The sequence below is a fragment of the Pipra filicauda genome, unplaced genomic scaffold, assembly GCF_003945595.2.
Source record: "Pipra filicauda isolate LSUMZ 115617 unplaced genomic scaffold, ASM394559v2 scaffold1_size10287979_pilon, whole genome shotgun sequence".
NCBI classification, from domain to species: domain Eukaryota; kingdom Metazoa; phylum Chordata; class Aves; order Passeriformes; family Pipridae; genus Pipra; species Pipra filicauda.
Genome location: NW_024104310.1, coordinates 4,382,828 through 4,527,006, shown reverse-complemented (window position 1 = coordinate 4,527,006; position 144,179 = coordinate 4,382,828). Strand labels below are relative to the sequence as shown.

At 39.4% G+C, this 144,179-nt stretch overlaps 2 protein-coding genes across 4 annotated transcripts in view; both read right to left on the bottom strand.

Annotated features, from left to right (window-relative positions):
- The window catches only part of MKX (mohawk homeobox), a 49,509-nt gene extending 6,258 nt beyond the window's left edge, over nucleotides 1-43,251 (bottom strand). The window contains exons 1-5 of one of the 2 annotated variants that reach the window (XM_039380746.1): nucleotides 42,949-43,251; nucleotides 42,239-42,485; nucleotides 40,087-40,246; nucleotides 32,036-32,189; nucleotides 30,477-30,812 (exon numbers count right to left, since the gene is read on the bottom strand). In XM_039380746.1, coding sequence (XP_039236680.1) covers nucleotides 30,477-30,812; nucleotides 32,036-32,189; nucleotides 40,087-40,246; nucleotides 42,239-42,420 — 832 coding nt within the window. In that variant the 5' untranslated portion in view covers nucleotides 42,421-42,485; nucleotides 42,949-43,251. The remainder of the gene's footprint in view (nucleotides 1-30,476; nucleotides 30,813-32,035; nucleotides 32,190-40,086; nucleotides 40,247-42,238; nucleotides 42,486-42,948) is intronic. The other variant, XM_039380745.1, reaches the window with a different exon arrangement.
- Nucleotides 43,252-62,631: 19,380 nt separating this feature from the next.
- ODAD2 (outer dynein arm docking complex subunit 2) lies at nucleotides 62,632-141,851 on the bottom strand. 2 transcript variants are annotated; one of them, XM_027717418.2, is made up of 20 exons: nucleotides 141,770-141,851; nucleotides 140,967-141,278; nucleotides 139,670-139,827; nucleotides 138,114-138,309; nucleotides 137,437-137,543; nucleotides 136,849-136,985; nucleotides 135,708-135,821; nucleotides 132,714-132,919; nucleotides 131,163-131,294; nucleotides 130,813-130,954; nucleotides 114,818-114,964; nucleotides 114,330-114,539; nucleotides 113,943-114,167; nucleotides 111,824-111,934; nucleotides 111,197-111,351; nucleotides 107,602-107,844; nucleotides 99,947-100,061; nucleotides 87,633-87,821; nucleotides 86,826-87,047; nucleotides 62,632-62,887 (listed from the first exon to the last, which is right to left on the bottom strand). In XM_027717418.2, exons 2-20 carry the CDS (start codon nucleotides 141,188-141,190, stop codon nucleotides 62,774-62,776), a joined length of 3,147 nt encoding a protein of 1,048 aa, XP_027573219.2. In that variant the 5' UTR covers nucleotides 141,191-141,278; nucleotides 141,770-141,851; the 3' UTR covers nucleotides 62,632-62,773. The 2 variants fall into 2 exon arrangements, with proteins under 2 accessions (XP_027573219.2, XP_027573220.2); XM_027717419.2 differs by lacking the exon at nucleotides 141,770-141,851 and adding an exon at nucleotides 141,424-141,584.
- Between the last annotated feature and the right edge of the window lie 2,328 nt (nucleotides 141,852-144,179).

The following is a 144,179-nucleotide window of genomic DNA, read 5'->3' as shown; positions in this document are numbered from 1 at the left end:
CAAGGCAGGCTGTCACACAAACTTAAAACCCTACACACTTGTCAAGCTTAGATCAATGTGTCAAATGGCTCCAGGGAAGGCCAATGCTGAAGAATTATTGTATTCCACACTGTTCTCAAGACTTATTCGAAAGGGTAAACAATGGCATTTATGCTACTACATACATACATACATAAATACAACTCAAGAGCATAAAACTGGCCAGCACAAATAACTTTCCTGAACAAACTAAGTTGTGTTCAATAGCATATTTATTAACTGAAACCCAAAAGAAGCCGCTGCCGAAGGTGTTTTGTTTTGTCTCAGAAAGGATTATGCTTCTTGTCAAAGGACGTTTATAGGCTTTCAGCATATACTGAGATCCTACAGTAAATCTACTTAATATTAAACATCAGAAATATCTTTTTGTAACAAGTTCAGAAATCACTTAAAACAGCAATCACTTGCTCTACAACCAGAAAGTTTTAAACACTGTGAAAATGGAAACTCAATCGTTTATAATTAGGGATTGTCATTTATACCTCACTTTCCGGTGCTTCATTCTGCTCCCAGTTACAGGCATCCACAGAATCTGCTTTTGCCCAGCCAGGAATGTCTCATTCTGCTCTCAACATCCGCCCAAAGAAACCAGCTAGGTGGGATATTTGTTCCCTCTTGTTTATAATAGGAAGTCACTATAAATCACTTACCAATGGAATCCTGTATACCTTTCCATTAGTATGAGTTTTCAGTATACAGTTTACTGTAGGATGCAGTGCCAAGATTGTAGATACCAGACAATACCAGCTTTGTGATACAGCATGGTATTTTTCAGGACTCACGTAATTATTAATAATATAAATGGCTTTTTTTTTTTTATAATGAAATTTCATCATAAATATAAACTGGCTGATACTGACAACTCTCTCGCAAGGTAGCCCGCATCCCATTTTAGTAGAGATGGAAATGAGCCTCAGAAGTCTAAAGACAACATGCCTAGGCAATATTTTGACCTTTTCAAAATTATTTAAGAACACAATTTTCCAGAATTTCTCTTATATTTAAAATATAATTTTCTTTTGTTCTCCTGCTATCAGAAAGGCCTACCCAAAGGAAGCAAACTCCAGGGTTCTTGCAGGCAAACCATCCTTAAACTGCACAGTGGCATCACTTACCTCCAAATTACTATGTACAAAGGTACTCTGGCTACATGGTGTTTGTGGCACATTCCAATACTTCAGAACGATTCAGATCCTTACAGTTCGCCACATCCAAACTAATAACTTTCATATACTTGGACGACTTCAGAGGTGTGCTAAATAATGTTAATTACAGTTACATTTTATTCTTTGGATATAGGAATTCTGGCCTAAGAATATCACGTGCGCGGTGACGAACTGACTTTACCTAAAGGCCCTGCCGGGAACAGCAAAGGCAAGACTGACCACTTATGTAGGACCAAGAAGCATCCACATTGCTCCCCCTCTTGCTGTTATATCCAGCTCAAGCTGAACTGCAACAACTGGCTTAAACACTGCTTTGTGTTATCAGATAACACTGACAAAGCAAAGATGGCTTGAAACCAACAGGGGAAAGAATGTGTGAATGAGGGAATGAGACAGAGAGAAAAGGGTACAGAACATTATGTAGCAGGGGAAAAATGGACATGGAAGGCAAGACACAGCACGTCAGTCTCGCATGACCGTCATATTTCTTGAAGCTACCTAAACATGTACAGATTCCTGATGAATTACGCACCTTCTATTCTAGCTCCAAACAGAGGAAAAAAATAAAAAAGAACTGCTGGCCTCAAACGGTGAACACTATAAAATATTTGTGGGTTCAATAAAAGGTCCTGTATAACTTATCTTCATTTTAAAATTGGCAACGTTATTCAGTTGTTACTCTTGCTGCTTCTCCTGAACTTTCTATTGTTGGTTTTGGAGACTCTGGCTTAACATGTGTTGACCAGCATTTTCAAAACAAGGAAGCAGAGGAAAAAGAGGGAGGAACAGGAAATAAACTGGGGCAGCTGAAAGAAAAATGAAGTTTACACGTGTGAGTAAATTAGTGGTGAGATGAGGTGTTTCTGTAGGTCACATACTCACACACGCACACCTTGATTCCAGAAGTTTCAGATCTCTGTGTCTCCAAGAAAAAAAATCAGGTTAATTGGAGTTCCTGTATTCTTCTGCATTGCCACAGCTCCTTTGCCCACAAAAGATCCCAAAGTAAACCACGAACAACACCACTAACTTGCACTCATATCTGGGGAAGGAAGGTGGCTTAGCAAGGTTGCTCAGCAATGCAAGAGAGGGGAAATTGTAGCCCAAAGCACCAGGCCAGGCTCTTCTCTCTTATAAGAAATGTCATTTAATCTTGGTGCAAACACTGTACCATCTTTAGAAAACCAAGAAAACCTCAGCTTCTCTCACCTGAATTGGAGGAAGCAGGAGTTGGCCACCCCATGATTACACTTGCAGGCTCCTATTCTGAGCCTGATATAATCAGACAAATGAATTTCTAAACATGCTCAGCCAGCGACCCACACTACCACAGATCTTCTACACACAGACAGGACTCATCCCATCCAGCACTGAAACTCTTAAACCCTTTTCCCTTTGCACCATCTTACCAGGTTTCCTCAGGGACAATAGATCTATTAAGGATGAATTATGGAGAAGTGTAGACAGGAAAGTTCATGCTGGAAGAGACTGCAAACAGAGTCTCCTACAGAAATATTCCCCAATCTCGCCCCGGTGGCAGACCTCCTGCAGACCACGGGCCACCTCTACATGGGATCCATTCAGTGTTGTCCCTTGTAAGGTCACTCCTGCCCAAACTAGGTGCCAGACCGGGAAGGTCTGTGTGAAACTGCCCGGTTGGGGCTGGCAGTGCTCATGCAGCAGAGCCTTTTGGCAGAGGGATGAAAGTCCCTCTTGGAGTTTCGGGTGACCTGTGGCTGCAGACACAGCGAGGCAGTGTGACCTGGGAGAGCACGATACCAATCACAGCTGGTCTGATCTCAGGGGCCTACTGGATTTCTACTGACAAAGATTTATTACTATATCCTTTAGTTGGGTGGGAGGAGGAATGCTGTCAGAAACTTGCAGGAATGAGCTCTGGGCCCAGGCTCTAGAGAAAGCTTCTTTTCAGCAAAACTTTATTTTACCACTGCTCTCTCTTTCTTCCAGGAGGAGGTTATAGAGTAGCTTGTAATGAAGTCACCCCCACAACCCCGTTACCTCACTCCTTTGGCTTCACAGTGACAGCAAGTATAACAACTGACTTGTCATCAGCTGTTATGTCCTTTCAGATGAACAAACTGCATAATGACAATTTATGTTCACAGTGACAGCTAGAGTGAATATTTTTCCCTGTTCACCCAGTGTTTATTTTTTAGGAACAGCTATAGCTCTGGTCTGACATCTTCTACTAAGGCCCATAGATTGGGTCTTGCCAATGTTAGAAATAGCCCTTTGCCATCGTGCCCTAGGACCAAGCCTTTTCTGTGAAAATCTTTCATTGAAATTTGCTTCTTGCACCAAAGTTTCAGATATAAGCTTTAACTGTGAAGGACTGCTACCACTCAAAATTTTTTCCTGAATATCTGGGAACCCAAAGATTTTTTACACTGTGCAGCCTAGAGCCTGCTGCAGTGGGAGTAGGCATCTAGTTACATTTTAATACATGTGATTTTTATAAAATGAGTATACATGCCCACAGAGACTGCGATAGGTGTATTTTATAAATCATAAAAGAGAACTGAGTTTGCAAGTCTATATTGATATTTGCATTAATAAGTGAACTGAAAGCTCCACATAATAGTAAGCATGGTGCAAATGGTCGTACAGTCTTAGACTATGCACATGAATGTAAGAATTTATGAGCTAGCAAACTAGATAAAAACCTAGCGTAAATCACTTTATTGTTCAGGCTGTCACGGTTGGCTCTAAATTTCCCATGACCAGTGACAGCGTGTTCTCCTTGGTGTGGTGCAGGGCACTGTGTGAGACTTGTTTTCTTAGCCAGATCTTAGCAGAGCTTAAAATGGGAGCTAGGGCTGTGGAGTGTTGAGGCGAGCTGTTAACAAACTGACGGTTATGCGGTATTATTTTCTTTTCAAGTTTGCTGCAAAGCTGACTGAAATCAAATCTTTTCTCATTGAGTTGGCATGTAATTAGTAGTGTAATGTTGTCAGATTCCTTGGTGATAGTCTCCCACATGCATTTCACAATGCATAAACAAACATATGACCTAGGCTTCTTTTTTTGTGTGTGTCATTTAGGAAGGGATTTACAGCATGTGCTGTGCTGACTGACCGGATAAAGTCGTCCACTCTCCTGTTGCAAATCATTAGGGGTTAACTGTGAAAACCACGTTTGGCAGAAGGTAAGCAGGAGGGTGAAATAAAGAAAAGAGGAGAAAGGGGAAGGGAAAGAAAAAAAAGAAATAAAGGAAGGAGTATGGGAGATGTGACAAAAATGAGAAAATGGCAAACGAAGATTCATCGGCAAAAAGAAGAGTAAGGAATATGAAGGGAGAAGACATACCACCGTGTCAATTTTCTTTAGTTTTAATACAAAAAATATCCCTTTTCCCACCCAGGAAACTTGCTGTTGTGCAGGCAGGCATGTTCAGGCTTTCACTCTGGATCTAAAGAGTTTAATTGGGAGCTCTTAAAGCCTAAAATAAGGCTTTAAAAATAAAAAGCTGAAGTAAAATGCAGCCAGGATAAGCACTATTACACTCCAGCACAATTGTTTTTCATTTAAAAAGTGGGGTGAAAGGGAGGGTTTCAAAGCCATATTTCAACCCTAGGCTGACACTACAGCAGTAAAATCTGATTTTGTTATGCTAGTTGGCTGTGGGTTTGGGAGCAGACCCTACATATGCGGTGTAACATTATGATATGAATGCCTGCACACAGGATATTTTCAGAAGCCATTTGCAGAATTTGGAGAAATGTGCCCCCCATTCCTGCGGCCCCGCTTGCAGGAGCCAGCTCCTCTCCTGTCCCTGGGAGCCAAGGAGGCTCAGACATGGCATATGCTGCACAAAGGCAATTTAAATTACAAGGTGCTGTATTTTCAGGCAAGTGGAGGAACTTCTAAGTCAATGCCAGAACCGATTTCCACGGTGTGTTGAGCCAGCAGCATGGAGTAAAGAATGGGTAAGTCTGTCAGAAAGAGGAAATTCACAGCTTCTTTCACTCGTCTGTAAGATAAAGAACTGACTGACAAATAGGATCTCTTTAAACACAGCTACTTCCATCCACTGCATGGGGTAGTCAGATGTGCACAATACTTACCACAGAATCATAGAATATCCTGAGTTGGAAGGTACCCACAAGGATCATCAAAGTCCAACTCCTGGCCCTGCACAGGACAGCCAAAGAATCACACCATGTGTCTAGAGTGTTGTCCAAATGCTTTCTGAACTCTGTTAGGCTTGGTCCTGTGACCACTTCCCTATGCCCAAACACCATCTGGGTGAAGAACCTTTTCCTAATATCTAACCTAAACCTCCCCTGACACATGTGCAAATACTAAACCCCAGTGATGTCCCTAACTGATGTCCCAAACTTAATGCACTCTGTGAGATCATAAGCATAAAAATTCAAGAAGCTTGTAAGAAAAGTGTATCAGCAGGGCTTCAACAATCAAACAGCCATAAAAATGGCTGTAAGCTACAAAAGAGCCTCACAGTAACCCAGACAACTTTTGTACAACAAATCCTGCAAATCCGGGGATTACATACAAAATTTTAAAAATTATTTATATCTCTAAGAAGATACAGATATTTTCAAATATATACATACCTGAATCTGCTTGTACATTATGTGTGCATAAAAACAGGAAAGATTAAGTAGTTTGCCTTCACACTAAATATACCATGAGATAAAGCAGCAGAATCACGTGGTATTTTCTGTGGTCATTGTTTCCCAATGGCACAGGACAGAACTGTGCCAGGGCCAAACCCACGGCAGTAGATGAGACCTTTCCCCACAAACCTCAGTGCCATGGCACAGCAGCTCTGAGGCTGTTGCAGGAAGACGACATAAGAAAAGACTGTCAGATGGATATGGCACCACCAAGTAAATCATGTTAGTGACTGACAGTCTCTCTGCTTGTGCTACGGGTTTGTGTGGGGCTCAATTAGTTGTTCTAACTGAGCTTTTCACAGGTGCCACAGCTCATTCCCTGATCTCTAGATTCCGACTGGAGAGCCTGGGTTCTCAACTTCAGCAGTGCTGAGAACTCACAGGTGTAAGTAAGGTCAACAAGAGTGTTGCTTTGCATGTACATAAAGCCATGAAATCATGAGCATCCACAAGGTCTTATGTATCTAACATTACTTCACATTGTAATTGTTTGGTGCCTAGATTCCCCATTTGTGAAATCCTACAGATGTCTTATGAAAACACCTTTATTAAAGTTTGCAAAGGACCACGTGGAATGTATCAAATGGCACTGAACAGCATATCATGAAATTAATCATCCTGTCCTCAGAGGTGCTCAGCTGCGTTCACATTATTGCATTGGTGGTACAGAAGCAGCAACGAGCACTCAATGAGCATATGAGCTGGGTTTTGAGTCATCTTTCAAACCAGGCCAACTCATATATGTCAGAAAAGTATTTCTTTCCTCATCTAGCTCAAAATGCGAAGGGAATCCCTTTATTCAGCATCCTGAGAAATTACTGCAACCTACACAGAAAGCTGTAGTCACCCATCTCCCTGACCATATAGAGAATAACCAGCAGAAATAAACAGTGTTGATTGAGCTGCAGAGGAAAGAGCTGCCTGTGGATTATTCTCATCTCCAATTGCACAAAAGCGATTTTAGTGTTTGATTGCATTATTTTTGAATCAACTGTTTAGTTCTGTTTCCTTTGTGAAGCTATTGCAGTCTTCATGCTCCTACTCACTATAACTTGCACTATTATTATTTCCATTACAGGATTTCTTCCCAAACCTAAATATTCCCAGACAACTTCTAAACAGGCCCTCAGAGATTCTAGTAAGTATGGGAGGTATCTCAAGAAGGGCTGTGTTTTCAGTTTTCCTATTCACTGAGCAAATGAGAGGCAGTGTAGCTAAGCAGGCAAAAAGGGAAAGGCTCTTGGAACAGAAGAACAGCATGCTCAGTGTTATTCAGGAAGACCTGCCTATTTGCCAAGGGCTTTTGAAGAAGCAGGAACATCTCCTTCTACTCCAAACATCATCTTGTGTTTATAACAGTTTGAGTCCTAGTGCAGTGCAATTCTAGTAACTCTGCAGGAGAATCATACTTAGAAGAGCTTAAGGCCTATCCTGGCTACTGTTTCACGTGAGAGATTGCTGCAGTGTAATAGTTCAGCCAGACTGAGCTTGAATCCTCAAGGAGCAGCAAAACCTTAACACTGCAGATGCTCACAAATTGAAAGTTGCAAGTAAATTTCACACCAGAGTCTTTGCCTAAGACAGATGCGGCTCCTGCACTCTGCAGGAGCACGTGTGTGAGGTCCTGAAACAGTAGTAGGCCGGTACTTAACATTGCAAAGGCCTTGAATGTGAACCGCTTTGTGGAAGAAGATGGAATTGCTCCTCTGGCAAAACATATGAAACTGTCTGTGATAACGGGAATGAGAGCAAGGATGACTGAACAAATATTTGCACTGAGTGCCTTGTCAGGACAGGGGAATTGCTACTGATATGATCTTTACTTTAAACGTTACTGTTTCTGACAGTCTTACAGACTTCGCAGATGTTTATTGGCCACTATATCACTCTTCAAGAATGTTGGCTCTTTTCCAAAACCTGAAGAGTCTGAATGTGAAGGGGTTTGTTATTCAACACACATTGCTGCTTTTGGAGACAGCGATTTTCAAGAAACCAGCAGGGAAGCGTCGTCAACTGATAACAGCACAGGGGCTGGATTCAGACTTCTCAGCACTCAGAGCCTCAGCCATTAAGGCAGGCTCGAGTAAATGTGCACCACGTAGCAGAGGATGTGTGTATCCACGTGGCAGAGAACGCTGCCTGAGCCGTGACAGCAAGGCTGCGCCACATTAATGGACCTATATCATAGCAAAGATTGGTGCAGAGAGACAGGGCTTACTAGCTCATCCTCACCTTGATACACCGCCTGTAATTCTTGGTATAGCACAATTGCATGAATTTTAGAGCCTCTGTGAAACTCACTCCATGATGCTGCAGAGATTAGTTCTGTTCCATTCGGCTCCTCTAACCGCAGGACACACTGCATAACAATGAGGCTCATTCATACCCCTTTGCCATTCATCTCAGGAAGAGCAGCTCGCAAAGACGCAATTGCTGAGCTGTAGAGGACCCTAAGCCACAATATTTCAAGACAAACAGATTTGCTTTCAAATAGAGAGTTTTTGAACCATGGGCAATATGCCCAGGCTGTTTCTCTGAGTGAAGATGCCGATTCTCTGAGATCATTGCAAACAGCTCTCACGTGAGAAAGCTACCATGGTCCCTGCAAGCTGTACATAAATAGAGACTACACTAAAATAGTAATAATAATAATTGTGACAGTAATAACACATATCTTTTAAATAATGAGCCATAAAAACCAATCCATTCCCTTTGTGCTGATAAAATTATGAATTATTGAAACACAGCGTATTATTACCACAGGAAAAATGTACTATCCAGAAGTATTAAACTTATTTCTCCCAAACAGGCACTGACACCTTGACCAGTGTAGCCCAAAATTGCAATACTGGACAAGATCTAAAAGCAGTTAAAGCCAATAGCCTTCTCTACAACCTAACTGAATTGCTGGCTATCAGCTTCCAAGAACAATGTTATCTAAAGTAGCCCCTTGTAACATTTTCCCACGAAATATGGTTAATACTGTTTAAAAAGTCAGGTCGGTGCAGAGATAATGTGCTTCAAAAATATGCAAGACAGGTGCAGAAGGCAATAATGTCATATTTACTATATATTTGTTTTACGTTAGCTCATACATGTTTTCCTGGAAGCCAGGAGATTTCTGTCAGGGAATTCTCTCTTGCAACAGTTTGCTATATAAGACTTAAAACACATATGCATATTTATGGTAAAGCCATATGGTATTTATGGTTAAATCAACTGACATACTTCAAAAAAAATGAATTTTTATTAGTTTGGAAGCTCTGTACATCAAAAACAACTCAGAAGCTTTACCAGCATGTATAAATAACTAGTCTTCTCTCCTGTTACCATAGATAAATAAAAAATCCCTTCACCCAGCAGGGCTTGCAATCAGGGGAACCTGAACTACATATCTGTGAATAAAAGTATGGAAAATACCTGCATTCACAGAATGCAATTTCTTACTCAGCTGCAGTTGGAAATCATTGTGGACTTTCTGTTCAAGAAGCAATCAAATTAATGTTATCTCAGAGTAATTCACACTTCTGGAATTTGTTTCTGCATCTTCCCTGACCTGCTCAGATACTTTCCTAAGGGTAAGCAGCATCTGCAACAAACATGCATTTGTACAGATAGCCTTGCATCCTCACTTCCCTTTTAAGAATTAAGATCCTGAATTTCCACTTTTACAGAGAAAATCAATGAGACAGGAAGACATGGTTCCAGACATAGAGAACATTCATGTTTTTTAGGAAATAACTATGGTGGAAAAAGAGAGTTCCTTTGGTGTCTCCAACACAGTTTAACTCTAGACTTTGAGCTTTTGGATGGAGGATAAGAGAAGGACTTTCAGCAGCCACACAAGCCAGGCAGCTACCACATAAAGGCTTTAAGTTCTGTGAGCTGTTGCATGTTCTCTAATTAACTTGCTGCTATTATTAGTAGCACTTCTGTTTCCACTTTTATAACAACAAAAGCTTTTTCTTTCATTTTGCAAGAACTTTTACTTTTCATTTTTGCCCGTGAGCCAAAGCTTTGCCGTAGAGCCAAAGGCTATACATCACAGTTTGTGAAGTTTATGAAGATCTGCAAAGGGCCTGCAAAGCAGACACAGCAAATCCCACAGGCAGACAGGGCCTGCATTCCTGCCCACTCTCCTTTTCCAACAATGGGCAAACAGCCACCACCAGCAAACACTGTAGATGATGGTCAGGATGCACAAAGAACTGACACAACCAACTTAGTTGGCTGTCACCAACTGTTTTACTTCAGAGGAACAAACTAGTAAGGTGTTGGCAAAACTAGCCCCCCCGATCACCAGTGGGAGTGGTCCCCCCACCCTGCAGGCAGGGCTGGGCTAGTGCTGGCAGACACTATCAGCCATACTGCAATTGCAAGTTCAGTATTTCTTCATAAAATACTGTCTGGATAGCACTTCCTAGACAACTACCACCTCAGGTAGGAGTATCTTGAGAGCTGCTCAATGCACCCTGAAGGCTGCTGACCACTCTTAGCCCCTCATCTTCAGTGAGGCTTCTGCCTTCCTCTCACACAAGCTGTTATAATTCAAGGAAAGTTCTGCTTGATGGTCCTAAGCTTGCAATCAGTACTTGTCTTGCACCCTTTGAACACCCAGAGGACCACTCTGGCGGTCTCATTAGCATTTGTGGTGAAGCAGATATCCCAGAATACAAAGCAGGACACTGACACTATGAGTATCTGTACCCCTAGATTCCAAGAAGAAGCTGCCCAAAAGAAACAACAAAGAGTCTAAAAACCCTGGCATCAAGGCCTTTTTCAGATGACTTTGTTTAATATTAAGAAGCCATATTGCTCAGATAGGCCTGGGAGCAGCACCTCCTGCTTTATTTCTGAAGTCTGCATTTCAGTAGAGAGAATAAAGTATAGGAATATATAGGAAAGGATAGCCACATCCACTGATTGCAATTCTCAATCAAAATAACTTCTCAGTCATGTTATCTTCTTTTCTATCATCTCCTTTTCTACTTCCTCCCCATTTCCACCCGGATCCTCATTTTTCTTTTGCTGTTATGACAGGGGAAGAGAAAACTGAAGCAGTAAGAGACTTTGTCGATGTTGTTTCAAAAAAACATCCAAGACTACCTGTTGGGATGGCACTTGGCTTGCAAAGTCAAAGTCACACTGTAGTAACCCATCAAATACAAGGTGATGTGTATGTTTGGCTGCTGGCATTAAACTGTTGCTGCTGTAAGAATTGGTCAGAAATTTGAAAACGGTAATTGCTGCCCCCAAAAAAGGCAGATTGGGAAGTTATGACTTGTGAATATAAGGCACAAGGACTTTGGGAAAGTTCCTCCTGGCCACAACGCTTTGCACGTGTCCTACCCGTGAGTTTGGTGTGTAAGCTGGTTTCTATACGGCACTTAAAATGAAAAAAAGAATCCCTTTGAAAGAATCGCCTTGAAACACAGATATTGGCAATGGATGAGACTCAGTTTCTGTAATTACTGAAAGACAAATTTTTGGTCAGGACTCCTATCTGAATTCTCTCCAAAGCCTCTCCAAGCTCCAAATGCTGTGATCTTTAAAATCAAGGGAGCAAAATGTTCTCTGTTCAAATAACTGGTACTGTAAAAGCAGAAAATCCGCCTGTTAAAACTGAAGTTTAAATTGTAGTCCTGTTTTGCAATAAAATCAGACTTGTTCCTTTTTGTATCTCAGAGAAAAACAGGGTCTCTAGAAAATGTTTAGAAGGAGACTAAGCTACGTTCACTTGCACAGAACATTAAAAAAAAAAGCATTTAAGTTTCAAGGAAACAACAGAAAATTTTCTCTGATTATATAATGAAGTTTCAGCTGAGTTCACAGCTCTAACTGTTGTTCATGTCACAGACACACAAGCAAAAAATATTTCTGTACAAAACATCTCTACTTTCTAAGCAGCAGAAAGGATGCCCTCCTTCAGACAAATACACACTTTTCATTTATTTGGACAAAAAAATATTAAAATTAAACAGGACAAATTTTCAATCAACACTTGTTAATTTGAAACACTAAAAATTCTCCTATATTGAAAGCAGATTGCTCTGAAGAAACATTCATTTTCAAGGTCATAACAGCGCTGGCAAAACTCAAAAAATTGTAGTCCAACTTGCTTGTGTTCAGCTGTGTTTACTTAGCCTCAATTTGACAAAAGTCTGCCTCTGATTATACATAGCAGTCATCTGCCCACAGATAAATAGATATTACACAAATGTTTGGAGGGAATGACATTTGGCTACCATTATTTTTGGAATAATTTACTCTGCATCCTGAACTTAAAACACCAAAATGATTCATAATGGTTTTTGGGCCCAAGTATTTCCATTTAATAAATAAATTTACCTCTATGACCTTTGTGGACTTTATATTGTACATGTTCGTAGATGAAAAATAAAAAGACAATTTATTGTTAAATATTCTGTATGCTTGGGAAAGATGGATTGATACAGAATTCAGACCAAAGTCAGTGGTAAATCTGAGTGGCAAATGCACTCATTGCAGCAGCTCAGAGCCCAGCAAAGGGCTCAGGGTGGTGCTATAGAAGGGGTTCCAACTCAGCTCTACAAGACATCCCACCCCACCAAAACCTGCAAGCACAGGTTCATTGCTCAGCTCTCTGCTGAGCACACACCTGCAGTGTAAGCCCACAGGAGAAGAAACCGTAATGCAGTGCCTAAGATATAAACATGTTTTCTATTTCAAATGTACCTACCTGAAATGTAAATTTAATAGTTTTCTGCCCATTATTTGTAGGAGGGAAAATTAATACATATTCAATGCCAAACTGAAATTTTGCTTTACCCAAGGGAAGTAGTTGTTTAATGAAATTTTAGAACAGTTTATATTTCAAAGCAGACATATAGTATTTCTCTGATGCATACAGAAGTCTTGTCCAGTTAAAAATATTATTTACCTTAGAGCATTTTGTGTCCAGGAATAAAGCAAAAATTCATGAATAAATTATAATCCCTACTTCCATTCCTTCCCTGATGCCTCCTCCTAATTCTCTCCCCTTTAAGCGCCAGTCAGTTCCCCAACATCAGCAACTGCAAACCATGCTTCCACACCACCCACTGGAAGTATTGAGGGCAGTTCAAAGTCCACAAGGGATGTTGTTGCTGCTGCACATTTAAAGTGGAAAATGTTTCCAGAGTGTTGTGATGGATGGAAGAATAAAACCTAGACCTGACAGAGTTGGATAGATTAGTTTCTGTAAAGTTAGCATGCTTCCAAAAATGTCTCTTCAATTAGAATACCAAAATTAAAAAAGCCTCTGATGCAATAGGAACCATATGTGTTTGACGTACCCAGCTTTCCTCTTTAACATCTAAATACTCAGTTTAAAGAAAATTAAGAGACTTGTTTACAAAGAACTAGTTTATGTGTTTACAAGACTAAGCTGATTGTTTTTAGATGGAACGATTATATACAAGTCATTTCCCCTCATTCTCCCTTGTTTCAGGAAGGAATATTGCTGTGAAGAAGGAATGTGTTTTCAATGTGGACAGCTGGAGGTACAAAAAACAGATTTCTGTCACGTGGAACAAATGCAGTGAATTCCTTCTTTACAGGCTGTTTCCTTACAGAGATTAAGTATTAGAGCTCATTACACTATGATGCAAAGCCCCACTCATTCAGAAGTGTGCTAACGGCTGTGACCCAAAGAAGAGTTAATTCAGATGGAATCCAGGAAAATGAGGCAGCATAGAAACTTCATCAGCAGTCCAATCACATGACAAAATGCGAGGCATCTCCAAAGCCACTGCCTGCCAAAAAAAGAAAGGCTGCTGCAAGAAAAATACTTTCACAGCTTGATATCTGGGTCTTGTGACTGCTATCCAAACAAGGAGTAAAAGTGGTACTATATAATGTGGCAGGGTAAACAGAACCACCCACTCACCATCACCAATCATGTTTTTAATTCAGATAAATTCTGTTTCTTTAAAAAATTATGGGGGAAAAAGAAACAAAACCTTTTGTTGAACTTGAAAATTATATGTATAATCAGATCTGGCATGACATATTTTAGGTTCATATATACCATGAACTGTACAGGAATGCACGTTTTGACATGCAGGATCAAACTATCGGTCCATCCCAGGTGATGTCCTTTCTACACAACTGACAGATGCTCATCTCAGAGAAGCACAAAGACACTGCCCTCAGCCAACTATGCAAGGCTAAGAAGATTTTCTATCCGTAACTTACAGATGGTGACCTGAAAAATTTTTAAACAGAATATCTGATCTGAAAAATTTACATAAAGGAGCAGACACAGAAATTCAAACTTTCAGGAATGCTGGGTCAGGGAAGCCTCTACACTTGGTCTAATTGTCTCACAGTAGCCTGAAAACTACTTAGAGTTTTCAAAACAGGTCTTGGTCAATTCGGCAAAGTCTGGGATGGGTATGATTAAGCCAAAATATGAAAAGCATTCTATACTTTTGCATCCAGCTTAGTCAGGGATTGTGGATGCACAAAGAAATTGAGAAACTAATAACCACACACCCCACATGAATAGACACCCCTACCACCAGCACTAGAGTATTTCCTAGCCCCAGGCTAAGTTGTGCTTTTGCCCTAAGTTGTGGAGCAACAGTTTGGATTAATTTGCTTTGTATTCTAAGTATGGTTCATATTCTTTTCCGGAAGTGTATTTGCTGTTAGTCTGTGCAGTATGGAAAACAAATGCCAAGACATATTAATTAGATTCAAAGGTGCCTTCCAAGAAGGGTGGCAATATCTTGAATGCTTATCCATCCTAGTTTCTCAAACACTTTGAAAAGGAAAATGTCAAACTTCTCATTTTTGACTGTGAAAAATGCTAATATCTCCTACGCTTCTCTCATTTATTCTAGAGTCCTTCTCTGTTACACTCCAGATTCTTACCAGCATCTCCATATCTGCTTCCCCAGTATTTTATCTTCTTACCTTCATCCCTTTGATCTCTTCTTTCCTCTTCCTTTTCATGCCTGTCCTTAATTCTGCACTGCCCTTGTCCTCTCCCAGCACTATCTTCTCTTTACAATCTTCCAAAAGTTTCTGTTCTTTATTGTCCCACCTGTATTTATTTCCCGGCTGTGAGTTTTCCTTTTCCCCCTTCATTCCCCATCCTTTCTTCTATCTTTTCCCTCCTACAGCTAAAATGATACTCCAGTCATGACCCACCTGAAAAAAGACGTACATCTTTTAAGTCCACTGTCAGTACTAAAGGGATGGAAAATGTCTCAAAAAGAGCTAAATGACTATTCCAGTTACTATCCTGGACAAAGAAGTGTAACTCCCATCAACAGCTGGAGGAGTTCTGCACCTGAGTCAAGTTATTCCCCATTTGCCACCAATGATTGTTTGGCGTGGGAGTCCTGCTATAGCAATCTGTCCTCACACCAGGGTATGTGGAGACAGACAGAATTTCATGCAGTGGCTACAGGGTGTTGGTGATGAGAAAAACAACTCTGATAAGCCCTTTCCTCACTCTTCACTGAGAACAGCACTAACATAAGCGAAAGCTTTGTTGTAAAAAGTAAGGAAGAGGTCTGTATAAATATGGAGACAGCTATGCACCGCTTCACCCCTGTGTTCTGCGGGATCTCTAAGATACTGAAACACGCCACAAAGTTCCTTGTATGGCATGCATCATGTAATCAGTATCACTAGTAATTAAAGTCTTTCTGTTGGCTTCAAATGAAGTGGTGTAACATCCTGTGAAAGGACAGAATTGCACCACACAAACGGTTAGGTCAAGAGGATAAAAAGACTAAGAAGCATTCATTTCCTGAACTTCTTAAGATCTGCCCATCAAAACAGTAAATGTTTGCTTTCCAAGACAAAACAAGCTAATAGAAACATGCACTAGAAATCATCTTCATGGCCAAGAGTACAGAGAAAATACTGAGGAACACTTTTGTTTTCCATGGTGAATGTATTCCTCCTGGTAACACTCCCTTGTTGAAAGCCCAGTTCCCCCTCCAGCTGGTGCTGCCTGGGCAAGCTAGAGCTGCCTATGCACAGCCCAATCCACACCTGATCTTACAAAATTTTCTCTGTTTTCTTTGTCTCACTCTTTTTATATTGCTTCTGATGTTTTTTGGTTTGGGTTTTTGTTGCTGCTTGCTTCCCACCCTTACTACTCTCCAACTGCTTGCTGGGCAGGCACAGCAATTCCATGTAAGGAATGCAGGGAAGAGACGCATTCCTTGATTTTTCTGTGCACAGTAACTTGCATGACATTTGATCATAGACAGAGATTAAGTCATTCATGAATAGGGCCCAAAGGGAGGAACAACTCCAGAAAAACAACCCTCCTCACTGGTAGTGAAGCATCCAGGACTCTACAGTCATTACTGCCACACTTACAGTTCGTAGCCGATCTGGCAAAGCAAGGAATCCAATTGCAGGCTCTGTGGTTTAACTAAAATGTATCTACAGCAGCTTGGATCAATGTTTAAAAATGTTCCATGTTATTTTAGTCCAAGGACAAGCTTTTAAAATTAAAAGAAAACTTTGGCTTTAATTACAAATTAAAAGTGAAAGTTGTTTAAAAAGAATGCATATTCTGAGAAGAACAGTAATAGAAATGATTTAAAATTTAAAACTCATTCTTCTCTCTCCCAGCATGTGATAAGTCTCCTTGTAAATATTTAAATCGCAAGTCTGAAAGCTATTAAATTACGGACAATATTTAGGGTGCTTCTGCCTTGCTGTTGTGGATCTTTGGCATAGCTTGACTTTTTCCTACATTTATACTTTCAAGCTAAAATAAGTGTCAGATTTTGATGGATGTTGCAATGGCCAAAAAATAACCACAACTATAACTTTTACCTCCTTTCCTCCTAAATTTTGTTACTACATACGTGAGATGCACCAAATGTCACCACCCTATATATAAATGCAAAGGGTTTATTCCAGAGCAGCTATGAGCAATGGGATCCCAAAGTGGTTAGGTGCTACAGCGGAGAAGCTGCTGCTCTTGGGATGATTTTCAGCAACAATTGCCCATCTGAAAATCATTAGTGCATAGCAGTGGATTTTCCACATGTTCATATGCTGGACAAGCAGGTTGCCCTTGAAGTATGGTTCCCCAGGGGAAGAAGGAAAACCCACAGAAAAGTATTCTATTGTCAGCTCACGGTTTCGCTAGAGCCAGACAAAAATATGGTCAAGCATTCACTTGGCTGCACTGCTGGCAAAACGATAGGGTACCGAAATGGAGACAGCTAATGAGGAAGGCAAAGAATGAAGTTCAGGAAGAAGAAGATCTTAAAGGAGTACAGATTTTATTTTCTTTTTTAATTTAAAAAATCAGAAATAGGCGTAAGTCTCAGATCACTGACCTTTATTTTTATAAGGCCAAAAAGGTTTAGAAATAGTAGTCTTTTCCCAATAAAATATCTCATCTTCTAATTCAGCTGTTTGAAACACCAAAGTGTTTCAAAAAATACGAGAAAGTATTGAAGGAGCCGAAATAAAAAAGGGTATAATTCTAACTAGGCAGTATTTTCTATTTAATGCCCCATTAATCGATAATTTGGCTTGAAGGGAGAAAAAAAGTTGGCAAAAGGGAATGGAATTCTTTAGCTCCTTGTTTTACTTAAGAAAAATTCCCAACGGGCTTCACTTAAACAAAGAACTTTAGTTTTCCACTGGAAAGACAAAAAGAAAATCTTGGTCTAGCATGTCCTGCCACATGCTTTAACTACACAGTAAAAGAGTATGTACTTGGATCCCAGGCACATTTCAAAAGTGTAGTATTTATTAGCTGCTCTGTTGCCAAGTTCCACTATTATCATTTTATTATAACTAAGGTATATTTTTACTAACTAAATTATATTTAGGTTTTTAGTTTAAGCATTTGAAGGTCCCAGAGTGTCATGTACAGATGACGCACAATATATCAAAGGCATTTGTTGATTTTCTCCCTCCTCTCCTCTACAGTTACCCTGTATTTGTGATCTCAGGGCATCTGACTTACCTAAACCCATAATCCAGCTGTAAAGATATGCAGGAGCCAAGGGAGCAAAATCCTTGGATGAAGCAGAGCTCGCCAAGGACAAACCCTGTCACTGGATAACCCACCGCATGCATGTCCCTCACACCCTGAGGGGTCCAGCACAAACCCACCTCTCCCCTCTACCCCCTTCAGACACCTTGCTCCAACACTCCTCTCCTGCCCTTCTCCCAGCTCACCCAGGCCTGTTTTTTTGCTGAGATGTCCTGTTCCCAGCTGGGGCTGTGGGATGGTTTTTCATATGCAGCAAGTGTTTTGTGGTGGCTCCCCACGAGTGAGGGTGGGCAGGAGCCAGTGGCTCATGGGGAGTTTACCCCAGCAGAACCATGTCCTGCACCTCCTGTAAAAGGACTTTTACTCCTGTAGGGAGTGTGGAGCTGCTGCCTTGAGGCTGTCCAGAGGGGATGGAAAGAGGACGTGGCCATGAGGCAGGAGAGGACTTTGGTGGGCTCATATCAGGTTGTGTACTGCCACTGCTCTGGACAGAGAAGGAATGTTTCTGAGCAGCCATGAAGCTCACAGAGAGATGACAGAGTTCCTCAAACCTCAGCAAACGCAGCAGTACTGTGGCACCGAATACAGCCTTTATTTTTTCCTATTTTGTGCAAGGAATGAAGGATGAACCGTACCCAAATACGAGCACTTACTTTCTCTGAGGGTCACAGTCCTTTGATCTGTGAGCAAAGGTCCCACTGAAAGCAGCTGGAGTTCACCAAATGAAGTTTGGAAAGCTTTGCAAACACATGAACATTTCATGTCAAACCATGTAGCACGCTTTGGGGCCAAAACACTCAAAAACCAGACCAGATCTTGGCAAATTGGATTTTTGCTTTGTCCAATATAAAGCACTTCCAAAGGCTTAGTTTTAAAACATATCTGAGTGCCTGCCCATCAATCATCAGGTGAAGGTAAAGGCACTTTGAGTTGGATATCAGATGTAATTATTGGACCCTTCTGGAGTTAGAGGGCAGAGAAACAGAGATGTGAATCTGTGAGTGGAATGAGGTATAGAGGAATGAGCAATATTAATGACCTTTTTCCTACATAGATCCACAGCAAATGTAATAAACACAAATGAATGCTTATGTGCACTTGTAGTCAGGAGAAACTATTATCGCTCACAGTCTCATTAGATGAGGAGTGAAAACAGCACCAGAAAGCCTTGTGACACAACACTAAAAGGAAAACAGGCTTATAAAGATACCCGACATTTTTATAGATTTAAAATGTTTAAGTAAGCATTTCTTTACTTCAGTTTAGCCAGCAAAAATAGGCCTTTGCATAAAACAAAGGATCACTGGGATCAATACCTGCAGGTCAGCCTTGTCTTCTCTTCTGACCTCTGGGAAAAGGATTCTCAGTTTTTCTAGGCAATCTGGAGTAAGCACTTCAGTGAGATATGGGATTTAACAGAGAGATATCTCATTGTTTGTGGACAATACAGTTGAGAGCCTCTTTTCCTCTGTCTTTGCAAAGTTCACTGCCATGGTGAGTTACTGCACAGCTCTGGGCTGAAGGAGTAAGAACGGCAAAACAGAAAGATGGCAGGCTTGAATTCCACAGATATCATCATAACAGAGCAGGGAGTATGTGCACGTGTGTCTATGTATATATATCTGAAAGACTGTATGTCTTACAAACACCACTACAGTCTCAGGTGCTGGCCAGAGCAGGACAGCTTTTTTTGTTTCTCCTCACTTCAAAAAGTGTCTCTAAGCATCCAGTTTCAATAAGAGGTTCGATAATTAGGAATAATAATTAGGAAGCCCAGAGCTACTACAGTTATGATACCACGGACAGAGAAAGGCTCCAGGCTTCACACAGCACCCCTGCTCCCCCAGCTGACACAAGTCTCCCAGGCTACACTGGGCTCTCACTGACACTGCTAACACAAACAGTGCTGCAGACACACAGAGTTTTCCCTGACCAAGGAACAAAGGCTGTTGTCTTCTGGAAGAAGCTTTTATTTGAAGATGATCCTGGGGAAATGAATTAGTGATGCAGTAACCAACAACTACAGCAGCTAAACAGCATAAGAGGGAGAAAAGAAGAACAATGAATTTTAGTATGTCCATTTAATGGACAATCCACCACTCCTCCTGTTCAAAGCTGCCACAAATAGCCAGGAGTGGATCACTTAATTTGCACACCAGCTCCAGAAACTGCTCCCTGAGCAGCTGCCAGTACAGACTCCCCATGGTATAGCTCACAATGGGGCAAAGTTAGACCCTACTCCTTGGGGTAGGAAGAGCAATTAGACAAAGAGGGACCTGGGGTGAAAGTCTCCCTGAAGTCAACATCTGAGACAAATTCTCCAGCACACCAAGATGTCATTAAAACTGCCCGCAGTGTCTAGCCCACAGAGTACATCTAGTGCAAGGAGAGCAATCCTGCTGCTGTTTTGCAATGCATTACAAAATACCTTGGCTAGCAGAAAGAATTTGAGGCAATTTGCTCCTGAAGAGCCAGGTCGTGAAGAGCCTTCATTTTTCCAGCAAACTGGATTTAAGTTGACAAATAGTAACTGAGAGAGAAAAAAATCCCTGACAAAGTAAGGGGAGATGGAGAAACCAACAGCATTTAACTTGATCTTTGAGGGTGTAAATCTGTCAATACCCACAAATGACCACAAGGCCTCATGCCAGTTTTCACTCTGAGATACCATAACTAAGACATTTGGCTGGTACCTCACATTGGAAAGAAAGTTTTTACATTTAGAAATGTAAAACATTGTAACATTTAAGGAATTTTGGCTACAGCCCACTAGCCAGCCTTCCCCCAGCTTCAGCTAAGGGATTATTTTGAATGTTGCTTTGCTTTTCATGCATCTGTTGCCTAAATCAATGTGGAGGCATGAGGGAGTGACTGAAAATTGGCCCTAGAAATACGGTATATTTTAGTGTCATAATTGAGAGTCTTGGCAATCCCTTTTAATTTGAAATGTCAGTGCCATACCAAACGATCCGGTCATCATAACCTCAACTTCTGGCCATCAGTGAAAGAACAGAGATAGAGTCTCCAACATCAGGTTTCAAGGCCATTGTGAAAAATTAAGGAAAACACATTTCATGTCCCATTGGAATTTTGCTTTACCTATTTTTGTGTGTTTCTTTTCAGCTGTTCCAGCTTCAGCTGTGTATCTGACCTCTTTCTGTTTGTTTTTACTTTTTCCAGATTTTCTACAATGCAGTTTACCTCTCCAACTTACTTTCCTGCTTTAAACTCCTGGTTCTTTTTTTTTTTTTTTTTTTTTTTTTTTTTTAGCTCACATAAAACTCACTTATACAGGACTTTTGCATGCCTTGACTGTTAGGACATATTTCTCCTTTAACAGATCTAAAGTGCTGATCTGATGCCAATTTAATGCCATAAAGCATAAAAGACCTCAATAGGTCTTTAGCAATCACTGGTAATTTCCACATCTGGCTCTTTATCTCATACCCAAATTTTTAAGTTTGTAGTGAAGTGGATTAAATAAAACTGAATACAAATCTGCTTTTCTGGATAATTAGAAATTGAACTTTACAGATGACCACGAGGGAAGGTTTTCCAGAATAGTTGTTTTTATGAGCACTCCCCTTCCTCCATCAAGATGGCAAAAGTCTTATACACAAACGATAACCTACAGGTTCCTGACATTTTCCAAACAGTGGGTATAAAGTCTTTCACAACCCCACATTAATCCATGCAGAGATCTCTTCAGTCCACTTCTCAAATTGTGTCAAAACCCTCCCAAAAGCTCCTCTGTGAATACACACGGAAGATCAGAAGTCTGGTCTCACCAAACTGCTTTCATCATTATGTTTCTGGTATGCACATTATGGACAAATGACCTAAAAAATTTCAGTTAAACACATAAAGGAGTGTTTTTAAATTACAGAATTACTTTCAAAAACCACAAACCTGGAAAGGGAAATAGGATTTGCTGGATCAGATAAGATTACTAGTCTATCTGGTCAGGCACATTCAATGTGTAGCTTTTTAGAAAAGAAAATTAAAATAGGAGGAAGCAACAGTGAATAAAACTAATTTTGCATTACTAATTTTCAATACTGTACCAGTTTTGACAGTATTTTAAGAAGAATCCAATAAAAAATCTCACTCTAAAGAAAATAATCTGCTCTTCTTATTTCCCTAATTTTTTCTATTACAATCAATAGATAAATTCAACCACTTGCACCAGCATGAATACAATTTCTTAGCCTACTTGAGAGTCATCAGACACTGCTTTGATGCAAGAGCCTGAAGAGTTTCAAGTGTTTGCCACTCATATCAAAATATTGCCATGGTAAGGAAAATGCATGTGCTTGCACAAACATAGAAAGACCCAAACCATTTTCTTTATTTACAGCTGTATCACTGAATACAAACAGCAAGCTGCTTTTCAATATTCTCACCACAGGCATAAAATATTTCAAACTCCAGGACTACTGAGAAGCTCACAGTTTTATTCACCAGTCATCATGCTCCAAATTTACAAGCCTAACTCAGATGGTTATTACTGGGATGTACCTGCTTAAATCCCTTCCACAGATGGGAGAAGGAACACTGTTCATGCCAAGTTTCAGTCTGGATTGAATTTTTACAGCTGGGTCATAAATTTGCAGATTAAAAGGGTTCTAATGGAAACACAGGTACAGCCTTAACTACAGCAACATGAACAGCAGCAATGTAACACTGCACGAGGGACAGTCTGCGCTACAAGTAGAACCTACCAGGAGTTACCCAAAGTTGCATTATTTCTCTCCAGCAGCGGAAGGAGGCTGGGACATGCGGGAACCCCAGGCCAGGTATGAAGTTTCAATTCAGACGTTTTTCCAGAAAGAAGTGAAACTTTTATGGGTCTGCCATTCCTTTAAGTTTACTACCCCACAAATATGAAAAGTCCATCCATTGTTCTCCTCTGGCTACCACCCCATCCCACCTGTGCCTGCACCCCGTCCCCTCCCGGTCACACTTTTTTGCACTGCACACAGATTAGTGTGTTAGTAAGAATGACCAAAGACAGTGGTTACTAGTGACGAAGATGATAGATTTTGTATGTAAAAATAATTAACTGGGGAAAAAGGAAGAGGTTTGTCCCTGTAATTTCTCTTTCTTCACACAGGTGCCGTGGGCAGATGTCTCAGTGCAGGAGCAGAATCAGCTGGAGTGCCCCGAAAAGCAGAACATGCACATTTCAGTGTTGGAGCCTTGTTCACAAGCCCCTGATCTGCCTCCAGCCATGGCTTTGTGTGCTCAAACACAACTTCTCCATCAATTACATGTAAAGTTAAATGTGTGACTTCAAAGCCACTTCTGAGGGGGTGACAGGACACATCTCTGTGTTTCTGTCTTCGAAAATCATCCTGTGTTTTGTTGCTCTTTTTCACTTTTCCATATATAAAATAGTGCCATATTTTTCGAGTTCATTGGCTTACATCCCTTCTTTAGCACAAACAGCTGATAGTCACATTTTGCTGCTGGGTTTCCTGGGCAGAGGACAGAGCAGACACACCCTCTTTTGTGCCCTCAGAAGCATATTGGGGTACAGGTGCAGTGGCAGGGCCACTCTGCATGCACATCAAGGCAGCACGGGGCATCATAAGGCAACCAGGCTATGGGGACAACCCATGGGATGCAAACCATTTCTTCTGCCTCGTGCTGCCCTGCTCCATCCCTGGCTGTTGCAGCAGGGCTGTTGCACCAGTGTCCAGGGTTTTCTGCTGCTCTGCTCGAGCTGGTGTATTGCTTGGATACCTCATTTCATTATCACCCCCGAGCCCCTCTCTCTGCCTCGCTCGTTTGAACAGTGTTTCCTTTTGCAACACATGCAGCCATTCACAGAGGCAGTGGTGGCAGCTGGCTGGTGTTTGCAGGGCTGAGGAACCCCTGAATCAGTGCAGAAGACATGACAAGGGAGCATGGGAGCCTGGCATTTCTGCTATTTCTGATCGGCACACAAATTTGGCTACTGGGGATAATCCTGTTCAGGCAGTGGAAGGGGAGACGGAATCACATCCATTTCACTAAATGAGTTTTCCCAAGCTGTAGTTTCACACACTCTTTAAATACTCCTCAAATTAACTGCTAATTTTCTAACTAATTTCCCTATTATATTCATTACTAACCATGCAGTCTACAGCTAAAACTGGAAAACAGTCTGATTTATGATCATGTGCTTTTCCATGCACATAATTTCCTGAAACATTCACATTTGGGCTGGCCCCAGGTTTTAAGACCAAGCATAATTCTGAAGACGTTTAGAACAATGGGAAAATGGGGATAAATATTTTTTTCCCTTTGAAAACACCTTCCTAAACGAATGAGGCTTGACGTTGGCCAGGGAACAGCCTTTGCTGAGGCCTGGAGCATTGACTAACTCTAAAGAGGAGTATAAAAATATATAGTTGTTAGCAATTGGTGACAGCACCACACATTTTTCCTGCTGTGTTCTGAGAGAGGTCTTGGGCAAGCACAGGGGTCTGCTGCTTTTTTGGCCGCTGATGTGAACATTTGCATTGGGAAAATTTTAATGGTCTTGGAGAAAGAAAGGCGGGCTTGCTGCACCAGCACAGGCAGCGACAACCTGTGGCCATGGAAACATGGCTGATGCCCTGATTTTTCTGGTGTTTCTGATTTTTCGGTCAGATGTTGTAATCTTTTCCATTTCAAATCATTCATGCAAGAACATCTAATTCTCTGCGATGATAAAGCTGTCAGGAGTCCTGAGACGTGCTGCTCTGGAGCAAGTTGATTTCATGAGAATCCTCTGCAGCCAAACAACTGTCTCCAGATAGTTTTTACTGAAGTATGCAGAAAATTTGCCATGACATCAACAGAAGCAAAGCCAGAAGAGGTGCCCACAGCCCCCCTCTGCTCTGTGGGGTCTCCATAGCAATTATACCTGAATTATAGAATAGCCACAAACATGCTGTTACTTGAAGCACATCTGGCCTGCACAGAGCCCAGTCTCTGGAATCTTTAACATTTTGTGTTTAAAGGAAAAAATCAATAAAATCCCTGAACATTCATAGTCATTTGCATCTGAAAATAAACAGGCAAAACAAGGATGCACAGTTTTTGCACCCAGCACCTGTGAGAAAACAAATACTCTCTTTTCCCACAAAATGAACCACTAAAAGCAGGAAGTGGAGAGAAATGACACAGAAAATTGACAGTGCCGGGAGCGCCGCTTCCCCTCCCAGCACGGGTGGCTCCAGGCAATGCTCTTCCTTGACTGCTGGCAGTCCCTGGGTGCCCAGGTTTTTGGGAGAGTGCTCTGCCCCCAGCTGTTGTTGTTCCCAGCCTGCTCAATGCTGTCTTCCTTCGTTGCCCCACCTGAGAGAGGTCAGAAGCGCTACCTCCCCACAAAAAAGATTCAGTTTTGATGAAGAACTGTTTTCTAGGGTCCTGTGGAAATAATCCTGACTCATTCCCCTTGCAGCTCAAATATTGAGAAACTCAAGAGAATTAAACCCCATCTTGCTGTTCAAACTGAAAGAAATGAAAAACATGAACAAAACTTAACTAGCAGGGAGCAGGTAGGATCCTTAAATTCTCCAAGTTTGGGCTATCACATCTGGTATATTAAACCTGACACTTCCTGTGTAGTAAAGCCATTTCCTTTTAATCTTTCTTTAGAAAAAACAACAGAACAGTAAATTAAACACAATCTTCTCCTCAATTCTCAATTCCATGCTATTTTAGTGCTGACGAATCAGGTCATGTAATAATAAAATTCCTGCAGAAATACGATCCTAACTCTGTAACCTTCAAATTGCAGTTATGCTGCTGCGTGCATTTAATACTGTACTTGACATTCACCTTTTCCATTTCACTTCTGGATGACATTAGGATCTGCAACAAGGACCTCCTTCAGCTCTCCCAGGTTACCATTTATTTCAAAGTATCCCCAAGGCCTCCAGCACTGTTTAGATCAAACTTGCAAAAGTCACTGGTATGAGCAGCTTTTGCGGGTCCCTTGAGTTGTTTCTGAAAACAGGTTCCATTGTGTTCATATTATGCTTTCAAACTTTATAGCTCATTTTTAAATTACATGTTAATTTCTAAAAATGTTAAATTGCAAGGAAAAGTTGGCAAGGACCACACAAAATCATAGCACTGTTCTACAGCTTGTATGTGTCTCTCTATAGCACTTATGTGCATGGCTACAACCTTACATTTAAGTGCTCTGTAGGAATGTGGGCCTGATCCTACAGTGTGCTGAGGGTCTCATCAGAGGTGCTCAGCGTGCTGTCATAAACGACCCAGGATCATGCTTTATAAATCACCAACTTTGCAGGATTCAAATGGAAGAAAGAAAGGAAGGCAAGGGGAAAGAAAAAGGCAGTAGTAACGAAAACATCAGAAACAGAGCACACTCCTGAGTATAAACATCTAAAAATAGAGATCAAACACCTTCAAAAATCAGCCAGTCATTCAAGAGTTTGTTTAAAAGCCATCCTCCTTTCCAGGCCTGCAAGTCTTTACTTTCCTCACCGTTTTTATTTGTTCTGGCTTTTCTACTGTGCTAAGTAACATAAAAAGTGAAATCAATGAAAAATCTGCCTACAGAAAAAGGACTCCCCGTCCTGCCATTTTGTCTCTTTTTCTCGTTTTAATTTTTGCTTTCTTCACTAGACAGCGATATCCCAGAAAGTTGGGAATTTTTCATTTCCTTGTGCTATAATGATGCAGAACATTTTGTTCCTGCAGGTGACTGCCGTTAGGGTACTCAGGGAGCACTGCAGCGTGATTACAGAAAAGTCAGCATTTTAGTGATCCATAAACCAAAGACTGACGCTGCTGCTTTAGATTCATGGTCAGCCTCACTACAAACATTATTAGATTTTTTTCCTGGTAGATTTCTGGAGTGCTTGTTGCAGTCAGATTGTTGTTTCTGTGAGCATTTGTACAACAAATACAGATAGGCAAGTCTGGTTTCAGTTATTCCTGTCACACAGAGAACCTGCTGTGAGTGACAGCATGGCAAGGAGTTAATAAAAACTAGTTCTCCAACATGGATTTTTAACTAAACAAAAACACTGAACCAAGCCTTTCAGTGGTCAGTTTAAGACACATATTTGACCAATTATATAAATTTATATATTATACCTGCACTAGGATTAATCTGAACTGTAATTTTCTGCCTTAAGTGAACACATTTGTGTATGCCATAAGCGTATCAGCTTACGACAGAAACACTCACGTATGTGACATATCCGAGCATGCTTTCACTCTTTCCAGACTGCTCTGTTCTCCTTGCTCCGTCCACCCACGCCGCCTCCCGCTCCCCAGGCCAGAGGCTGGGGGAAATGGTAGTGTGGGCATTGCACCTGCAAGGGCTCCAACTCAGGGTTTGCTGCTCCTGCCCCAGCACTGAAGCCACTTCCCACAACCTCACAATAATTGTGTGGAGGTATAAAATGAGGCAGCTCTGCCGACAGTCAGTTATATAGCTCGTCCTTGATCTTTATGTGGGATTTCCCAGTTGCATGAAGCTGGAGTAGCATATGGTCCCGTGTTTATAAGCATGTTAATGACTGAAATGGGAAACTCTACATCCCGCTTTCCTTATAAACTTTAAACTGTAATTTCTTGTTTTTGTTATTGGACACTGCACTTGCATCCTGTTAATTTGGTGCAGGCTATTGAGACACAAGTGGCCACTCTGACCCTGGGCACTGGGAGAGTGAAGTAGCTCCAGACACACTGATGTACCTGGGCCCGTAACCAAAACCAGACACAGCTTTCTACTCATGATCTGCTACGAAAAGTTACTTTTCCAGGGAAGCACAATAAAGAATTTGCTTCAACTCTGATGACTGCCGGTCCTTAGGAACACAACAACCTTGCCAAACATTTCTCAAAAATAAAACATCAACCAGTTTTCACTCTGTGCTTTTTGAAATACTGCTTAAAATGTCTTCATAAACTAAAACGTCTAGTAGGAATTTCACAATCCTGCATCACCTCCTTTGTGTCAAAAATTAGCTGTTTCATTCAACAAAAAATTGCAGTGGGGAGCTCCTTGCAAGTGGTGATATCCCACTTAAAAATACACTTGCCACTTTCAGGAAGGTAAGAGTGGTACAGTCAGACTCTGTTATTTTGCTTAACCAAAATGGATTACAGCTATTTTTGAGAACACAGATACAGGTCTGCTACACGACTGCACTGAGAACTCCTATCCCAGGTATTCAAATTACAGAGAAAAAACATTTAAAAAAAAAAAATCCTTATTTATCTCTCCTTACCTAACAATCGCGGATAATTTAATCTGTTTGAAAGTAGGTTTCATAAATGGATAACTTGAAAATATATGCTTTGTTCATAAAGGGCTTAATTCCTACACATTACAATATCATCAGAAAATCATTAATGGGACTGTAATCTTGTAGCTGAAAAAAGCCCATTTGTACCTATTATTTCCTGAATGTACACAGATGCATAGGAAGGATATAGCAAATAATATTGTGTATACACATGATCTTTTTCTTTCTATATGCAGATTACTGCTTGTCTGCTTTTGAAGTGCAAAAACAAAACAATATCCTGAGAGCTGCTGGTGTGTTCTCATTAAAGGCAATAGCACTTCCAAACTTTAAGGAAGCTATTTAGGAACTGACTTAAATATGATCTCAAGAGGAGTTCCAGGAATGCCACTTATGAACTTTAAGGAAAAATATACTAGTTTTTAGTCATTACAGCACAGCTTGTGAACTTACACAGTTACAGTGCGCCTGTTTCAGCCTTCACATTAATGACTATTTTTCAGTGCAGCTTGAAACTTGTCAAGAACAACTTAATACAGTGGCAAATTTATTACAAATTTTAAAAAGTCATTGTGTCCATTGTGTCCATTTTTAGGTTACAGTATGAAGTACAGAAAAACGTAAGTTTACATATCTGAGCTGCTGCATCTGTTCTTGAGTAACTTTTCACTTAAAAATAAACAGGACCATCACAATATAGAGATACCAACAAAGCTAACAAAACCAGAAAAAACCATTTGGGGGGCAAAAACCACTAAACAACCCCACTAAACAGTGCAACCAAAAAACAACCAGAACAAGAACTTGGCAGACAAGACGCCTGTAAGGCAGACCACATGTATTTGGTATGTTGAGAAAAGAAAGTTAAATGAACAGAGAGAGTTAAGTTGGAAACTTACGAATCGTGCATGCACTGTTCTTGCTTCCCAAGAGATCCCATTTTTTTATGACAACCCCCTCGCTCCTTGGTCATCCCCGACAACCTGCACGCACAAACGTCCTCCTACCCCCATCATGAACTCAGCCGCCTGAAATCGGTGGGCCCCATCCACACGGACAAAAAAAAAAAAAAAGTGACAGGAAATGTGCCAGAAAAAAGAGAGCAAAGGCTGCAAACTTGAGAAGTTGCAAAGGTACCCGAACCTGCCTGCCAGGGAAGCCAAGGGGAACCAAGTACAAAATCTAATCTGTATTAACTTCAGTGCAAAGTCCTCCAGTACTTTTCATCAATATCCATCCCACCCTGTTCACAGGGTGGCCCCTGGCAGAATAACATGCCAAGAAAGCCCCCAGGACAACACCTAGGGCTACTGCAATGAGTTGAAACCCTGAGACGCTCATGGAGACCCTCGGAGACTGGGATGTAAAACTTCATTTTTTTCAAAATTAAAATTTTATTTTGCCTTACGTCCCAAGGAAACACAGAAGAAGTTTCAGAAGAGGAGCTTTTCAGCACTCCCTGTCCTACATGGACCTGAGCAAATCATGATTTAGAGCAATTTACTGGCATGAACCAGGCACCCCATGTGCCTTCCTCTGAGTGGTAACATAGCAGATGATATTAAATCGCATTTTTAAGTTTTTATTGATAAGATTAAAATAATAAAGTATGTGTGACCCTTCAAAAAAACATCAAGATAAGGTATTTAATGGTCACGTCTGTGGCCCCTTAGCTCAGTGCACAGTGTCTGGAGAGCAATGCCGAAATTAGCGTAATCCATGTATTCAAGAGATGCATGAGCAGCAAGGGGCCACACACCAGACAGGCACTCTGAGGACAGAAGAGATGCTGTACAACAGGAAGAGGTGTTTACCTGCACTCCATCGAGGGACATATGACTCATGTAAGTGTCACAAACAGCCACCTTGAAATTTCAAAGCCCTTCTCTTTCTCCCAGCAGGGGCCATGGAGTGCTTCAGTCCTCCCCTAGTCCTCCCCTAGTCCTCCCATTCTATTGTAATAGAATGTTCAAGAGTTTTCTCCTTCTTTAGGATTGTCTTAGTGCTGACAAAAAATGGTCTGTGTCATTTCAAAAATCATACCCATTGCTCCACTCAAAAAGCGAACCAGCTTCACTAATGGTCAATAACAGAACTTAACTGTAATCTGCAGGCAGAACTTCTCCAGAGAATGAAAGGGTGGACAGGATTTATCCACCCTGATACCAGAGGACAGACAGGAGTGACCTACTCTCATGCAAGAGGATAGGCAGAAATTATCCACTGCCATATGAGAGGATGGACAGAAGCCTCTTAAAAGGCACAATCATGTGACACTCATTCCAGGTAACACCATCTACTAAAGCTGGCTGTATTAGAAATGAGGTAGAAAAAAATCCCTTACCTGTCCGATAGACAAAATTGCCTTCTGTCTCTGATGATGATGGAGATACCAGTTCTTCCTCAAATTCATTGGAACTAAATGAGCCGGAGTGATTCCTTTGCCTTGTTTTTTCCATCATAGCTGCATTAGTAGCCATGACATGTCTCAGTGAGTCATTTAGGTAACGATTCAATAAGCTGCTTTTGTATTTGGGGGGTGACACGTAATCCTCATTGGCACTTGTTTCTGGTCTCACTCCTGTTTTTATTACTGAACTTTCAGTTTTAATCACAGCGTGATGAACTGGTTTGTTATATCCCCCTTCATTCATATGGTTTCTTGGAGGATTTTCTCCATCTGAAACAAAAGCACAAAGATACAGTAATACACTGAATACCTAATATTTAACACAAGGCCTTCTCTACATGTTTTGAATTGTGATAAATATAACTAGAATGAGACAACAACTTCAGCATTGGACATTGATTTTCATTTTCTTCTTTTCACACATTGCTCATAGTAGTTCCTGTGGTTCTCCGATGTTCCAGCTATTCTAAATTAATTAGCTGTAAAAAAGTCTTTGAGTCTAATTTGTTCATGAGTAACACAAGGCAAGTAGAAAAAAACTGAAAAGTGCCCTAAACAACGACAAGCGTTTAAAAATATGTGTAAATGAAATGAATTCTTACTATCATTACTTGAAATTTGGTTCTCCTGAATACCATATCATATTTAGGTGTATTTGCCTAAACTGTACTCTTTTAATTGTCCTGCAACCAATCTTTTCACGGGAAGTGCATACAAAAGAAATGTGAGTACAGACTGAAATTGGAACAAAGATATTTGCAACTGAGTGCAAATTGACATGTATTCTTCTAAGAATTCACATACAGATTTCTGACAATGTTCTGTATCATTTGTTCCTGTCATTGTATCTCCGTGTCACAACTGCCTGATAAAAGTACCTATACACCTAATTAATACAAATGTTCTATAAAAAATATAGGGCATTTTAAAAAAGTAAATCTTGCATTTGCTAATTTGAATAAGAAAGAATTTCAGTGCATCTTTTATGGAAAACATTTGCTGGCAAAATACATAAAATAAATAACAGTAATATTCAGTCTACCATCTAATAAGCTCCATCAAAGTTAATCAGATTCTCTTGTTAATCAGATTCTCCTGTTAATGACATGATATTGCTATAGCCCTCCCATTAAGGAAAGTAATAGTCAAGTGATTTCTCATTTCTTTATACTAACAAATGTAATTAATTTTTTCCTTCAATGCAGATTAAAGGAATAGACTTGTAGAATCTAATGAACTAACAATTATCTGTCTAGTAACAATGAAATACAATAACATGCAGCCAGATTGCCACCTTGAATAACTTATACAATCCCGCTTTGCAAGGCTGCATAGTAGGCGGGATCCAAAAAAGGCACCTAATTCTCAAAAAAAGTAAAGGTGGATCCACTAAGGGTGTTTTGTGATTAAAAATTAGAGCTAACTTAGGGTATCTGATACTTTCTAAATATATTTTAGTCCATTTAAAATCGATAAAAAGAGCATCAACAAACCTTCAGAGCATGAGTCATCGCTGCTCACGCTGAGTCGTTCAGCATTTCCTTGAACATATTTGTTGTACAGTTTTATTCGTAAAGCCCAGCTAAGGTCTGGTTGCCTGACAGTGTTCTTCAGGCGACGTCTTGCATTGGCAAACCAGTTTGATACCTGCATACAAATGAGTGTATTAGTTTCCTTTGAAAATTACACAAAGAAATCCAACCCTTAGAATTTTCATGAGTTTTATGTATGTTTCAAGGAAATGGCAAACAAGAGAAATAAGAAAAAGTCCATGAAACGATCACTGAGCAGAGCAGGAATTTCAAACAAGAAGGCAGGTTCAGGCTTCTCACCCTTCACAAGTGTTAGCAAAACCACATTATTGCAAGGTTTCAATTAAGGAGTCATAAATAGTAAGTTTATATTCATATTTAATTTTTTTTATTTTAAAGATAATGCCTTGAACTTTCAATATGAACCTTCAATATACTACTAACATCCTAAATTAAAACTAATATCTAATATTCAGTAATTTCCTTTGACATTTATATAGGCTACAATAAGGTTGTTGAACAGAAAAACTCATTCTGATTTTGTATATATAAAAGCCCAAATTCTCCCTTGTACTGTATGTCTGACAAGCAGGGGGTATCAGGAAAGTCTTACACAGAGTACAACTTAGAGTCACTGCAGAAATCAACCACATGCTCTACAGAGCAGCAGGTTTTATTAACTCTTTTTGTTGTGTACACCCTAAAAACCAGTGAAGATGCAGATTCCTCAGAAGGTGGCTACTAAACAATAGTCTGGTTTGGCTTCCTTCCCAGCTGCAGAGAGTTTTCTGGAGTTTGACAGAGCAAAATGGATATATGTTAGTATCCTTTTAGCATACAGGGTCACCACAAAGTCAGGCTCAAACACAAGGATTTCACAGTGTTTTAGGCACTGAACAAGCAAAAAGGCACAGTCTACTCTTCTGTGCCAGCAATACTAATCAAACCACCAAAGAGGATGCATGTACTCGCAGTGACTTTGCACGAAAGCACACCTAAGAAAATGCTGGCCTTGATTCTACTGTAACTTAAAATTATATAAAACAGAAAATACTGACACAGTGACATTACCATAACTTTACTACTAGGAAGAGCAGAGGCAAGCTACTTACACTAACAATATTTGTTTAATGATAAATCAAGTCTTAAAAGTGCTATCTACTCCTTGAAGGAATAAGCGTATTTTGATATGACCTCTGCAAGAAGGAGGTAGAGTAGCATTACTTGCAACGGAGAATGTAAAGAACGTCAGGAGCCTATAGCCCCACTCACATATTTGTGTTGTGAACATGCACACAGAGGAATCAAGACTACTACCATCATATTCTGACCTGGGAGTGATCATATCATTTAATTTGCGATAACCTGCAAAGCAAGTTAACACACGTTTTATTAACACACGCTACCCCACCGAACACAGAGCCAAACTGTAGACCTCACTGTTGGATTTTGGCCATAGTATTGTCATCTGTCTATTGCAGCTAAGATTGTATAAATCACACAGAAGTATCTCTCTAATGATTCTGGATCAATCAATAATCCCTTCTAGGGAGATTAGGAGAAAAATAAGCACTATCTGCTTGAAGGAAAAACAAGGCTTCAGCTCAGAGTCACACCCAGAACTCAGCAGTGGTGCCCTAAGCCTGTCACTTGGATTTTACTTTAAATCATGTTTACATGAAACAGGGTTCCACTGAAAATACAGTGAGCCCTGGATCAGCGCTCAGATGCCAAACACATAACTTTACAAGCCATGTAGTTTACTATGACAGGTTAGAAGACCAAAACGGTAGCTGGCAGAGTAAGCAATTTTCATTCTCTTCCAAGGCTACTTGCTTATATTCATCATATTGACACAGCAATTTTTATAGTAAATGAGAAAGGGTGAGCTGGAATCCATGCACTTTCTGGTGCTGTTAACAAACTCACTCCAGACTGCTTAGCTGAAGCAGCAGTCACCTGGCTACCATATGACTTAGTGTAACTCTGAAATCAAGTACTAACAATAGAGATGGATCAATCTGGGTCTCACTGAAGACGATAGCAGTTACTGCAGCATTTTACAAAACTGACAGCTTTCCAATCTCTCATAAGAAAGATTTCATTATGCTGCATTTCATTACAGATGGAAATATTTCATCAGTGAAGTGCCATGTACAGAGAAGAAAGATAGGGTAGTATTAGCGTGACTCATACATAAAAGCAATTAAATTTAGCAGAGTGATTTCTGCATCATGGTACTCTTGGTTTATTTTGGGCTCATTCTTCCCATGCCAATGCTTTGCTTTCCGCATATCAGTATGAAAAGATGAGTCATATTTTAAGTCTTCTGCCATGAGAGAAGGAAATAGTAGTATTTAATCATTCTCTCATAATGAGCTAAATATACTGCACCTTGTCCTCCTGCTCTTTATGAAGCAGATCATCTTAAGTGCCATCACACAGCACGTACAGGACAATCATGGGATCAGGCCCAGCCAGCATGGGTTTGTGAAAGGAAGGTCCTGCTTGACCAGTCTGATCTTCTGTGACAAGGGGACCCACTTAGTGGATGAGGGAAAGGCTGTGAATGTGTCTGCCTGGACCTTAGTAAAGCCTTTGACAGTTTCCCACAGCGTTCTCCTGGAGAAACTGGCAGCTCGTGGCTTGGTCAGGGGTGTTCTTTGCTGGGTAGAAAACTGGATGGCCGAGCCCAGAGAGTGTTGGTGAATGGAGTTACATCCAGCTGGTGGATGATCACCAGTGGTGTTCCCTTGGACTCAGTTGGGGTCAGTTCTGTTTAATATCTTTATCAATTATATGGACAAGGGGATCAAGGGCACCCTCAGTCAGTTTGCAGACACACCAAGTTGGGTGGGAGGGTTGATGTTCTGGAGGGCAGGAGGGCTCTGCAGTGGGATATGAAAACGCTGGATCAATGGGCCAAGGCCAATGGTAGGAGGTTCAAGAAGGTGAAGTTCCCTTCAGACACAACAACCCCAGGCAGCACTACAGGCTAGGGGAAGAGTGGCTGGAAAAGGATCTCAGGGTGCTGGTTGACAGCAGCTGAACACGAGCCGGCAGAATGCCCAGGGAGCCAAGTACTCAGCACTGGTGAGGCCGCACCTCAAATCCTGTGTTCAGTTCTGGGCCCCTCACTTCAAGAAAGACATTGAGGTGCTGGAGCATCTCCAGAGAAGGGCAATAGAGCTCGTGAAGGGTCTGGAGGACAAGTCTGATGAGGAGCAGCTGAGAGAGCTGGGAGTGTCTAGTCTGGAGAAAAGTAGGCTCAGTTGCTCTTTACAACTACTTGAAAGGAGACTGTAGCAAGGTGGGAGTTGGTCTCTTCTCCCAAGTGACAAGTCATAGGACAAGAGAAAATGGCCTCAGGTTGAATCATGGGAGGTTTAGATTGGATATTAGGAAAAATTTCTTTACAGAAAGGGTTTTCAGACACTGGAATTGGCTGCCTAGGAAAGTTACCATGGTTGAGTCACCATTCCTGGAGATATTTAACAGAAGTACAGACATGGTGCCTAAGGACATGGTTTAGCAGTGGACTTGGCAGTGTTGGGTTAACAGCTGGGTTTGATGATCTTAAAGGTCTTTTCCAACCTAAATGATTCTATGATTCTGAAAGAACCCCAGAACAGTTTTTAGAAGAGAAGCCTTCTTCTAAAGCACAAAGCAGCAAATTCATTCCAGATACTCTTATCCCAAATGCAATTACAACAAGGCCCAATAAAGCTGGAGGAAAGTTAGGCAAATGCATTTAAGAGATTTTTCGGCTAAATCTATGATGTAGTATCTCTGGGTGCTTTCCTGCTCTTGGGCACGGGTATATGTTGCTGGAAGATCTTGCTTTTGAAGACATCACGAGATTCGATACCTCTCCCACTCTTCAGTAGGGGAATACCTCCAGCCATGCAAACTGGAAGAGGTTGTCCAGACAGCACGTTCATTCTGACCCCCAGCCACCACCTGGGTTATCATAGGCTGTTCCTGGCTCCTTTAAAGCCAAGAACAGTTTTGTCACTAATTTCAAAATGTTACATTGTCTATCCATGTAGTCTTTTAAAAGCTGCGTGCCTACGCTGTAGTTTCCACTCACAACAAATGCCTGTTTGCACCACATTTACCTTAACTATTGCAAAAAGAAACAACCAAGCTACCAAAAATGTCCATCCTTTACCATAGTCCCAAGTTACATTACTGTGATCTCCAAAAATAATAAAACTCCCAAAACAATGATTTACATACAAGCCAGTGAGAAAATCTTTGTCATAGAAACCTCCCAAGAATCAAGTATCTTGAAAAACACACATGATGAAATTCACTACTCTGGTAAAGTAAGGATCATGTAGTTCTTCAGGAAGTAAAAAGACAAAAGCCAAGAGGAATGGCAATAGATGTTCTTTCCAGCATTCATTTTTTTACAGTAACTCAGTTGTTCCCAAAGAGCATCAGGTACTTACATCGGCATCATGAAATATTGACACTTTGGCCTTACTTCAGAAGAGACTTCTTAATTTTTATTGTAATTTGTTCTGCTTCACTGCTTAAGAGTAGCCAAAGGTTCAGTAAAGGAACAGACATTAAGAGATTCTCCTCCTCCAGTAATCCAGATATGCTTTTATAAATCTGAATACTATTAAATCCATAGCAGCACATGACCAATAGATTAATCCTCATATTGAAAAACCTTCTCTTCAACAATACACCCATTCATATTTCTTTCTGGAAGGAATATACAGCCATTTTTCTTTTTTATTTCACGAGAATATCTAAACCAAAATTTAAAATGAAATAAATCAAGCACTGTGGTAATAATACAAATGAAAATGTAGCATATTAATAGGACAAATTATTGGATTCTGAATTGGAATCTAATTGGAGTAAAACATAAAATGCCTTTTCAAACTATATTGCTTTTTTGGTTTCCTGCTTTGGCAGTTATGGAAGTAGAAAACTTTGGACTGTTGGACTGAAATCTGCAATAACATTTGCCTTGAGGACTCCCAAAGACCTTGTTGGCCTGCACAGGAGTAAGTCGGCCCAGAATTTGCCCCAGGTTTTGCTACTACAACTTAAGAAACAAGATGATTTATGATTCCTGCAAAATCCTACCTCTTTGAAAGACTCTGACTTTTCTTCAGCAGTGCAGTCGGACATGCAGCTGGAATAGTCCACTTGCTGTCCCACCGCACCCAGGAACAGAAGGGTGAGCCAAAGTATTAGAGAGGTAGAATAAATTAATTTAAAATCAGCCAACCGGGTGATAGCAAAACTGATGAAAATAAAGTTGTGGAAGATTTGACATGCAAATACTGTCCTAATAACAAAAGTAAAAAACAGGGCTGGATGTTCACCTCTTCATCTCACAGAAGAATTGGTTTTATCTTTGCCATGGTCCTGCAAAAGCTCCTTTGCACCGATGGTACATAATGGAATAAGGTTCATTAGATGAAAGAAAAGCACGGGGAGAAGAGTTATAGCTATATTATCAAAATCACTATGATCAACCTCATCTTCCAGGCAGTTGCTGAAGACCTTTTCCAAGATCATCAGTCAGGAGAAAAACAAAATAACCCAACCATTCATTCTCTAAACAGCATTGTGGCAGAAACTTAAAGGGATTTTCAACAGTATCTTTTGCCTCCCCTAGGGCTTGCAACGGCAACCAGAACACAAGGGATGCTGAAAAGAGGAAGGAGCTGTCAGCAGACAACTGCCTCCACAGGAGTAGAAAGCTGTGGGAAAAAACACCACAGGACAGCACCGAGAAATGGAAAAAGAGTAAGAAATATGGGACATGAAGTCATGTAACCCAGATAAAGCATCATACACTGACTTCTGGTTCTTCAACAGTGTCCAACGATGTTACTTGATTAGAAAAGCAATTTGCAGGCAACCCTGGTTGATGCTTTTGCATAATGCCCCTCCTGGGACAGAACCAAAACTTTCCAAGAAACACTGAAGCCCAATCCCAGCCTGCTCTTGGTTATACTACTCATCTGAAAGAGCACAGCCTCCAGGGAAGCTGTTTCAGATGTACCCTGTGTGACTGAGATCACAGCCAGACATGTTCTTTCTTATTCTCTGAGAAGAAAAATTTTGATCTGGATTACAGTCTTGTTCTTTCTGGGCATCCAAAAAGTAGGTGTGGAGTGTGTGTTGTTTTGTCCTTCCAGGTTCTGGAATTACTGCTGGTGCCAGATATATGTATTTACATCTCATACAGATGCGACAGTATTCCTTGGTTAAAAGAGCACTGTACCCAAATGATGGAAGAAACACCTGGGGTTTCTTTTTGATGGTGTGCTTCTTTAAATTAAGATAGATGTGCCTGTTTGCACAACTCTTTCAAATATTACAGTACAGAGAAACGAGGCTCGTCAAATTCAGCTTGAGTGATGGGGGGGGGGTCTCAGAGAGCTAAATGTAACCCTCCTTGATTCCTTTTAATTTTAGTCTACACCTTATGTAGATCATAAAACTCTGTTGAGTAGTGGCCATGGCACACTTCATGCTTTTATAGAGGCTAATACAACTTATCCCCATCAGGATTTATCAAAGCTGCCACGAGAGAAATGCTGTAAAAACCCATCAGTTTTTTTCCCATTGTCTCTTTGTTCCGAGGCATTTATATAAGAGCAGTAGAAGTCCTCAAGATGATATTACTGTCTCCCAACATGGATGTATGTTTTAAATCCCATGTAAAAACAAAGGAATATCCTAAAAGCCATGGTCTAATAAAGTACTCCTATTGAATTGTGCCATTGAAAGTATAGTCTTTATACAATCATATTTTTAAAAGTCTGAACAAACCTTTCACGTATATTTTTTTAAAAGCAAGAGAAGTTGTTTTAGTTACATCTTCTGAGACATTAATATTATTTTTGTCAAAGCTATAGTGTTTTTTCTAGTGTAGCAGTTTTATAGTGAGATACTAAAATGTAAAAGTTTTTAATTTTTCCATTGCTAGAACTGAAGTTCATAGCACAGGTTTTTTTGAAGGAGCACTCAAAAAAGCACTCCACTTTTTCTAATACTTAATGCTATTTTGATCTCTTTGTGTCCTTTGCAAAGTGACACATAATGTGTTAGGTAGAGTGCCGAGGACCCAATCCTGCAAACACATGGGTTTTATTTTATGCACCTAGCAGTAACTTGCAGTAAGGAAATCTGATTATTCACAATGCATAAATCTTTTCAGCATCCAGACCTGAGATAGCATCACTCGGCAACTGATAGCATTTAACCACATATTTCAATAGAGTGCCAGATGGCAAAGAGAAAAAAGAACTAAGATTTATGAACATTTGCAGCAAACTTTATGCCTCTTACAGCAAGACAACTGTCAGTCATTTCAGGGGAGTATTACCTGAGAGCAAAACAATTACTCTCCATGTCTAATTACACTGCAATGATAATTCCTGCAAGACTGTGAAGCGCAGACACTGTGTGCTGAGCTGCTGAACACAGCACGTATGGTAACGCTAATGTCTGCGCAACAGGTGATGACAATTATTATCAGAACAATAGAACAGTTTTCATCCTAGCCCATTTTCGAAAGGGAAAAGAGTAGCTTCCTACAATTTCCTCAGCAATTCCTATTCTGTGCTAAAATCTCCCATCACTGATTTTTTTTTTAACTGAAGATTTCTAAAGACTAAGCAAAAGTATTTTCATTGCACTTATGAATGAGATGAAAGGATGAGAGTATCTATTCCTAGGAGGGCGAGCACACACCTTTTGCTGATTGTCTTTAGCACTTCCCCAGCCAGGATAGCTCAGATGTGGTAATTCTTACTTGGGAGAGACATTCCTCCTGGGCCAGGGGAGCCCTGGGCAGGGCGGAGGAGGGATGCACACAGGACCCTTGGTCTTGCTGGCTGCACCAATGGTCCCCGATACCCAGTGCTGCCCCTTGCTCAGCTCACAGAGGAGCTTTGGCTGACGCTGTCCCAGTCTCTCCCGTCCATGAAACGCCCGAGAACAGCCTCCAAAGGTGGTGGTAGAGGTTTCCTTACCTGCACCAGGGTCATCTGGGAGCCGAGGGCCAGCAGAATCTTCTCGGTCTTGGTGGGGTATGGGTTGTCGCGGTGCTTGTAGAGCCACTGCTTGAGTGGCCGCGCCATGTCCTGCAGCGCCTGCCGCTTGTGCCGCACCTTCCCGCCGCTCTGCCGCGCCCTGCCGCGGAGAAGGGGCGCTGAGGGCCGGGGCTAAGGGGCACCTGCCCGCTCCCCCCGTTTGGACCCGGGCTCCTCTGCGCGGCCGCTCCGGCGAGGGCGGTAGGAGCGCCCTGTCCACGGGGTGCCCCAGCCCCGGGGTGCGTCCTACCCGGGGGATCCGAGCCCTGTCCTCACGAGGTGCTCGGGGACTTTCACGGCCGCACCTCTCGCTCCGGCCGGCTGCTAGGAGAAGGCGATGCCCACAGCTCCCCAAACTCCCCGTGGAAGGTCTGGGAGAGCAGCCCCAAAGCGGGTGAATGGCCGCGACAATGCCGCGGGCCCGGGCGCCTGCCCTGCGGGGATTTCGGCGGGGCCAGGGCTCCGGCGGTGCAAAGTGGTGCCCGGCACCTGCCAGGTGTGTGGTCAGTCTGCTTACAGAGGGGTTCTCCTCGCACAGCCCGGCCGCGCACTCCACGGCTGCGGTGCGCGCTGCCCCGGGGCCAGCCGAGCCTGACCACCCGCCCGGATTTATTTGCTAGTGATATTCAGAGATACCCGCGGCACCGAGCAGCTCCCGGGTCATTTCTCTCCTCGGTGTTCCTGGGGGAACCGGCGTTCCGCTGCCAACGCCGCCGGCAGCGACGCAAGGCAGCCCACTGAGTTCCGCGCCTGCCGAGGGAAACGGCGTATACCGGGGGGAACGAAACACAGGCTCCGTTAAAAAAAAAAAAAAAAAAAAAAAAAAAAAAAAAAAAAAGGCAAAGGTGTCTCTCTGTAAAAAACAGCCTAAAATAAAAAAGTGAGCGAACAAAACCGGAGGAATCCGAAGGGAAAGCCAGAGGCGGGCTGGGGCCGGCGGCAGCGCCGCGCGGGACGGAGGGGCCTCCGTGCGGCGGCGGCAGGGGGCGCCCCGGGGCTGTGCGGGGCCGTGCGGAGCTGTGCGGTGCGGGGCCGGGCCGTGCGGGGCCGGGCTGAACGGCCGCAGGCGCTGCCTCGCCCGGGGCTCCCTCGGCAGCCCCGCTCCGCCGCGATCGGCTGCAATGACATTGCGGTGAAACACAACCCGCGTCCTCCCGGCCAGCACCGCCGGTAAAACGTGGTGGGCCAGCTGATGCAATCGCTAAGGTGGAAATTCGGCAGTAAAAGCAGCTCCCCGGGGCTCCTCGCTTTCTGAGCCGCCTGACTGCGCTCCTCGGTCTTTACTTTGTGACACTGACCCGAAATGTCTGGTCAGCACTCGCCAATTCAACCCTCCGAGCTACGGCTGCCAACGCGCCGAAGCCTGCACGTCCTCTGATCGCCGTCTATTTCACCTGTTCCAGCACCAAAAAAAAAAAGGAAGAAAAAAAAAAGAAAAAAAAAAGCGAGAAGCCGCAGGCAGCTCAGCCACAGCTGCCGTTTTAGCAAAACCGATCCTAACATCACCTAACCCAGCTCCTGAATGGCATCGCGCTAGTCTGTTCTAAATCCCATCCCTGGGAACGAACCGACAACGCAGCTCCTCCCTGCCCGTTCGCTCGGCGCGCTGCGAACCCGCGGGGACGGCGAACAAGTGCCGGGGCCGCACAGCGCCCGCCCGCCCCAGCCCCGAACGCGAACCGCGGCCACGGCACCGCCGCCGCCTCGTCCCCCAAGTCCCACACGTCCCGCCTGGCGCCTCTGTTTTGGGGACTTCAATTGCCTGAAGCGCCCGAAAAAGCCGGTGGAGCCCCGCTGTCCCCGGTTTGTTTTCGTTGGGAGGCAGAGGGGGGAGGTCAAGCGCCGCAGGACAGGAGAGCTCTGTCTGGCACATTCCAGCCCGATCGGACGCCCATGCATCACCTATTGCCGGAATTTCCCACTATAGCTGCGGAATGAGAGTCCCAGAGAGTACGGATCGGGGGACGCGGGGGAGGACCCAGCCAGAAACCCATCTCGCAACCCCACATCGGCGGCGCGGCGGCCGAGAGCGCCGGCAGGCAGGGCCACCCCCGAAGCCGGTGCGCGGCGCGGAGACGAGCGGTCGGCATACCCTGTCCGCCGGTTGCGCAGGCTGAGGCTCTCCTTGATGGACGGGCTGTCGGGGAGCAGCACCTCGGCGTGGTGTGGGCCCTCCACCACCCCCACGTAGGGCCGGCCGCTCCGCTCCCGCTCCTTGGCGTCCTCCTCGAAAAGCACCTGGCCGCTGAGCTTGCTGAAGACGATGGTGTTCATGGTGGGGGGCTGGGGGCCGCCGTCGTGCTGGCCGCCGTCTCCGAGGTGCGGGGACTCGCTGTGCGCTGCGGGGAGGCGGCAGCGGTGACCGGGCAGCCGCGCCGAACCGCCGAGACCCGCCCGGCGCGGCCGGCGGGGGGGCAGCGCGGAGGCACCGGGCGCCGCCTGTCCACCCACGGGGGGGAGGCGGCCCGCCCCTCCCACGGCCCGGCCCGCTCCCACGGCCCCCCACCCAACCCCGACCCGCTCCCTCAGCCAGGCCCGCTCCCACTCGCACCTCGCCGCCGGCCACCGTCGCGCTCCTCGCTCCGTGTCGCAATAGTTCGGAGCGCGGGTTTTCTGTGGGTTTGGTGTTTCTCTCTCGCTTGCTCTCTCTCTCACTCCTTTTTTTCCCCCCTTCCTCTCCCCTCCCCCGGAATGATTTTCCCCTTCCCCCTCCTCAAGCGGGGAGGGAAACAAATTGTTTTTAACGACCACTAAATGCGCAGAACCGGCGCCCGGAGGCACAGCCGCCGCGCAGCCACTCACACTGTCGGGACCGCCGCTCCCCATCCCCGGGGGGAGTCACCGCCGGCGAAGGGACCCCAGCAGCCCCAGCAAGGGCACGGGGCCCGCCCGGGCAGCGCGGCGTCGAGGGGCGGTGCGTCGAGGGGCGGTAGGAGTCCGGCCAGGGGCATCCGAGGGGACGACAGTGCACGGCTGGGCAGTCCACCGTCTGTATGGGGGCGTCTCCCGGGGAAGGCGGCTGAGGACTCCCGTTAGTGTCACACTGGTCGCGGGAGAGACTCTCGTTGGGGACGCGGGGAGCAGCCGCAGCCCTGTGCCATTCATTAACTCCGGCGTTTAATGAAGCCATACCAGGAAACATCTCCCCCCACGCTTCTCCGTCTTCTCTTGTGTGTCGTCTCTCCCCCCTTCTCCCCGCCCAAGGATTATAAATTAGCCCACAGCCCAAGCGAGGAGACAGCCCGCTGCCTTTAGCATCCTCGGCGCGGCCAGCGCGCTCTCGCACAGATGCGATGCTCGGTAGCCGGAGATGTCTGCGGGGGCCCCGTCCCGCTCCCACGGATGTGCCCCGGCTCCCCCGACCCCGCTGCTCCACACCCCGCACCCCGCGCCTCCCTCCGGCGCAGCAGCCCGGCCCCGACGGGCTTAACATTTCGGTTTTCTGTGCGCAGAAACGAAGAAGACGGCCACAGTCAATATTTACAAGGATGTAATTCAGACGTTATTTGACCGCCGCGGGTGAACAGGGAGCAGCCGTCTGTGCCCGCGGGCCCGGCAGGATGTGCGCGGCGCGGACCCCCCGTGCGCGCACCACGCGCGACCCCACGGTCTCCGCGGCACATCGCTGTCCCTGTCCTTGTCCCCGCAAGTGTGACACCAAAGGACCTGAATCGGCATAGCTGCTACCTCTTGTATTCCCTCGCCCCCTCCCATCACCCTGGCCTTGTCCCCGCCCGTCTTCCCGGGCTGCAGAGGCCACTGCGGAGGGGTGCGCGGTTCTCCATGGGCGCGGCGCTGGAGCGGGTGGGGACGGAGGGGGCAGGTACCTGCTGCGGGCGCGGCAGTTCGAGAACCCCCGCTCGCCCCCCCGCCCCGGGCTCAGCCGCACCGTTTCTGCCCCACCGTGGGGTGTTTTCTGGGGCTCACTCCCACCCCCGCACTCCTCCTCATAGGGGCGTGACGTCACGGACTCTCTCTGCGACGTCCCACAGCCACACGCACTGGGGAAAGGGTCGCTGGAAGAGAGAGGCACCTTGGCGTCGGGGATCACCGACCCGACTGTAATTTCTCCATTTGCTGAAGGGAAGCAGGAGGGAGGGTGGAGAAGGGCAATGCACTAAAGAGACCCCATCATTCAGGGAGAAAAATTTCTGTCCCCAGGGTGGGAGAAAAAAAACACGAAAAACTTGCCGCCAGTGCCCTGATGAGAAAACAAAGGGTAGAAAGAGGTGTAAATGACCACAGGAGTGCTTCTCTGTAGGCCATGTATCCCACACTTCCACTGACCTTTGGGCAAGGCCCTGGTAAGGCTGCCCCACAGTGCCCTGGCCAGAGAACTCAGAACCAGCCGGGGGAGAAGGGGGCATAGGGGAGCACTGTGGGTGAATGTCTCCTGTTAGTCTGTGCTAATACGCTTCCTGCAAAACACACTGCTGCAATCATGCCCAGCTGAACTGTTTAAGAGCTGGGAAGTATTGTTATAATTATATCACAGCTAAAGGAGTCTGAGAAAGTGACAGGTTTGATCAAAAACAAGATCCTGAGGGCTCCTGCTCACTCTTGTGAAACAGGAAGGTGATAGTCATTTGCAGCCTCAGAAAAGTGTTCCTCCTGTTGTCTTCCCACTCTCCTCTCCCAGGCTCTCTGGCACAGCAGGGGTGATCTTCTCTGGCAAGGCAGGCGCAGGCTCTGGTCCCCAGCTCCTGAGAGGAGGCGCAGATGGGGCACAGCAGGGTCCTGTGGGCCCTGCAGACTGAGGCAGCCTCTGGAGCAGTGGCAGGCCATGCACTGCAGGGTACTAAGCAAGTGCCCTTGGAAGCCACTTCCCTCCTGCCTGTCCACCATGGTGGAATGGATGCTCATTCAGGATGCTCAGGAGGATTTGGGAAGGCAAAGGTATTCCTTCCCTGTGTCTACTGATGATGGTGCTGCTTGGGCATGGGCTGGGGGGATTGTTATCTGTGCTGGCAGGGTATCTGGCTGTCCTCAAGGACATCCGTGGTCCCCAGGAGCATGGTACTGTGTGGTACTCTCACCTGCCTGCCCATCTGGAGCTGAGCAGGGCACGGGCAGCCAGGGCAGCAGGTTGCTGAGGGCCTGGCAGATCCCACACCCACACCCAGAATAAATCACAGCAACAAGAGCCGATGGCAGAAATCAGCATTTGGAAAGCGGCTCTGGAAAAAACCAAAAGTCTGTGTGGGGCAGGCGTTGCCAAACGCGGTGAGGCAGTGGCAGGAGCAGTTGGCACTGCGGCGCCTTACAAGCCTCTAAAGCAGTGAGATCTCCCAAATCATCACATGTAAATCTCACACACGCCCGCCCCCTCCATATTTTATTACTTAGATCACAGTTGAAAAGCTTAAATGAAAACAGTGTTTCTATTTCCAGAGCTTGTTTAACATCGTGAATGTGATACAAACTGTGGGCTTCATGTTTTTAATTAAGGTTACTTACCCGGCCATGCACGGAAAAATAAGTCAATAGTTGCTAGCCGCATACCGCGGCCTGCAGCCGGCTCCCCTGAGGATGGTGCAGTGCCGACTGACAGAACCACTGTGGCTCCCATGCATCCCACAGAGGGGTGGGGGCCCTGGGGCGCAGCAGGAGTTCAGGCACCTGCCAGGCTGGAGCTGCAGGAAGCTCATTGCCATTCTTTGCAACAGCCCTCTCCCAGCGCAGGCTTGCGTGCCCAGCTTCAGGCAGCTGGTAGGCCAGGTTAGCACGCCAGAAAGTGGCAGCAAGGCACGTTTCCAAGGGATATCGTGCAGAAAGAGCCTAAAAGAGGTGCTTTGGGGCCTAATGTGTCTCACTGGAAGAGCCAGGAAAAAATCAACTGTGCTGTCAAGCTGAGAGGAGAAATTGCTTCTGAGGCTGCAACTGATGGAGCTTCTCAGTGCCAGCCCTGCTCCAGACAGCAGAGAAGCTGCAGCCCCAGCCCCACTGCCTGCAGTGAGCAGATACCCTGCAGAGCCCCACTGGGGCTGCCTGCTCTCCCTTCTCTGGCCATGAGCAGAGGACAATCCAAAACCAGTTCACAGAATCATAGAACATGCGAGTTGGAAATGACTCATCAGATCACTGAGTCCGACTATTTGCCCTGTGCAGGACACCCCAATAATCACGCCATGGACCTGAGAGCATTGTCCGAATGCTTCTTGAACTCTGTCAGGCTTGGTACTGTGTGATCACTTTCCTGGGGATCCTGTTCCAGTGCTCAGCCACCCTTTGGGTGAAGAACTTTTTCCTGATATCTAACCTAAACCTCCCCCAACTCAGCTTCAGTTCACTAAAGTCCCATCTATGCTCCTAAATACAGTCCTCATTTCTGGTCTGCACTTCCAGTATAATGTTGCTTTTTGTCCCTTGCTTCATGCTCTGGTTATTTTTTAAATGCTTTCAGCAAACATTTCCTTAGCGTTGCATTCTCACAGCTCCTCCCTCCAGCTGCAGATTCCTTCACAGTAAACATATATGTTCGAAATTCAAAGAATTTCCTCATGGCCCTGGTACGCTCTGCGCTATGGCAGGCTGGGTGGCTAAATAACTACAGCCATGTACGTTGAAGGGCCTGAGAAGTCAAATAGGTGAGAATTTGGTTAGGATTATGCAGAATGGGGTGTTATCTAGGTAGTCACACTCACAGGGAGAGCAGCTGCAGAGACCTGTTGCCATCCCTGTCAGCAGCTGGATCAGTGCTGAGCAAAGTCCCGAGGCACATGTAGACAAGGATGAACCTGCTTAACCAAGCTGGAGATTTTGTTGGATCTATGCCTAGAATAGCCACTGGCTTAGACTAAGGGGGGCTCTGTGCTCCATCCTTAGGAACAGTGAGGTCATCATACTGGGCATACAAAATCTGAGGGGGGACATAATTATGCTGGGCTACTAGAAAGCAAAGACAAGCTCTGAAGTTGCCAGCTGATTACAGGCCTTTTTGCATGCAAAGACCTGTGGAGGAATGTGTGTTGGAAGGTTTCTCAACAGCAGTGAAGGACCACCTGAAAGGCAAAATGTGTGCTTATGTCTTTTCTTGATGGGTGTTTGGTTTCATGGAACTGGTAAGAAGATATTTTGAAGTGGAACCACGTATACAGGAAGCAAATACACCAACGTTGTCTGTGACTATTCTTGAAGCAGCTTTGGTGGTGGTGCTGCAGCAGGTAATATTGTTAAACTGCAGGGCCAAAGACCATGGGGAGTTCTGTGAGCAGGGAGTGCAACAACAGCACAAAGGTGAAACGAGGAGGTTTGTCAAGAGGATGTTCTGAAACTTGGAAGATGTGACCATTAACCAAACCCTGGTTTCAATTCCAGATACAGCAAGACCAGACTGAGACAAAATGTTAGACTGTAGCTCCAGTGTAGGCTTCAACTCAACTCAGATATTTCCTTACTGTGTACACCCAGGAAGGGTGTTCATTAAGGGAGCTGCTCTGCTGTCTGCAGGCTACTGAATGCTGCAGAACAGTGGACCAGACATCATGTGCCGAGAAAGCCGAAAACAAAATTGCACCACACTCTGCACAAATGGAGGGGATGACCTTATGTAAAGGTCCAGTTCTTGCCTTCCACAAATCAGGAAGAGTAGCATGCTGTTTGTGTTTAGAGGAGTAGGCTGAGGGCATGGGTCGGGTTGTAGAGTGGACTCGTGCTACAACACATAATATTTTGTGATCTGGTTTCTAGCTCAGTTCAGCGATGAAACCTAGAGCCAGGGTGGTGGCATGGCAAGGGGAAGTGGCTGTGCCTTGGACTTGGCCTTAGTCATGGCTGTCGGGAGTGGGGGGACCAAGACCGCTTTGAAGGCAGGGAGCTGGGCTTGCAAACCTGAGGAAGGGGCAGGTGCCTCTTTGTGAGCTGCAGCAGGCAGTTGCTGGCCCCTGTTTCTTTTAAGAAAGACAGGGTCCTGTGGGTGGCCTCCATGGTAGCACCTTCAAACTGGGGTTAGTGGTGGCAAAAGCCCCAGACAAACTGCAGATCTAGAAACCCCCAACACTTAGCTGTTGCTTCATCTAGGAGGGTGGAATACCCAGTTCCATTCTGCATCTTCATTATATGATTTGTCTTAAGAATTAATAAACGAAAAATTAAAAAACAAAACAAGGTCTCCAACCAATGATCTCAGTTATTTCTACTTCCATGTGAACCTATCCCCAAAGAGTTAGAAAAACAATCTCCTGACTGGTGCTCAGGATCTTTTTTTTTACTCACTGCTCTGTTCCACCTCCATTTTCTATTGCATTTTTTAGGTTTCCATCCCCTTGGGCCATGTAAAACAAAATTCTTTCCATAGGGCCTCTGTTGTCCATCTGGTGCTGTGTGCAGTGGGCACAAGTAGGAGGAGGAGGGCCGTGGTGTTTGCAGGAGACGTGTTTTCCCAGTGTCCCTTAGCTCAGGTTCTGTTGGAACTCTGCGACAAGCCAAAAGGGCAAAAGGGCTCCAGAGAGGGGCCAGATTGTTTCCCTAGGAATGAAAATTATGTGTAATGCAGTGTTAATTAGGAGGAAACATGGTCAGCAGGAGAAGCTCTGCAGTTTGGCCAGGGATAGAGTCGGTGTCTCAAGATCAGGCATCTTGGTTATTAAGTTTCATTTATGTGTGTGAACTGGTCTCCATTTCATGCTCTTAGGACCCAGGTGGGATCTGCATGTGCCCCATAGGAGACTCCACTCATGGCACTTATGGCCTGCCTGTTTTCTTCAGTTCTCTGCCCTTTATGGAGTCAAGATGTGTGGGTTGCTCCAGTCCGCGCCATTCCTCCTCGGCTGCTCTTTTTTGCTTAACCCCAAGGAATACAAAACCAGAGACTCAAGCCTCAGATATGTACAGAAGCCCTTTTTTCTGTACCAATAGCAGGTGAAATATCCCAAAAGAGGATGATTTTCTTAATTATGTGTAATGTATCAACATAATCAAAATTAGTTCTTTTGCTATGCTTTTATATATTTTATTCATTCAATAATCCTGTTTCTTTTAAAAGAGTTTTAAATTCTGTATTTAATATTCCCAGAGGAAAATCACATCCTTGGTGTCTTTACTGGCCAGGGAATGACTCAGTTTCATTTAATGTAGTATCTCAGATGGTGATGTCTGCTCTACATTTGGAAACTGCATTTGTGGATTTGTTTGGATTTACCATTAACATTGCAGGTCACATTGCAGGAATCACTGTTTTGAAAAGCTAAGCATAAAGGTTGAACAGCTGATAACACTTATAATTATAAATCTAATTTTTCTTAGGTCACCTGTGCAAAAATAAACACATCACACTGTGTTACTGAATTCCCTACTATTTATTCCTGTTCTAGTTCCACTGGAAAGCATAAAGCTTAGTAATTTTGAAATTATTATCTGCAGGATGGTTCAAACAATGAGGAATTTTTGCTGAAGTCTGTCTTTTTTGGGCAGGAAGAGAAGAGAGTGTGCATGTGGGTGAGAGCAAAGGTGGTGCAGTAACGCACAAGGACACTGTGACTCCTGTGGCATCTGCCTGGGACCTGTCCTCTCTACCAGCCCCAACTCTCAAGCGTCCCCGAAAATTCGAAAATGTGAACCAATCCAGCAAGACAGGGAGGCATGCATGGGCTGAGGGGATGGAAGGGGCAGCTCCGAGGGGCTGACTCCATTCCCTGCTTGAGCCGCATGCGGCTTTGTGCGACCTCGAGGATTTCACAATCCCCATGCCTCTCTCCTGCAGCTGTAACATAGGAATAATAACGCTTCCTCCCCTTTCTCTGCTTCCTACTCTGCTTTTGGCACACGGCTAATACAAGAGAGCTTGATCTCAGTTGGAATCTATCACTGCTACTGACATGTTAATAATACCAGAAGAAACGTTTCCTCTTTCCTTTGTACTGACAGAGCTCTGCACTGGGTAGCAGCTCCCAACACGTCAGCCCAGAGCATATTCACTTTCAACCCCAAATCTAAGGCGTTTTCCGGAGACAAGACAGAGAAGATGCAAGATTCAGGCTGACTTTTAGGATTTTAAACAGGGAGAAGTAGTCATAACATGCTTCAGTTTGATGGCCCTCCAGTTATTGCATAAAAAACCTCTGAATTATCCTCAGCCTCTTGGCTGCTTACACAGCGTTAAACCTCGTGCGGTTGAGTCAGAGTTTCTATGATTTTCTGTCTAGAAGCTCCTCTGGTAGATATCAGGTCCTGGAGAGGACAGGCAGAGTCAGAGTGTGTTGCCTTGGCAACATGGATGTGATTGAGGAGATTTTGGATCTTGAAGGAAAACCCCAAAGTCAATGTCGGTTTTTCTAAAGATTGTGTGGGGTCAGGCATCAGAAGCTACCTGGGGAGAGTTCCCTCCGGGACACAGGATCCTGCTCTCTCTGACTCTGCTTGGGAGTCACACAGTGGTGGGTTGGTTTCCCGCAAAGGAAGCCTGAGAAAATCTGAGGATAAAATAGGTTTGCGGGAAGATTCTTCTAAAGATGACTTGCAACTAATGTTTTTGGCCTGAGTTTGAAAATGTCCTTCCTTACTGCTTGCAGTCATATAAAAATGTGTCCCTAGATGCTCTAGCTCTTACATAATTGATAATTTATAAATCTCTGATGATTTAAAAGTTTTCAGAAAGTTGTCCAATAATAATAAATACGTTTATTCAAGCAGATCAAAAAGTCAGGCCAATCCTATTAATCTGTTTAACCAGTTCTGATAGCTGTATTATCTCCTTTTTAGTAGAACTGATGTTAAACCTCTGTAAATAGCTTTAAAACACACAAATTCTATTTTAGCAGAGGCTAAAGCCAGAGGCTCAAAATGCAGTTTGGCTTTGATAGCTATTGCCAGCCTCAGATGTGGATACCCAAGGAAAGGCAACAAATTCATACTCTGTCTGTGCTTTCCTGCTTGTGTACGGAATAGATGGGTTCTGCAGGGTGCAAAACATGAGGTGTAGCAGCATAATTCATGTAAACACTGCTACTATTTATTATTGGTGAGGCTGAGGCATGCAAGCCAGTGAAGGAAATAGCTGGCACATCTTCATTCATTCCTTCTGGTTCTAAAGTAAGTAGTTTTCAGGAAATAATTCTCCAAGACCTTGGCTGCACACACAGCATATTTATTCGGAGTTGGCAGGGGCACCAGAAAACATATAGTTCATAGAGCCCTTGTTTCTTTGGATCCTGAAGGTATTTATCAAAAATGATTTTTAGACAGATTAGGGCCACACACATGCACGGAATCAGGCCTATGACAGTCGCTGGTGTCTTCAAGCACTTTAGTTTAATCATATCCTATGAATAAACTTCAAAAATTCCCCGATGTCATTAAGGGTTATTTTGAGAATGAGTAGCCATCCACCTTAGCTTGGCAAGTGTATATTGGCTTCACAGGTTTTTCCTCCAAGTTACTTGAATATAACTATTATATTTTGTTCTGGATTGTGACTATTTGACTTGTGACCTCAGGAATACTTTACTTGTTGCTTTGAGATCTAGCCATGACTAAATCCAGAAATTTAGATATGTATTCAGACTTTTTTATCTGAAAAATAGACTGAAAATCTTGAATATCAGTCTCTCTCATGAGATGTCCTGATTTCATGCATTACAAGCAGGGCCAGAAATAACATGAGAACAGCTTTTCTCACAGTATTTCAGTAGTTCTTTTCTGGCCACTGCCAAAAGCAGGATGTGAAGACATGCACAAACATTAAAGCAAACTCTTATTAGAATAGTTCAAGTTCCTTTTGCATTGTGGTAAAAATTTGTGTCAATTTTCATTCTAGTCAGACTATTTCAACCCTTTCAGTACTTCAAAAATCCGTCAGTGTTTTTTCTTAATAAATCATTCTGCTAGCTTAAATGTGATTTGTGGGTTTTCATCTTTTTTTCTTTTTCTTTTTAAACACAGGCCAAGAATATGACAAAGTGCTCAGACCCAAATTGCACATTTGATTGTACGCATAAATGTTGGCTATCCCGCTGGCTACTCCATTCCTCATTGGTGTAATATTAAGCCTCCAGTGTTTGCTGGACTGGGCCAGAAGGTGCCCTCAGATGCCCGGGGGAAGACTGCAACTGCCATCAGTGGGGATGTGCCCCAGCAATAAGGACAGAATAGTTTCAGGTTTGCATAATTAAATTGTTTCCTTCAAAGCTGTCAACAAAATCAGGTGCCGGTCACCTCACAGTCTTTCCACAAAGTGATGAAATGGTATAAAGTTACCTGCTTCAACTGCCAGGGTAAACACTGGGAATAAGTGCAAGCACAAAGCAGGGTCATAGCCTGCTCCCGTGGGCTCCTCCAGTGTGGGATGTGCACTGGGCTGACAGCCCTGGCAGGGACAGGGCACATCTTGGTGCTGTGCCTGCCCCTGTTCCTGGCAGTGCCCGTACAGTACTTGCTCCTGCTCCTTTTCAGAGTGATAGGCTAAACATGTGCTCTGCCCAGACAGCAGTTTGACCTCTCCTGGAGTGAGGCTCTCCACCCACACTGGGGTCATAGTGGTATCAGGTGGGGTTACAGACCTCTCTGCAAAGTAGGGCTTTCCAGATGTCTAAACCAGGGCGCAGAGGAGGTCAGCTAAACCTTTTGGACTTCACCTTCTCCATGAGGCATATTCCAGCCTGTTTTAATAGACCAGGGCGTCCCTTACTTGCCTATGTTTTCTCTTCACCAGTTCAGTAAGGAAAGAAGCACAGGGATGTGGTGAGCAGCTTGTCCACGCGGCACCTGCAGGGACACCCTGCTGTCACTGGCAGGCTTGTCCTGATGAGGAGCCAGGCACCTCGACCATGAACTAGTCTCCAACTGGAGGGAAAATGAACAGAGTTCTGGACTGCCCAGGGCATCAGTGAAGGCCCAGATCTCCTCAACTGATCTGTTCACTAGCTGCAAACTTCAGATCACCACATAACACCAGGTGGTTGGTTTAAACACTTGGTCTCCTCAGGAAAGCTGTCGCCCTGTCTGGTCCTGGATGGGGAGGGTCAAGTCATGGTTACACATAGAGAGGAGACCTCTACTTTTTTGCTGACACTCCCTCCAAGGACAGCTGAGATGTAGTGTCTTACTCCAGACAGGTGAATCAGAGCATGAAAATATCTGCCTGGCAAACCAAGAACTGTCAGGCCATTTACAGGATATAGTTCAGGGTTTGCAGATCCAGCCCTGCAACTATGAATCCCAGGATCTCAAATCAAGAGGGCACTTCAGGAGCAGTCAAATCCTACTAGAGGCTTTTACTGTTCACCTTTCTACAGACAATATCAGGACTAAAAACAGCTGGCTACATAGTATTTGAATTGGAAATGGATTTCCTTCTCCACATTTGCTGATTCTCCTTCAGTAGCCTGATATAATATCTGTCCCTGTTGGTTGGGATGCAGATATCTGTGGAGGAACAGATGACCTTTTGCAGTGCACAAGTGACACACTGCTGGTTTTATTGAAGAAGCCTTTCAGGACACCCACTGGGACTCTGAAGTTCAGAGACTGAGACCTTTTTCAGTGTTGTCACAGCCGCTGTCCTGTAAAAGGCTGTGCCTGAGATGCCTGGGCCCACTTGGAGTGCTCTCTCCAAAAAAAGGCACTTTGATTTGTGCTTGTGTTTATGTGGGAGACTCTCCATGGATTGAGCCATAAAGTCCCAGTTAAGGTAATTCTGTCTGGCAGCAGCACTAGATAGTTTGCAATGAACATTTACAAACCATCCAAGAATATGATTTCTTACACAAAAGATCCAGCTTTTTAAGGCTTTTACCCATGGGAGCTACTTCAAGCAGTCCTCATACCTCAGTCCTCCCTTGGATGGACTCTGCAGCCCTGGACCAGGCAGCTGATAATACAGAAATGCTTGAAATGCCTGGAAAGGACACAGTCATGTCAATTGTCTCCAATGAAGGTAGCAGTCACAAACACATGGGTTTGCCAGGAGTCCCTGGCTGGTTCCAAGACACTTTCGTTTGTTTGCATTGCTAATCTACCAGAGACTGAGACTGCTCAAAGAGATACCAAGCCTTTTGTGAGCTTTCTTCACCCTGCTTCTGTTGGGATCTGCCGGACAGCAGCCATCTGAGAAGGTTTTGGGAGACTGTACAGTTATCAGACTGAGACAGAAGGAAATAGTCTGAGCTGGAGGCAGGACAGCCTGTACATATATTCATTCTTAAGTCCTCTTGCTTTCCCTGTGGCTTAGCTGCTTGTCAGGGCAGTCAAACTCAAGGTCTCACTGCAGCAGGGTCTGGACAGGCTGGAGGAATGTCCTCTTGAGATGCATCCCCATAAAATTCAGTTAATGCCGTAGCACATGGAGAGCATTTGGCTCACAGATCATGACGGGATCCCACTGTAAGAAAAATTTCTTTAAGGCTTTTTGAAGCTTTCTTCTCATAGCAGAGTGCTGTGTACTTGTATTTATGGAAAGGGAAGCAGTATGAGGGTGGTATAGGGTGTATAGGGCACACGTCCCTTTTCCAAGTAGATGTAGCATTGTTTCATACCCCTTGTTGGCCGGAATGATTTCCCAAAAGAGAGGCTGGCTTTGTATCCTGGCATCCTGGGTTGCCACTCCACTGTGCGGGATCCCAAAATCTGTGTTTATAAGCTAACACACTAAATCATCTTTCTTTGCTTCTTACTAAAGTCCTTCCTTAATAAAACCTTTCTTTCCATCTCACTTCCTTCCACACAGTGATGTGACTGACCAGCACCTCCCCTGCAGCTGAGGATGCAGCTGCACTCACCTGGGCCCTCCAGCAAAGAGCAAGGTGAGAAGTAGAGAGTGTGAGTGCAGCTGTGCTACCCTGGTGCTCCCAGGGCTGGAGCATGTTGGGTACCTGCACACCAGTGAGAATCACTGAAAGTGACTTCTCCATCCTTCCCCTTAAATTTTCCTTGGGCAGGAGTGATATCCTACACAATCCACGCTTGAAATTTTTGTGCTGTTACTTATTGCCCAGAGCTACCCAAGCACAGTGTTCCTCATCACAGTAGGCTGGGTTTACAGCACATCCTCAGCTGTTGGGAGCTCTCCAGGGGTAGCCTGCAGCCCCCTTCAGCTCTCACTCAGCTGTTTTGCCATCATTTTGTTTGCAGTTACTTGAGACATATTTGCCCAAATCACACTTGTGACTGGCCAAGGCAAAAAGTTACCTGTCTCAGCAAAGTGAGATTTCACTTATTTTTCCACATATTTTACTGACTGAAACCTTAAAGGGGTATCTGCAGGTGGCAGCCACATTTTGTAACCAAATTCCCTCTGCATTCTTACTACTTTGTAAAACTGCTACTAGTTGATTACAGAAGCACAGCCTCATTACTTTGTTGGCCTGTTTAATTTAGAAATGTAAATCTTGTGAACTTCTGACAATTGCTAACTTTCTCATTGGATTAAATTCTTAGACAGTTTTATTGATTCATTCTGTGGGGTTTTCCAAGGTTTTCTTTGGCTGGGTCAGCTTTTCTAAACTGCCACTTAGATTTGCTATGAAAATATACGCCTCTGCATCCAGCGCACACCCTGTCAGATGCACAGTGGAAGCCCTGAGCCCAGGCTCCTTATCAGCCCCCTGCCCAATGCTGCAGGGTGCTAACATCTCCACTGGGGCTGGTGGTACTGGGCAGAGAGGCTCTGTGCTCGATCTCAGCCCTCTTGGGACTTACACACTTACTTGAGGCTGCAAAAAGATGCTTCACATCCCTAAAGTTGCTTCTGGAGTTCAGCATTTTGGCCAGCACTTTCTGAGGCCCCAGCAGCACAGTTGTGTTTTGTCCTAGTTGTAATGGTTGCCCATGACATGGAATAGCTGTTCCAATGCCACGAGGGTCCTTTCTCATGTTTGCTTTCTCTGATGGAGACTCTCTGAGACTTGCAGGGTTTCTGAGGGTGCTGTGGAGCACTTGAGCTTGCATTTCCCATCTCCCATAGCAAGAACATACATGGTAGAGTACAGAGTATTTTCCTCTTAAAGCTGAAATGTATTTCAGCTCTTTGGGATGGTGGGTGTAGATGTGGCAGTCTTGTAGGAAAGGAGACACACGATTCAAATTCAGTTCTAGCAAAAGTTATAGTGGTTTCTATTACACATTCCTACAAAGTTCAGAACAGATTAAGTGGTAATTAGATATCAGTAATTGCCAGTGGAACTAAAATCATAACATAGATCTCGGTAACTGTTGATTTAGAAATGTCCACAATAACGAGTCTACACCCATACTTGTAAAACCCCAAGACTGGTGGAAAGAGCATGCCCACACAATGGAAGTGTCTTGAAGATATGCAAAAATCTGAATAGTAATGTGAGTGGACTGAAAAGAGTTCTGTTTTGGTTTGTCACTTTTTTTTAATATTGAGTTCAGAAATAATTAGACCTCTGTTTTGTCAGACAAATCACTCCTCTTTGTTTTGTACCTTTTCATGCCACATCAGATCCAGTGCTTGGCAGTCACCTATATTCCTTAGTTGCTGTGCTGAAAAACATTCACCTAGTCATTACATTCTGGGAAGCCTACCAAAGCTGTCCGCTTTTCCAAATATTTTTCCTTTTACATGACACCCCACCACAGACAGTTATGGAACGGGTTGGAAGGAGGCATCAATCTGACCATAACTTCTGTTTCTGAACATATTTTACCCCTCATCCTCAAGTGCATATGGAATATTTCTCTCTAAGAGTTGCTCCAGCTCTACTTTGAATATTTTCCTGCCTGACCTCACACAGGGGTAAAGACTAGGTAGTCTGCTTTCCAAATGGTGCAATTAAAAAAAAAGTCAACCATAAGTGAGTTCAATGAAGGTCTGCAGAGCAAGACTGGCAGCCATGAGGACAGAGATTTTCCCTATACTGGGCAGACACAGCACAAAAAATGGCAATCTTAGAGCCTCTGACTATTGCACCCATTGGGACTGAGTGCAGTTCTCAAGGACAGTGTGACTTGGTTATTAGCGTGAAGCAACACTGATCTCTTCTCTCAGAACATTAGGAACTGCTTTTCTTTTGGGCTGATCACCCCCTGGAAAGTGGGCAGAGAAGACCCACTGGTTTAATACATGATGTTGTCCTCCAGTGGGTCTCAACTTGGCCCTGATCAACCCCAGTCCCATAACTGAGGTTTACATAACTGCTGACCATCCACCACCAGCCTCCTTCTCCTCTTTCTTTTTGACTCTGTGAGTGTCTGTTTGTCCCAATATGTGTTCCCCCACCCTTCCGTCATTGGAAGGTTTAATGCTGAGTGAAAAACCACGAACAGCCTTTGAACGTGTTCTGCCAAGTCTCTTTACAGTACAATACTGGCAGGAGTAAAACACTGGAGCCAGGCAAATATGCAAGCTTCATCACATTAAAGGAAGCAGAGCAGTACGGTTATTGCATCATTCTATGGCTTCCCAGACGTTGTTGTTATGTTTTCATTAGAGCAACAGAAATGCACTTGGTGCTTTCTGCTGAGGAGCCAAGGAGGCCCCAAAAGGCTGTCAACTGGGGAAGAGAATGCGGCAACTGGAAAGATGAGTGGTTTATTGCACTAATTTTATAGCGCAGCCTTTACCAGTTAGTGGTAGAGGGAACCAGCAACATGATCTGTGTTTGCTTTTTTTTATAAAAAAAGACACGTAGCCAAATACTTATAACCATTTGCTTGTTCAAGACAAGTTATTTGGAAGTTTAACTACTACTGAATCAACCAACGTTTTTCAACACTAAATCATTTTGACTTCATATCATATGTTTTTAATTTTATCAGCATGTGTATTTTTTTAATTACCATTTTTATTAAAGCTTTTTTTAATCTTTTTATCAGAAGCAGGACACAAATCCCTAGCTATTTAATCTGGGTATTAGAAGGTGCAGTTCAAAGCTCAGCCATTGAAAGTATAATTCCGCTGCCAGATGCACCCACTGGACCACAGGTGCTCGGTATTGCTTTCCTTCATTCACCAAGCCCCTTGGAGAATTAGAGTGTGACATAGCATGGCTGGACAAAAACTTACCACCATTAACAATTTCAAAGAACAAGTAGCGTTAAAAGCATTCAGGATCCTAATGCAAAGGGGAGTTGACTGAAAACTGCTGGTTAGGACCTTGTTTCCTGCTTCACCATTAGTGTAATGTCATTCTTCTGGTCCTTCTCCAACACACACTCAAAAGCAACAACAAGCAAAGGTTTTGACTGGCCAACTGCTATCTTGTCACCACGTCAGTATTCCCAAATGATGGAAGAAACATGTAAAATTAGTGAAGATGGCTTTGTGTCACTGCAGAACTACAAAAGTAGCAGGATTAGGCCACATCACATTATATGGTAGCCAAAATCAATGCTTCCTTGCATGAGTTCATGAGCCTTTCAGAAAGAAAACATTTGTGTTCAAAGTAGAATTGATTGCAGTTGTAAAAGATCAAGCAACTGAAGGGTACTGTGCTCCATGCAGACCAGGATAAAAACACATAACTTGCCAATGACAACAAATGGAAAAGAGAAAGGAACTTGCCAACTGAAAGGTGTCTGGCATATAACATAGAAACAAGTTGAGAGGATAAACACAAGCCATGGTGATGTTGTCCATGGAAATACTTCCCAGCAAGTTGTACTACTGAACTGATAACTAGGCAAAGCACGTTACATTGAAAATTGCATCCAAGGAAAAGGTTCATGAAAATGGCTGGCTTCAATAGCCAAAGCAGCAAGATATTAAACACTGAGGAACAACACTGTTTAAGCAGGAGAGGGAGCAGTAATTGGTAAAATTAATTCCTTCAGAAGTGGTGTAATGTAACTTGCTGCTGCAATGGCTGTGACTGCAAACACGCTTTTCCTGGCCTGTGTCAGGTCACCGAACAGCCTGTGATTAGGCTGTCTGAGTTGAGGAGTGGCCAAGGTGCAGCACTGCTTCTTTCTGTTGTTCTGGATCCTGAGCAGTGTGTGGCAAAGCCTACTACAATTTGCAGTTGGTGAACAGTCAGCTTCTGACTCTGAAATAAGCTCTGCAAACAGCCTGCATGGAAACTTGAATTCCACTGCTGAAGAAACACATTACATATTTCCATCGTAGTCATCCTGCTGTCACGTGTAAAACGATGATTATGTTGGTGGAAATGTGCAAGGAACAACCATTTAATTTGTTATGCGATGAAAGTCTTAAACTAACATATTATCTATTTCAGCCTCCTTGGACGATTCACATCTGACCGCCAGGGTCAGCAGCTCATTGAACTCACTTAAGGATATGTGGAATGAAAGAGGTACCACGCTTTCACACAAAGTGATCAGTTAGCCTAAAGCAAACTAGTGAATCAAATCTCAAGACAGCCCTATGAGTTTCAAGCTCATTTATTTGCCAAAGGAAAGATCTGATGATGGAGCAGAAAAACAAAACCCCTAATACATCTCAGATTCATTGCACCCAGGCCGTGAAGTTTGTATTTCTCTAACAACTTGGAGACAATATCATGTGTCAGAGCATATGCACTTGTCATTAGCATGCATAAGAGGAAATGAACATAAATCCCAGATTCAAATGTGTAGTTTGAACATCCTGGGACAATTAAATTATTGATAATGGTTATCTGTCACCAAGCAATAAATCATAAAGTCATGGAGTGGTAGAAGAAAAGCTATCTTGGTGCTGACAGATGTGTAGACTGAAAGATGTGGTGAGCCTTTAACATTACAGAAATAATTGCATAAAGGTGAAAGATTTCTTCTTTTACTCTTTTTCTCATCAACTCTAGCATTTCCATACTCAGAACAACACTTTCTTGTGACAACTTTTCTTACTTGGACTCTATGTTTTCTGACATTTTAATGTAATTGATGAACAAAGCTGACAATGAGCAGGCGGTAAGAGCAGGCCCGGCTTTATGGCTCCCAGTTGGAGCACAGTGCTCTGTGCAGAGCTGGGAGCTGGCTCCCAAAATTGTGAAAAGTGATGACAGTAACATCCATGTAAATAAACTGGAAAACCCCCCATATTACAAGACTGTGAAAACAGAGGAATCGCATAGAGGGAGCAGACGATGGCACATGAACAGGACAGAGGCTGACTCCCCCTTCTAAATCACTACATTTTTGCAACTAAAATGATTTGTACATCAAATTGCTCTGCGCTGAAGATCATATCAAGGTCCCATACTCGGCATAACCATATTTCCTGAGGCTACAGGTTTACATGGACAAGTAGCAGCTGGCAGGAAGGGCAAGGAGTGAAGGCATTTCCCTTCCAGGCATGGGAGCTGGGAAGTAGGAGCTGGCTGGTGCCTGGGTATACGCGGTGGGAATGCTGGGCCTGGGTGGCGGTGGCTGCTCGGGTTGGTGCCAGGGCTTGAATAGGATGGTGGGCACTGCCAGGAGGGCTGTGTGAGCAGCAAGTGGGACCCAGCTTTGTGAGGATCCCTTTTCAGAGAGCTGCAGTGCTGGGAAACTCAGCGCAGTTCTGTGGACAAAGTGGAAGCTTTTCAAATGTACACGTTGTACTGCACCGCTCAGAGGGGCCAGGGATCACACTCATTTATTCATTTTCCAACAACTAAATTTCTGTATATTAATTACATGGAACCCACCAGTTTTGGCCAAAAAAAGATGTATTTTTTTAATACTAGTCCTTTGTCTGTGTGGCAATCTGTATCGATTTCAAGAATTCTTCTCCCTGTACAGAACTTAAAAACTGCAGGCATGGTAAAGGAAAAGAAAACAGCACAAGTAAGTCAGCTTAAGTCTAGGATTAACTGTCTGAGGTCTTAAAACAAAGGTTTCAGAACTACTTGGAGGCATAAGGGCTACCAGTGGGAGTGAGAGTGGCAAGCTGAGGCCATTTCATTGTCAGGAACATGACATTTATTGCCCTGACACCTGTATCATAAAATTAAGCTTACTTCAGAACTTATTCCATTTGAAATCCATGCTAAACAGTTAAGTGTGCCTTGAGAGGTCATGTTAAGGACAGCAGTTATTTTCAGGGAGGTTTTTTTTCCCCCTAACAGTTAGAAAAATAAGCCACCATTTTACGTGTTATTCATAAGTGAGACTGTGATAAACTATTTGTATCTACAGCTTTTCTCACAGAAAAGACAAAAATAAAATCAAGCCTCTCCTCTTCCAAATGAATTTTGCAATCAGCATTTATTTTAGAAGTATTTTGGGGTATAGGGCTGAAGCATATGATACTACTATAGCTGTGACATCAGTGTAATAATATAGACATGTTTATTCAAAATAACATACCAGGCCTGTGGAATAGATTTGGAAAATACCTAAAATAACATTTGCTTGGTCACTGGTTGCTGATTGAACTTGTGACAACCCCATGATTATGCTGGTGTTTACAGTGATCAAAAAATACTACTTGGATTAACATTTTGATCTCCACACTATTATATTAGCACCTGTCAGTAGTTGGTTTCCTTTAAAATAGTCTCTACAGCTTCCCTAAGGGCCCAATGCAATTCCCCTTTTTCAGAATTCCATGAGTCTTCTAAAATGAAATTTTAAATGAGCCTTCATGTCTGCTTCAGAGAAAACAAAATAAAAAGGTGGATTTGCATTATGTCTTCCTTAGAAGCTTCTGTCAGCAGGAAAATTAGTTGCCTTGAGAAGTCATGCTAGTTAGAACAAATATGGTGAAATTACAAAATGCTTCCAACCAAGAAAATTGTTAATTATTAAGTGAAGTGAAAAGAAATCATTCAGAAGTGAGTCCTTGACAAAGGCAAGTTATTTAAACATTTGCTTTTTTCAGTTTTGTCAGCAGTCTTTGCTTGTAATTAAGACATTACTGCTCTCAAAGAAATGCCTTAGTATTATTTGTTAAGCATGGTATGTACAGTTGGTCTGTAATTTATAATATCAATAATAATTTCTGTGCTTTTTTGAAAGCAACTCTAATTCTGAACATAACTTTATGCAGAAAAATAAAGTAACTACACCAATACAACGTTGTCTTCAGTTTAAAAATGAAAAAACAGGAAGATAATGTGCAAATGTAAACATAATATCCTGATCTTCATTTAGAGCTGGTAAATTTTAATCTGAGTTAAACACATGTTAATTAAAACACATTTCACCAGCTACTTGGTAAATTAAGTGCTATTTTGTTTGATGTTGGTAGAAACGGGAAATCTGGAGTGATGTCTATCGCTACAGCTGTTTGCAGTCCTCATATAACACCAGATGTGAGATAGATGTATCTGCATTTTCTGCTCTCCTGTGACTCACAAGTGATCAAACATGCAAAAACATCATGAGAGGATGACTAGGCAAGTTTATAATGCAGGGAACTGTTCAAGACATTCATAAATTGCTGCAAACCACACACACAGTGAAGGAAAATTTATTGTAACATCACAGACAAGCAAAAACATTTATATCTACAGTGAATTAAAATACAAGCATATTAATTGTAGAAGGTGTCTTTGACATATCTCAACTGTCTTTAAAAAGATATAATGCTAAAAGACACTCAAAATCAGGTCTGAGTGTTTTATCAAACCTAGGTGTGACAAATCAATATCGTAAAAACAAATGTAAGTTTCCGCAGATTTGTTTTTATTAAAGTATCCTCATATAAATGAGCTCTGCTATGAAATACAGATGCTGGAAGGAATAATCATGTATTTAAATGTAGCTGTATTGCTAAACAAGGGTGTTGGTAAAAGCTGCTAAAGCATCAGCCATACTTTGCTTTTTCTGTTGCTAGAGCCAATCTGCGTATGTTTGCTACGCAACCAGCTGCTGCCTCCTGCAGAGGGTCATCTGTAGAGCCTACCATAACCAGTAGGAGCTAGCAAAAATACAAAAGAGAAATGGCATGAGAAAAACAAATAAGTGTGCTATTGTTTCAATAATGTTCAAATCATATCTGGAACCACTGCATTAATTTACCCATACATATAATAAATAAAACACTAACAATCATATTAACAACACTGTATTATATATGTATATATATATATGTATGTATACTGTTACATGAATACTTTTGTACACATATATGTATTAACATCCAGATAAGAGTGCAGTGCCTTATATTTTATCATATTTGTACCTGTGAATTGGCATTTTCATGTCTTATTTTCTGGTTATTGTACCATGTCTGTCTATTGGTTGTACTTGGATTTTTTTATTTTAAGTAGAAATTGCACATGTTTTATTTGAGTCATGGTTTTCTCCCCAGGGTATACCAGTGTAATTGTACATGCTCAAGATTTTTAATAAACAAAGCCATGCTTTTTTTTTCCAGTCTTGATCATGGAACTGGATCCACGTGAATGGGCCCTTGTGTCCCATTGACTGCAGTAGGTTTCTTTATTGTCACAGAAAACCACTCATGTTAAACTGCTTGAGGGATATAGATCTGGGCATATCAGTCTTAAACATTTGCAAGTGAAAAACAAAAGCTCAAGAAAGGCACCAAACTTTTGGAGTTGATTCAGCTTTTCAGTCATGTGGAGTAAATCCTCTACTCTGGAAGTCATTCAAATTTTTCAGTGGAAATTCCTTGGGAGTAAGGTACTGTTCAACATGAGTAAGACACAAGACAGGCCTCGATGATAAAACATTTTTACATATCAGAAAACCATTAATAATGGGTTTGGATCTCATTTTACTGTGTTGTAAGTCAGTGATGCAACTGCAAATGCAATATAGCTGGAAAAGAGAAGATTCTTGCTTAGCTCAGATCAGCTCCACACAACCTCCAGATTTCTGAAAATTTGCCAGGCCTAATGTGCGTTCAGGTATTTTGAAGCTCAGACAGCTCTAATTAAAATCTATATTTTCAGTCTGCAATACTTAGGAATCTGTATTCACCCAAACAATGTTGAGTCAAACCACAGAGAAATATGTTATCACTCAACTCTGGTGCATATTTTTCATACAGCTAAAATATTACACAAAATTATGAACTGCTAAATATAAAAGCATAAATTGAATGCAGACATCAAATTCATATGCTACCTTTTTCTAACCTTCCAGCAGTTGTGAGGCATGGGCCACAGCTGCACACATATGGCATTTGCTTAGAGAGATCAAAGCCTTTTGAACTTGAGGAAGTAGTTGTGTTAGCCAAATGTACAAAACAAGCATCTTGCCAGTCACCTATCACCCTTTGACCCCTACATGCAACTTGTATCACAGTGCCTGTGATAGGCCTGAATTAAGTCAGAAAGAGTATTGTGTCAATTAAGCGTCAATTATATTTTTTCTAGCAATTCTTCTTATAATTTCCATTACTGTAATCAGATGTCTAGGCCCAAGTAGCTAGGTAGTAGAATTCTTAAAGTATGAACACTCCTGAAAGGATATGCCAGAGTTAAAATGACATGAGAAGAAATGATATGGGAAAGTTTTATGTTACTCTACTTTATTTGCATGCAAAACCCGGGCCAAGATCAGCAACCAGAGAAGTCAGTGGAAGGTACCACTGGCTTCAAGTGGACCTAAGATTAAGGAGCATGTCTATGCGTACTGATAAAACTGCTCTACAAAGCACAAAGACCAGAGTGCAAGCCTTATCAAATGACTTCTATTTTTTGATTCTGAAATATTGCTGGATGAAGATCTTTCTGCCTTGCCTTTTGCCATGAGCTGATTTCTCATCAGCTTAAATTATCTAGTGATTCTTTAGGTGCCTCACAACTTTCTTGTGTAACTTACAGAAAAAAAACTGTTATAAATCCTTCATATCCCTGACTCAAACCCAAAAATACGCATGCACATACCGTTCATATGGCAGTTTTGGTAAAGCTCTAAGTTTCAGATTTGGGGGCAAGGAAACTATACGCCTTATGTGATTATTCACTTCACAGATCTAATGTAAGGCTTTTCCAGTGTACTCAGTGTGGAACTCAAACTCCCTTAATAATTTCAGATAAGACTTGTTATCAATGTATAAGAGCAGAAGTTCATTACAAAAAATAACGTTTTGGAGATACATTATCTAGTAGGAATATAGCAAAAAGTGAAAATCAACCTTTGCCTACATGTTAGGTAGGACTCAATTCAAGGTTAATTACCTTTTATTTTAGCCATCACTTCTTTCTAGGCCCAGAAGACTTAGGAAAATAGGTATTTTTCTGTCGCTTTCCATGGAGAGCTCAATATTAAGCAATGACAAGAGCTGTAGGGGAGGGTCCATGCTCTTTGCTGCAGGTGCATTTTGGAAGATCAGGGTTAGGCATCAAGGAACAGAATGCTACACAACACTGGTTCCAAGTATCCAAATAGATGCCTAAAGAATTAGTGGTACGAATGCAACCAACGCAAACAGCAATTTTTATAAAGGTATCAAATACTGATTTTTCTCCTTCTGAGTTCAGGGGATCACAGATCAGTTGTGCTCCAATTTGCTGTTTTTCTAAATTACTTGCCAGTGGTAACATCTGTAAGGACTGCCACGTCATACAAAATCCTGTACTACACTGTGTCTCAGGATTTTTACAATACGACTTCAAAGGAATATTCTTGGAAACACTGTCCAATACAGTAGCTGCCTCTAAAGACTGAGGATATACAGCAACATTTGTCAGTTAACTTACTCCTTTTGTGCTAACAAAAAGACAGCTGAAGAGAAGATTATCAAAAATGCAAAATATTTCATTTAGAAGTAGGTAATTCTGTATTTAGGAATCCAACTTTGAAGATTTTGATAAAAATCCTGCCTTAAATGAAATAAAAACTTATTAAACTTATTCTTTTTTTTATAGACCAAGACATTTATCATTCTTTCACTTCCTGACTGTCACTCCTTGACCCTTTCATGTGTTCAGTTCAATTTACTGGCAATTTGGGTCATCCAGTTGAGGTATGGGAATATATTCATAGATAGTATACACAAACTACACCCACATATTAGATATATTTGACAAGTCCAAGAAATATTTTTTTTTTAATTCCAATGCACTAGTGCAATATAACATGTCATTTTTCTTGATGCAATGCCCTTGAACTTCACGTATCCCTTCCCTTTACTGTTCAGGTATTGTTTTCTGACACATGTAAATGCTAACAGATGTGAGATGCAGTAAAAAAAACATGTGGTATAAATGCTTCTTTCTGGCACATAAAAGGCACTTTCCATAGACAGGGAAAGCATCTGCAGCACCATGTAGCCTTCATTGTCTGTTGGCAGGTATCTATATTCTAAGGCAAGAGTCCAATATTTTTTGCACAGTTAGCACGTCACACCAGCAAATAATCACAAATACAAGCTGTTTTGAGAATGTACAGAGCATATGTAGCATTTCTGGATTCCAAAAGTAAGAGTAATGCACAGCCAAATCATTTAAATATTCAGAACAATTAAGATTTTGCTATTGCTATCCCATCTTCAAAATAGCACAAAATTGTGATACTATATTAGGAGTGCACAATCACAGAATAATTCAGAATTCTGAGGGGATCTCAGGAGGTCTCTAGTCTAATGTCATGCTCAAGGCAGAGTCAGATATGAGGTTAGACCAGGTTGCTCAGAGTTTTATCCAGTCTGAAAAACTCCAAGCATAGAAATGGCACAACCTCTTTCAGCAACCTATTGCAGTGTTTGACTGACCTGGTAGAGAAAAAGGTTTTCCCTGTGTTCAGTTACTCTTGTTTTAGTTTATGCTCATTGTTTCTCATCCTCTTGCCATGCTTCACTGTGGAAAGCCTAGATCCATTCTTTTGATGACTGCCCTGTAGGCACGCCATTGACCATCCTGGTGGTCCTTTGCTGAATGTATTGTGGTTTATCCATGTCTTCCCCACATCAGAGGCCAAAGCTGAGTGCAGTATTTTAGGTGTGATCTAATGAGTACTAAGGGGTACAAGCACTTTCCTCAACCTCCTGGCTGTGCTCCTGCTATAAGCCCAGTGTTTTGATTTCTTTGCTGTCAGAACATATTGCTGGCTAATGTTCTGCTTGCTATCTACCAAAACCTCTATATCCTTCTCAGTAAAACTGCTCCTCAGCCAGTCAGTCTCTAGCATTCCCTTCATAAACTCTCCAGAGAGGAATGTGAGGTGACCAGTCTGTGGTGCTCCAGACTGGAAGGTGGAATTGTAGCTCTGAAGACACACTTTGCAAACTCTTATTGTTGGGTCTTATGCTCTCTGGCAAAGGTGTAACAAAAACAGAAATTCCTTTATTCCTCAAGGCATTAGTAAGAGGTAAGGGGATAAATATAATATTGGCAGCTAATGATGCCACCTACCACTGCCTGAAAGCACATCCTCCTTCTATTTAGTATCTTTACCATCACAAAATAACCAACTGAAAAAGTGTTATTTCAAACAAGATAACACAAGCACCAACAGCAGAACTTGTCGGAAGTCCCATTACCCTGGATGAGTAAGACAGTTATAAAAATGGACTAGCAATTCTCTTTCCCATGAATACGTCTTTCTAGAATTTTTCACTTCTACAAAAGAAGTAGCCCAAGGGGATTTTAAAGCAGAAAAAGATAGGTACGTTTTGTAACAACAAACCCTAAACCTGACAAAATCTCAAATGGTCTCGATGTACTGGTTACCATAACTTAGAATTACTCACTTTCCTTCAGTCACAGTCACTGCAGCTTCTAGACTCAGAGGAGGGAAGCAAGAAGCATAGGATGTCATGTTTTCAGAAAGAATAGAGGTTTGCATGTAATAATCTTTAAATAACAAGTTAGTCATGCGATGTTTCCACAACAAGTTTTCCAAAACAGTGGAAAGTGTAGAACAACGCTGTTGGAAAGAGGTTCCCTTGCTCATAAACAGATAAAAGATCAGACTATTCAATACTCTGGAGTCCTGTGAATGTGAACGAAAATTATGAATAAAGAATAACTGTAAAAAAATATTTAATGCCCTTTCTTATTCTGGCTTCTTTAGGTTTTCAACCCTGTAAAACAAATCTTATTTGATTTTTTCTAATCAGAAGGAAATATGGATAAACTCCTTCAACAAGATTCATATCTGTACTGGGAAGCTAGTCAGAGTTCACATAGAGCTTAAAATTCCTGGAACTAAAGACATTTGCTTCAGTACAACATCTTGTAGATTGATATAGCATTTCCAGTTGATGGTAGGACTTGTCTTTTTTTTCCTTAAATTTAGATTTAGTATCTGACTTTTTTTACATGCAACATTTCCTGAAGGATGCTAAATTCCTAGCACTGTGATTTTCTAATTGTGTAACACTTTTTTTTCAAAAAAGACATTTTTCACATGTTTTTTATAAATTTAACATAAAAGAAAAAAATACTTTAAATAAAAGCATATGGTAGAACCTTATCCAAGAAAGTATCAGTCTAGATCCAGCCAGCATTTTCTAACTTTCAACACCATATTGCACACTGGAAAATATTAAAGCACCTAGTTTGAGTGTTACGTTACACATATTCCTACAAAAATACTTTAATAAAATTAAATTATAAATAATAAAACACTCCACAATCAAAGCATAATGAAGGTTAAGCCAAGTCACTGCTTCTAAACTAAAATTCAGGCCAATTTCCTGATTTCCCCTTTCAGCTGAACGAAAGGGTAAGACAACAATGTACCATACCCAGACTCCTAAGAAGAAGATGCTCGTGTAAGTTCTGGGGTGTTTTCTGTTAATTTTTTTTTCCTCAGGTGGTACAAAGAGAATAGATTTCAAACATAAAGACCTATGCACCAGGGAACACTGAGCTAGCAGCCATACAAAATCCAGTACCAAGAAATTCCAGTAACGGCAGAAGATGGGCAGGGCAGACACTCACTGTGCTGATTCCCTCTTTTATAGGGTCTCTCCTCCCTGGGACTGAAGTCGGAGTAACCCTTGGTGCAGCCTAGTTCACTTGTTCTGAATGTAAAGAGGTGAGAACTGAAGCTCTCTGGCTGGGGTGGAAGAAATCCTAGGAAGATTACACCTGGTTTTTTTTCATTTCTTGTCTTCTTTCTGTCTTTTCTCTCTCCCATGAAACTCATATCCATTCTGGCAGCCATGGGAAAAGGACAACAATCTTCTACAGTCACTCAAGAATGGAGGGGGGGGGCTGAGGAGGTCGAAAGGATGCAACTTGGGCTAAGGTACACCTGAATGTGGTGGTGGTCTCTTCTTTCTCATCTTTCCCTTCCTCCCTCAGAAAGTTAGGGAAAGAGTACAGAAGCTGGAAAACCTGTGCACTTTCTACAAAGAGGTACAGGACTTTAAGTCAGGATGAGAACGAATTTGTCTGCAGTTTGTTGTGCATTTAAACCATCTCACCTATCTCAGGACTTAGGACAGGTGACTTGTCCTTGGCAAGTCATTTTTCCTATGTGACTGCATGTGACAAAATGTCTGTTGGCAAGATGAATCCCACAAAATGCTGGGAAACACGGGAAGAAGACGAGTAGGACTTGATAGTTTCAGTAAAGTATTCTGAACATATGGTTATTGGTACCTCACCATGAGATGTTTACTCTTTCTTTAGAATACACAGCTTACTGAGCTTCAACTGATTTTACACCATGACGGATTCAAAGTTTAAAATCTTTTTGGGTACAGTGTCATTTTTTCATTTTTCCTGCCTGCTGTCAGTCCTTTTTTTCTATTTTGTTTAGTCATCTCCTGTACTACAGGAGGTATTTGGGTCAAGGACCATATTTCTCCAACACATCTGAATGGGAACAGCACTCTTGAAAAGAAGTCCTCTTGAGCACACAATAATAACATACAAAATAAGAATATAGTTCTCATATTCTCCAATAAAGTTAAATGTTGCATTGCATTACTTTGGAGAAATACATACAGCCTGAATGCCTAAAGGGAATTATAATATGGTACACACACATACTTGCAAATGTTTATATAGCTACAAAATATGAATAAACTCTACAGCTCTCTCTCCATTGTTTCATTGTCTATTTTGTACATAGTTATTTAGAGAAGGATGCCCTCCTTCTCCATAAAGACATAATAAATGGGCAAAGAACTGTGAATATCAGTGACAAGGAGAAATTGACCAAAATGTTAAATGTGAAATGTAAAATAGTTTAAAAACTGTAAATTTGCAGATGACTTTAAAATACACTAAGTTTAAAGGTTTTCCTATCTCACATTGCAACTTACAGGACTTCAGAGGAATGTTTACAACAATTTCAGATGTAAATCTAACTAAATATAAACATATCATGCAACGCTAAAGGTGCTTAATAAAACTGGTAATAAAAGTTATTTCTTATCTTTGTTTAAAGATATGTAACCTATTGGAGTCCTTAGAGGCAGACAGCTTGAATCTACATTCAGCTGTAAGATGTTTGGTGCAATATTAAGAAAGAATTCAATCACCGTGAACATTCCAATGTACAAAAAGTCTTATGGGATATGAAATTCATCCCACAAAAAACAACAGGCAGATCTGATAATCCAGAAGTGATGAAGCCCAGGGTCTCACAGCATATTTTTATTTGAACCACTTTCTCTATTTTATTTTTATTTCATTGTAGTTTTCAAAAGAAGATTAACATATAAAAGGCTTTTGGTGGGATAGAGAGAATAAAAAACTTTTTGGTAATCTCAACAGAGTGACATTTCAAAGAAGTTTTTTTCAATTAATTGGAAACTAATTTTATTAAAATTAAAACATGAACCTGTTTACTTACATGTAATGGACATTCAAAACAGTGAACTTATGTCATGGACGTTCCTTTCCTTTTATAGAATCATAGAATCAACTGGGTTGGAAAAGACCTCCGAGATCATCAAGTCCAACCCTTGATCCAACACCCGCCGTGGTTACTAGATCACGGCACTAAGTGCCACATCCAGTCTCATCTTAAAAACCTCCAGGGATGGTGAATCCACCACCTCCCTGCACAGCCCGTTCCAATGTCTGATCACTCTCTCTGTAAAAAATTTCCTCCTAATATCCAACCTAAACCTCCCCTGGCAGAGTTTAAGACCGTGCCCTCTTGTCCTACTGCCGGTTGCCTGGGAGAAGAGACCGACGCCCAGCTGGCTACATAATTTACTTTGGCTCAGTAACATGCTGGGGACTACCCTTCCTTTATATCGCTGCCAGCCTGATCAATCTTTCTTCTTTGTATTTCTTGCTCTTTATCCATACTTAACTGCTTTTTCACACTTTCCTTTTCACTTTACAGGAGTATGACTTTTACCTTCTCAAATATTACTGAGAAGATAGAATAGGAAATTGAGAAAGAATTCAGTTTTGGTTTTCAAATTTGTTAATATGACTATGAATATGAGTATTTTGTCTGTTTGTCCCTAGCAATCATATGAAGATTATATGAAAGCTAATCAGGGGCAGTTGCAAATAAACTATCATCAGCAAATCAGAGGAAAAAACCTGAAGGGTTCTGCTTGACTTCTCAGCAATAACCTGAAAACATGCTGTGGGGTTTAACTCTGATATTCCTGAAATGCACTCTAACTAGTCTGTCTGTGAAGACAACATTGAACTGCAGTAAAGAGACACCACCGTTTCCAGACTTGTGACAAATTTTGCAGTGTTTACTGCAAGGGCATCTTATCCTGAGAACAGGGTATAAAATCTGACTGCACTAGTATTTTAAAAGTATGTTAGATCTACTGATGTTCGTGAACTGACTTCAAATTCTCTCCTGTGCTCATTTCCAAGTACTGATTTTGATCTCTAAGGTTAATATAGATTTAGGTCCAATGATCTAAGTGTCTGTCTCTCTTCTTACATATGATCATTATAATCAAAACCAGTGAGGTGCTTTTGCTAGTAAACCTTACATATCAAAGTCTGGGGATAAAAGCAGGATGTAGATCCATACAATAGAATTTATTTCAAATAAGGAGCCAGGGTATTTCAAAGTTCTTTTTTTTGTGGCACACAAGAAGACTGTTCTATAATCTTATGTTTTAATACATGTGGGTGGCAACAGTGCATACATTTACATAAACTGGAAGATGAGTGGTACTGTTCAACTTATAGTCCGGTTTTAGACTACTAAATGTACTAGAAAATGTTCAATTAGAACACAGGGTAAATAAATGTATAGATGGTATGAACACAGCTCAGCTTTATTCACACAAATATGCAAGTGATGAAGTGATGAATGTGATGAAGCAAAAAAAGAGCTGGGGCTTTCATGGGCAAAGGTCCATGTACAGTCCACATGTTCATTCATATTGGTAGATTTAAATGTATGATATCAGAACATTAAATGTATGCTATCAGTTACTTCTCAAGAATCTCAAACTGCTTTTTTTGTTATCAGAGAAAAACATATGGAATAAATTAATTTATACTGAGGAGTCAACTTCCAATAATCAACCCAAATTTCTGAGTCACTTGAGCATTTCTTTATGAACAGTCTGATTCAGTGCTCATAAAATATATTTACAAGTGCTGGAAATTTGTGTGCTTTTTTACAGTCTGTGTTGTGGAAAAACATTACCATGTACACTTATTGTGACAGATAAACACTTTGGGTTTTGGTGATGAAAACACAGGGAGTGGCTTGAATTAGTGTTCCACTCAGGTCATATTCAACCAAAGTACTTGTGATTTGCATACAGTTATCTAGAGGGGAGTTAGGTATTTTTTTTTAAAATAAGCAAAAAGTCTCTCCAGAACCACTCAAGGACTCTGGCCACAAAGTGCTTGAGTGACTGCTGGATTTTGGAAGCTTTGTGAGATCAGAGACTTTTAAAAACCCTGTGTAGCCTGCAAGCAAGCAGGCAATAATACCTGCCTGCCTGATTTTTGTATGTCAGCCAGGAAATCCTAGAGGCCTTGATCTGCTTCCTTCCCTCTCTGAAGATGTAACTATGAAGTAATGAATGAAAAATTAATTAATAAAAGCTAAATTTAAAACTTTAATTGAAGCAAAAGCCTGTTCCTCAACTTTTTTATTAACTGATCAACTTCAGTTCCAAGCTTCAAGTTTTGGAGATCTTTTTGGCTTATTCATTTGCTTGGGCTTTTTCAGTTTTATAAAAAGAAAGTTATAGTTGTGCTTGGGCAAGTGGAGGTTGTACCACATGCATAAAAGCTCTGCTAAAGCTGGTTAAAGCATGTGGGGGAAGATGTGAAAATTAATTTTCTAAACCCATGCAACTCTCTGCTTTAGTACAGAAAGAAAAAAAAATCATGTGGACCTTCTAGCTGAATGCTATCACTGCAAAAGGTAAAAAAAGAATCACAATTAATACTCTAAACCTGGTATGGCAGTTACTTTGTCTCTCAGGTAGGATGAAATGGCTGGAAAGGTTAATTAGTTAACTAGTTACCCAAAATATTATTTCACAACACTAATGCTAGCACAAGAACATCATTAACCACATATTGGACATTCTTGGGTGAGTATGTTTGCCATCTAATTAAAACAACATGTGGAGCTGGTTTGAGACAAAGTACTACTCCTACATGGGGAATGTACTCTCTTCTTCATCAGTTCCCTACTCAAACAGGCTACTATTTCAATAAAACAGTGCATCATGGGCTTGATTCATGACAAAAATTAAGGAACTAAACATCCTTCCCTGAAGAGGAGCATCTTTATGAAGAATATTGACATCTGTAAAAGAGTGGTTTCTCAAAATACAATTCTCTCATATGCATTTCTGATTCTGAAGAATTAAACAGACTATCAATTTCCACACACCCCCCACTTCCCAGGATGTCAACACAAATTTAAAGATAAATAACTCCTACATTTAACTGCAAATTTTATGAGAATTCTTGGATTATGAGACCAAGAGCAGAAAGATTAACGGAAAGAACCTGAACAATCAGAAGCAAAGTCAGGGCTTCAGGGTGACCCTAACTGTATGTTACACTGAATTTTTTTTCTGTCCAAATTGTTTGCAAGGACTTTATTGCCTCATCCAAATATATGTGGACATCTTTTCAGTTCTAACACACAGTTACTGTCGGTCCCTTTGGATCTGCTGCACATGTAGTGTGCAATACTGCTCAGTGTAGTAAATCCAACACTTCCATGAAAAGGAAAAACTGCAATGAGCTGTGACATATTTGCACAGGAGATTTGACCTCCATAGCTCAGTACTATGAATTGCAGTTTGCAATTGTCTCTGTCTCTACTACCATGAAGAACTGTATTGTCAGCAAAGTTTGCAACCTTACCACTTACTACCCTTTCCCATTATCATTTATGAAACACTGAATGGCAAGATCCTGTGGCTCCAAAATTTCATCCTATTTCCTACACTTTGATTCCTCATTTTTAATCAATTATTTATCCTCTCTAGGACTTTGCTTTCTCATCACATAGTACTTCAACTTCTTTAAGTATTTTTGGTGAAGAGTGCTGCTGAATGTTGTCTTAAAATCAACTGTCAATTCCACCCTTCCAAATAGCAACAGGATTATTGCACACAAATAGAATAATCAACTGATGAAAAGACAAAATGCTCTGAGGAGCAAAAGACTAATAAAATATTCTTTATACAATGAATCTACAGCAAATGCAGTGCAAAAGTATGACAGACCTCCTTTAGATATATATACACTCCATTGACCTATAATGTGCCTCGAGTTTAGCAATTGTGTGTCTTTGGAATTCTGAGAAGGAGCTAATCCAGTCTAATGACTGTTGGATTTGAGCAGATTGCACAGATACAATATAAGAGATAAAAGGAGCAAATAAACCTGAATTCATCTCACATACCTGTGATCAGGGTAGACAGTAGGCAAGAACTGGTGAAAGACAGGATGTCTGGAGGGGCAATGTTGATTATAGGTGTTCTAAGGACTTTCTGGATATTTTTAACTTTTCTATGTTGCCACGGAGCCCTAAATTATCTTAGTCCAAGTCCATACTGTCATACCTGTATGGCAGTATGGTAGCACCTTTATGAGTTCCTGGTTTCTCAATCCTATGTCATGGAGATATTTTTTTTAATTTCATCCATACCTTTAACACAAATGCAATGAGTAAACTAAAATCAACGTAAAGGCATCTTCTATCTAGTTTTACAGTTTCTGTAAATTCAAAGATAACATATAACTTGCAGTGTATTAGACTCCTTTGGTAAATAAATAGTGTTGCTGGCTAATATTCTCTTACTTTAACACTACGTTTTTTCTTCAAAGTTTCTTGAAATGAAGAATTATCCTAAACCATGGCAAGAAATTCTGCACTGATTAGCAGCTGATAAATACAGTCAGCAATCATTCTTGTTGATAAGTGCAAAATTAAATAAAATCAAATTTTCAATAAAATAAAATTGTACGGACTTTCACTCATAGTCTAGAAGATACATTTTAGCTTTTACATACAACTGATTGTTAAATAAGCATCATTGCATCAGCAATTCATAACCTTTCCCTACTCTCACTCAAGTCAGGACACAATTCTCATCAGCCTCCTGCTGCCTGGCAGCCTCGTCAGCTCTTTAGAATTGATGCCAAAGTGTGCAGAACACTGACCAGGAACATTAACACGAGAGCCCATCTCATTATCCCCACATTGCAAATGGACTGTCCCTCAGCATCTTTACCTTGAAGTGACATCAATAAGATGTGCCATATTACTTAAAAGATACCATAGAGCGCTCTTTGAAATGGCAACATGAAAGAGATTACAACGATTAGGGCCTGAAGCCAAACTGAAGTGATTGATTTTACAGGAAGAACTTTGTTCTTGGTATTTCTTATGTTCAGTTTCTTTGAATAGCTCCTTACATACAAGAAAACTATTTTTGATCAGCTGAATGTCAAAAATAATTACCTGGCATTGTGTTCTTACCCATTAAGCCTTATATCTCTCAATTAAGTAAACTAGTTTAATATCTGACAGTTTAGCTAAGACATTATTCCATAAACATAAAAATATTTTAATATTCTTCTTTCTGATTGTTGCCAAATTAGAAAGAAATGATTCACACAGTCACAAGGATAAGTCTGGTGCAGGGAGCTAAACAATTGCAAGAAGCTGCTCTGTGTATTTCTGTGGTTTGGAAATAGTGCCAAGTCGGAAGGAAAAGACATTCTCTGCATTTTCTAAAGCAAGATAAATACAGAAAAGAAATATAGATGAAAGATGGAACTGCTATCTGTGGACTCTGCCAGATTCCTTGGCTTTTTGGCACACCTATTGAAGCTGGCAGACTTAGCCAGTAGCAATCTTTTCCATTAAAAGGAGCAGCATATATTTGGATTTAACATACTTTGTTTGTGCATTTTTAAGCTTCAAAAATGTCTATTTAAATTTTTTTTAATGATTCCTTCTGCACAGTTGGCTGCAATTGCACTTATTTGAAATGGCTCATTTATCACTAAAAGAGCTGCAGGGCACAGCTACTGTTAAACAGCTCCAACAAACCTACAGCTTAGTGGGACAAGCTCCTTTTTATAAGACTAAAAGATGTTTAAAATGTGCCAAGAGGAGCTTTATGCCAGCCTCTAGGTTTGTTATCCAAATGTTACGAAATTAGAGATCTCCTGAAGCACAGTTTGTGCAACGATAAGCTGATCTCTCTTAGGCTGCTGTTTTTTCCCATCCATGATCAGACAGATTTTAATAGAACACTTGCTACGTATCATAAACTTTAGCAATGCGAAATTTTGAAAAAAATAATCTAAAATCTGAGGTTTAACCTATACTGAAGCCACACTTCATTACCTTTATCAATGGCGCAAAAGCAAAATGTTTTACATGTAAGCGCCTCTACTTTATGAATGGTGAAATTTTGCTTATTATGAAGGGAAAGGGTTACTGGTTCCTGTTTCCTGGAGCTGAAACCCTAAGAAAAATGTTCACACCTGGCAGTTGGTAGCACAATAGAAATTGCACTGGTGTAACACCGACAATTTTCATTAATTCTTTTGAAATGAGACAAAATATGCTAGTATTGGACTTCATTTATGCAACTCTTATATCTAAAATTTAAGTGTGATGTGATCAATACATTTGTGGGTGAAGGGATTTGTCATACTTTCTGTAGACAACAGACATGCAGAAATTTTGGAATCTAGTGCCCTTCTTCTTGATGTCCAAGAACTGTAACAACTAATTTATAAAAAGCAACAGGCATTAGCTTGGAGTATGTGCCAAACACGCCATATCTCCAGCCTGAACTGTGGAGCCTGAATAGAGTGAACCACTATAGTTAAAAAGGGGATTCTTCTAAACTTAAAATAACCATATAAATATGTAAATTTCAACTACACACTGTTATACCCCAATAATACTATTGTATATATATTACACTGAATTCTTTGGATTGATTTATGAAGATATTATACTATTGTATATATATTACACTGAATTCTTTGGATTGATTTATGAAGATATTATCTTAAAATTTGTTTAATAATGTAAAACTCCTTATTCTTTATACAGTGTTCTCACCAAAGGCCCCCCACAAGAAAACAACCAATCCCATTGCCAAATACTCCTAAAGAAGTAGGTGCCAGTGCTTTTGCATTTCATTTTCTATACTCCGGATATATAAAGTATGTGATAAAAGGTTGGGTTTAGAATGTTTGCAGTAGAGATTACTAGTAATTGTCTTCCATATTTTGTAATTCACATTTATTTATTTCACAAAGATGGTCTTATGAAAATCCTTGCACATAAAATGGTTAGCCAAAACTTCTTGTAGGGATTTATGACTTTAGCAAATAATGACCAATTCTCTGGAAGCTCTGCACAATAAGTTACAGAAAATGTATTTTTTAATACAGTCGTTATAAAGAAGCATAAAAAACCTTCCAAATATGAAAACTACATTTCACATAGCTTTCAGAAATCATTGTTAAACAAACTGTTTTTATATCTTGGATTCTTACAAGGGAATGGATGAGCCTAACCTTTTTTCCATTAAGAACTGAACTCAAAAAGCACAAATATCTCCTATTAATTCAACACAGAATTCCGAAAATGCACTACAACTGTTATGCCTTCTTTGCCAAAACAACAAAACCAACCAACCAACAATCCAATATGGAACACACCCACCCTCTCCCACCTTCCCCTAGAGGCATCTCTGTAGGCTGTAACCTGATGAAAAGACACAAACAAATCTGATGAATTAATTAAAAAATATTAAAATCTATGATTATACAAATCAAGTCCCCTTCTTAGGAGCATGAGTCTTTGCTTTTCTCACCTTATTGTACCAAGCAGTTGAAATGCAGTTTTCAGCACCCCTGGTGACCTTCTTATAAGATAGAGCAATAGATATTCTAGAAGGCATCTATTAATGTTTTGTAATATTAAGAAAACAGAGCACTTCCATGTTGGGCAAATAATACCATAAACCAGACCACAGAGTAAGGCTAAAGATCAGTTGTATGCATGGGTAGGTTGATTAGGCACTTTCAATATTAAAAAATATCAGAACATAAATGGAAAGTCTGATCTTGTGCATTTCAGGTATGTATACTTTAATCATTAACTTAATGGTTCCTCTAGCCCAAAAATAATTAGTTCTGCATGTACAATGGAATAAGAAGAGGAGAAAATGGATTTGTTCATACTGCCGCACAGAATACTATCTTTAAATAAATCTGTTTGGAAAATAAAAGCAGTTCAGAACAATGCAAAGCTCAACAGAGACTAATTTACTTTGACTTCACGTAGCCTTCAGTGCAGACACACATACGCGAAAACCTGCCAGCAGCACCAGTTATGGTTCCCATATGTTGTAAGTGCCTTAAAGTCTGGGTGACTGGCTACTGTCCAGTGGTTCTAGGTTTTTACAAAAAGCTTATAGGTAGTATTTGATATGTATGTTTTACTTTAGATAACTAAGTTGCAGCTTAGTTATGAATCAGCAGTAATTGCATCCCAGTTTGCTTGACCTATCAAATGTAATCATACCTGCCCAGTGCTGCATCCAGTTGGCGGCTCGTCACTAGTGGTGTCCCCCAGGGATCAGTGTTGGGCCCAGTCCTGTTTAGTATCTTTACTGATGATCTGGACGAGGGGATTGAATCCACCATCAGCAAATTTGCAGATGACACTAAGTTGGGGTGAAGTGTCAATCTGCTGTAGGAGGGCTCTGCAGAGGCAACTAGACAGGCTGGATAAATGGGCTGAATCCAATGGTATGATGTCTAACAAGACCAAGTGCCGGATCCTGCACTTTGGCCACAACAACCCCCTGCAGCGCTACAGGCTGGGCACAGAGTGGCTGGAGAACAACCAGGTGAAGAGGGACCCTGGGGTTCTAATCAACAGGAAGCTGAACATGAGCCAGCAGTGTGCCCAGGTGGCCAAGAAGGCCAATGGCATCCTGGCCTGGATCAGGAACAGTGTGGCCAACAGGTCCAGGGAAGTGATTCTTCCCCTGTACTCAGCACTGGTGAGGCCGCACCTTGAGTGCTGTGTCCAGCTCTGGGCCCCTCAGTTCAGGAAGGATATTGAGGTGCTGGAGCAGGTCCAGAGAAGAGCAACAAGATTGGTGAAGGGACTCGAGCACAAGTCCTGTGAGAAGAGGCTGAGGGAGCTGGGGCTGTTCAGCCTGGAGAAGAGGAGGCTCAGGGGAGACCTCATCACTCTCTACAACTCCCTGAAAGGAGGCTGTAGCCAGGTGGGGGTTGGTCTCTTGTCCCAGGCAACCAGCAGCAGGACAAGAGGGCATGGTCTTAAGGTGTGCAAGGGGAGGTTTAGGTTAGACATTAGAAGGAAATTCTTTACAGAGAGAGTGATCAGACAGAGTGATCAGACATTGGAATGGGTTGCCCAGGGAGGTGGTGGAGTCACTGTCCCTGGAGGTGTTTAAGAAGAGACTGGATGTAGCACTTAGTGCCATGATTTAGTTAACGGGGTGACTAAATCATGGCACCATGTGTTGGGCCAGGGGTTGGACTTGATGAGAGGTCTTTTCCAACCTTGTTGATTCTGTGAAATACTTTTATATATTTTTTTTCTACCATTCCATTCCTATCGGTCTGTTCACCTCCACCCCGTTATGTGTTACATTTAAATTGAAAGTTTTTTGGGGTCATCTTCTTACACAGGTACCATCATTCTCTAGTAAAGTGAACTACTTATCTGTGATCAATGCCTTTAAGCATCATCACAGTACACAGAAATAAATGCTAAATAGAAAACCCAGTACTTTTAATATTTCTTAGTTAGTTTGGAATTCAAGCAGAAAGTTTAAGTCAAAACATCAAGAGATCCTCATATGAGATACTGGAAATTACCTTACTGCAAAGATCTCCCTAAATGTTTCAAAATATTTATGTATCATCTGAATGTGTAGTTGCAAAGGTAGAATTTCATTGGCAGGCAGAAAAGGCATTTTTTAGCTTTACACTTTACAATCAAAGCCACTTGTATTCTTTTCACAGGACTTAATCCACTTGTATCTACATAATTCAAAAGTATGTACCACTTTCTCAGCCAGTGAACTCTTTCAGTTTTCTAATGAATCTTATTTCTGCCAAGGCTGAAATCCTCTACTATGGAAAGGCAGTGTTTTGCTTTAAAGGTATGACAAAAAGAGTCAGTATGTTGGTCTCTTAAAATTTTCCTCTCTAAAACAATAAAATGCTTGAATACATTTTGTAGCTGCTTTTAAATTGCAAATTATTCTTACAAAAATGAGAGCTAAGTCATCTGACATCTATAAAGTGTAGTGACAACAATTAAAATCTGAGACAAACTCCTGGGGAAAAAAAAAATCAGCTTATATCACAAGGTCTAAATTCACTGGTGATTTTTACTCCTGCTCATGAAGGCCAACATTATAGCATGTGAAGGTTTAACCTGAGGAACAGTTTCCAAAAAGACATGGAAATCAAAGTAGAAAATTGGCCAAATAGGAACTTTGAGGGCAATACTGTGGTCAAACAGAATAATGAAAATCTCTGATGTTCAAACAGAGCTTACATAGAAACAGGGAAGTTATTTTACCTGTTCTAAGTATTCATACAGATATTACTGGAATACTGAGTTCTGCTCTGAAGTATGTTGCAATTCAGTCCAAAAAGAAAGTTCAAAAAATAAAAAAATCAGAACTGACACACAAATACAATTAAAAAAATAAAAAATATAGAAATCTCATCATTGATTACACTTGCTTAGCTAATTAAAAATTTGACAATAAGACCAGCAATTTGATCCTTTTAATAAGAATTTATATGAAAACAGAAGTTATGTAGGGCTTTTCAGTTTACCAAGCAACAGTATCATACATGCAATTGCATAAGATAAAGCTAGAGAAACCTTAGGCTACAAATAAGGTGCAAATGTTTTTATGGGGAAGGTATTTAACTATTGGAACAAGTTATGATGGCTCTGGTGGATTTTCCATCGCTGGAATTTTTTAAGTAAAGAGTCAATGTTTTTCTAAAAGATATACTCTATTCCAAGCAGAAAAAAATGAAGCAATGTCTCTGGTTTGCATGAGCAAGGCTAGTCAGACCAGGACAGTAAAATGATCCTTCTAGTATTATAAGGTATGTACCTATGATTATTTAACATAATGTCCAGTTTAAAGGACTATAATCTTATTCAGGCTTTTTAAATATTGGCACATTACCATTCTTCCAGTGCTGCAACTTCCCCTGTACCACAAGCTTGTTGAAAATCAACATTCAGGAGGATATTAATTTAAATTCAGCTGTCTGAATGCTAGTTGTTTAGTCTGAGCTAGTCACCTAGGTCCTTTCTATACTCAGTGGAGAAAATTAGGCACTTTCATGAGTCTATTCCTTGCAGATATCTTGGGCATCTATTTTCAGCTAGGACAAGTCTGCAGGTGTCTCTCTCTTTCCATTGACTACAGAAGGTGTCTTAGTTTAGACTACTTTAAACTCAATACCTAAAAGTGGCCAAAGTTAGATGAAAGGAATCCATCCTTAATACTCCAAAGATCTCCTTCAAAATCCTTGGTTTCAAGTCAGTTAGATCCACTAATTTAAAACATCTGGCATTATTAGATCATATACAAAGTGTGCTTCAGTTATTGCTGGGCAGATTGAGTTTCATCACCATCATAGCATATAAATTCAACTCATCTGTACTCTTCTAGGAAAAGAAAAATTATTTTTTTTTAATAGCTCTTTCTTATTGCACTATTATTCAGAATTCTGTCATTCATATCGAATAATGGACTGGACTGTATATTCATTTTAAAAAGTTCTCCACTGCCTTGGGATGGGATTCACCCCACTAAACATAGATACCTACAGTGTAGATATGCAGATCTGACCTTTAAACCTGCACTCCCATTATAGCCAAAAGAGACCAGAAAACATTGTCAGTAGAAACTGAGGTGCCTTATCTTTGCATAAATGTCCAAATTAAGAGAGATGAAACACAGTAAAGAATCAATTCCACTTCCTTGACTATTGTAAAATTTGGGATGACTATTTCAGTTTCGTGGGTGCGAAATGTAAACATTTAAAGTTAAGATGAATTATTAATTTGATTAATTTTGTTTTTCCACAGCCTGACTTTGACTGCTTTTTTCCCCCTTGTTCTTACTGTTTAAATTACTATAATAATCTCCTCAGAGGTCTCATTATGCTCATAATAAAAAACTGGCCCCAACTCTGTAGGCGATCAGGCCATTCAAACTTCCTAGGCCTTCTTTACACAGATATAAGAGTGATATTCCACATAAATGAATCCTTTATATCACTTACAAAGTCAGAAATTAACTTCCACAATAACAGAAATTCCACAATAGATTTCCTTTTATCTTTCTCCACTTGCAAAGGAAGAATGACCAGGAATAATCAGTTAACAGTTTGAGATCTTTTCATGAATGAACTTGATTGTTCTAAGGTTTCAGCAGCAGTCAAATATAGGTAGACATCTTTGTTCCTCTGCAATCGCTTTAAGGGAGATTTTCTGCTGTTTCCACAAAGAATGTGCTCATGGTTTCCTGTTGCTTGTGAATTTTGCTATTTCTCTTCCCTACAATTGTGACAGACTCCAAGTGGGAAGAGCGTTGCCTGCTATTCCTGCTTTTCTTGGCTATAAACTGCCAAATCCCCATTGGATTTCTCTTCTCCTTTGGTCTGTGGATAGCTATCTCCAATCTTCAATTCAGATTGATACCTGTTTGATGTCCAACATAATTTCTCTTACCGTCTAGTGTCCCACAACATGTTATTATTGGGTCTTTGAAAATAGAAATCTATTTTTCAGCAAAGCCATGAATTTTTACATCAGAAAGAGGAAATATTTTCTGGTGCTTTGTAGAAAGAAAGCATTGATTCATCTGTCACAGGTCATAACCATTGTTCCATTTCCAGTCATAAGAACATTGAGCATGGTATTGAACATAAAAGAAAAACTTCATAAACTGCCTTTCTAAACTTCCTCCATAATCACCCTGTTTGTCTAATCAGAATTTCACATGACAGCTGACATACACCAGTGATTTCCCAAGCTTTTTATCATACAGGCTCGCTTGAGAAAACTGACTGTATTTTGGGTGCAGTTAGAAATAGGTGAAAACTTAGAACATGGTTTTTTTTCTCACAACTGTGTGCATACACCTGTTGTTTGGTGATTAGCAAATACTGTTTGAAGCAGTGGCAAAATGTGAAATACAAGAATCTGGTTGAAATTACTTTCCCTATATAATTTTATTCCTGGTTTCCTGGACAAAAACATGTATATACACATTGGATAAGGAATGGTCAGAAAGTCTAATGCTTTTAAAAGGCTTTGACCAACTGTTCAAGCACTCAGCAATTACAGGGTAAATGTTTCCCTGAAGCATCAGACTTTCTGTGCATGCGAACGAACACAGCACGTGAATATGTGCTGAAGAACACCTGGGATTATGCATGTATTGCAACCTAGTCAGAACTACAGCAGCTGTGACGTTAATCCAACTGGGCATGATTACTGAAATACCAGATATCTGGAAAAAGGATGAAAAATATCAAAGGAACCCAAACAAATTTTCCAGTAAAAATAATTGGTCCTGGAAAAACCTGTACATAACAACCCCTATTTAAATACAAAGTATGCTTTCAGTCACTGGAGAGGCTAGAAGAATGAAAACACACAGACATTCTGTCATCACTGAGAAGCACGGAGCAAAAATATCCAATATCACAGACAACAGTGCTGCAACTACTGTCTCACCTGTGCTGGGCAGATGAACTGAATAAACCAGGCAAGATTCAGCACTGTACTTCTCGTATTTGAGCATCTAAATCTCCTCCACCCACTGTCTTGCCATCTGGAATTGCCTCTCTAGCCTTTCTGAAACTTCAGTAATTGATTCTTGACCGCAATTCCAACAGTGCCACCACAGAAGTCAAGCTCATAAGTTTTGGCCATCTGTGCCCTGAGCTGTCATGGTGCATGTGTTGATTTGCTTCATGATCTACTCAGCTCTGGCAACACAGAACAAAAGCACTTGGACTAGCACATCTGGAGAAACTATCAAAGGTCCAACAGAACATAGTTTCTCAGACTGCCCAACATGTTTCAGTCATTTATCCTCACTGGATAGGAAACACTGTGTCTCACTAGTCTGATGTGTCTTCCAAAAAGACCTATTGGTTCCTTCACTTTGTTTTGCCATTCTAGGTATAAGACAACAAATAAGCATCATAAAGTGTTTGGAAACATCACAGAAGGGTAATTGCTAATTAAATCAGACTTTATTTAGGGTTAGAAACTCTAGATGACCACAGGTATTGTCCTTTTGTGGAGGATTACATACCCTGAAAAATAAGGGCAAAACCAAACTACATCCTTTCTAAAAAAAGGGTATGTGCTGCAGTCATAGTACTAGAATAAGGCAAATCATCTGACACTGATCTCCATGCTACCAAAGCTAGACAGGTAAGAAAGGTCAAGACAGCTTAAGAGAGCTCTGATGACCTCTCACTGCACTTTTGTCACTTCATGGCCTAGGGATAAGACACCATGGTCTAGGTTTTTCATGGTTTATTAACATGAATCTCTGAACTCCTGACCTACTGGCTATGCTCCCTGTAACACAGCCAAGGATCCTATTAGCCTTCACTTCTCCCAGGGAACTAGGTTCATATTCAACTTGCTTAAACTACACTCCAGGTCTTTTTCAGCAGAACTTCTACCCTGGTTGATAGTCTCAACATGGACCAAAATGCAGCTGCTTTCTGTCATACTACTAATGCTCATCTGCTTGTATGACACAAATACATTTGTGTGCTGGCTCACATGATGAGATTCAGTCACATATCTCTTGTGTTCAGGCCATCCATCAGTTAAAAGATGAGAGGTACTTCCACTTTGGTTCTGTAATGAACCAAACACAAACCCACATTCAAACACTTATCCACTGTACTACAAAAATAGAAGTTTCTGGTACATGAGAAGGGAAGTGCACCCTGGAATAAAAGTTTAGATGTAATAAATATAACCCAAGTTTCCTTATTTTGCAGTTTTAGTCTTTCTTTTATCAGTTCTATTTTCTCTCCCTTAACATATTATAGTCAATCCAGAATATTGTGAATAATAAAAAAAACTAAACCCTTGCAATATTTTTCTGTACATCCCTATTTATTTTTAAGTGCAAATTAATGTTTTTAATTAGTTTAAACACTTTAACTAGGACTGGAAAATAAAGATGAACCTAGACAGAGATGGAATTATTGTAAAAGTGCATCATCAGAATGGGCTTTATGTTCGTTGTTCCACAACTTATAAAACCTAAAATCTGCATAATAAAATAAATGAAAACAACAGATAGAAGGTCAGAAAATGGGTAGTGCGAGTTGAATGGAGAGATAAGCAACATTAAAAACTCAACAAGTACTCGTGCTGCAGTACTGTATATATCCCCTATATGTGCTATATATACCGTATATGTGCTATTTAACCTGTATAATGCAACTGTGATAGGAAGGTGTTAGTTTCCAGCACTGAAAGGGTAGCTTAGATTTGAGCAAGTTCAAGTACTGCCATTTAAACTGAGTCTTTAAATATTTTTGACCAGTGGATCCTTTAAAGCCAACTACAGATAAATGTATGATAATGCAGGCCCATTAACTGTGCCAGAACTGAAACCGCTCACAATAAAGTGCACTATCATAACTGCAGGCATAAAATCAACATTAATAATAACACTGCATCATAAGTGAACTCTTACTGTCAATACATTTACCTGAACATCGAGTAAAATGAAAAGTCTGCATACAATTAATCTTTCAGGGAATTTATGACAACTGAGAACTCCTGCTATCTCCATCTCTACAGTCATAATGCTCATCTCTTCTGTGCCAAAGGAATAACTCTTCTGGCTTCAACTAGTGAGATAAAACTTTGCTAGAAAAATCTTTTTGAGACAAAAATTCTTTGTAGGGTAAGGTCTTACCAGAATGTGCTCACGCTTAACTCCTAAAATAAGAATTTTTATAAGTAAATGCAGAATTAATTGAAACAGCTCAAGTTGAACTAAGCCTTTGTATTATTCTATCTTAATTTGTCCCCAAATGCATCTACACTCCCTTTCTACGTGACTTTCTGCCATATTAGGCTGCTATCCATTAGAGATAAGCCAGGTTCTTTTGCAAATGTCACTTGAGAATGACAAAATGGTGATGGGATGTCACTACCAGCCTAGATCAGAGTTAAGTAAATGTCCACATTGTCCTTCCATTCCCAACAACAACTTAGCTGAAATATCTTTAGCACTAAAATCCCTAATTCACTAATTGGCTACACATTTTTAGGAAAAAGTTTGGGAAGTTTGAGGCGCAGGGCAGCATTCAAGAACTATTTCAACTTAAATATCTCTTTTTTGACCAGGCCAAACCTCTTCAATAATTTGAACCCCAAATAAGAAATACCTTCCATCTCACCTTCACCACTCCACCTTCATGCATTATGATACAGTTGCTAGCCTCCTCTGAAAGCTGATATAAGGCCAGAGCTGCAGCTCTCTGAACTGACGGATCATTTGTCTTCATGTAACGTACTAAAGGACCCACAGCCTTGTACTCTCCGAAGGCAGCTCTATTGCTGCCCCACATGCAACAGTTGCAAACAGCCTCTGCTAAGTGACGTTTTAATTTGTTATCATTCTGAAGAAGACAAAAACATAAGACATTAAAGTCAACACAATACAACAGAAAATTCATAGGAAAGCAGAATTGTATTCTCAAATATCATTAAGGCGTCCCAATTTAACTGCTGTATAATTAACTGCTGGAGACAGTTGTAAGGCACAGAGCTAGGAGAGTCTCTTTAAGATTCTTTTTGTAGGAAGTGCTGTGACTTTTTACATTATTTCAAAGGTACTTTTGTACTGACTGGAAATTAGATAAGATAGCATTAAAATGTAAAATATAGACCCATCACTGAAATTCTCTGCATGTTTAGATTCGTTGTGTTCTCAACCCTTTGTGCTTTCTTCATATGGCAGCTGCACCTCTCAAAAGCAATATTCCACAACAAAAACTATTAAAATGAAGCTCATCTTCCAAAGCAATTTTAGTACCAGACACAGAGTGTTTTCATGTCCAATATACATCTCGTACAGGAAGGATTCTACATCTCTTCCTTGTAGCTGCTGCAAGCTACTGCTCTTATAACCTTTTAGTTGGGCACAATGCAGTCTGATGTAAGAAATTCAGATACTTTGTATAATATATTTAGATGTTACTTACTGTGTTTGCTAGTTTGGACAACAGAGGGACGACTCCATGATCTGTCATAACAGCTAAATTTTCTTCATCTTTAGCTATATTTGCAATGGCTGCACATACACTAGTTAAAACTTCTTTATTCTTTGATTTTAGAAGACTGACTATCAGTTCCAAACCACCAACAAAGGATCGAACCATCTCCCCAGAATCCTAAATGAGAATCAAAATAAGTATTGTTTTTAAATATTCAATCCATATTTATATGCAAATCTTTAAAAAAAGAGATTGGCATGACATATTTATTCAAAACTGCAGCTATTGCTGTGTCGCCTTCACCAAGAAATATGGCTAATTTGGAACTCAAAGCTCTTTTGATTGACATATCAGAGTTTGACTGTTGTACACACCACCATCTAGGCAGAAATCCAATGCCTAAATAAAGGTATCTACCATTTTTTTATACCACAAGGTATAGCTGTCACTTCAGAAGGGTACAAATCTCCTTTATCGGTTGTTATCATATTGGCCAGACAGATCAATAACACTTCTAACACAGCAATAGGCACTCCTGTTTACTCTCATAGTGTCTTCGATTTCCTACGTTAAGTCTGACAGCTAACAAAGGAGTGGTAATATTATTTTCTTGTATTGATGCAAACAAGTATTCAGGTATATTTAAGAAGGGAAGTTACACAAGTCATGACAGCTACTCTGGAGGAGCCATGGTGCACCTCAGAGTATGAAAAATCAATGTAATATATGACTAAAGGACACAAAAATTACACTGGAAAGATGTCTAAGTATGCCCTTAGAAATGATATAGAAAAGAGTGCCTTGAGCTTGAATACAGTGGTCAGATCTGGTCCATTTTTTCCATCTTGAAAAAGTTATAATAAAATCCGAAAAGATTTAGAGAAAGACAAGAATAATCAGGGTGGGGAACTGCTCTGTAGAAGGAATGACTAACCAACTAGGACACTCAAGGCAATAAAAGAGAAAAAAGAGGAGACGTGTGATACAGGTGTACAGAATCTTAAGTAGAGTGAAAGGGCACACCGGGATCTCTCTTCTTGGAGAAGAACTGGGAGCATCAGACGAATTGATGTTCAGAATCAAAGTTATCTTTAGACAAAGCACAGTTGAGAAGTTGGAAGTCCTTGGAGCAGGACTGCAGTGGTTCGTACAAGTTTACATGTTAAACAAATTAGAGGGGAAAAAAAAATCCATTAACGGTTATTCAATATGAAAGTATTCCCTCTGATTTAGAAATTTCCTGAGCCACAGATTTCTTGAAGGTGGAAGAGCAGTCTGGGAAGGGAACCAAGACTACAAGTTTGCCCTGTTCTACCTTTTCTTAGGCATCCCTTGTGGGCTAGCATGAGAAATAGAATACTGTGTTAGTGAACCTTTGGTCTGACACATCATTGCCTGTTCTCATGCTCTTGTGTTTATTAGTAAACTCATATTATCAAGCACATCTTTACATGTCATATGTAAATTAGAAACCAGTAGTTTTGGCACTGTGAGGCTGAACTAACAGGTATGGGATTCACTTGGTTGCCTCAAGCAAAGAGGAACTGGTAGTATGTGATGAAGTGACATGCAGCACATAAGGTAATGGGAATAAATCTAAATTTTGTTTAAGTACAGATTCTGAACGTTGTTACACAGTCACTGACCAATGCTGTACACAAAGATTCATCGCACTCTGTTAAACAGAGATGCTTGAAAAGAAATATATCTCTCTTTGGTAAGATGTTCCACCATTTAAGATTACATTATTTTAGATCTATTTTCAGTTTCTTTGTGGACAGAACCAATGCCATAGTGGGAAAATATCTACTACTTTGAATGATTTTTAACATGTTTACTCAATCTGTGGGTGACACTAAGCAACATATTGCCAGCAACCATCTAGAACGGGTTCTCAGGATGCCTAGTTATACAGAACCTGAAAGACAACACTGTAAAATGCAGCAGCATTTTCAGAAACTTCATTGTAAACATAATAATTAACAAAGGGTTGGATGGAAATTCTAGTATTGCAACACAATCTAGAGAAATGACCATTTTTACTTGAAAGGGCCCATCAGTGGAGTGGACCTCTATAGTAAGCATAGATACCTGTGTTTTATCAGAACTTCTTTTTACAAGCTATAATCTAGCCAGACATTTTCTGTTAGATTTTCAACCTTTCAGATGTGGATCTGGAAAGATGACTAGTTCTTTTAAGGTTCTTTGTCCAATAAATACAGAAACTAGTGAATTATTTAATTCTGGCTAACTTAAGTCTTCTCTTCTTACAGGAATCCTTAAGAAAATATATCAACTATTGACTACAAAATAGATACAGAGCAGGGTCCAACTGTAATGCATTAGCTTTGCTGAGCGAATCCATCAAATTGCTCATGGACTTGGTAAATAAAGATTTCAGAAGATGCTGCAGCTCGTCTTCTTTTAGTTCTGGGGCTAAACATGAAACAGAACTCTTGGCTGTGATGTTTCCTTCTCACAGAAAGCAAAAGCAGTGGGTAGGCATGTTGGGAATAAAACATTTTCTGCCATAGGCAGTACAAATCCTGAGACTGGAAGGGAGAGGTTAAAGCCATACAGTGTGAGGGTAAAAACCAGACGCCACGGCATATGGAAAAAGGGCAGTATCCAAGAGAAAACTTTAAGCTGAAGTCCTTAAAAAACCCAGAATGAACAAATAACAGAACTTCTTATAGAAATTAAAATAGAATCAAAATGCAGAAGAAGGACAATATAGTTTTGTGGCTCAGAAAAGCAACTGAGAGAAACAGAGAAGGAAAGGCTCTGCCACCTCTATTGCCATGTGAGCTGCATGTAAAGGCAGGTGGGCTTAAAGCAGGTTTCCCGTGCATACACTAGCATAAATGTTCCTCTGTCATTGTTAGTGTATGCATACCACCATGTAAATGCATCTACAATCACTTGAATAAAAACACTGTTTCTCAGTATTAGTTTTCATGTTTGTCTTGAAATTTTAAAATTTGACCAAAGGTGGTAGAGTTACAGAGAAAGTTTTCTACACACACAAATTTCTTATCTATATGTATTCAAGGGCTAGGCAGCTAAGTGACCAGACACAGGAGAAGGAAAGAAAATGAGATATTTTATATTTACTTACATTCCTTGAAAGTCACTACAGAAGTGCGCGTTACCTTGTGCATAAGTACTGGTTCAGGAGATGAGAAAGGAGAAGAGAAAGGCTTCTGTTCAACAGGTAAATGCCCCAGTACAGTACAGTGTAAATGCCCCAGAGACAGTACAGTGCCTAAGATTTGAAAGGGGCCCTGAAGATTATTCTGCTTTTCCTGCACAGCTCAGATATCTGTGTATTATTATTCCTGCTTTTGAGAGATGTTCCATGAAGAGGTAAGATAGCCTGTATCTCATCTTAATGAACCAATATGTACATTTTGTATTTTCCTACCTGTACATATTTTTTCCAGGTGATTATAACCCTATTTGTTAAACTTTTCTTCTGACAAGCTTATACTTTCCACATTTTGTAAAGGAGTACAGTCCAACTGAAGTGATGGGATAATATATAAACAATCCAGCAGTAAGTAAAAGAAAAGAGTTTTAATAATCATCTGTGAAACCAGCTAAACACGAGGATAGAACCTTCTACCAGTGAAGAAAAGCAGAGGGAAACTGCAGAAACCACGTCAGGAAAGTTTCCCAAATGTGATTGTGGGTGTAGTCTGGTGGTCTGTGCAAGACAAAAGAGAAAAGCAAAATGGCAAGAAATTCGAAGAACAACGAGCTGAAAGAAGGACTGAAATGAGAGCTTCAAAGTCCATTATGTTATGTACAAGATTTCTTTTTTTTTCAAAGAAATTTAAACAACTAATGTAATCTCTTTTTTGTATCATTTGGAAACACCACATACTTGCTTTGTACAGTAAATTTCTACTTTTTTTTAAACTGAAGTATGTGTATTTGTTATATACAATTGCCATACCTCAAATATATTTAAAGCAGAAATTATATGAAGTTGTGTCCATAATTGCAGAGCTCTGGACTTAATTCTTTTGAATCTATGTTCTTTGAGTACACCTGTATTAATGATCAGATAGCTGCTCACAGTATAAAGTCTAAAGTAACTTTGTGACTTTAGTTTCCAAATGTTGTCAGGCATTTTCATCTATACCTTTTTTATTATCATAAGAGAAGAAAAATAATAATAGTTTTTTACTTTGTGCTTCAAATAGAAATAAATACAATCTTTAAATTCTACCTTCTATATTAATTGACAAACAACTTTGTCTGACAACCCAAAGGGTTTGTAATGTCCAGCTATCAGTCTGCATTAAGCCTTCATATTTACCCATAGTATGTTTTATGCAGGTGCCCCCTCCCTTACCTATTGTGACAAAATCTTATTTCTTAGTTGTCCTAACAAGGCTTCTCAAGTAGAATTAGGCAGGAAAAAAAAATGACATGGTAAGAATAAAATCTAAGACACAGTCTTTCTAGAGAAAAATATTGGTAAAATCACTGATAAGCAATAAAATAGATAATTTTATTGTATACATCTGAGTGCATGTGTTAATGATAGGTTGAATACATCTGCTTTAACAATAATATTTCCTGAGCTGAACAAAGTAATTGGCCAAATGCAAAGACATTCAAAGAAGCAATAAAAATGTTAAAAAAATTAAAAAGGGGAAGAAGCCTTTACTGCATTAACAGCAAACAACTTAATTTTAAATCTTCATCATTGTTATACCTTTTAATGTAATATTTAACCTGAGGTGACATATAAGAAGTATGGATTGTTAAATTACATTTTAAGTGGCTAAAGAAGACAGGAAGAGATAACAGAATTTTTCATGACTTCATGTGACCACATCTTCTAACTAGCTGACTGCAAAATTTTTATCCTCAGAAAGTGTGATACATACTACTTTAAAACTGGATTCATAGGGAGGATTTTGCAATCTCAAGCAGTAAAAAAAGATAATCTATCTGGCATAGATGCTGAGGCCAGTAAAGTTACCTGCTGTGCTAATAAAAGCCTCACCCCGCTACTCTAATCACATATTTTCATCTTGCTGAACTGCATGACTATTAACAAAATTTAGTTAACTTTCCCTTTTCACTTTTTTCTATATTGGCTTCAGCCAAAAGCAGAAATATTGTGAGACAGACCAGCTTTCCACATTTTTTTTAATTAGGAGCAGAAACTATCATGGTATTCACAGAAAGACAGATTTGGAAAAATCACTTGATCTTTGCAGTATTTATACAAGGAGAACATTTGGGATTTTTGAGTTCCCTCATCATCATATTATATGTTTTTTTGTGTTTATTTTCATTAAGTAAATAAAGTTCATCAGTCTTAAGTTGAGACATACAGTTCTTGCAGAAGAACTACTGGATTCTTTTGTAACTTATTTCCATTCTTATTTCTTCCAAAGTGAATACTGTTTTCTTTATTTGAAAGATTTAAAGCTAAACACTGTATTACAAAAACACATTGTGTTTATCTTTAAAAATACTCCCCTTGAAAGATAAAAGTTTCTCTACTAAAAACAAGTAGTATTTCACTCTTAGAACAACATAAAAAGCTTAAGTGTCAAAGTTAACTTGTCAAATTGAATTGCTTTTGCACAAAAAAGTGATGGCATGGCTGTGCAAACAAACTTTAGTGATCAAGAGCCATCTTTAAACTACCTTTTCTTTAATGAAGGAAGCTGTCTATTTCCATTCACTATTGCCAACTGAATAACTTCTCATCCTAATGCACAAACCAATTTAAAATTCAAATTAAAGAAATGCAACAGAAGTTTCTATATTATAGCTGCTCAATGAAAATGGGAAACAGTTTATATAGGCAAGTTTCTACTAAATTTTCTTATTAAATAACTACAGTAATATTAATCAGATTATTTTATATTTAAAGGTTAATTTTATTCCTGTTTATACAGTACAGAGGCTTCCACTGTAGCAGAACAGATGAAGAAACATCTTGTAAGATGAGACAATTACATCTCATAATTTTTCTTCTGTGTTGGACAAATGCAATGTGTTGGGAAAACAAGAGTGGACAACAAAAAGAATTTTCTTGTCCTCTTTACCTCACTGAAGCAGCTAAAACCATAGCAACAAAGCAGAGTCACTTTAAGATTATTCCAATACTACTCAATAGCCTGTAAGAGCAGAATTCCTCACTCCTGGCTCTTTAGGGATTTAATCATAGCACAGTCAAATGCTTTGCAAGTGTATTTCTGTTGACAGTTTCAACAATAGTCAAGTCTACATAGTCAGTAATGCAACTTTTAGTAGTCCTTTGGTCTATTATTTTCTTTACTTTTTAATCTGGCAGACTACACCTGAAGTTCAGTCCTGGGTAAATGCCAAAATCCTAATTTTTTTTTTTACCAAAGCAGTGGAACTACTAATATCAAAGTCCTTTGAGGCCACAATTCTTTTAGATTATCTTAAGGAGCATTTAAATAATCAAAGTATGAGAAACAACTAACGTTGAATAACCGGAAAAACTAAAGATTGTTTCCATTGGTTTTGGATTGAATTGAATTCAAACACATCTAAAAAAGCTTTGTACAATTATTAATACGTTTATGAGATAGTCATCGCTGCTATGTAGTTTTGTATCGTAGAGGTGTAAGACAGCAATATTGGAATGTTCTGAGGATAGTCTATCTAAACAATCAATGCAGTGACAACACAAACTAATAAACTGTTATAAGTTATTGTTTGTGTCTTTGCAACTCTGGCATGGTTCCATGAAATAGAGTGGCACTTAAGAAGGCAATCATATTATATTTTACCACTCACCATCACAGACCAGTGAGAATGTGAACAAGCAGCATGCAGTAAAAAATATGTTTTAGTTCAATCAAAAGCTTCAGCACTTGATAAAATGATTGCTTTAAATTTTATGGTTTATATTATGCAGCAAATGAAACAATGATCTCCATCCTCTTTTCTTGCCTAAAGGTCTATGGAAGTTCCATGTGGCAAGAGAGAGGGTAAAGACAGGAAAAGAGTGAGATGGACAAAAAGGAAAAAACAGAGAAGGAAGGAGAAAAAGAATTGGAGGCGGATGGGGTTTAAGCCTTTTCTAGACTTATAAAATCCAATTAGCAAGCCTGACTTAAAAGTACAGAAGCTACATGACAAGCTGTTGACTAGCATGTGTAGCTGTTATAAACTAAGCTACAAGAAAAGCTGGTCAAATATTTTCCAGTGGAACAGTATTCCATCAGAAAATGCTAATGGAATGGAACCAAAACCTTCCATAAGAACACAACGACTTCTTGAAAAGTTTTGACAGAAACCAGGCAGAAAGGCAGGCTAAATTACCAATGTGTCTCTTCATCTTTTCTCTTGTCAGCCAGATGGCTGGTGAGTAGCCTGCCAGGCTGCTTGGCTTCTAGTTTTCATAGAATCCCTGACTTCTTGCCTGATGGGCTGCCAAACAGCTGGAAAGCCAGGTCTCCAGGAGCTCCTGAGTTTTTTGGCTTCTCATGGTCTCCAAGCTCTCAGGCAGCTGCTTTGCATGGAACTTGGGACCCAAGGCTCCTCTGTGAGGGAGATACAGGCTAGACCCTTATTTTCCCTTTGCTTCACAGCTTTCAGTTTATGTATTTTACAGAAATTGAACTCCTGTATTTGTAGACATTAAGGACCTCAGAGCAATTTATGCCTGTCCATTTGGGATCTCCAACATGTCTACAGGAGGCCCAGACAACTCCTGATAGCTGGTTCACTAAACTAGGCAGCCTGTGTCAAGAATCAGTGGATGGGCTGCTTCTGCATGTACCCTGCAGGCATGGCAGTCAGATATGGATTCACCAAGCCAGGTCTGGCTTCCTGGGCATTCTAAATCTCCAAGGACCCTGGTTCTCAGGAAGGCTTGAGGGGCAAACCAAAAGTTCCTTTTTGTCTCCCTTATAGTATGCTTTTAAAGTTTAGTTCATAACAAATTCTTATAATTTGAAAGGTCTAAATCCAGATATCAGGGGTTAAAAACTGCATAAAATGAGAGCAAATATAGAGAAGTAGGGATGATTGAAGTAAAAAAACTATACTCCTAGAGAAAACAAATAGGAAAATGGAAAGAGAGCAGTAAGAGTAGTAACCTTGAACTGCCAAGGTTTCTGTACAGAATTGCAAGAAGCATAGTGAGGGAAAACAAAGAAACTGTACATATGCAAGTAGGGAATTTTGACATTATAGGCTTAACCAAAAAATCGTAAGTAAACAAAAATGTATTGGTACTGCTAAAGCAAAATTTTAAAAATATAAAACAAATTAACAGCAGTGTGCAGTATGGAGCATGATTATCTTTTTACACTACAGTTTTAAATCAGTAAAATGTGTAAAAAAAGCATCTTAATAAAACAGCAAATAATTTTACTATTTGTTATATATTAGAAGAATTTCCAAGTTCAAGTACATTTCTTTGTTACCTTTAGTAAAGAAATGCTCTCTGTGGTTTCATACATATGGTTACGTTAAAATTTCCATAACAAGCAAAATCTTTGTAAGAATCCTACATAGCATAGGTCATCAGCAGCATATTTTCCACCCACAGGTTAACTCCAGACTGCTGGTTGCAGAAGTCACTTCCTCAGAATATAATACTGTTGCAAGACTGAAGACTAACTGACCTTCACACATACCCATCTCATTACCCCTTCCCTGTTAAATCTGGTTTAGTTTTCATTGGGTTTTGGTTTCTCATGTGTCAGCATGGACATTCCCTGTATGAATGAAATGCACAGACAACTTCAGATGGCTGATCATCTTTCATCACACCCATGGTATTCCACTGCAGAGCTGAAATCACGATTTATTAGAAAAGTGTGAGATGTCATTTTACAAGTACATTTTAAGAAAACAGAATAACTTTCTAGTCTCTCAAACCCCCAGTTTCTGTCTGTTTACTTACATTACTTTGACAGACTCTATACATAGATGGCTTCCTGAGGTTCTTTAAGAAAGCCTTACAGCTGTAGCTATAAAAAGGCTAAAACTGAAAGTTGAAAGCTGATATGCAAGTAGAAAAGGACAGAAAAACACGATGCCTGACGCTACCATTCCTATTCTAATGTTTGCACCCAAAACTCTACTAAATATGAGGACAGAAAATAAACCTCTTCAACTTTTTTTTCTTTATTTTTTCTTTTTTTTTTTAAATTTATTTAAAGATTCTAGCAGAAGGTTACTCCATGAGGAAATAGGTATTTTCATACAAACTCAAGTTGGCAGTGTTCCTCTTATTGGCACAATGCCTTTGGATGATTTTTATAATAGCCCCAACAACATTTTTGTAGAATTTCTCTAAATGTTTCTGTTTGGGTTGATGTACGTTGGGAGAACATTACAAATACTGTTTTTCAAAGAAGCATCATAACCAAATGTTGCTGTTCCAACATCAACAGAGTTCAGTAGACTTCTCCTAGCCATTTTTCATAATCATTTGTGTTTCTTGGACAGCACACTTACACTTTGTCACTACCAATGTGCCTACAGTAGTAATGTTTCCTTTTGGAAGTAAGGAACTAATTAATAAGAATCTGTTTCTATGAAGATAATTCCTTTGAATAAATTACATTCTTGTCTCTTTATGTCTTAGATTTTAAAGAAATGTATGAACTACTTTATCCAAAACCATGACATATTTGTCTAAAATTCACATTTAGCACTTTCAGGTGCTATGCAAATTTTCTCAGGAGAGTTCTACCAAACAAATTGTATCACTGACAGTAAGATCTTCCCTCTACAAGAAATTCTTCAGGCTAAACATATCTAGAACTAATGCTGGCATATGAAGTGATGATTGATGTCAAACTAATATTACGGTTGTCAGAGCTACAGTTTATGTACTAGAGTGTACAATTTACATCCTCTATTTAAAAAGTCATAGATCTGCTATGGACCAAATATCACTGAACTTTGTCATATTGCTGTAACAAACAATATCACTTAGCTATATCCTACTGATACAATTCTATTCCATGGGAAGCACTCTGAAACAGCTACCATGATATGACTGTCAACACATATAATCTAGGTCTATGGGAACTTGGATTCTTCTCCTTTTGCAATTAATTGCCTAACAGCAGGCAAACCAGTTAGACCCAAAAGCTCAAAACTGACAAACATCTAAACATCTTGAGAATTCAAGCCTTGGCCTTTTGTGACTCTTATCCCCTAATGGTAAAACAGCAATGACGGACCCCCAGTCCTAAACAGATTATAACGAGAGTAAGTGCGTGAGAGAGAAACACGTACTCATGCGCTGTGACAATAACCACCCTATTAGAAAGGTTGATTGGCTTTTATGATTTTATAAATATCAAAAATAACTTTTAAATTCCTTGTACAGAAAATGTCTATGTGGGAAAATGGATGCTGCATTACATGTTATAAAAATTTGTTTCTGATACTATTAACAAGTTCAATTTCATCTGCGAGCCTCCATAACACAGAAGAGAACCACTACAGTTGCCACAAAAGAACACAGAAAGAAAACAAATCCAGATTCCATGCTCACAGCTATTTGAAACACAGTTTGCAATCCCAAGTACAGGCTTGGAAGAGCCAGAATGCACATAATCCTTTAAAGTCATACCCTTATTACTGGTTTTGAATCAAGCACTGCGTAAACCAAACTGCTTCTTGGAAGATCATGCAAATTGTTGAATAATATTAACTCTGAACAAAAAAATAAAAAATTTTCTTTAGATAGAAATAGCTGCTGTACTTCCACACTGTGGCTATAATCACTGCTTTATACATATTTCTTTCTATTCAGTGTCAGCGGAAAGGGTATTATTGGTAGGCTTGTTTCAGTGTGCCACTTGGCCGCAGGCTCACACAAAGAACTCTTTGTGGGGTCACAGATTAGCATTTGGGCAGGCAGCCAAGAGAGATGAAAGGAGGATAGCTACACTAAGGATGTACATAGCTTGCACTCATCAAGTATCCTGGGGAAAAAAACAAGAAAAAAATCCATGTAATCTATAATTTCAGTAGCTGTCCTCTATTCCCTTAGTTTCTGAAAAAGTGCTTTTAGTGGAGAAATTCTAGCAATGTGCAGTTCTATTCTGACTCTGCAGGTCACAGAATCTTACACATAGTAAGTATTACCTTAGTACGGAGATCAAGTAGTTAACATTCAGTTATAGCAATATTGTTCAAGAGAGAGACAGGTATATTTAGATACCAAAAAAACTTTATTATACTAGAGTGTACATTTAGAAAAAAAAAGATGAAAATATAATTCAGAATAACCAGCATGTCTGAAAAATGGCAAGCTGCGATTGCAGAAATCATTGTGAAGAAATACAAAATTCTTAAGTTATAAAAATCAAGAACAAATATTCTCATAATACTTTTATTCATATATCTGTATCTACATCAAATCATCTATATAAATTAATAGCAGCCAAACAGTGCTCAATTCCAAACAGGAAATACTGCCTGCAAAGGATACTAAGGATATCTAGCACTTTGAAGGAATTTTCACTCTTTACATAGTCAAGATCTCAAATTATATGTAGAAGGATATATATTTGTGGTAGAATAGATAGTAGATGCAAAAGTTGCATCAATTATGGAGTAAATTAGAAATGGAAGCTATTATTGTACAAGGATTAAGGAATAAAGTTGGTATTCTAGGAAATTTCTAATGGGAAACAAAACCTTGCCCATTTATTCTACCGCAGGTCAGTGGTGGGGATTCACAGAAGATGACCTGCGGCTTATACTCACCATTTTATCTCTACTTGGAAACTGCCATGAAATACATGAATAGCTCCGTTTTCTGCGCACAACTGACCTGCATAACCACCACTATTCACAACTGGCACTTTTTGTTGGCAGTCTGAGCAGAAAACCTAAGGATTACATTGGCACTGAGTCTGAAATATGCTCTGAAATCAAATGATGGTCTCTTGAGAACATAGCTGAAGTACCTCATAGTGGAGAACAACTACAACTACCTGTGCTATTCATAGCCTGTGAGTAGAAGCTTTCTGTTTTCAGCATGCTTTATTTGGGAACAGTAAGTTAGATCCTGGTAAGTTATTAAAATATATTTTCCAAATACCATAAACACCATAAAGGTAAAACATATTATATAATGAGCGCTAGATGGAGGACTATTTACTTTTGAAAAGTGAATATGTATGTTTTTTAAGCAGTTAACAGAAAGAAATAAGGAGAGTCTAAGTAGCAAACAGCAAACTATTGCTGGAAATGATCCAAACATAAAAATTGTATGTGTGTGTATATATATAACAAATCTGTTACTTTCAATACTTTCTCACCTTAGCATTTTCAACGCAAGGACAAAGAGCCCAAGCTGCACTTGCTTGAACATCTGGGTTAGGATTTTTCAACAGTGACCATAACAAGCGAACTCCATCTAGACTGTCAATTATCCTATTGCAGAACAGAACAAAAAAGAGATAATTAATTATGGAGTGGACAATGTTGAACCTCAAATTACATCAGTTTGTTTGGAACACTGCTTTAACAAACACTGTCATGATCTTAACATACTGTTTTGCTTTATGCAAGTGCTTGTGTTTTATTGTCAGCTAATCACCATCAACATATTCAGTAAACAGTGCTTACTATAGCAGATGAGCGTGAACAAATAAAGACAGAATGTTTTCTACATAAATCTCATTAATGTTTTCTTTTTTCCAGCACTGTCATCCAAAATTCTTACAGAAGATAAAGTAAACTACATTATAACCAGAACTCATAAACATGAAAACAAGCATGTGACTTTTTAACGATCTGCATGTAAAGTGAAATCTGAATTCCAGCATACTGGCTTCTTTCATATAGTAACAAATACTTTCCAAAACAAATATTTGTGCCCAAAACTATGTACTTAACTTTTTATTCAGTCTATGTTTAATGTATTTACCTTGCTCTATGACATATTTTAAAACACTATGTTTCTAATCTAGCATTAGAAATTAAAATGGTCACACCACAGAGCATCCTTTGTTGGGCACGAATAATGTGTAACTTGTTTCCCATGTGCTCCTTACTAACAAGACCAACACTGAACACTATGTTATAATTACTTAAACACACTGTAATCAAAGTATCTTCATGAGTAGCTGAGAAATCAATTATCAGCAGAATCATCTCTACACCATCTGCGTTATGTTTACATATCAATCAGGCTTGGGGATCATAACTTCACATTAGGTTCCAGTGAATACCCTAAATGGAAAGGAAGGTCAAACAAAACTTAATAGCCTTTACTAACATACCATTTTAGAAAAAAAGCTGTGTTAAACTCAAAGCAGATGAGTTGGAGATGAAGAAAAGCAAGTACACCTTCATTGTCTAATCTCAAAAGTAAAAAATGTAGCTGCATACGTGTTTACATCTTTCATTGTAAATGTGAGATAAATTGAAATACAGATGGAGCTTCAAAACAGCAGATAAAACATCTCGTTTGTATTCATTATATATAGTTTGCCAGGAAATTTTAAAACTAATTATAAAATGAACTTTGTATGTAATCCTATCACCATTTGGAGCAGAAAAAATAATTAAGGACATGTGATCTGTCTAAAATAAGAAAGGATTTTATTCATAACATTTTCATGCAAACTGGTTAAACAACTATGTTTTTCAAAATAACACTTTTTGCACAAAGCTATGGTTAAGCTAAGACGCTGTAAATTTTTTAAGGTCTGGCAATTTTAGTACAGCTTATTTTACATGCTCAGCTCCAAATCAACTGCAAGAAAATCACGAAAAGGACAAATTCAGAAGCCTTAACACAACAAAATAAAACAGCATAATCATGAACTACACAATTACACATATATGTTCACATAGTAAGGATGACTCAAGTAAAAGCTTCAAAACAAACTTTTAAATCCCTCCAAACCCCAAAGACTTCTAAGAAATTTTAACATTACTCTCCTGTCATTTCAGAAAGCACAAGGCATTTTTTCCTATATTGGAATTAATTAAAAAAAGAACCTATGAATCTCTCCTCTAGTCAAGTGAGTACTGATCATATACCAACATGAGGTACTTCCTCCCAAGAGAGACTAAATATAAATGACCCAGCTCCAACCAGTATATAAAAATCAAGAGATAGAAGCCAAACACTGAGCTCAGATTTTTCCACCACACTTAAAAAAACAACCTCTAGGCTGATTGATCTTTCCATTTTTTTAAAGCTTCCTTTTCAATTTACTTTCATTTTCTTTTCAGTTTTCTTGTCTTCTCTTCAGTGTTTCAAGGTAAACTAGCCTCACTCTATTGGTCATTTTCTGAAGAAGAATTTTGCCTTTTGTTTGAAGACCAGAAAGACCAGTTGTCTTAGATGCAACACAACCCATCTCAGAATATCTCTAAGTGTAGTTCTCTGACCATTCAACATCTATAAAATCAAACCAGAAAACACTACAGACAAAACAAAAGAATCTCCAAATTACATTGTTCATCCCTGAGTACTGCTTTCTCACAGTTACACTAGATTAACTCAAAAAGAACGACGCTCTTAAATTCTCATTCTGGAAGAATTATCATTGTGTAATCACTATGCAAGCACAAACTCTTTTATTTTCATCTTGCTGAGAGCATATATTTGCCAATTAAGAAAGCATTGCTAAAGAGTTCAATACTTTATCTTTCTGTGGTTTCACTACACACCCAGCAGATGAAGAAAATGGGTGTTGAATGAGCGTATCTGCCTTAACAGCAAAGGGAACACTAAAATAAATGGTCCTGAAAAATGTTTCCTCTATAAAAGTGCTTAGACATTAGTTTCCTTCCTATGTGAAAATTCCTTTTTAAAGCTGACAAAAATACACATTCAGGTTTCTTTACAAATAAACATGAAAGAGAGAAGAAAATAGACCCGTAATCTTGAAAATTTCAGCTCTGACAGCATAATGCTAAACAGTATTCTGATTTGGTTTTGTAAACAGTTTTCGTATCTAATTTTCTTCCCAAAATGTATTATAATAATTAGGAGGATGCTGTAATAAAGCTGCTTACTGCAATAAATACAAGCAAATATACCATAAAATATACTTTGGTTGGCATTCAATTCTGTATTCATCCATAGCTAGCACGTTATTCACTCTGTGGTTTCACTCACTTAAATTATATATTTCATAATAATTTGTCGACATTCTGATGATAAAATTAAACTACAGTTAAATCCAGAGTAAGCAACCACTCATGGGACTGTTAAAACACAGGTTTTTTAATAAAAATGCATAACATTTTCTTTGAAAGCTAAATGGAAACTCATAAAATTTGACACAATATGATATTTAGTTGATATAAAAATCTTAATGTTTAACACTTAATTATTCAGATATTTAAGTGCTTTATAGAATAGCTGATGGCCATGTTTGTAATGTATCTAATGTACAGGACACTATCATTAATAGTCAAAATCTTAACAGGCATGAAACTCATCCAAAATAGAAATATAAACTTTATTGTAGGTAATTGCTGTCTGGTGCTTCACTATAAGTACATAACAATATACAAATATGTGGAGTTCCAGCTCAAGAGCCCACTGTTGTGGTTCTATTCCTTCACACAGCTGAGCCATCTCACAAGAGCACTGGACCAGTTCTTGTAATTCAAAGCTCTGTACTTCATCATATATTGATCTTATTTGATCACTGATACAATTTAGAACAGGTGTAGATTATTCTGCTCCTCAAAATAACCAGTAGTAGTTGCACTGGCAGTTAGAAATGGCTGGAGGGAAGAGGTGCTCCTGTGCTGGCCAGACACCATCAGAGCAGAGGTGAAGGGATATGCAGCTGGCATCACTCCTACCAAAAGGCAACTGCAAGGTGTATGACCAAAACATCTTCCTGCTTTCCACACAGAACCGCTGATGTATAGTGTACATAGAACAGGTCTCATGGGCAAAAAATTTTAATGTGGTTAAACCCTTTCAGAGATTACTGGAATGTTTAGTATTGCAGTGAATTGGTATTTGCTATCTGACCAGAGCAGATAACTTAACAAGATATCTTTTGTTGACTTTTGTTGTCTATTCACAGGCAAAAAGTGCTTAACACAGGCTTTTCAAATTATTTAAGAATCTTGATATCATGAAAACATTGAACATCATGAGCAAGACATGGGTCACAATTCTAACAATTTACTTTGCTTTTTTAAATATATCTGAAACTAGCAAAGCTGTTAATCCTAAATAATACTTCTCTTTCAAATTAAAACTTAATATTGAACATTTCCAGTAGTAACGTTGACATGAATTGCTTAAATACACATACATACACGCAGCTTAGACATCTGTTTGTCATATCTATCATCTTTCTCTGTTACAATGTTGTTTGCCAAAACTTTGAGAACTCTAGTTTAATTGCCTGCCAATTAAGACCACAAACGCAAATGTAAATAAACAAAGTTATACTGACTCTGTATTGTGCTCGCTGGTAAGATTACAGGGTTTAAATCTGGCAGAATGTAATCTCGTCTTTTTTGCAACCACAATTTAGCATTTTCCTTAAAACTTTCACTAGTTGCTGCGGACTGCTTTGATAAATAGTATTATATACCAATGACTCAAACTCCATCTGTTTGGCTAAAATAACTGTACATTTCAGTTTATAATATTCTAAACCCTCAGTTTAGAACACTAGCAATGAAGTCTATGGGTTTTCAAACGGAGAGGGCAAATGAAAAGAAAGTGACAGTCAAAGAATAAGCACCAGACCTTTGTTTTTAGTAAGAGAAAAAGAATAATTATAAAAAGTTCCTCAAAAAGATAAATATACATTAAAAAAGTACTGCAGCATCTCTGTCATGGCAGTGTAGCATGGAGAACAGCTTCACGCTGTCCACAGAAGAGTAAGAAAGTTCAGTCACATAATTATGCTTTTTTTAAGATAAGTCAACTTATTTTTGGCTCAGATAGAAGCTGGCTGCTATTCTTTATTTTAAATAGCTCAATAGAGCCAATAAGAATCACTTAATTGCTTGAAGTTGCCTTGAAGTAAAGGATTAGTGCAGAAAAGTAACACTAGTGTACTTTCCATTCAGCAGTTGTAGAAGTTATAGTGTCAGCCAGAAATGGCTGCAATAAATGGCAGAAATAAAATACACAAAATACATGTAGAAGATGTAGATTCACTTATGCTTATCTACTAGTCTATCTTCATCAGAGCAGGCTTCCTCCATGGAATGTAAGAAAACTGTACAGCATTTCCCTCAGAATTTAACTCCACTGCTTCATAGAACACTCTCAGGTTTTTATAATCCACAATAATATTTTTTTCTTATAATAAACCCATCCTCTTCATAACATATCCTTGAATCATTCACAGAAATTATGTGAGCCCTACACTTGGTCTCTATGGTTTCCACATACCTACTGCTGCAAGAATAACCACATTCAAAATAGAAGACTACTCAACTGAATATTTAGTTTCTAACCCACACTTTGTTAAACAGACATGTAATGTAAGAATATATCTGAAAATTCTAAATCGTTATGAGATCCTATCTTTATATTTTTCTGCTTTTTTTTCTAGGTTTCTAGTACATATGGAAGTCAATGATAGCAGAATTCAGAAAAATCATCATAGTTTTCAAAATTTCTGTAATACCAAACTAAAAAAGTAACCCTATAAACAGAGCCTGTCTGTACCACATGACAAAGAAAACAAACCTCAAAACCAGCCAAATTTGTCAACACAAAGGCTAACAGTAGAGAAGAACTGCTCACCTAGAACCCGTCAAGACATTCTGAGAAATAAGTGATTATGAAATGAGGAATATAATAGGGTTCCATCTAGATGAGTAAGAAAGACCATAAACAGCTAAGTATCAACATGCAATGGAAAGTTCTCATCACCTATATACACTTGCAGGCTTCAAGTGGTTTTGCTTTGCTTCTTTTTAGAAGATAATCTTGGCACATCTCCATATCCTTGTTCAGATGTGCCTTTTTGGTTAAGAACTTCAGAAAATGTTTACAGAAAGAGACTGAACTCCACAGTAGTTTCTAACAAGGCTGCTTATTGTTTTGGGCCCAAATTCTGTAAACGGAAAAAAGTCATACTACAGACTGTGTGCGTATATCCTTCATGTCCTTGGTGACTTATTCTTCCCAAAAGGAGAGCACATTGGATGAGGAGATACAATTTCAGCTTCTGTTGTACTGGTCTGAGAGGCGGAGAAAGGAGAGGAATAGATGTACTTTTTTTGTTGTTGTTGCTTTTAAGTGCTCTCAACCCTCTGAGAGGCAGAGCACTCAAGCAAATCATTTAAACATGTGAACAGTTACACTGCTGTCAGTGTTTTAGCTAAGCATTGTTTTTAAAAAATTTGCTGGGTTGGTATCAAACTTATCCCCATTGGGATGAATCACGCTTCGGGAGAAGACAGCAGCATTATCTCTTCTAGTACTACAAGCCTAGCTAGCACAACACATCAGGTACGTGCCACAGGCTTGCTAGTAATAATAAATTTTGTGTAACAGGTTTTTTGTAGTAGTAAAAAGTATATTCTACTCTTAGAATATACTCAAGATCTTGCTTACTTGTTAATGTTTTAAGATACTTTTAAAAACCCTTCTAGAGTTGAGAACTTCAACAGAGAATTTTTTATACGAACCAAATTTTATTCCTTTGTTCACTCTCCACAAAGTCTATAAAATTTTGTCCCAAACAACCTGTACTCTCTCTTAAAAATAAGATGGACTTTGTTCTATCACAATTTTAACAGCAACTTGTATTCTTTTTTATGCTTATACTGAACACATTCCAGTATGAAGCTATCCATACTGGATACTACAAGTGACAGTTCTGAGTATAAGAGTATGTCTGAGGTTTTATAAATATCAATTTATATTTATTGGCATTGAAGTTTTTCAGTATTTGCAATGCTAATTCTGTTAAGTTTTTCAGTATTTGCAATGCTAATTCTGTTAGGTTAATACATTACACTAAAGACTGATTTTTAGTGAGATGTCTTGAAAGTGATTTCATTTATTTATAGTTTTATGCTACATGGCTAACTGCTCATACAACCCATGTTTACAGTTGTGTACCATCCAGCCTTTTGCCACTGGGTGACAGCCAAAGCATGAAAACAAAAGCCCTATTCAGGAAAAGAATTCCCTGCACTGCTATATGAATATCAAGTGAATTATGCAAATCAGAACAGGAGGAGCTTAATAAAACTCTCTTTCTGACCTTCCTTATGTATACGGAGGGAAATATGCCAAGAATCTTGAAGTAAATATCCCTGTAAGGGAACTGTAAGTGCAGTAAATGCCGACCTCAACATTTAACTGGAACACTTAATCATAAAACTCAAGAATCTTTGTAACTTATACAAATCTACACCACAAAATCAAAGAGAGGAACAACTCTCTCAGTAAAAAGACATCCTTTTTCTTTGGTTTTGCAAAGGAATAAGAGGTGAGAAAGGGGTCCAAAACTGTCTGAGTTCACAAAAGGAACGATGGAGGGGGACAAAATACAAAATACTAGAAGTACGCTACTTCAAAAAATTTATTTTCATGACAGTAAATGGGCACATTTCCTTTTTAGAATAACTTTCTCTAATTTAGCCTTTATGATTATTATTTATGATTTGATAACAGACGTAAAAGGACAAGGCAAAATACATACCTATCATGCAGCACTTCAAAATGGTGCTTTGTAATTTTGAATTTAAAGTTTAATAAAAATCAATTTAATAAAGGTTAAATTGGTTTTCCTCAAAATGCAAAAGAGAGATATATATATAATATATGTATTTCCTTAATAATGTTATTATATAGCACATTTACAGGAGGCTGTAACTAACCCACAGAATCCTGAAAAAAAACCCCAAAAAGTAAAATATCCTTTTAGGTCAGATTAGAATTAACTATATTTGCATCAGAATTACTAAATATATTTTAATATTTAAAATGCTATATATAGTAATAACTCACATCATATTTTCAGTTTCTGTTGCACATGCTCCTACTGCTTTGTTGACATTCACAAGTAGTGCCTGATCTGTTGCAGTTAGTAACTTCACTAAAGGTGGTATTCCACCACATCTGCGGATAGTACTTCGATTTATTTTCTCCTGGCAACATTCTCCCAGTGCTCCAACGACATTTATAAGGACTTCTTCAGGCTGATCAGTAAGCAGTCCTACCAGAGTTTCTATGGTTTGATATTCCCGAAATCTAAAAGACAGCAATAAACCCAAAGTTATTATTTTCAGTATGTTACCATTATAAATTTAATTTTATAATTAAATATCATTATTATTGAAGTACAATGTTTAATTTCCTGTATGTAAAATCATCTTGCTGAAGAAATCCTAATACAGGTAAGTCATTCCAATCACTTAGAATAAGTGTGACATAGAACCTACTTTTCTCATGACATTTCTCTAATTTAGTTCTCTAGGAATCTCTTGAGTAGTTTGAAGGTTTTCTAAACCTTGACATGTGGATGCAACATCTACAAATAGCTGAAACAAACCAGAGGACTGGCAATTACTATGCTATCCTGACCTCGGTACTTTTTCCTGCTATGTTAACAATAGCTAGAGTAGTGGTCTACCAGACCCTTCTCCACCTCTCTGAACCAAAGGGTCACGAGCCTTTAGAGAGCTTGCCCTGAGCAGTTCTATACTTAGTTCAGGCCTAATACATTGCATTTTCCTAAGGTCAGACCCATAGTTCTAGTACACCTCTACTGTACTATGTCAGATTTCAATCGGAAATTAAGAAATAAGTTGACAGAAATTTGACTTGATTGTTATATTAATACTTTCCTCATTCTTCATAAAACTTTTGGTACTGAAAATCAAAAATACGGTTTTTAAAAATCCTGGAGGTCCTATCCTACAAAGAGATGTGTGCTAAACCTCAGAAGTTCATCTTTCAGAACAGGATGTTTCCTCAGTGCTAGAATCATCTTCTAAGTTTGTTTTGCTCAAAACTTAAGAGGATTATTTATACTTAAATACTGTATCTTCCTTTCATGCATTTTCTGACACACCTTGACAGTTTCACTTGGTATATCAAGCTAGATCTAACCTGTATCTAATCTAATTATCAGAGATAATTTCTCTGAGGGTACTGAGTTCTCATTTGTGTTTCCCTCCCAGCCCCTACCTTCTGGAAGTGTCTACTTGAGCTACAAAAACTGTATTTTCCAAGAATCCGTTGCACATGTGGCTTTTCTTTCATACAAAAAAAAAAAATTAATATTTCTGAGATTTTTATGGCAGACTGGAGCTGTTTCAATAAAACTTAATCTTTCCAAGCTGGATTATCAGCATAACAATTAAAGTAACTGAGAAGTGAGAAACTTTCTTTTTTGGTTATTCAAACCTTTGCTTAAAGGGAAATCTTCCTCTCTTTGTTCACTATAACTTGGAAGTATCCCTATAATCATTTTTTTCAAGAGTAAACATCAACAGCATGAATAAAAGAGCAATAAAGTAAGCAAATAATTAAAAAAAAAAAAAGAAAAACAAAGCAAAACAAAAAACCATCAAACTGATTTTCTCTGGCTACTTTTTCTGCATTGCATATCAACCGCTTCACAGATGGAACGACAGGAGCTGGCTCTGCAACAGGCAGGCTGCACTCTGACAGAGCTGCTGGCTCGGGCCATCTTGTGTCCAGAAGCAGAACGGCTCCTTGCACGCGAACTGGAATCTGAGCTGGACAGGCCCAGGCACCTGTATCAGCTCACTGCTGAGTCAGCACATCACCTCAGCAATGTACTTCAGGTATAGGAAATACCGTGGAGCACTTTGAAGGTAAATTAGTGTCCCTGCAGGAACCAGCAGGATTTGTTAGTTCCAGCTTCAGGCCAGACTCAAGCTCATCCCTCCAGATCTACTTAGGTGTTTTCATACCGACCTCACTCCCTTTTCTTTAGTGCCCTCCCATCTTGAGTTTGGACACAGTTTTAATGCTTCAGACTCAGCACTACATAATACATGAATTCAGCTGGAGCTGTGCCTGGCTAGTAACCTTTGTGGAGCACCAAGCACTTGCCAAAGATATGTGAGTAGCCCAACAAAAATCTGTTTGCATTTGGACAGAATTATTGGCTACAGCTATACTAATAAATAAAACAGGCAAGGGCTCATTCTCTAGCCCTGAGGACGAGAAGCACAACATAGCATCCATATGGCTAAAATCTCTTCTCCTCACAACTCAGGGTGGCCTCGCCCATTCTGCCTAATGGAAACAATCTGTTGCCTGCACTGTTCCCAAGGAGTGTCTGGGCATTGTCTGGGACAGTGCTCGCTGGCACAGGCCAAACTGTGTAAGGGACTGTGCTGGCTGTTGAACAGTACGGATAATCCTAACATAGTGCCTGAACCCTGAAAGGTTTGGCCCTGTTTAGTTTACTAGTAGAGAGAGAGCCATTCAGCCTGTCTCATCATTGATTGATCCAAAATCAGGATACCTCTGTGCAGATACCCAAAGCCCACAGAAAAGAAGGACATACCCTTCTGCGAAGTTAGGTTACCATACAATCAAGAATGCAAAAAGCAGTAGGACAGCAGTAGATGTAAAGGCTGTGGGTTTGGGAACTCAATAAGGACAGTAAAAAAGCCAGAATGTAAACACTTAGAGTGGAAATCTTCCTAATTTTTATCTAGCCTTTATCTATATTTGTGCTTATTCAGCAAAGTACACTAAAATGAGGGCTGCAGGAAGAGGTTATACTCTTTCTAACATGTGAATCTTGCATTCTTTTGTACAGAACAGCTTAACTTCTAGGAAACCTAGCACATATGCAGCAGAGCCAGCTTTTTTTTTGAGGTAAGGTGCATGAATATGGTAAATTAATTTTAGATGAGGACATTGAGTATTCTCAATGATGAAGCTGTTCCATGAAAGGTGGAGGGTGATAACTCATGCTGTCACATTCTCAGACAATTACTCAGGACCCTGGTACAGAGAGGTTGTAGGTACCTATGGTAGGACTCTCATCAGTTAATTCCACTCATTTAGAAGCTGGGTCTCCAGACTAAGCTACTTTCCTGAGACCCTTCTGTAGTCAAGAAGAGCAGCATCAAGACTAACTATCCTAAACTCCAGTATATTTCTAATATGTATTAGACATCTACCATAGAATGACATCATTTGCTCTCTGTCTCTCTTGATGTAAGACATTAAAGTGTACTAAGAACTCTGTCTACCATGCAGCAGTAATTCCAGCTTGTAAGCTACACGGAGGAGAGAGGATATCAGATATGTCCATATATCAAATGTTTAGTATGTGCTGGTACACCTCCCAACTCAGTGTCCTATGTCTTAGCTATTCTTTAGAGGCATCACTTGTCTCCATTGACTCTTAACATTCTAGGATCTGAGCACTGTCCACCGTGTCCTGATGAGGTCAGGTGGCAGTTTTTTAAGTACTATGAAACCTAAGTTGAAAGTCCAACTGATTATAAAGAATGTTTTTGACGAACCATGACACAACAATTTTGAAAAAAATAGAGGCCCATAAAATCAAAACACAATCATGTAATAAATGCTTGTAAAATTAAATTGTTACTTTGACACGTTTTCTATACTGATAGCACATTTCCAGATTGCTCCTGTCACAGCTGCCAGAAGTTTCTTGTTTTCAGAGTTATCAAGCAGAACAGAGAGTGGTTGTAGACCTCCATGTTGTCTAACCAGGTCACGTATTTGTTTATCTTCTGCACACTATACAAAACAATTAAACATATACATTATATAAAAATGTGTAAAATTATGTCTTCAAAAGCTAGCTGTATTACATTGTAACTAGTAAAATCTAATACAGAAGAAAACAAATATTGTATTAAAGTACCCGAATATGCTAACAACTCACTAAGAGATTTTGACAGTAAACTGCTTCTGTATATGCAGCAGTGCTTATACTGTCACATTGTCCACTTTGTGAGCAAACAAACATAAAAAATCCAAAGAGGCTTCTCTCCACTGGCTACCTGTGCAATTTAGGACTTGCACAAAAGAAGAACAAGTAGGAACTTAACTATAATATTAAATATGCAGTTAAAATATTCACAACATTTTTATAAAGTAATTTCTTACATATTAGAGAAATAGTGAAATTAAGAAATATTAAAACCGACAACCACATGAAAACAAGGAGCTAATTCTGGCTCTGATCTACTGATTATAATAAAATTACCTTAAATATGGCACTTGCACAATGCATCTGAAGCTCCTCATGTTCACTACTCAAATTTTTCACCAGGTTCTCAATCATTCCCTCTGTTTTTATTGCAAGCCTGTAACTTGGCTAAAAAGATAAACTGCATCTTTTAAATCCAGTATATTAATAGTTAATAGGTCACAATAATAATACAGTGCTATGATTCCAGGGTTTGGTATTGAGAAGTCTTGTACTTTGTCACAAGCACAAGTAATCATTGCCTTGAAAATACTACTCATGATCTCAAAGGTAAGCAAATATAGAAATTCTCTGCAGCGCTCTTCCAATCACCTGTAAAACCAGGTGCTGCAATGCCTGTCGTGTAGCCACTTGGCTTAAAGAAAATGCAGAATATTCTGAAAGGTGTCCAGACTCCCTGCTCAGAGCCAAGAACGGTGCTTCAGAATGGGATCAAGAAGTACCCACCCACTTCATTGATAACCAGCAGCCAAAACAACAGATCTATACCTAGAACAAGGTTAGAAAAACAGGCATTGTAACAGGGGATCATTGTTTAAGAGAGGGGAAACATCATTGTAAGAGATGCATTTAGTATTCTTTCCAAGTTAGGCCAGACAAGAAACCCTCAAAAATGTCACCCCCTCAATATAGACTTATTTAACCTGAAACCTGCCAGGTTTGTGTCTCATGCAACATGCCTAAATTTGTGTAATTCAAGAAACTAATTTTTAAGTTCAAGAAACTAAATTTTTACAGTGTTCAATAATGTAAAATCTTTTGAAAACTCATGTCTTCCGTGTCTCGAATTCTCCAAGAGAAGGTATTTATATTTTTTACCTGAAGTGCAATACACCTTACTTTCAAATATGATTCTACAAATGGAGGTATAGAATCATAAAAAAATAGAATAATTTAGGTTGGAAAAGACCTTCAAGACCTTTGAGTCCAACCATTCACCCAGCACTGCCAAGTCCACCTCTAAACCATGTCCCTAAGTGCCACATCTACATGTCTTTTGAACACCTCCAGGGATGGTGACTCAACTACTTCCCTGGGCAGCCTGTTCCAATGCTTGACAACCCTTTCAGCGAACAAATTTTTCCTAATACCCCAATTAAACCTCCCCTGATTCAATCTGAGGCCATTTTCTGTGGTCCTATTGCTTGTTAGCTGGGAGAAGAGACCAATCCCTATGTCGCTACAACCTCCTTTCAGGCAGCTGGATGGTGTTATCAGATCCTCCTCATCTCCTTTTCTCCAGGCTAAACAACCCCAGCTCCCTCAGCTGCTCCTCATCAGACTGGTGCTCCAGATCCTTCTCTAGCTCTGCTGCCCTTCTCTGGACTCCAGCACCTCAAAGTCTCTCTTGAAGTGAGGGGCCCAGAACTGAACACAGGATTTGAGGTGCAGCATCAGTAGTGCCGAGAGGGGGTGATCACTGCCCTGGTCCTGCTGGCCACACTATTGCTGATACAGGCCAGGATGCCACTGACCTTCTTGGCCACCTGGGCACAATCTGGCTCATGTTCAGCCACTGTCAACCAGCACTCTGAGGTCCTTTTCTGCCAGGCACTTTTCCAGCTACTCTTCCCCCAGAACTGCCTGGGGTTGTTGTGACCCAAGTGCAGGACCCGGCATTTTGCCTTGTTGAACCTCATACCATTGGCCTCAGCCCATGGATCCAGCCTGTCCAGATCCCTCTGCAGAGCCTTCCTGCCCTCCAGCAATTCAACATTCCCACTCTACTTGGTGTTGTCTGCAAAATGACTGAGGGTGCCCTTGATCTCGTTGTCCCCATCACTGATAAAGATACTAAAGAGAACTGTCCCAGTCATGTAATCACATATATGGTCATGGTAAAAAATATTTGTAATTTGAATTTAAAAACTGAATATACTCAAAGCTGTGAAATCTGCCATGGTTCACATACCACTCCCAGCCATTTAAATAAAAAATACATGGTCTTTACTCCATTACAAGCTGTGACCTTCTCAAAAACACTTCGATCACACAAAGCATCTACTTCCTGATGGGATAACTGCCCTGATTTAAGTGACATTAAAATGTAATACTTCCTTTTAGTAGGCAATTGTTTTAATGCTTAGAAATAACTTAGCTATATGTGTTTACTTACCTCTGAGGCACATTCTTGTAGTGTTCCCACTACTGGGATTAAGATGTTTGCATCTGAGCATTTGAGCCATGTAGCTAACAATGGAATGCCACCAGCTTTACGGATTGCTTTCTTGTTTTTGGTGCTTTTGCTGCAGCTCCACAGTGCCAAAGCACCACAGCGTGCTATTTCGGTATCTTTGGCTTGGTATGGTGTCCCCACTGAAACACACTCCAACAGCCCAACCTAAAAAAACCCATATTTTTTAATATCTAAAGGGAAGTTTGATATTATACTGCTTTTTAATTATGGTAAACACTACCGCAATAATCACGTATACAACACATGATGTATTTTTTTAACAAAAATACACATATGACAAGGGTACAAGTTTTAATGTCTGCTTACCAATTTCCTGATTCCTCCATATTGCCTTACTGTCTTTCGTGCTCGTTTAAATCTAGCAACGTGAGCAATTGTTTCAGCTGCCAAACATTTTAGATCTTTATCTGGAGAGTCCAGTATTTTCACCATGATCTCTAAGCCCCCAAGATCTGCAATTGCATGTCTGATCAGTATATTTTGACTAATTTCCTTCAGGATTTTTAATGAACCAGTCTAAATAATGGGAAAAAACAGACGTTAAACATTATTTGATTTTAAAAAACATTAACATTGTTTAAAATGCTGGGTTATCTAAAACATCTTATCTTTTATATTTAAGAAACTGAAAGTCAAAGAAATTGATTTCTTTCTCAAAAAGCTGAAGAAAAAAGAAAATAGAAGAATGAGTAAAGAAAGAAATCAATTTTCTTTACACTCTATAACTTTGAAAATTGAAACAATATTCTAATAGAAAGGGCATAATCATAGATCTGTTTGACAAAGCTGCTTACCTGACAGTTAGTTTCTTCTGTATCAAGTAAATTAATTAACACTTCAAGACATCCAGTGTCTTTGAAAGCCAGCTGACACGATTCTTGAGCCATATTGAAATCTCTCATTGAACACAGTGCGATTACAGTAGCCGTTGGATCACCTGCCTAAAATAAAGCAAATCATTAACAAATCTGTAAAGTGCTCTTATTATAAAACGTAATCACTTCCACTCGTACTAGTAAAATCACTACTAAAGAAGAAACATGTTAGAGTATTTTGATTCTATTGTGTTAAAAAACACAGACATAGAAAGAAAGGGAATTATTGATAAAGTCTGTAAATGTCATAAAGATTCAAGTGAGTGAATAGCTCAGGTGACAAATGACTAATATGGCTTTTTGTGAATGGACCAGTAAATTAGGCAGTCAAGTATTGTGAGCTTTGTACAAGTGTTTGCAGATAGCAAAAGAACACAGAGTGAAGATACAGACATTTCAGAGATCCTGTCTGCATTTTTGCATTGGTATTCCAGAGATTCCAACAGGAATCTTCCATTGTGGACATTTCAGAGGACTTTTTTCCTGAGATTGAAGCCCTTGTAGAAAGTGTTTATTAAAAAACCCTGACATTTATGAACAATAACAAATTGCCACTATTAGATAATATTCAGCTGAGTTATAAAGGAAATGGTATAATAGTTGATTCAGCGGAGGTGGCACATATCCTCTCACTTCAAACTGCCCTGTTACTGTCCTGTGAAACAACAAATGTTATGTCAACTTTGGAAACAGCTCAAAGGTTATCCAAGGCCTTTTAGCCAAAAATATGCACTGGACAAATTGGTAGATTGTAATAAAAAACAGAATTAGCAGTCAGTGAATATAATATTCTTGCAACAATATGATATACTTAGAGCTCCAAAGAATCTCTTACAAAAGTCACCAAGCTGTGGCAATGGTGATCCAGTTGATATGTCCAAGTGGACTCCATAACGATTTTGACTAAGTCAAAAAAGGAAAGACCTAAGAAAAGAAAGTAAGCCACTGTATTATAATAGGAAAGACCATTATTTGGATTGGAAAGAATGACTGAAGGATAGGAAACTGAGGATAGGAGCAAAAAGTCAGTTCAATAAAGGGATGTGATTTAGTGGAGTTCCATGGATCCGTGTTGAAGTTACGTGATTCAACATACTTGTAAACACCCAGAGAAATGGAAGGACTAGTTAAGTGACAAAGTTTATTGACAATATTATAATTCAGGACCTGTTGTGACAAGCTGCTAAAAAAATTACTAGGACTAAGAGGGTAGTAAAACAGCAAATGAGAAAATGAGAAATTATGCACATCAGAAAAAACAATCCTAACTCCATAGATGAAATGATAGTTTTTCAGCTGACCATTAAAAATTAGAAACGATATCTTGAGGCTGAGGGAGATGGCAAACAAATAAACATAATATTGGGACTTATTTGGCAAAAAATATTGAACAGAGAACGTCACTATACCACAGTATAAATCTACAGTTCACATACAACTTAAAAACTTCAAGCAATTCTACAGCTTCCCCCTCAGGAAGGTTACTATAGCACTGGAAAACTTTCAGAAAAGAGCAGCAAAGACAATCCAAAATTTTTTTAGTCTAAAAGAGGGACGCCTGAAGGGATATCATAGAGGTTGACAGTGTTAGGGATGGCCTTGAATGGGACAGAGAGGGGTTGACTGTCCTATGTTTCTTTTAATACAGATATAATCTCCTTTCATAATGAGGTATAATAGGGTTAAGGTAGTTGTTTCTTCAAATGAGGTAACATACTAGTTGTGAAGTGATTCTGTGAAAGTTAAAAATTTTCACTGAAGGTCAACAAAAACATAAATATGTCATTCAATTCTTAACCTCCTGTATTAAAAACAAGTGGCAGCTTGAGAGTATTAGAAAGCTATGTTTGCCCTGTTCTTACTTCGCCCTGGGTAATCTTTTGTGGTACTGGGTTTCTTCTGCCTGGATGAACTATCATAAGAACAGTGTTTCACACTACTATAGGTTATATAGTCAAGTTTCCCACATTTGTGAAAATCAGAAGTCAGGACATCAGAATGCAAAAGATGAACTTTAACCACAGAAAACTTCCATCCTGATCATCGTGTCTCCCCTCCTGTTGCAGTCAGGTTATTGGGATACATTGTCTTCTGATCTGCTCAATACAGGGGGGTTTGAAGGTCATACAAATAATGAAAACAGGATATAACTTGAAGAGTTCTGTTTTGGAAACAGAGTATATAAAAAAGACTAGGGATGTTGGATATGAATTTGAGATTACAGTGTAATATTTGATTAAAAGGATGAATTTTGGGATATATAATTGGAAGAACTACATAGGAACATACATATTCTCTCTTTTTAGGCACTTAGGCACTTGTGCAATTACCACTGAAATTCTGTGTCTAATTTTCCTTCTTACTGTTCTAGAAGGAAAGCGAAAAGTTGGAGATGATTCAGAAAAGAAAAATTCAAATTACTGTAAGCCTGGAAAATAGTTGCATTAAGAGAGACACGAGGAATACTATTTAGTTTATTAAAAAGTAAATTAAGGTATGAATCATTCATAGTGACTAAATAAATCTATTATGAATAGGAGCGTGATCACAGAGAGCTCTACATTCTAGCACAGAGATTTGATGATTTGAAGTTAAAGGTATTAAAACTTAGATGAGGAGTAAAGTGCAAGTTTTCCATTGTGTGGTTAATTATCCTTTGGAAGAAATTATTTAGGAGCGATGATAAGTTTTCCATCAGTGGAAATTTTTCAGTCAAGATTGGAAGATTTTCTAAACAATAAGCTCTATTTCAGTCACTGCTACTAGACTTAAAGCAAGGAAAAGATCAAAGAACGCAACACAGAGAGTTAAACCATATGACAATGGATTCTTTTGAACCTATAATATAGGTTTAGTGTTAACAAAATCAGGGATGGACCAAGCTGAATGGAAATTACGAGGGCTGAGCTACCATGTAGCTGCAGCAAAAGCTGAAGCACATGAACAATGCCAACTGAGGAAGTTACAATTTGGAATACCTAGTAAATCAAATTACAGTATCCACCTTCGGCATGCCTCTGAATTCTAGGGAAGCTTTGGATCCCATCCAGATGTGAACTGTGCTGCCCAAGCCCATCTCTTCTAAATGACAGTTTTGAATCTGTGAAGGACTTTTAGCCAACCCCTTCCAGTCGTGCACATCATAATGAAATACAGAATATTGAAAAACTGACTAAAGTTTGCTAATATGAAACAAGTAGATCTAGCAAAACCAAAACTTTTGCAGCATATTACTTAAAAGTAAACAGAAACACTATGACAAATACAGTAAAAAAAGCATTTAAATTCAACATGCTCTTCCTACAGTTAGGACAAATGTAGTAGAGAATCACAAGTGAGAAAATCCAAAAAGAATGTAAGAACTACTTCATAAAGTTTGAGACCAGTAACTCACATCAGACAAAACACTTCTGCTAATCAACAAAGTGTATTCTGATAGTACTTCATAATTTTTACTTAAATGTCTTGTAAAAATAGATATACACAGAATTTCCCCACAAAAAATATTTAAATATAAAGGTAATTTTTAAACATCTGTAGCACAGTGTGCTAAAGGAAGATGCCCACAACTTTTTTAAGTTATCTTTTTTTAATCATCGTTATCATCTTGACTTCAGAAGAATGAAATGTGCCTTGCTTTATTAGCATATTTTCATCTACTTTGAAAATATGTCCCAGGGTATGAAACAGTGTAAGAATTTCTCAAATCTTTTCATAGGGAAATCAGTTTATCCACACAAACAAAACTAAATTATTTTTTTAAAAATCCATATGATATGATTAAAAGACTATACTGAATATCCCTACAGCTCAAAAAAACTAACAGCTCTCCTTTTATGAAATTTGTGGTCTTTTCACATATCTTAGGCTTTGTTATTTACTTTGCTTTGTATAAGAAAAACTTTGCAGCAGGTATTTTCAGAGAAAACTTATCTTTTTATTATTTTACATAAATGCAGAAGTATATCACTAACCTGAAAAGTGATGTCTCTTCTTTTGCAGACTGCTTCTCCTAAAGTGAAACTCCACTTATACCTAACATAATAATCCATAATTCCCTTATCTTACACGTATAATAGTTGGCATATGATATTTAATATAGACCAGATTTTTAAAAAATAAACAACTTTTATTTTTCTTTTACTAAATAAAAAATAGAACTGTATATAAAATACATATATACGCATTTTATTTTTTTGGCTTCAAAAATGAACACACCACTTAAAGTGTTTTTAATGTAAAACCACAATAAAATATTTCTCATATGTGCTGAAGCATCAGTTCCACAAAATAAGAAATATTAGTGACGGTTTCAACAATTCTTTTTTTGTTTCTTGAAGTTATCATTACAGTAAGTACTGCAGTAGTTACAGAATAGATTTTAACATGCATGGAAATAGTTACCTCTCCATTAAGTTGACATAAAATCTGCATCATGTTGTTATACCATTTGAAATCTGATATGTTGGATGCAAATAGACTCTACTGGCAGATCAACAATCAATTTTAAGGCTTGAAATTAAACACAGACTTAGTTAAAAATGTGCCTCTTTTCCTATATATTGGTATAACATATATATCCATAAATTAAATGAAAATAAACCAGTATCACCATTACACTATCAGTAAAACATCTTCTGTGCAATGTATGTGTAATGTCTCTGTTATGCTACTCAGAGCTTGCAAATGACAATTACAGAACTACCGACAAGATCAAATAAGAACGAAAACAAAAGAAAAACACAAGCAAATAAGGACACAAACTAAAATACAGATACCAAGGAACACAGAAGTTCAAACCATCATTTTGTTTGATACTTCTGTAATAATCAAGAGGATAAAATCTGTTAGTCAATGGCAAGCTTTCAACAAATGAAGCTAAGAAAGCTAAAAGCATTAAGGGGCCTTTTTTATGCATTAACTTTTACTGTTTTCTACTAATGTTTACTTAATGTTAGTGATGGCATCGTGAACACTGCCTATGCTAAGGACATAATTAACTAGTCAGTACTTAGATAACTTAGATGCTTTCACACTAGATGAGCTTAATGGATTCTGCTCTTTGGTGCTGAGAGGATTGGCTGATGCCATGACGAGCTTGCAGAACTGTAGATAAAAATCTGTTGTTATCAATGGAACACAATATAATCCACCAATATCACAGTGTTGCCAAACAATAAAAGCAAACTTTACAGAGAGACTTACACCCAGATTTGTAAGATACAAGAAATCATCCTTCTTTGGTTTGGCACTGATTAAGTTTAAGTGCTGTGTTCATTCTAGTTATCACACTTCAAAAAAGATACTGATAAAGTTGATAAAGACCAGAGGACATCAAAATATCTCAAAAGTATGATCTTCACAGAAAAATGGAAGGAACTGGAGCAGTTTACTCTGAGGGAGAGCATAAGGAGGTGGTTTAAAGGACAGCTACAATGGCAATCATCTGTTCACCAGATCCAGTGTGAGTAAGACAAGAAATAATTGGGTTAAATAGCATCAGGGCTGATCTATGCTAGGCAAATAAATAAATAAATAAATAAAGGTAAGGATATTTGAATTTTTGAATATATTGCTTGCAGCACTTATGAAATCTCCACAATATGAAAGAAAAGATAGAGAGATATTTGTCCAGAAGACACACAAAGAATTGATGCTGTTTCAGAGGCAAACAGATGGAGTCAATGACCTCCTACATTCTGCTCTAGTCCTATTTTCTGTTGTTTATTTGTTGTGAACTTTTACTACCATTAAATTTTGTAAATATTAAATGTTTTTGATATTTCCTTCTTTTCTTTAAAAAGAGGATTGACCCATAATAGATAATATGATTAAATACAGAGAATAGATAGTAAAATAGGCTTAAGATTTCAATAGCCCATGTCCCATCCCAATTAAACCCTTCCCAGTCAATACAAAGCTTTAAGTGTTGAAATGATGATCTCAGTTCAGCGGGCTAGGAAAGAAAGACACAAAATTTCCTCTAGAGTCATCTCTGGAAGGGGTAAGCGCCATTAAAGTTTTTTTGCAGACAATCTGCCAGCAGGCAGAAGCATTAGCTCTACAGGCAGTTGAGACTGCACAGGAGCTGTGCAGGAGACTGCAGGGTATCTAATCCAGTACAGTCCACTGTATGGCTCTCCTACCCTCCCTGTTCCTTCTGCTTCAACCCTCTGACATCATAAGTAGCATAATTAGGCCACTTTGGGTGACCTACAGCAGAGATCTGTATCAGAGTTCAGAATTGTCACAATTGCCACTAGGGAAAGGACAGTTTTAAGAAAAAGGCACCACTTATACCTGGGCTCAGGATAACAATGATCTTTGAGTCCTTTGACAGAATTGCTTCCTGCTACTGACCAGGTGCCTTTTCCTAGTATCTCTCTTCCCCTCTTTCAACTGAAACCTAAAGGCATTATTGGAGCACAAGTAATAAAAGTACTAACAAGATTATAAAGAAGATTATTCCAAATTTGTTGCTCAATTTGTAGTAAAGTGAACCTCCATGCATGGAAATACATAAACATTACAATAAAGTTACAGTGCATTTCAGTTTCTTCAGAGAAAGCAAGATTAAATAAAAACACAATTATACAGTTTTTGGCTCACAAACATCTCTATAAATATGGTACCTATTTGAAGGGGGTTTTAATTAATTTATTTAATTTGTATTACGATTTAGAGTGAACATGACTGAATGCAACCAGAAAATGAAATATTGTTTTACTTTGCATGGCAATGTCAAGAATGTTTTTTTTTTGTTTAGACCTACGTTTGAAATTTATTTTTCCAGAGTAAAAGTTTATTTACTGTATTAAATAATTCCTGGATAGACAGAATAATGTGCCTGTCTGTGACAGCATGTCCATGACTGAATAACAAGAAAGAAAATTGCTGTTTGTGAGCAGTTTTGTCATTCTTCTGTATAATAACACCTAGTTTTGATTACGAGTATATATAATCAGAATGGCAATTACCATATACTTGACAAAACTAAGACCAAACATACCAAGTCAACATATTTTTAGAAAATACTGAACAAACAAAATAGCATAATGTGATATCCAAAAGACAGTAGGTCAACTGATATTGTTATACCAGAAAATTTTCAATTAAAATTCATTAATGGAATGAAAAAACTTCTAGAACAAAAACATTGTTTAAGTGGAATCCCAGCCTAAAATATTATTAAAATACTGTCATTTTTATAAAACGAGGAATCCAAAATAAGTAGTAAAGTATGAAACAGAATTCTTAGTTTAATACTTTGTCAGTTTTTTATTTTCTGTTAAACTTGACTCTCTCAAATCACAGCCCCTTTTGTAATTTTCTGCTGGAAAATAATTCAAAATTTAAATAAATTTTGATAAAGTATAATGAAAGACTGAGTATTGCAGTACAACATGAATAATATGCTTCAGCAAGGCAGTTTTTCTATGCTAGTGAATCTCTAAACACTCTGAGTTTTGTTATGGTTTATATATTAGTTCCAATATTTCATTTTAGTTTATAAAACATACAAGCTGCAACTTGTTAAGACATGAGTTATGGACAAGTATAACTGAGTTATGGAATAATTCCCTGACCCACTTCCTGAATCTTCTGGCGTTCTTTAGCTACAGCCTGGCAGTATGTAAACCATACAGATTAATATAAGTAAAGTCAGTGGAAAATCACAGGCATCATGAAGTCTCAAAATCCAAAACATTCACATTGGACTACAACAATGCACAGAAGCTGCAGTTTTAATTGCAGATTAATACCTTGACCCTGACCCTACACAGTGGCAGAAGTGACATATATGTCATGACCCAGATACAGTGAATATAAATTGTCATATTTTATGAAATTGAAAAGAGTTTCCAAACAAAAGAATAAGTCTATTATTTTCTGCACGAACCAGAAGGTTTTGTTAGGCAACCGTTGATTCTGTCTTGAAAACTCTTCCAAGAAATGTATCCATTCCCTTAACTTTCCTTTTCTGATTCATAGTAATTGGATTCTACTATAGAGAAGGCAAGACTCTAACAGTTCATGTGCAAACATATGAACTTTTACTTCACTGGACTAGGAATAATAGATTTCCTAGTAACTTCTCAAACCTCAAACTTGGAAGGAAGTGAAATGGTGACCCCAAAACCACAGAAAACCTGGCCAAGGTAATATATAATATCTCTAACAGTGCAAGTTTATCTTCTACTTTTTTGTGAAAGTTTCGGTTTAGGAGTGTATTTCCTCCCCAGTTGCATCTAGACAATTTTGTTAAGATGCTTCATTTGAGGAAAATAAAGCATATATGTTTTTAAAAAGAACATGCTAAAATTAGAAGGAAATAGAATTGAATGAGAAAAGGGTCTAGGATTAAATTTTAAAAAGAAAAAATCCTACACAAACAGCACTATTGTTACCAGTATTTTAACACTGAATTTAACATTGTAAACCCTGACTGGAGACTTTGAGATGAGACATATGCTGTCCATAACACAGATGTACTATTGACCTTGTGTGACAGTGTCAGACCTGCCTAAGCAATTTTGACTTTGCCTAGTAGTTGGCTCACAAAGAGGATAAAAGCCTTAATGTTATTACAGCTATTTTAATTTTATGTATCCAACTAATTTGGGAAACCAGTGGAAGTGAATCTGAGGAGAAAACTTAATGAGGTTGAACTAGGAAGGATCTGTGCCTCTACAGACTACTGGAGAGCTCACACACTGTTGAAACAGAAAAGACATTTTAAACTAGCAAAAAAAAGGTTTTGCAAGAAAAACAGAATGATAGCAATAGTTTATGAAGAACTAAGAGACAGGTGTCCTCTGGAGAAATAAAACAAAAACAGGGCTTAGTGAGAGCATAGGAAAAACAAATATAGATGAAGACATGGCTGAAGCACAGGTTTGCCTCTGAAATAACTGTGTGTATAGTGAGCTGTGATTAAATTGAGCCTAGTCAATGTGGAACACCTAAAAACAATGAAGAATATTGTTCTGTCTACTTAAAACTCTTTGTAGCTTTCAGACACAATTCTGTTCTAATTCTTTAGGAAAGATAATGATTTGATTATCTAGTTTGTGAATATAAAGCCTGAAGTCACATTCAGACAGCTCTGGCAATTTACTATTATTTTAAAGGTACTATAGTTACAGTGTCAAAATCATAGTTCATTAATTTAATTACCTGCTTTTACAATAGAATACAATCCTGCAGAAAGAGAATCAAACATCAGTTATTTTACATTCTTTTCCTCAGTCCTTAATGTTTGACATACCATCTCTTCTTTCTCATCTTTTATTGAACTCCACTTTTTGTTTGCTTTTTTTCCCTTTTATTTCTAAATTGTCTTTCATCTCATCAGCTATGAAACTCTTAGGAATGTGTGACCCTCTCAACATTAATTAAATCTCCACTACACAGAAATTCATCAGAGTTGGTGTTAATGGTCAAAATTCAATTGGCTGTTATGAATTTTATATGTCTCTTGTGATGAGGAATGGTTGTTTGTACAGTATTTTGAGGAGAGAGCTATTCGAGTGCTTCAGAGTTGCCAATAATAATTTGAGAGTTCACCATTTGCCAATATTTCCTACCTAGTAAATTTATCATAAAAGTATTTCTTTTTCCTGATCAGCACAATCTAGGTTGTTAGAAAATACATATCTTAACTATAATATGCAGTTTTCCTATATTTTTATTTCCTTTTTTTTCAGTAATCACATTCTTTACTGAATTTTAAAATAAAATCTTGGCTAATACTGGAAGATGAGAGCAAGAGACGTTCATGAACAGTAGAGAAGAGAGTGATATGAAGGCTGACAGGTTAGCCAAGGCTGACAGGTTAGCCTAACATGTGCTTAGAAACACTAGCAGGTGGCACATGATTCTGTCAGATACATTTGGTATTTTCTGAAAAATAACAGTCTACCACTTAGCCAAACTACAGGAAAATTTATTTTCATTTGAATAACCTTCAATTTACTCCACCAAATACTTTCATCATGGAAGGGGGAAGATTTACTGTTAGACATTCTACTAATAAGATCAGGTAAACTACCTGCAAAGTTGGTCAGTCCTGAAAAAAAATTATTACACAGTGTCAAAAGTATTTTACATACAAAAATATTTTACACACATTTATATGTGCTTATTTTGTATTTAACAGCTAAAATATAATCTCATGCAAGTCTGACTAATATGATATTATAAAGAAAAACAGCATGATGTGCAATATATGTTCTACACAGATTAGGTACTTTTACTCCTGCTATTAGATTCTGACATTTGCACCTATTACACATATAGGGCCAGATTTCAAGACTACAGACTTTGTACTTGCAGTTCTCTGTGCAGTTTGCTATTCAGGAACATCCATAAACACCAGAGATTTTTTTCTATGACTATGAAAAAAATTTTTAGCAGTATTACAATGTGCAAAATAAGCAAACAAATGCTTGGTACTTCAGCAGGTACATTGCAACACTAGCACTACTTTTTTCTTGTCTTACTAAATTTGAAATTACTTTTTTGAAACTTTAAGCTTTAAAGTTTCACTTTAAAGGATCAGTATTTGAAGACCCATTTTATTCCCTAAGCTGGGATGTTCATGTCTTTTTTTGAGGTTCTGCATTTTGGAATAAAATAGAATTACTTTTCTACTACTCCCAAAATACAATTTATTTCTTAACCCATTGCTCATGAAGCTGATTTAAATTCTTATAATGAGTGTTAGTGTAACTTTTCATTTGCACAAGAAAGTAATAATTTTTTTGAAAGGCTGGATGTTTTCTATCACAAAATTTTATGAGGAAGATATCTATTTTTCAGGTATCTAAAACCGTACACCTCAAGTACGACAAGTCTCATCTTGGACATAAACTGTGACTGACATTATATTAAGGCATAGTAGGGAAGTGTGCAAGCATTCAATTATTGACTGCCTCCTGCTTACCCTTGATGCAGAAAAAAGTCACACTGCAAACCTTGCATAGAGAGTGCAAAATAACTCCACACACACATCCAACTGCAATTTAAGATTTGGTCCTCAAATGTTCCAAAATATGCTCCCTGTTACTGTAATAGTTTAGATCCTCCTTGTCCACATTCCTGAACTTCAGGCATACATGGATTTCCTGTACCTTGGTTTGCCCCAAGTCCCTTAATCCCAACTTCCAGATGTTTCCATGTTTTTTCTTGGGAAATAAAACTACTCCATACAGTTTATCAAAAATATCTACAAGAATCTCTGATTTGAGATCCTCTTAGCTCCTGGCAGAGTCTCCCTGCATCATTTCACTTTCTATTTGACTTTCTGCACTTTTAATCTGCACCTTTCTTCTCCAAGAATGTAGGACCCACCACTCCTTCCTGCAAACCAATACACAGTTGCATGTTGCTAAATGATAAATTTGAGCTTTCTGAGAAGAGAAAATAAACTGTGCCTGTGGTGCAGAGGCCACACTACACCCTTCTGGCTCAGGTCTGCCTGTACTGTAAAGGGAAGCAGAAGTGATGGGCAGTAGGTCTTGTCCAGCCAACAATCACTGCAATGCAGTGAAAAGAAAGAGAGAGAAAAACGAGAGAAGAAAGAAAGAATGGAGAGAAAGAAAAGGAAAGAGGCAAAGGCCAGAAGGAATATTCCTGTACATTCCTGCCTCCCTGGTCTGTTTGACAGCTTTATGTAAGCCCACTACAGAGGGGCCTCCTGCCAGCTACAAAAATGTTGCTTGAACACAGTAGCCTTCCAAAGGTTCTGCCAAAATTCAGCTGTGGAGCAGCCCTGAATGCACCCAGTGTATCCTGCAGGTTTTGTACCTTTTCCTTGTCCAGTGAATGAGATTTCACTGACTCATGTGACAGATGTCCTTCCTTCCCAGCCATCCACTGCTATGCAGCACCAGGGCACATGGGCACCTGGAAGCTGGTGCTCAATGCCACAGTCAGGGCACATCCTCTGTGGCTCCTGTGAAGTGCCATAGCATTTCCCCAGCTCCTGGACCTGGTACAGGATGGGAAGAGACATCAGATTTGTCCACCTATGATTCTGAAGTAGAAAAGAAACACAATGCTGTTCTGGGAATTAGGTCTTTTGCACTGGAGTAATTGCAAATAGATATGAAATTAATGGATATTTTACATGAAGTGTGAGATTTGACTGGTTTCACCAGTGTATCCCTGAAGTATAGCCAAAAGCAGAATGACTTTCCACATAAGAAACTGAAGGATGAATTCTGTAACTGCCATGGTCCTGCAGAACTCTATCCAGAGCTAACCCTGGCATAGGTGTACACATAAATCACACCCTTACAAGGAACCAAGATCAAGCAGCACAAGGGCTTAAGGGATTACAGACTTATTCTAGAGGTTGGAGTTATTACTGGCACAGTCACCAGCCCCAATTCACCTCTCAACATCTCAGTTTTATCTCAAAAACTGGCAATAGCCAGTGCTCAACCGTGGGCAGCACAAAACCCAGCTCTCACCCTTTTTCTTTGTTCTTTTTTTTTAAGTGACCAGCCACAAAGAAGATCCTGCATTTCTACCTGATGTTCCCTGTTTCTAGTAAAACGATGACAGAAAAAGATGATCCCTTCATCCTATTCCTAAAATTTTTCTTTAAATATCCCCTAGAAATCAAATACTTCAGAAGCACAAATTTAATGTCAAAAATAATGTCAAATCTGAAGTAGGCACTTCTGGGTGAATCACACTGTTACAAACAGCAACAGAGCACTTCATTCCAGTTTCATCTACTCCGGCCCTAAGAGATACCTAACACAAGGTCATCACCAAGCTCGCTGATCTATCTTCGCTGCTCGCTGCTAAGTCGATGGGGAGACATGGAGAGAACACACATGTTCTGTCTTCTGTTTCACAGCCCTGGGAAGCTTGAAGGTAGGACAAGGAGCCAGACCACAGAAGCAGCTGCTTCCCAGCGGAACAATTCCAACATGGATACTCTTTCCCAGAAAGGAAGGGGAGTGGAGAAGGGCAAAAAGTCAGAAGGGAATTTCCCCTGCGCTGGAATTTTCTCTCCATGAAGAGGTATACAAGTACAGAGCCTACAGGCATAACTCACAGGATCTAGCAAGTTTGTTTTATACAAAAAGCAATTGCCTTTTTAACATTTAATGACAATCTAACATTGGTATAAAAACTAGGTATCTTTCAGGTTTTATGGAAGTTTTTTCTCTGTAAATTCATCTTTATAGAGTCTTGCTGAATTGTGATTCACATTTACTTTAGCAGACATTAAAAAAATGGTTGCATCTACAAATTTTTATATCTTCCTGGTATCTCAAACACCTATCATTTAAGGCATTTTATTCATTTTTTCAGATGTGCAAACAATGTACAAAACCTTTGAAGATGCACAAGCCCTCTGAAATTCATGCTTCTATATAAATAGGCTTGTAGATACTTAAATAACACAGTCATAAATATATTTTCTCTTATGTTGCATCTGTCATGAACACTTGCCTACATGAACAACAAGAATGCCAAAAAATGTCCTAAGTCTGGCCAGAAGTGCAGTATTTATACTTGAATTAAAACGAATTCCATGTGCAAGCTAAAGTAGCACTCCATCAATAAAACATTTCAACCACTGTCTGTGGTATGGCACTGAGGCATCTCTTTTCAGCTTTATCTGACCCCAGGGAGTTCTTGCTTTACGTAGCTAAGAATCAACACAGAATTATTTTAAGTATATCTTCAAATATTTTGTTTAATTTATACCTAATTTAAAGAACTATTTGGCAAATCGGGTGTGCATGAATACATGAACAAGTATTCATCTGAATTTTCAGAACAAAACTTTTTCATATTATGGAATTTTGTATTATAAACTTCTTAACAGGTACTCGCAATTTGATCAGAAATGCTCCCCTTTCTTTTTCTAGTTCCAAAACATTTTGTAATTTTCCTTGTTGACAGCTGGAACAAAAAAATACCAATTTCTGAAAGAGAGGTGCTTGAAAAATACATTTCCCTATTTGCCATTATCAGTCTTCATTCAGAATGGTTTCATGCAAATGTAGATATGAATTTCAATACTGGATAAAGTCCAATACTAAAATCTAAACATGACTATATGAAGAACCTAGAGAGGAAAAGAAGTTTGATAATTATGTAATCAGGAGACAAGAGCCTTGTCGGTAAAGAGGGTGGTACATAAATGGGCCAAAGAAAAGATTACTGTGAGTTCATCAACAGTAATTAATTTCAAATCTCCTCTCTAGGAGGACCTTAGGTGTTTACTAAAAAGCAGCATGGTTGTTTCTCTGAGCTCTCAGATAGGCAAAAAGAGATGCTTCATACATAGACCAAAGTAAGTTATTAGCAAACTGAAAGATTTGAAAACAGCATCTTGAACTGTAATTCCATGCAAAAAGGAAGATTCATGCAAAATCTATACATTATGTGTTCAGCATTAGGAATAGCTGAGCAAGTTACATGCTCAGTGTTATACCAGATTACATTTGCAAAGTGTTATTTTACCACAGCCAAAATGACAAAAATATAGAGGTTCAACCTAGAAAAGATAACTGTAGAGAGATTTGTATTATCCATGTTTGTCTGTGTCTCTTTGGCTACAACCACTAGCAAGGCTCCATGTACACGAACTGAGAACAACCAGTGTGACTACTCTGAATACAGTTTAAAAGACTGAGTTACTCTTCTACAATGGTCAAAGGACTGGAAGGAGCCAAAGCTTTGCTTATTCCTCACAAATGTTTAATTGTAGAATCATAAAATCATTAAGGTTGGAAAAGATCTCCAAGATCATCGAGTCCAACCTGTGACTGAACACCACCATGTCAACTAAACTATAGCACGAAGTGCCACATCCATTATTTCCTGAATACTTCTACAGATGGTGACTTCACCTCTTCCCTGGGCAGCCCATTGAATCAATTAACAACCCTTTTAGTGAAAGAATTCTCCCTGATGTCCAGCCTAAACCTCCCCTGGCACAGCTTGAGGCTATGTCCTGTCATCCTGTCTCCAGTTGCCTGGGAGAAGTGACCGACCCCCACCTGGCTACAACCTCCTTTCAGGCAGGTTGTAGAGAGTGATGAGGTCTCCCCTGAGCCTCCTTTTCTCCAGGCTAAACACCCCCAGCTCCCTCAGCTGCTCCTCATAGGACTTACACTTTTTTTGCTTTACCAAATGGCAGCACCATCATTTTATCAGTCGGATGTGTGCGCTCTGTACTCAAAAAAATAAACAAGCCAGCACTTTTATTAGTAACTTAACAGAACGTAAATTCCAGTACAAACTTGTAAAGGAATTTCTCCTGAGGGAAAAACATAATTAGAGTTTTCCAGAATAGTAGAGGGTTGCTGGGGTTTTGATGTGTTTCAGACATATTCAGAATTTTAACTGTGTATATTTATAGGTTCCAAAAGATTTTCACCAAGTCTGTGTAAAAACCTTTCTTTTTCGTTTGTTTTAGAGGATGCCTGTTTATCATACATTTTCTTGTCCACTAAAGCATCTATCCAGACACAAGACCATGTTAGAATTACTTCAGTCATGCATTAATCATAGCTGATGAAAGACTTTAGGCAACTATTCAGTTTTAATAAAAACTCTTGAAAGTTATTATCCACATAAAGAAATATCTTGGAACATTTCATACAAAAAGCAAAACAGAAACCCAATAATTAATAAAGAGATTATACCATCTTAAGTTTTAAATAACACTGAACAGATGGTTTAATCTAAAGGTCTATATAAGCCAAAAATAGCAGATGAAAAAAAAAAGTGCATGATAGGAAAGTCCACAGTTCCAGGATTTGAACATACTGCATAGCAAGGCTATTCTAAAATATATGGAAGGTAGAATGGATGAGGAGCTGTGCCCTCAACTGTATCTTTTTTATTTTTTATAAAATTTATCAACACTTCTTAATTACCTTTACATATTTTGAAAGTTTCTGAATTCCCCAGTATTCAGGTGACAAATCAGTGGTTCCTTCCTGACGACGTATAGGCTGTTCGTCCTCCTCAGCGTCTGAGGAACTGTCACTAACATCTTCTAAACTGCTTGATGTTTTTCTAAAAATAAATAAACAGAATCACCAATTTTAAACAGCTAGAAGCTAATAGGGACAAGCACATTTCAAACAGGTATTACAACAGTGCCTAATAGAAGAATTAGAAAAACACAACTGACATTACTGAACAGTAAATATGGTGATAATTACTGTAGACAGGGAAAATAATTTTTTTTTAAAATGAAGAAAGAAAAATAAGTAACCCATACCTTCCTGAGGCTCGATTAATTTTAAGAGATTTAGCATTGGCACTGAATTTCTTTTTCATTTTCGAAGATACAGTACTACTTCTCCCTTCTTCTTCAGTATCTTTTTTTGAAGCTTTGTCACTAGATTTGGGTTTATTTAAAAAAATTAAAAAAAAAATAAATAAAATAAATAAATAAATAAATTTAAAAAAAAACCAAACAAACAAAAACCACACAGAAAGCATTTTTTCCAGAACATTCTTCAGCAGATTGTGACTCACAGAACTCCTGATTGTCCATGCATTAACAGTTTTGGATGGATTCTTCTTCAATGAATGTGTCTGGTTGCTTTTTGTACTCACATAAACAAATGAATTTACTACCCTCTGGCAAAGAGTTTGAGTGCTTAGCTATGTGGTGTATGAAGAAGTCTCTCTCTATGTTCTGAACTGATCTCACTGGCTTATTTTCATTTGACGCCCTTTATTCTTGTCCTAGAACAGACAGTGACTAAATGTTCCCTGTTTATCATCTCCAGTCATGATTTTCTGTATCTTTCTTCTTCTCCTCTAGTCATTATTTTCCAGGCAAAAGAGTTCTAGTCTTCCTAGTTCTTCCACACACTGACATGTTCCATAGCTTTGATCGTGCTGAATACAATATATCTTGCTTTCCTTATATTCCAAAAGATTCCTAGGCCTAGCTGAGTACAATAACTGGTGCTTTTTTGTCCCTAACTTAAAATATTATGAAAGCAAAATGTCTTTTCAAGCCTGGACTGGTCAGCCTATCACAGTCACAACAATAAAAGAGAATACTACTCATGATTACAGCCCATTTCACTACATCTAGACTTTAACAGACTGGGGAAAAAGGTTAGCTCTTGCCCTGGGAAACCATTTTTTTTTAATTGATGACTGTAGGTCAAATCCTAAATCTCTTAAAATGTTTCTTGGAACGTCAAATTGGAAGACTTGAGAAGATACTATTTTTTGTAGGATGGCAATCAAAGGTTTTTCTTCAGATATTCTTCTTCCTCCAGTAACATGAAATCAGGAAACATTAAATCAAAATAGAATTCTGATTTCAGAAGAAAAATCCACAATATCCAACATATGTATACTCTATTTTGGGTGTTCAAGATCTCAGATAATCTCATTAGTGAATATTGTTGCTAAGCGGAGATAGAAAAGTGGCTCATATAGTATGAAATCATTAAAAATTGGTAGTAACAAGTAAGAGTCATTCTGATTTTCCATCATGAAAGTGTGGTTTAGATTAGATTTTTCTACTCTGTCTTGCTTTAAAAGGTATTTAACACTAAAAATATGATGATAAACCAGTACTGCATAGAACTGCAAGACATTTCCCTGCCTTGCTGCGGAAATGATGTAACATTAAAGTTGTTGCATGAGAGAAAAAACGTGAGAACTCTCTTCTTAGAAATTAACATGTAGTAAGTTTTGTTTCATTGCTCTTAAAACAATAATGCAGACTGCAACATGCAGTCCAACCATTAGCACAGTTTAGAGAAACCTATAGGAAAATTCAAATATAAAGATAACTACTTATCTTTGGGAAGCAGAAAGCCCAGTATTTTTCCACTGCATAGTTGGTTGTAACTTCTTGCCAGTGGATCTTCTCCCTGCTGCAGAACTTTTCACTTTCTTTTCTGTAGAATCATAAAGGTTCTGGGATTGGCCAGAAACCTCAGCATCAGCACCTTCCACATACTGAGAATTCTTCTCATATGCTGGTTCTTTAAAAAAACTATATTCCTAATAAAAGGAGACATGGTTTGTCAGTTATATTGCTAAACGAATAATGCATATGAAGTTATAAGCAGTTATAAGCACAATTCCAGGATTCTGTGCTTAAAAATTGTATGCATTATATGTAGAATTAGATTCTAAACACAAAGTTGTATTGTCTTTAAAAGAAAAAAAAATAATTTGGAAAGCAGCAGTTACCATGTGCAAATTAAAGTTTTTTAAATAAATGAAGCAGCTAAATTTGGAACTTTCTGAGCATACTTGAAAATTTGGTGTTGTTCAGTTTCTAATATGTCCAATTATTTGTGACACAAGCACTTTTATAGAACTAATTCCAAATGAGTTTTAAGATCCAGAATTGCAAAATCAAGTCACTGTGCTTCCAGTGGATCATTTACATAAAAACTATTTCCTTCTATAAAGGATTTACAAAAAATTCCCACAAAAAAAGTAATGAAGAAAATAGGCTATCATAAACTGCTCGACTTCAGTTCCAAGTAATTTAATTTGATATAGTTTAGAATTAATATGAACACATTCTTTTTCATTTTTTTCATGTTCCATCTCTCAGGACAAAACATTGTTGAACAAGTCACATACAAGAATTGAGCTGAGTGGCACCTACCAATCCTTCAGCTGTCTGTGTCTAGTACCATGGCTGATCAAAAACATACAGAACAGAAAAGACTCTTGTCAACTCCTATTCTCCATTGGAACATATTCAATTTTTACAGGAGAGACAGCATACAATCGTTACTTATTATTATTATTATTGCAGCTGTCACTACCAGATAGGTGAAGACATTCCTTTATGTATCTGATTCAGGGCAGTTTTAAAGAGGCTGTCACAGTGTGATCTGCTTTTGACCAGTCCCTGATGTGAATCGGCTGTTCCAGGCTTGCTGATCCAACTGTCCCATTCCACACTAACTTTTGCTAATTCTCTCATTCTGAAAATGTACTCCAGACAAGGCAATTTAGCACATGATAAACTAGATAAATCACAGGGAACTGGTGCTGTAGCTTCACCAGCTAAGCATACATTAAAAAGTATGTTTCCTACAGCACTATATACCAACACAAAAATTCTGAATGTTAGCTTAAACAAGGCCAGGCAGATATTATAAAAGTTAATTGGTTTTGCAATATATGTGTATGTTACAGGCTTTTTGAAGCTCTCCTCTCCTCAGAAAATAAGTCAAAACTATTTCCAGTCATATTTTACTTCATATAGGCAAACTTGGAAATATGGCTTTTCTCTGCTTTTGAGAGTTCTAATACAGAGATTTTTCCCTCAGGTACAAATGCTCTGCAGCTTTACAGTATTAACTTGTTTACATTCTAGTTTTAGAAAGGAGAAAGTACTAAACCAGCTTTTCATCATGGCAGGATGATATGATATTCCTAAACCATTAAAAGGAATAATGTATACTCTTCTACATAAACATATTTACATAGCCAGGCACTATTCAGTGTGTGATTTATGTGATAATGGAAGGAAAACAGTATAAATTCTATTTATTTACTCTTATTTAATAAGTGTACACATTTCTTGAATAGTTACATTATTTTTATAAGGGCAGAAAACCAGTAAAGAAAGATATATTACCTCTATTATCAACAGTATCATTATTCTACATTAACATTTAGGATTAGAAATGTAAAAATTATTAGAATATTCCCATGAACATCAAATTAAGCCAAATCACTGCAAACACATTAAACCAGTAATTATGTCTAAAACCATTCATATGTTATTCCATTTATAAGTGTAAACCAGTATGTAGATATAACATTAAAAAACTTGCCTATAAGATAAATGAAATTTTTTTTAACTTATTGCTCTTTCAAACAGAACAACTCACAGATTTAATTCCATTGCTGTAAGCTATTATATTTATGCATACAAGTTGAAATGTTCTGTTCTTTCAGAACTGCCAAATACCTGCATCTCAGAAAAATAAATATCAGCCCTACATCACAAAAAATCATAACTAAAGGATAAGAAGATGTCTTAATCCCTTCTTTGAATAAATAAAGTTGCATATAAATAATCACGATAAAATTTTTGGCAGGTTTTGGCCTGTAATTGATTTTACCACCAAGTTATTAATCTGTTATAACCACACTAGAAATCTAAAAAAAAAAGAGTTTTTGTCAGGAATGATAAAACAACTAAAACTGTAGTGGCACTGTGTGGTTCTAGCTAATATAGAACTCTAAATTAAAGTCAAAACGCATTTCATAGTGGCTGAAGCAAGACATAGTGTGTAAGCTGGATGTTTCACTCCCAACTCTGGTATTTAAATCAGACAGGTCTCATAAAAAAAAAAGTCGAGCTATTATTTATCTTTAGGTTACAAAGTATGAAGATAAAAGTTTAAGTGGTTTTGATAACAGAAAAATATTGCCATGAAAAGTTGACCTTTCCCATAAGGATATCATACTTTTCTGCTTTAGTATTTCCAGTGCTCCATAGAGAACAATACCAGAAGACCAGCAAAACATTTCAAGCAAAATTAGAGGCTGGCCTCACATGTAATTCAAACCCCACCGTAAGGTACAACAGAACAATACATGAATGGTGTATTATTTGCTATTTACAAAAGAAACATATTTCACAGAACCTGAAACAAATCCAAAGAAAAATAATACATGCATTTCAGCCATTAAAATTCTTCATTTAATCATCTTTGATAAAGAACATAAACGTTCAGCCAGGTTTATAATTTAATTCTTAACAATGTACACTTGTACAAAGTAGAAGATACACCCAGTATCAGTAAATACATACCTGTTTAGCCATATTTTCTACAAATCTAGGTGATCTCTCTCTTAAAAATGTGACTATATCTTTATATACATCACTTTTTCTTTCATAGTCAAGCTCTTTACCCTTTAGCAGACCCTTAAAAAAAGAATACATTTTAAATTATTAATAGCTTTGCCCTACACAGGTAATTTAATCTGCATCACAAAATAGTGCTAAAGCACAAAGGTCATACTGTAATGAATTAGGTACAGAAGTCTCATGCTTAGTAGAGTCCATCAAATTTCACCAATGCTTTGTAAAGTTGCATGGATCATCTCCATGGATCCCTACATATGACGAAGATCTCACATGGAATTTTGCAGGCAATTATCAGTAAACTGTACCCTGTGTAGTTCCACTGAAAAGAATTTATGGCTTACGGCAAACAACCAACTAAATACGAGCTCCCAGTGCAGCATGGCAGACATCTAAACGGATCAGAAAATTATGTGACCTGATTGACTGTGCTTTATAAGCTTCAGTTATTAAAAATGTGCCAAGTCAAAATTTCCCTGGATTTTTTAACTCTTAGGAAATCAATTTGTGGAGTTATGCCTGACGGACATCAATCTGTCTTCAAAATGAATGTAAGAGCTCTGGTCACTGCTTAACACACATAAGGGGCTAATATGCCTAAATAAAACCCATCTGAAAGGAAAAAGGTAACCAAAATGAAAAGAAGAAGAGATAAATAATTTCTTAAAAGCTTCCACTGACAGGAGAAAGAACTGCTTTATCATTTATAAAAAGACAAAAGCAAGCTCTAGTAGCCACACACAACAATATCACACTTCAGATCAAGAGCAGTGAGGCACTAAAGAGGCATTGAGTCCCCCAGTACCTTTAAACAGGAACACTGTGAAGAACTGCTTGAGTACATTTAAAGACCAAGCAAACACTGTTAGGAAAGAGCGCAGAATACACTCCTGGAATAAAACTTTTTGAAAAAGCACTCAAAACACATGGAAAAACTAGCACACATTTATTACTGTGGCTTCTCTTTCTGTACCAAAACATGAGCTCTGCAGGTCTTAGAGCCCCAATACCACTACCCCAAACCTGAGATTTGATTTTAGCACAAAAAAATAATCATTACTGCATGGTATCCTTTATTATTACTTACCCCATTTAAAAACACTCCTGCTGTGTTGCAAGTGATATACAAAGGATCAGTGTCATGTGGTTTGATGACTAAATAACAAATGTCTCCATGCACTTGTCTCCAGGGAGGAGCTCGGCATCCATTAGCAAACACGTAATCTGTAACCAATTAGCATTAGTGTTTTTATCCAGTTTAAAAGTAATTTTTAATAGTTATGCTTGATGATTAATGTAACACGTATACAAATAAAATCCCCAAACAATTTGTTACTCTTAAGAATTCATACTGTTAGGTATTAATCATGCAAAACTCTGTCACCCTTGGTCCAATCCAAGCAAGAACCACAACTGTGTTTAGCACTTTTCGGGATCAGGGAGTCAGTTCACTTCCTCTACTTCCACTGAAGATATTCACATAATTGGGCCTTTATTTCTGTATGTAAAGGCTGAAGAACACCATTGCACGTCTGAAAATACTTTTTATTTTACTTCATAACTTTATGGTAGAAATACACACTTTAAATGTGTTACCGAAATTAATCCAAAAAATTTCACACAGAAATCAAGTACTTTAATAACGGTCTATGTAAACATGAGATATGATCTAGACCTGATGTATATTCCAGTGATTCCAGTACTGTATCTTCTCCTTTCCCAGAGAAATTCTTGAGAAGATTCACTTCACTGTTTACAGCAGCTGGATTTAGTCTAACATCTCTGCAATTAATAGAAAATAGTTTAAAATGTATTCATCAAAAGGATGTGCTCAGAGAAATGAAGAGAATATTGCACGATTTTTTTATTTTACATTGAGTCTTACTAGTAGCAACAAAAATACAAAAAATGGGTCATCTTTCAAGGTGTTTCTTAATTTTTTCTATTGTTCAGTGAAATTTTCATTCCATACCTAATACAAAGTCCTTGTAACTATGAAACAGACTCAATGTAATACTTAATACAGTTCCATGAAGAAATAAACAGTTCCTTGAAAATATTTGACTGTAACTTTGTTGTTTGTACAAATGACTTCAATTTGCTAACAAAATGCAAAACATATGCAATAAAAAACCCACACTTGTGGGCACACACTTGCATACCCACACCTACAGAAAAATCTTCATAAAAAATTGGCTTTTTCAATAACTTAGTGAACAGTGAAAGTTATTTCCATAAATTTCTTTATATCACACCAAAAACACATGCTGCGGGTTGAAACCAATCTGATTTAATAATAAAACAAAAAATGCACTGGCTGAGATGCCTAGCTTCCATTTGAAATGCACTTACTGTGAAATCTGTTTCAAAGAACTATTAAGCAGTTGCAAATCCAGCTGATGAAGAAGAAGAATGATTTTCATTTTCATCTCTGTTTCAGGGTCATAACCTCTTTTCACTTTGTCAAATAAATGCAAGATGGACGTATCTTCTCCTTCAACAGTCGCATATTCAGGGCCAAGAATTTTCACTATAGGATCTCTGTTAGCTGTAAACATGAAACAGAATCATGTAATGTGCAACTATGTTTAAAATGATTGGATGAGACAAACACCTTTTGTTTCAATTGCTGCATGATTTTGATGGTATTAATTTACAGTAAGAACTTTATAATGTTCATAGTTATTCATCAAACATTACTGTCTGATTTATTCTTTCATATCCCTCTACTGCAATTTTAAATGTACTTTTCAGAACATGATAACACTAAGAACAAAAAGAAATTTTTCTTAACAAACCAACTGCTTTTTACAGCAAATATTAAGATTCATTCAACCAAGGGGTGAATATTAAATATTTCCCTTTATCAACAGCCCCCTTTCCCAAAAATATGCCTGGCTGATTCCCAAAACAGGAAATCAATGGGCTTAACTCACTGAAAATTGATCATTTTGGAAATATGATTTAGTGTAAAGAACATCTTTAAGCTTTTCTAGCAGCATTCCCAATGGCCCCATTACTTCCTCAGCTATGCCAGCTGTTCTTTTTGGTAAGCAGTGACATAACTACATGTCAATGTATTTTACAAATCCATTTTGCTCTGTTGCTGCAAATGAAGTCCCATGCATCTCTGAATGGTTCTGCATGATACACTGGTCATATTATTCTTCCCTAGTATTCATGGTTAACCACTGTCAGTGGCAGGGCCCTGGATCAGATGGATCTGAAGCTTGATCCAGTATATGCATTTATATTTTAGTACTGCAGATGCAATTTCTACTAATATCACAATAGAATATCACTGATCTCTTCTACCTCCAGGTAGGAGGAGGATATCCAGTTTAGCATATCAAGAGTCTTCTTGTCAGTTTGAAAATCTTGGTCTTGAAGATGACACAGTAGAAGTGCTCATACCTATATTTTAAACCCATTGTGAGAAGGAGGAATCTGGAAATGCTCATTGTGAACCTTGTACAGGTAAGAATGTCTTAAACATACAATTTTTTCTTTGGCCATTTTTTAAGGATGTAACATTTTAAAGGAATATTAAACTACATATGTAGGAAAAACTGTTATTTAGCCTCAAAGAAGACTTTTTTTTTTTCAGAAATTTAAGCCTACTGTCATCGCTGGAAAATTGCTCAGTATACACAAATTTGTATGAGATTCAACAACATTATTTTAACTTTAGTCCAGATTTCTCTGTTATTAATTTCTGTGTAAATAAAACAAGAAACAGAAACTTCATTAAGGTCTGGATCAGCACCTTTAGCCACCTTCATGAATTAGTACCTTCTCACATACTTAAAATGAAGGCATATATTTCTTTCTGCACATTTCATAAATTGCTGAAAACATTTTAAGAATGAGGAAAGACTTAAAAAAAAAGAAAAGAAAAGAAAAGAAACCTTCGAGGCATGCTTGTGCTTCCTTTAACTTTTTTTCCATAGCAATTTGTGTCACACGGGACAGCTGGTCAAAACTGCGAACTCTGAGAGTTGATGCCGAGAGAAGCAGCAGTGGTTGGCCATCTCTGCTTGTGGCTTCAGACTGAACAGCTGCTTCACTAGAAAAATTAAATTATATCTTTTTAAAATAATAACTTTAATTGAGAAGAATCTTATACGTTATTCAAGCTTTACATGATAAAGCATACACAATTTCTTTAAGCAATATTTTAAAAAACTTCCAAGGTAAACCAATTCATTCACTGCAAATCAGCAGGCAGATAGGCCCAAAGGAAGCTGTGACCCCATGGGAAGCCTGTACTAGAACAGGCTCCTGGCAGGACCCGTGGACCCACAGAGGGAGAAGCCTATGCTGGAGCAGGTTTGCTGGCACGATGTGTGACCCTGTGGGAGACCCATGCTGGAGCAGAGGGTGCCTGAAGGACTGCACCCCATGGAAGGGATCCTTGCTGGAGCAGGTCATGAAGACCTGCAGCCCGTGGGAAGGACTCACATTGCAGAAGTTTGGGAAGGACTGTTTTGTGGGAGGGACCCCAGACTGGAGCAGGGGAAGAGTGTGAGAAGGAAGGAGCATCAGGGAAAAATGTGTAATGAACTGACCGCAATCCTTATCCCCCATCCCCCTGTGCCACTCAGGAATGAGGAGATAGAGAAAATCAGAAGTGAAGTTGAGCTTGAGAAGACGTAGGTATGGGAGGAAGAGGGAAGGTTTTAAGATTCAGTTTTATTTCTCATTATCCTACTCTGACTTTTAATTGGTAGTAAATTTAATTTCTGCAAGTCAAGTCTGGTTTGCCAAAGACAGTGACTGGTGAGTGATCTCTCCCCGTCCTTATCTCAACCCATGACCCTTTGGTTGTTTCTTTCTCCCCTGTCTAGTGTAAAAGAGGGAGTGATAGAGCAGCTTGCTGGGCACCTGGCAACCAACCAAGGGCAACTCACCACATGGGAGTCACTCCTAACACAAAGAGAAATCACAGTTGAACATATGTTGTGAAAAGTCTTAGGAATAGACAGTCCAAGTTTTAAGAATTGCTAACTTACCAGGTCTGCATCACAAATGAGACAGAATGGTCTCAAACTCAAAAAGAAACACTTAAAATTTCAGCTCAAAATTTTCAATATATATCAGTAAAAATCCCACCCATGGCCTCTAAGGCTTGCTTTATGCTAAGTGAGCACATTTTTGCTTCATAGTTCACCTTCTGCATTTGAAAACACACTGCAATTCACTTACTTGACCACATAACCCTTTCCAAATACTGAAGAGTCCAACTGCGTTTTCCACTCAAGGGGCTCTCTGAAGACAAACGCTGCTTCCTCGGGATGTTTAGTGCTGAATTCCTCTGCAAACTTAATAATCTGATTTAAAAGAGATTCGTTCAAAGGGGTGATTTCGAGCGTGCCGGTTCCAGAGCCAGCAGCAGTCCACTGAGCCGCCCTCTCCAGTGCCGCTCCCATGGTCTCGGACACTTATCACAGGAGTCCACCTTGGCAAAGAGACACCACCAGAGAACGGCAAAACTGAGCTCTCAAATGGTAAATGCCGCTGTAATTGGAAACAAACATATCCAGTAATTATTAGATTCATTTAACTCGTTAAAATCCCCGAAGTGGGGAAGGGGGACTTGAAGAAGCCAACTCGCAAATCTTAAAGAAATAGGGAAGTCAGGTGCAAGCACAGTTTATTTCACCTTAATTAATTCGGGGTGCTATGGAAATGCTGGGAGCAGAGAGCAGAAGGCCCTTGTTGAGGCTGTAACAAAAGGTTTCCCCCCCGTTAAAACCCCCTGTGCAGGCGGACACACCTAAGCCCACCATGACCCCCCAGCACTGCCTCTGAACGGCGGAAAGGAGGGGGTGGGACCTCCCTCCCGACCAGCCTGGAGAGCCCGAGGGCCGCCGCAGTGCCTGGGCCTGGGGCCGCCTCGGCCCTGCGGGGAGCCCGGGGCAAGGGCTGGGGAGGGAGAGGGAGGGAGCAGGGAGCCCGGAGCCGGGAGCCCGGGGGTCGCACGGAGCCCGCCCGAGGTCGCCCCTCACCTCGGGCCGGGCGGACATGGCCGCGCCCCGCCATGGCCGGCGGCGTTGCCGTGGGGACGGGCCGGCGTCACCGGGACAGCGGCAAGAGCCGCGGCCCCGGCGGACGGTCCCCCTCGGACGGGAAGAGGAGCAGTATTTAAAATAATAAAGCAGGCTTATGTGGTTTTCTGGAGCGGAATTAAATAATGTAGTAACTAGAGTTACTTCGCACCAGAAGTTAAAGGGAGACCACCGACTGGTTTTTAGCTTGAATTTTAGCCTGGACAGCTCAAACCTTTCTGTCGCTGTCAGCTGTTATGAGAAAACAGCTTTAATTAATAATGGTTGAGATCGACCACTTTTAGTTCTTGAGGCAGTGTGACAGATTATGCCTGAAATCCTTTTTGTTAAAGGAAATGTAATGTGAAATTATTGTTTCTTGAAAGAAGTAAAGGAAATAGGTATGGGCAGAAGCAACGAATAAAGTCCTTTCACAGACTGAGTACTACACAACACTATACACATGCGAATAGAAAGCTCCAAACACAGAATGGAAATTAATACTATTCCCCTAATCCTATTGTAGATCCATATATTGTTGAATGAACCATCGCTCTGGATAAATTTTTAGGTTATAAAGTTTTTACTGTGCTCATCTCATCACTTACTGTCTCATCTTTTGTGCTACTGAGCAGATAAGAACAATATTCTGGGACTTCCCTTTCCACTCCAGTTCTGTTATTTGGGCCCATCAAAATGCCTACGAAATGATAAAAATTGGACTTAAGATTTGAACTAGGAAGGAATGATTACCCACTGTACAGTGACTGAAGTTAGGAAGCTATGGTCAGCTTTCCAGTATATATGTCCTTCTGAAGGCAGTATGTGTGTCCTTCGAGGACAGTCGAGCAGAAATACCCAGCTTCCAACACCACAGAGTTAACACAGCCAAGATTTGTTTTACCAGCTCAGAACTCAGACAGGTAAGAAACCTCTAATAATGAGGAAGGTCATGGAGTGTATGTGGAGTGTATCTCGAAGAATAACAGTGTGGGATTAATACACTTCTTTCACAGAGATGATTGTCCATATACATTTTACTTACTGAAACTTTCAAGCAGTTACTATGGATAAGTACACGCAGTCTGCACAGTAATGACTTAAGAATAGCATTAGCTGTTCTTGTTTCACTGCATAACTTAGAGAAGATTGAAAATGAATCATTTGATTAGGTGAAACTGAGAGAGCATTTTTAGTAAAAAGCCTGGGTAGAGACTTAATGCAATTTCTTTTCTGTATGGAATACTATGTATGAATACATTTCCAGAGTGGATTAAATCTCTTCTTTTTACTGAAGCAATGACTATAAAAAAGTTGATTTTGATGGGCAGAAGGTTCAAGCAGCAAAATGTGAAAGGGAGTAAAAGTATCCCCACCATGGGTGGTGGGGAGTGAAGACAGTGAGTTTTCACACAGAGCTGAGTATTTTAAGCAAGAAGTCGGTGGAGTAAGAAATAGAATTCCTAAATGAGATCACTCTGTTCCACTGAAGAGCAAGAAGAAAAGATATTTCAGTGACAAAGATAAATGGGATGATTTGCCCTCAAAGACTATGCATCTCCACTGGCTATAAAAGGAGCTTTGGTAACTAGCTCAGGCTTAGTTACCAGTGGAACTTCCTGTGGGGACAGATAAGTGAAAAAATTAAAAAGCAGAACAGATCCTGCAAGCCAGTGGTGAGGAATGCTGCTGGGATCTGGTATTAGAAGTTAAGGCCTATGGATGCTCTGGAGTCAGAGGTGCTTTTCTGTCTTTTTTTTTTTTTTTTTTTTTTTTTTTTTTTTTTTTTTTTGTAGCTGGCAAGTGCAGAGTTCATAGCACAGCAGCACTCCCAGGAAGACTGCTCTAACTCTTCTGAAGACTAGAAACCACCTGATTTAATTTATAACCTCAATTTGTGTGACTAGTTTATGTGTATTCGTTCTTGTACAAATGTTGGTCCTTTTCCTTGTTTTCAACACCTACTTTCCTCCATAGATTTTACACCCAGTTTCTGAGTTAGAATATTTTCTCTCAGACTTCACTTTGCTAGGCTAAACCAGTTCAGTTCCTCTAGACACAGCCTACAAGTTCTTCATGTCCTTACCATATTAGTATCTCTTATTTGCCTATGTTCCAGTCTGAGCTTTTTTCTTAAGTAGATTCAATGCTATTTCTAAGGTCATTTCACTGGGACCTATTACAATGGCATTAATAATCTTCATCTCTTTTGGAAGTTCCTCAACTACTACATTCTAGGATTGCATTTGGTTTTCACATTTGGGATTGTTGTCACCTTGCAATTGAATAATACAACCAACTTTTAATCCATCACTTTTATTTTCAGCTGATGAGTTTGTAGTTTTCTGCAGAATTTCAGCATATAACATTG

Excerpts from the sequence above, each read along its gene's own strand:
- ODAD2 (XM_027717418.2), bottom strand. The coding sequence starts at position 141,190 with ATGGGAGCGGCACTGGAGAGGGCGGCTCAGTGGACTGCTGCTGGCTCT. Across the intron at positions 130,955-131,162 it reads ATTAATCGAGCCTCAGGAAG|AAAAACATCAAGCAGTTTAG; the intron begins GTATGGGTTACT and ends ATTTATTTTTAG. Across the intron at positions 87,822-99,946 it reads CTTGCGTTGAAAATGCTAAG|GATTCTGGGGAGATGGTTCG; the intron begins GTGAGAAAGTAT and ends ATTCTCATTTAG.